At 47.6% G+C, this 141589-nt stretch overlaps 6 protein-coding genes across 9 annotated transcripts in view; 4 read left to right on the plus strand and 2 right to left on the minus strand.

The window, feature by feature from the left end:
* Positions 1-3891: 3891 nt before the first annotated feature.
* LOC144142956 (uncharacterized) lies at positions 3892-4900 on the plus strand. The gene has a single exon (XM_077674784.1). The coding sequence runs from the start codon at positions 3944-3946 to the stop codon at positions 4898-4900; it is 957 nt and encodes a 318-aa protein (XP_077530910.1). The 5' UTR covers positions 3892-3943.
* A 23146-nt stretch (positions 4901-28046) lies between these two features.
* Positions 28047-38968, minus strand: LOC144142424 (periodic tryptophan protein 2 homolog). Its single transcript, XM_077673927.1, has 4 exons — positions 37602-38968; positions 34269-34514; positions 31739-32057; positions 28047-29317 (listed from the first exon to the last, which is right to left on the minus strand). Exons 1-4 carry the CDS (start codon positions 38790-38792, stop codon positions 28338-28340), a joined length of 2736 nt encoding a protein of 911 aa, XP_077530053.1. The 5' UTR covers positions 38793-38968; the 3' UTR covers positions 28047-28337.
* Positions 38969-39205: 237 nt separating this feature from the next.
* Positions 39206-89867, plus strand: LOC144142423 (uncharacterized). The gene is made up of 14 exons (XM_077673926.1): positions 39206-39427; positions 39569-39605; positions 41385-41432; positions 53692-53759; positions 57194-57237; positions 58143-58170; positions 59934-63976; positions 65588-65645; positions 67842-67991; positions 69586-69797; positions 70971-71077; positions 77898-78013; positions 80877-81032; positions 89044-89867. Exons 1-14 carry the CDS (start codon positions 39399-39401, stop codon positions 89141-89143), a joined length of 5196 nt encoding a protein of 1731 aa, XP_077530052.1. The 5' UTR covers positions 39206-39398; the 3' UTR covers positions 89144-89867.
* Positions 89868-94425: 4558 nt separating this feature from the next.
* LOC144142426 (abscission/NoCut checkpoint regulator-like) lies at positions 94426-108909 on the minus strand. 3 transcript variants are annotated; one of them, XM_077673930.1, is made up of 11 exons: positions 108701-108908; positions 106157-106275; positions 105570-105620; positions 104408-104529; positions 104014-104102; positions 102559-102729; positions 100741-100981; positions 99566-99633; positions 98081-98149; positions 97184-97281; positions 94426-95999 (listed from the first exon to the last, which is right to left on the minus strand). In XM_077673930.1, exons 1-11 carry the CDS (start codon positions 108746-108748, stop codon positions 95951-95953), a joined length of 1125 nt encoding a protein of 374 aa, XP_077530056.1. In that variant the 5' UTR covers positions 108749-108908; the 3' UTR covers positions 94426-95950. The 3 variants fall into 3 exon arrangements, 1 of the variants encoding a protein (XP_077530056.1); XR_013316984.1 differs by having other exon boundaries at positions 95948-95999; positions 98086-98149; positions 108701-108909; XR_013316983.1 differs by having other exon boundaries at positions 95948-95999; positions 98077-98149; positions 108701-108909.
* Positions 108910-109048: 139 nt separating this feature from the next.
* LOC144142425 (TNF receptor-associated factor 6-like) lies at positions 109049-116266 on the plus strand. The gene is made up of 2 exons (XM_077673928.1): positions 109049-109791; positions 112215-116266. The coding sequence occupies exons 1-2, from the start codon at positions 109498-109500 to the stop codon at positions 113178-113180; spliced, it is 1260 nt and encodes a 419-aa protein (XP_077530054.1). The 5' UTR covers positions 109049-109497; the 3' UTR covers positions 113181-116266.
* Positions 116267-116411: 145 nt separating this feature from the next.
* LOC144142427 (histone-lysine N-methyltransferase set-17-like) overlaps positions 116412-141589 on the plus strand; it is a 25995-nt gene continuing 817 nt past the window's right edge. Inside the window, exons 1-5 of one of the 2 annotated variants that reach the window (XM_077673932.1) lie at positions 116412-118296; positions 127170-127309; positions 130331-130404; positions 134554-134742; positions 141077-141362. In XM_077673932.1, coding sequence (XP_077530058.1) covers positions 127234-127309; positions 130331-130404; positions 134554-134742; positions 141077-141362 — 625 coding nt within the window. In that variant the 5' untranslated portion in view covers positions 116412-118296; positions 127170-127233. Of the gene's footprint in view, positions 118297-121072; positions 121249-127169; positions 127310-130330; positions 130405-134553; positions 134743-141076; positions 141363-141589 lie in introns of those variants that run through there. The other variant, XM_077673931.1, reaches the window with a different exon arrangement.

The raw sequence follows: 141589 nt of genomic DNA on the forward strand, positions 1-141589 counted from the left end.
GCGCACCGCCCCACAACGATGACGTGAGTGACCACAACGATGGGACTAGATTGTGACCGCTGACTACGGACCCCAGGCCGACGCGACTACCCAAGGATCAATTGAGGCCTCGCCATGGCAAGCGACCAACGATAAGACTGCCTCAACAACGCTACGGACTCTTAACGGACGCCTGCTGGGACCAACGAAAGAAACGGGTTAGGTTTCTCGCCTACCATGACATCTCGGCGACCAACAGATATTAACGACGCCGAGCATCGACATGGAGGCCCTTCGCGAAAGAAGAAACCTAATCCACAACGACGCCACTACCCTGATCAAGGACATAAAATCACGGATGAATACCGAGACACCATCAATCGGTGAGCTTATTTCGCTCAAGAAAAGCCTAATGACAAAACATGTGCTCCTAAAAAAGCTGGACAGCGAGATTGAAGTACTTCTCGACTTGGATGATTTAGAGAAAGAATATGAAGGCGCCTATGAATTCGAAGATCATATCCTGTTGACCAAATTTAGAATGGAGCGATTGTTTCCAGAATTGGAAAAGTATTCTACCGATGACATCGTTACAATAGCCCTGGAAAAGCAGGATGGTATCGTAAACGTCAATGAATTGGCTTTGGAAAACAGTCACCTTATGAACGAAAAGACCAATTTGACGACGCCTCTGAAAGAACTTCATCATCAGCCAGAAGTCAGGAAACAAGCTGTTTCCTTCAAGCAAGGGACTAGTTCAAAGAATAACCAAGTGGAGGCACCCGTTCCTGTTGCTCGCTCAGACGACTGCAACCGGCGATGAAATTTCTCGATTACCTGCAACAAAAAGGACGAATAATTTGATCAACGAGACGGCTGTGCAGGAACCTGCTGATCGATCTTGTGTACAAGTTTTTAGCGACAAGACGACGACATCAATGTGCAAGAATCGGCCTAATGAAACGCAGAAGCACAGCAGAGCTATCGAAGCCAAAGAAGAAACTCAGGCTCACCCATGGAGACGCCGGATAGATGTCGCCTTTGCTGCAGCAAAGGTTTGAAAAGAATTTTACTGGCCCAGGTAAAACGTGGAAATGTGAAGACACCGACTTTCAAACGAAGACCACAAAAACAGCGAAACGCCGGGGCCCCACTATGCACACAGGCAACTAACAGAAGTAAGGTTTCCCCAAAGCACCTGACCAACTGGCGTATGATTGAAATAACGAGAAAGGAAAGGTGTGCGATGAACATCCGGACGAAAGGACCCAACCGGCACAGTAGTTCCCCCAACACACGCCAGGCTGTCCGATGCGCATTCAGCAATATGCTTCCGCGGGAATCGCTACGTGGTTATCGAGGACGACCGACGCTCAAGACGCACCGCTTACGACGGTCTGATGCCACAGAGCGGCTGTGCCACCGACGCTGGAAACATAGGTGGAAACAGAAGTATGGACAGCTCCGGTGCAGCTGCCACGGACATTACATCGATTTGATTCATGGACTGATTAATGAACTTTAATGAGCTTTGCTGTTCGGTGCAACGAAGGGAGCGACGCTAAATGGCCACTGAAAACTCTAGTTTCAGCACCTCCCTGTGCTAATCGCGCGGCCGGAGGATGTTAAAAATATTAGAAGAGGAAGAGGTGGCTATTAGCAGCTGCTTTTAACTATCACCATCATTGAGAAGTTCCATCCGCCATTAAAAGGAATCACCCACGTCCCGCGGTCCCCGCCTTGGTTCTTCAACAAGCGCACCGGTTCGCACACCACATGTTTCCGTATGCACACGCTGTGCTCGAGTGAATGTGCGCGGCTGATTACACAGTGTACACCTGACCCCACTGTTCATCTCCGTGGTCGCTGTTATGTTTAGCTTCGCCTGCTCCGTGTCTCTCGCGCGTCTCGCCTGCCGCTTTTCCATTTGCGCTGAGTAATATAATAGTTGCGCGAAGCTTCTTTTTTTTTTCCTTACGCCTCCGCACGTCCGGCTCGGTTCCGCAGCTGTGTGGGCGCCTGACGACGGTTGCGAACGCCAGTCACGAAACGTTTACGTTGTTTATACGCCTGCTCATTTCCTTACATCTTTTTTTTTTACTCTTGGAGTCTGATACGCCGGCTCGAAGGTCCGCGAAGCTCGTATACTTGGGCCCTCTTCCGTGTGTCCCTAGAAAACTATAGAAGCGCCGGCAGGGCCTCTTTTCAAGACAGCTACGTGCATGAAGAGTGCTCGTACTTTCGTACCGATCACCATCATCATCACCACAAGCACCGTTACCACCGGCAGTGACTGTCAGCATCACCCATTTTAATAGGCTGTTCCAACGTAGCCTAACCTGATCCTAACCTTAACCCCACCTAAACCAACCTAACCATAACCTAACGTAATTATGACCCAGTATAACTGGAGCTTTCTAATATATCGTTTCACTGAGAACACCATGATGCTGTGCAATGACCTGCAAAAGACTATCCTCCTCCTCATCATCATCGTCCGCAGCCCACCGGTGTCCACTGCAGGACGGAGGCCAATCCCAATGCTTTCTAACCACTCTTTTCGCGGGATTTCCGAGCCCATTCAGTGCCCCCGAATTTCCGTATTTCCTCCCGGTTCTATGGAGTCTTTGGTCTTCCCCTAATTGGTTTACCATCCCCCGCTATCCGCTCCGTTAAGCGGATCGTCTATCCTTCGTTCCCATCACGTGACCTGCCCAGTCCCGTTTAGTGAGCATTAGTGAAATCAAAATTAGGCAACATTTTCGTGACATTGTGTGTGTCAGTGACACAGCTGTGCTCAGTGCCAAATATTCTGGAAACTGGCAAAACAGTCACCTACATGTTTGCACTTGTACTCTTCATAAAAATTTCACGACACGAGCCGCCTAAAACCGAGTTCGTGCAGGAACAATAGTTGTAAGCTCTGGAACTGTTTACAAGCACAGGATGGTAGATACGAGGAAAATGGGGACCTGTTTTGAAAACTAGGAATGCAAACGTTTTAATTTCAGCGCGCTCATGCGTTTTCTGAAACTTGTGGGGAGCGCTTCGGCGCCCCTCGCCACGAGCTCTCTCCTCGGGCCCTCTCCGCCGCCGGTCACCCACCGGCCACGCATGGCCTCCAAGATTCCCCCGGGCAGACTTTGCTGCCGCGGGACCTGGGGACGTCGGGCCCCGAGAGATGGCGCTGGCGGACACGACGGGCAGCGGACACCGAGGCGAAGGAGCGGGGGGGTGCTGAAGAACCGCGCGCGGGGACTCGAACTCGAGACAGTGTTTTTGGTGTGTCTGTGTGTGGCCGGACGGGTGACAGCGTGGAAGATGTGAGTAAAGAGTTCTTTCACGCAACCGCAGTGTGCCTCATTCCTTGGCATGCCGTAGAGAGCAGGCCCACATCTGGCGCCCGAACGTGGGGCTGATTTCAAGCCCACCAGTGGACATTTGCTCTCTGCGGCGGCCGGGAAGGGGCCCACTGCGGTTTGGGCCGGCATTCCTTTGTTCCGGAAAGGAAGCGCCATTTTGGGCACTAGGCTTCACGGACTTTTCCGCCGTATAGATGCATGTATGGTAAATCTGTTGGATGGCGGAGTTGTGGTTTCTTAGTTTAGTTTTCACGGTAGCTGCGAAAGCCTGAAGTTTTTTGCGTTCTTCGTTCTGTGTTTGTGTAACGGCTTAGGTGACTACATTACATCGTGGGTATATATACGTAGCGTCTTGTAGGCTTGTGGGAAGTTATGTAGCGCTTGAGAAGAAGTCGTTCGTGTATTCTGATGCGCGCCTATTGCAGTTTTTTTGTATTTTGATGTGTGTTTGCCTGAGTTTTCGTTTTATATTGTCTGGATGCCTCTGTTCCCGTTGTAGATTTCCGAATGTGGTTTGTTTGTCGCGTTGCGTAAGTAGCTAGCGCGGAGTGTTTTGTACCGGTGTGTGTGCAGTTTGGCGTTGTAGACATAGTTCGCTCGCGATGGCCCCGACCACAAGGAGTGAGACGGGACAAAAGGAGAGCCCGCAGGGCTCGGGGGAAGACGCGGCGGCGGACGCCGTTATGCGGGAGGCTGCTGAGCAGTCGCAGCCCGCAGATCTCGCCTCCATGATGAGGCAGATGACCGCGATGTTCGCGGAGATTACCCGAACGCTCGGTTCGGCGCCGGTGGCCCCCGCCGCGGCCCCAGTAGCGTCAGGTTCGCGGCCGCGCCTTAACGTTGAGGTCCCCTCATACTCCGGCTACGGTGACGCGAAATCGGTGTACGAGTTCCTTCAACAACTCGATTCCTACCGAACGGCGCTGGGCGCATCGGAGGAGGATGTGCTGAGGCAAGTCCTGCCCGTAGCACTGGTGGGAACCGCTGCGCGGTGGAGGCGCTGCCAGCCGGCGTTCACGTCGATGGCAGATTTCAAGGACCGATTCCGCGCGGAGTTCCTACCACCCGATTACGAACACCGTATGAGGGACGAGCTTGCACTTCGCACGCAGCACCCTGAGGAGAGCCTCCTCGAGTACGTGCGGGCGATGCATGAGCTCTACGAACGGGCCGACCCAGCGGCAGCCGACGCGGACAAAGTAGCGCGGGTGTGCAGGCAATGCCACCCGCGTTTTAGACCGCACTTGCGGGGTCGGAGTTTTCCTAACCTCGAGGCCCTCGCACAGGAAGCGCGCATAGTTCAGGCGGATCTGCTCGCCGAGCTGCGCTACAGGCTGCCGCCGAGGCCCGGAGAATCGCTCGAACCGGGTTGCGCTTGGTCAGGAGCGCCGGTGCCTAGCGCCCATCAGGCCGAAACAATGGCCGTGAGGCAAGAGACTGCAGTGGGGAACTCCGCCACCATCAGGGCGCTAGACCCGTACTCCTACGAGCAAAGGCGCCGTTCGGGGCTGGAAGACCGCCGATCGGCCCCTCGGCAAAACGCCGGCTTTCGAGGATAAGGGGAGCGAATGGCGGCCACCCAAACTCCTCTGAAAGAAACAACGCAGGCGTAGGAAGGGGGCAGCAGGACGAAATGGCCCATTTGTGCTGGTTTTGCCACAAGCCTGGCCACTTCTCCCGTCAATGCCCCGAGAAAATGCGTAGCACGCAGGGAAACTCGGATCGCCGGCGACGGTGAGGGACGGTGGCTCGTCGTCGCCGGCGGGAAGCGAGAAGAGGGGGCGCGAGTGAGCCCCCAGGGCACCCCGAAGCTGGCGTCGACGGGCAGCTGGCCCCCTCCGTATGCAGGGCGCAGGGAGACCCCCCTTCGTCTGCCCCATTCATGCGAGTGCAATTAGTCGGTCAGGAACTTTTTGCACTGGTCGACACGGGCTCGACGGTTTCTCTCATCGGAGACGAAATCTTCGAAGCCTGCCGGAAAAGAAGAATCCGGGTCAGGTCCGCTGGGACACCCTTGAGCCTAGCAGCAGGGTCAGCGAAAGCAGAGGGAGCCGTTAGACTTACGCTCACTTTGGAAGGCAAGAAGCGCAGGCAGCGTTTTGTTTACCTGCCTGGCTTGTCTACCTCGGTCATACTGGGGAGAGACTTCCTTTCAAAGGAGGGCATCGTGCTCGACATGGGGAGGAACGGCTACCAGTTCGGGCCGCTAACCCAGTTCTTTCCTTTCGCGAACACGCCGACGCCCGGTTTACGACCGCAGCCGGCAAGCAATCTCTACTGTGCCGCGGAGGGCCAGAGGGATGCGTCAGGAAAGATGAGTGCCGAGGTCGAGGCGATTGTCGCATCTTTTGCAGGATCCGACGATCAGCGTCGAATGTTGGCGGAAACATTGCTCCCCTTTTCGGATTGCTTTACCGAGAGACCTGGCTTGACAGATGTGCTAGAGCACGAGATAGACACGGGTGTTGCTCGGCCATTCCGGTTCAATCCGAGGCCGATAAGTATCTTGCGCGGCGCGACCAACATGTTGTTTATTTAAAAAAAAAAAAACCAGGTCTAAATTATGCTCTAAACACGCATCAAAGCGTAAATACTTAACAAAACTGCGACAATACTAACGCATGCCATGAATGCGAAATGTTTGCGCGAAACGCAGTTCGTTTACTCCACCCATATGCGGGGTCTCGCGCGGCGGCAGGAACGCGAGCGTTTGTCGCGCGCGGCGTTTTCGCGTGGGAAAAACGCTCCATGCGGTTCACGCTTGAGAGAAGAGCCGCGCGCGGGGACTCGAACTCGGGACAGAGTGTTTCTGGTGCTGGTGCCTGTGTGTAGCCGGACGGGTGACAGCGTGGGAGATGTGAGTGAAGACTTTCTCATTGTACTCAACCGCAGTGTGCCTCATTTCTGGACGGCCGTAGAGAGCAGGCCCACAACGTTCTAGTGGACGAACTCGCGCCGCTCCGGAGAGGTGCGCAACGGCGAACCGTCAGAAAAGCGCCGCCATTTCAGCCACTTGCCGAGGACGTTTCTTCCTCGCCACGGAGTTAAACTTCAAGAGCAGCTGTCGACACATCCCGTGCGTTTCACCTCTGCACGAGGTTCACCACGACCTGCTCTGCACGTGCGACCGAGCCTCGCAGATCTGTACAGCCTGCGTGAGGCCGACGCCCACCCGCAAGTTGTACAGGATACATTGCATAACAGGGGGAAAGGTGTCATCTACCGACAGTGCCGCTTCCTTCGGTTTCACCCATGCCATGGATATTATCTGGCATGCTGGCTATTTTTCCTGATTAGACATCAGTCGAGGGCAAGCGCTCGTGATGTGGTTCTGCGTACGTTTTCAGTTTTGCGTTTTTTGAAGGTTTCGACAGGCGTTCATGTGCCGTGTGCTACTGTGTTCGCTGTGCGGGGTTCAATGTACGTTGTTTCTGCCTTAAAGGTTGTGCACCGAACAATGGATAACTTGCGTGGAATCGGAAATTGTGTGTAAAAATAAAAGTGGCACTACTAACCGCGTTTCATGAAACCAAACTCTCTCTCTCTATCTCTCTCTCTCTCTGTGCGTGTGTGTGTTTGAGAGCTAGAGAGAGAGAGAGAGAGAGAGATGAACAAAGCAGCACGTCCTCCAGATTTCCGCACTCGTGCACAATAAGCGCACCGGTTCGCACACCGCATGTTTCCGTATGCACACGCTGTGCTCGAATGAATGTGCGCGGCTGATTACACAGTATACACCTGACCCCATTGTTCATCTCCGTGGTCGCTGTTATGTTTAGCTTCGCCTGCTCCGCGCGTCTCTCGCGTCTCGCCTGCCGCTTTTCCATTTGCGCAGAGTAATATAATAGTTGCGCGAAGCTTTATTTTTTTCCTGATGCGTGCCGCACGTCCGGTTTGGTTCCGCAGCTGTGTGGGCGCCTGACGACGGTTGCGAACGCCAGTCACGAAACGTTTATGTTCTTTATACGCCTGCTCATTTCCAAGTGCATCTTTTTTTTTTACTCTTGGAGTCTGGTACGCCGGCTCGAAGGTCCGCGAAGCTCGTATACTTGGGCCCTCTTCCGTGTGTCCCTTGAAAACTATAGAAGCGCCGGCAGGGCCTCTTTTCAAGACAGCTACGTGCATGAGGAGTACTAGTACTTTCGAACCGATCACCATCATCATCACCATAAGCACCGTTACCACCGGCAGTGACTGTCAGCATCACCCATTTTAACAGGGTGTTCCAACGTAGCCTAACCTGATCCTAACCTTAACCTCACCTAAGCCAACCTAACCCTAACCTAACGTAATTATGACCCAGTATAACTAGAGCTTTCTAATATATCGTTTCACTGAGAACACCATGATGCGGTGGAATGACCTGTAAAAGACTATACTCCTCCTCATCATCACCATCGTCCGCAGCCCACCGGTGTCCACTGGACGGAGGCCCCTCCTAATGCTTTCTAACCACTTTTTTTGCGGGATTTCCGAGCCCATAGTGCCCCCGAATTTCCCTATTTATTCCCGGTTCTATGGGGTCTTTGGTCTTCCCCTAATTTGTTTACCATCCCCCGCTATACACTCCGTTAATCGGATCGTCTATCCTTCGTTCCCATCACATGACCTGCCCAGTCCCGTTTAGTGAGCATTAGTGAAATCAAAATTAGGGAACATTTTCGTGACATTGTGTGTCAGTGACACAGCTGTGCTCAGTGCCAAATATTCTGGAAACAGGCAAAATAGTCGCCTACATGTTTACACCCGTACTCTTCATAAAAATTTCACGACACGAGCCGCCTAATACCGAGTTCGTGCCGGAACGATACTAGTTGTAAGCTCTGTTTTACAAGCACAGAATGGTAGAGACGAGGAAAATGGGGACCTGTTTTGAAAACTAGGAATGCAAACGTTTTAATTTCAGCGCGCACATGCGTTTTCTGAAACTGCAGGATCGTATGTTGGACCATGTTCTTATTCTGTGCAGCATTCGCTTGTTGCTGGCCGCGTTTGAGCTGGCTAACAAGCCAGCGCTACCATCGGTAGCAACTGCGGGGAAAAGCAACAAAAACGGCGCAATAAACGACACGCGTGCGCCATTCTCTAACGTAACAACAAAAACGCTACTGCAGCAGACGATGCCGAGAATTTCGTCTATTGTGCTGAACTCCTACTGTTTTACCGCCCCGTCTAACAACACGGTCCCGACTGCGACATTCCATTCCCCAACAGTACAAAACTTCAACTGCTTCCACGGTGCGAAGCATGAATTAAACCATGGTGATATAGCTATGCTGCGCACTGCACCGAAAATAACCTAAATCATGTGCCAAACCGCAGTTATTCACGCAAACAGTGTGCACGATAGGTGTGGAACTTTTAACATACAAATAACATGCATAAAAAATGCAAAATTGCGTGGGATAGAACCCAAACTGTTACAATTGGAAGCGTGTCCTCCGTTAAGCCACGGAGGTCTTATTATTTAGCTATTAGTAAAAAAAATGAAAAAAAAAGAAATGTCGCTATATATGGTTGAAAGCGAATCATTAGATGGCGCAGGTGCTTGCAGGAAGTGCCAGCGCTGTACCGTTTAGAAAACGGAATGCTTCATACCGGCTGCTGGAGGAGCTCACGGCACCGGGGCAATTACTGCGTGCACATGACTGCGGTTGGAGTTACGGGACGCGTGATGACAGTAAGTTGAATGGGCTATTATGTAACAGTCGCCAGGCAGCCAAGTTGTCTGAACGCGTTGTCGTTTTCTGCCGCGTTGGGCTCATCCTTTTCGCCATGACACACCGGCCACCGCCGCATACGCGGTTCACACACCAAGTTCTTGCTACATTCCAGTGGGATGGTAACTTTTATTAATTCGTCGCGTGACTTTAAACTAGGCGTGAGAGGCTGAAATGCGTCACAATTAGGTTCTAATGACTCGTACTGACTGCCGACAGGACGTAGTAAGTGGGACCCGACTGTCTCTTACGTGGGCAACGTCGGAATCCGACCTGAGCGATCCAACCCGACCAAATAACGGGCAATGACGTCTTCATGCGTAGCCTCCTAGGCAAAAAAAAAAAAAAAAACAATTGGAGGACCATTTGGACCTGCTGAAAACACAACTGGTTCAAATGGAACCATTTGAAAATGCAAATGGTTCCATTTGGCCCAATTGTGTTTTCGACAGGTCCAATCGGGCCTCCAATTGCTTTTTTCGCCTGGGAGCTGCCAGACACGTCTTGCTTGTCAAGAACTGCCGACCTTTACTTCCTCCTTTCTGTTTATTTTCGTACGGACTTAGTTTCAGTTGGCAGCGGAAACCTGCTGTGGTTGCAGCGGTGTTATCCCATTGAAGATATACAGTCGCCGTCGTAGTGGAAAGGAAGCCGGGACGAAAGATGCTCGCTGGCGTTCTCGCGAGATCCGTATCGCGAGCAAACAGAAAGCGATGCAGTCCGCTTGCGTAATGGCGATAAGGGAACCGAGTGCTTGCAGGTCGTACGATTTCTTTCGGGCATCTTCGGTTACTGAGTTGTGCTATCAAAGGCGAGAGAAAAGTGCCTCGCACTCAGCATGGCCGCAGTAATTGTACGCACCCCCACTTTTTTATAAACCCAGATCGGCAGTTTGTTTTAGAAAATTATTTTGAACTGGACAAGACATACGCTTTCCTATTTTAGAGGGAGATGCGGGGTTCGGGGTGTAAGGGCGTTTTGCTGACGGAGTATTGGCGAATTCCGTGTTGGCCGCAAAGCGTCGAGTCTTATAGATCTGCAACGTTTCCCATTTTTTCCGCAAGTGCTGACTCGGAAAAAAAAAAGTGTCGTGATATCCCGAATGGTCGTTCATTTCGTGGACCTCCGCTGCCTGCTGTTGGGCAATTAAAAAGCGCTTGTTTAGCTAAGTGCAAGAAGCGTATGTTGTTGCTGGGGCGATAGATTTTAGACCATAGCCAAGGCGAGACGTTGAGAGCCGCGAACGGGTGTCGATGGCTTGGCGCTTACGTTGGCGAAAACCTCACCAAAAGCGCCAATGCAGCGCAACCATGCGACAAGGGACTACACACGCGCGCGCTCACACGCAGGCGAGATTACATGCAGAAGGGAGAATCTGAATTGAATGGTGAAGCGTTTCAGGTACAAACGTCATCGCCACTGCCTAGACACACCACCGTCCGCCTCCAGTGCATATGAACAGCTGATATCAGTTGCGAAATGATTCCTCTGACGCTGATATTCGTAGCTTCTCTGCCTGGCTGTCAGTCACTATAATCTTCGATACGTGCAAATGAGCAGCTGATTACGTCATGATCACCGACGCAAATCTGCGCATACATTGTTTGTTTGTATACCCTATATGGGTGATTGTATATGGATGATATCGTGCCCTGCGGCGTAGCCTATAGTTTTCGAGCTCGCCTTTCGTATCATCATCATCATCATCATCATCAGCCTATCTACGCCCACTGCAGGGCAAAGGCCTCTCCCATTATTCTCCAATTACCTCGGTCCTGTGCCAACTGTGACCAATTTATCCCCGCAAACTTCTTGATCTCATCTGCCCATCTAACTTTCTGCCGCCCCCTGCAACGCTTGCCTTCTCTAGGGATCCACTCTGTTACCCTTAATGACCAGCGGCTACCCTGCCTTCGCATTACATGCCCTGCCCACGTCCATTTCTTCTTCTTAATTTCTACTAATATGTCTTTAACACCAGTTTGCTTCCTGACCCACTCCGCTCTCTTCTTGTCCCTTAATGTTACACCTATCATTTTCCGCTCCATTGCCCGCTGAGTCGTTCTCAATTTAAGTTGAACCCTCTTATCTTAGTGAGCCTCCAAGTTTCTGCCCCGTAGGTGAGTACCGGCAAGATGCAGCTGTCATACACTTTCCTCTTCAGCGACAATGGTAGTCTGCTATTCATTATCTGAGAATGTCTGCCATATGCACCCCACCCCATTCTGATCCTTGTAATTATCTCTGCCTCATGGTTGGGATCTGGGGTCACAACTTGGCCTAAGTAGATATATTCGCTTACCACTTCCACTGCCTCGCCCCCTATCTCAAACTGATGTGCTGTCCCGAGGTTATTGATCATTACTTTAGTTTTCTGCCTTTCGTATAGTGTATCATAATGGGTAAAGAGAGCGTGGCCTCTTGTGCAGGTATCCTGGTGACGGCGACCAAGAACTCGCGCGACCAGTACGGCTACAGCGTGACGGCGGTGGTGATGCTCACCGAGTGCTGCAAGCTGCCGCAATGCTCTACCTCAAGGAGTGAGTGGTGTGAGACCGCCCTTACTTATGCCACGCGGCGTCCCGTTGACGGCCATAGCTGGGCCTACTTAACACCCCAGCTCCCTAAAAAAAAGAAAGAAGCATGGCCTTTCATTTCGTGTACAGTCCTCAAAACTGTTAACAACAACAACACAGAAGTGGGTGCCAACCTATGCACACAGCGCCTGCTCACGATGGTGCCCGGGCTAGTGAATGAGATGGTGCGCATGCGCCGGAGCAGCCGAGTGTTGAAAGTCAGCCTCGTGACCGCCGATTATCGGCCGCCCAGTAGGCACCGGTGGCTATCGTAAGCTGCCGCTCTGTCCATGGGCTGGTACCCGCTTTTATGTTGTTTGTAACTTTTTTTGAGGACTGTACTCTCGTTACGCCCAAGGTTCCTGGGTGGTCAGGGCTGATAGGGGGCTAGTTGATTTTGACTTGCGTACATAGCTTAGGCCTATACTACCAGCGAAAACAAGACAGGTACGAAGAGAGGTGCACACAGGCATAGCACGAAGGACTAACGATTGTCCTGCGTGTATACCTTTCTTCGCCCGCACCAGGGAAAATAAGACACGGTCGCCGATCTGTCTCCGATAGTCTGTTTCAACTCGTGTCAAGCGCTTGCTGCGATGTACACGTGATCGGCAGTTGCCTGTTCACGTGTCCACGGTGTGACCTTCATTGCGTGGTCCTCAGTAATTCACGCGGGCTTTTCCCGGGCGGGTACGGCACCAGCGCGTTACTGCGCTTTATTTTTCATCTTTTAAAAGCGAAGCGTAATTTGGCTATCGCAAGGGAAATCCGGCGGTCCCGCGTACGCATAAAACTCACCCGCCGCAACCCGATGAGCATGGATAAAAATACAGGTTGGAGAGGAGGTAGAAGTAAATAAAGAAAGAGTGCACGTGGCTGGATTTATATCTCTCGCGGCGGAGCACTACTGCATGAAGCAGAGCTACACTCTGGTTAACCATCTGCACGGTGTGCTTGCAGGCGCATTGTTTTCTTTTGTAGAGTTTTCTTTTTTAAACGACACATTCCGATCGAGTGCTCATTGAGCGTGTTTCACGGCTACCTCGGCTTCAGTAGCACGTACGCGTGTTTACAAGAATAAGTGGGCTTTTTCGCAAGGAAACGGTAAACCTGAGTTACCTGTCGTGGGCGTTATTTACGGACTTTGCAGTGCACATGCGGAAAGGATTGTGACGCCGATGGGGGCTAAGAAGACGATATACCCACCACGAAAGCATAGAAACTGTATCGAGCGTTCCGGGGCGCCCGTGTAGGTTATCCCCAATCGACGACATAATGTGTTGTAAGGGGAATGGACAGTGTTGAAACGTTGTCATCCCACCGCTGACAACCCGTTGCTGCATACGCGAAGGCGTACCCGAGCCGAGCTCCGTCGCCTCGGCCGACATACGTGGTGAAGCGAGCGGCCAGCCAATGTTGCTGCCTCGAAGAAGACCAGAAGCCGAAGGCAAAAGGTAGAGGAAAGCGGACTTTATTTGTCCAGACAAACAGCCGTATCCTACTCTGGACGTGGTATAACTCGGGCGCGTTCTGCAACGGGGATGTGCATGTGTTGAGTAATGTTGCCACGAAGCGCACGTCTCTATGGCGGCTGTTACACTGTCCCGAAACGGACGAAATAATTACGACAAGCTGGTCTCGCACCTTTTTTTCCTGTGCCCCCTCACGAAATGCATGAAAGTAAGGGCATTATCATCATTATTTATTTGTCATTATCATTTTGCAAGTGATTGCCGTGCCTCCTCCACGGGGGTACGTGTCTCGGCTTGGCACAGTTTTCTCAAAATGTACTTGCGTTACGTGGCGGAAGTGACAGCAGGTAAAAAACATGAAGTATACGGTTGGAACTTGGATGTGCGGAAACGGCAGTGGCACAGTTATTGTTGCTCAATCGACAACCGTCGACACAACAAGAAATGTGCCCGTGCCCTCCGTGCATATAGGGCTAACCAGCGACTTCGGAACGCGCTGCTGGCGTCTACCTTCTCCTTAAACGGCTCATTCAAGTGGTTCGCGCTCACGGCGCAGCTGATGGTAATCTGCCTGCTCCTCTGCAGTACGCATTTCGAAGTAACGTGCTGTTGAGCAGCGGGAAGACTTACGACCCGGAACGCTGGAAAAGTTCCTACATGGTTCGTCCGAAGATGGCAGAATAACCAACAGCACATGCGTTTCAGCCAAGTACCCGGACAGCATCACGGAGCTCGCTATGCGAACGTGAGAGACTGCATAAACGGACTGGTCAGACAGTTCCGTGCTTACTGCAAGCGTTAGCCGGAGCACGTCTACAAACATTACGGCTACAGGAGAGGACCTTGTGACAGAAACGTCGTGACGCTGTGCATAATCGGTGCACACAGGACAAACGGGGGGCGGGGGGCGGGGGTACGTACTTTGTGTAGATAAGACCTGCATCTTTCTAGGGGGGACGATGTAGGAAAGGAGGTTGCGGGAATCGGGCCCGAGCTTTCCCGCGGTTGGAGGGATGTAGAAGAGGATGTTTACAAATGTTAGAAGGAAGAAGTAGCAGCTCAGAACGGGGGCTTCCAGTCCCCCTGAGATAACCCCCGAGATAACAGAGATAACCCCAGCCACTCTTTCTCCTTACTTCCAACTCCTCTTCTACCTGCCGTTCCTGCGTTACTCGGGACCGCCCGAATTTTTCTTTCGCGTAGCCGCATGAAGCGGTCTCTTTAAGGCGGAAGCTTTTGCCCGTTAAACCTTTGCCTCTCCTACCGCAAGGCTTCGTTCCACCAGAGTCAGTCAAGGACTCTGGTTCTACTGTACTACCGCGGGCGGCAAAGGAAAGGCCAGGGTAAAAGCTTGCGGCCGTTTGTGCGTGCCTGAATGGGTCAGCGTAGCGTATCCGCCGCTGTCGCTGGCGCAATCCCCGCAACGCTGTCGTCTCGGGCCGGCAGTGTCATCGGCGTCGTATACATCCTGCCGCTGACATGCGCCCAAAGGGATGGGTGGCGTCACCGCAGAGCTCCCTTCGCGCCAACCAGGCAGGTAACTGGCACGCGCTGTCTAGGCGGACGACCAGGTAATGACAGGGCTCGTATATGTGCGGAGGCTTCGGGACTCGCCGCACAACGGCCGGCCCTTCGGAGAGACGGATCTGCGTACAGAAATGTTCCGTCTACAGTACACGGGCTCGAGAGACTGCAATGAAGGCCGCACTCGGCGGAACGCGTGAATACCTGCAGCGCATCCGCAATGTCTTTTTTTTCTCCCCCTTTTCGCGGAAGCTCGTCGTAAGTGGAGGAGGAGGAAGAGGAGAAAGCGAACGAACGTGTGCGATGACCTGTCGTGTGTGTCTGCGATGCGCGTTACGTGCGCAGGTGAGTACGCTCCGCGGAGATGCGGGATGCCGCGGCCTTGCTGCTGCCTCCGACCTAAGGTCCCTGAAATTACTCCGACCGTCGGCCCGCTGCTATCGGCGGCCGTTTTCGTTCCGCGTGTGGAGGCTCTCCAAAGCGCCGGCGTGGCGCAATTCTACCCCCCGCGTTTGGCGAGGAGACAGCTTAGGAGACGGGCAGGGTAGACGCGGCTGACAAGCGTGGACATCGCAGCGAGCCGGCCTGGTTGGGAATGGTTCATCCTTGGCACTTAACTGACACAAGCAGGGACAGGAAAGGGAAAACGCGGACAAGCCCTTCCAACAACTGATAGTTAGTCGGAAAATACTCAAATCCCCATTCTTAAGAGAAAGATGCGTAAAACGCGAAGTTTTCTCTCAGGCTAAAATCCAAACTGCTTCGACCGAGTCGCAATGGCGTGATCGGAGAGACGTCGGCTTCATAGCGCCACGTGTACCCAGGTTCCATTCCCACCACGGGCAGCGGCTTTTAACAGACAGCACAGCCGTTTAAGCTTTCAGTTCCGCCATCGAGGGTTACCAGAAGACTCAGCCCAGCCCAGCGCACGAAGCGCCCGGCGGCGTCCAGGCTAGCGCGTGGGCTTGCGCCTCGTGGGGAGCTCGCAGAAGAAGTGCCGCACAAAAAATACCCAGTGCACGTGACCATACGCCTTGTGAGGAGCGCCCTGCGTCGGCCAGTTCGACGTTCGAGAACGCTCTGCCCAGCGTTCGTGGCGGCGTCTCTCGCATGCTTTCCTCCTCGCCAGTTCACGTGAGTTCGCGCCTGAATTGGGGAGCGCAGACGCCGTGTTCGCGAAGCCGGTTGCCGCGGGTTCTATCCGCTGCTAGCGCGATCCACTTTTGTAAAGATGTGGAAGCTGCCAGGCATGGACAACTTTCAGCGGCAACTTGGGAAATCCATGTGACGTGCAACATCCGGGTCTCCGACGAAGGAAGGGGGGGGGGGGGTGCGCCAGCTCTGCTGTTTCTCCAGCTTTGCGCCATTGTGCAATCTGCGCCAACTGTTTTCTTTTTTTTGTGTGTGTGGGGCGCTTGATGTGCCTTTGTGAAACCCAATTGTGTAAGTTGGCTTTCCCGCAGTGTGTTTTGCTCGGACAAACCACGCCGTCAGCGAGGGTTGGAAATAGCTTCGCTTTAAAAGCATTTTATACGCTATACAGTGCTGCGCGCAACAACGCAAGCATAATCGACGATGCGCACATTGTTCTTGCATTGTTGTGCGTGGGGCTGTAGGGTATAAAAAGTGTTTTCTTTTTTGGACTAAATTATCAGTTGTAAGAAGCGCTTTGCTGTGTTTGTTTTCTGTCCTGCTCCCCGTTCGTGTACGCTGAGTGTCAACGGCATGAATCGTTTGTGCTTGCAGATGGTTTGGCTTCGCGCAAACTGACTTGAAAAAAGACGTTGCTAAAGCGGGGTTCACATGACGGAGGAAAAGGCGCGCGGAGGCGGACGGATATGTGACGTCAACAGCACGTGACGGGATTATCCGGCTTGGCGGCGCGTCCACACGTGCGGAGCTACGCGGAGTGACTAGCAGACGACAGCGCCGAGGAACAGGTTCCATTCCCCGCCGAGGGCCATCGCCGTCGAGCGAAAACATGCGGAGGCATTTTCTTTCCCGGAGCCCCAGCGGGCTATCCCCTGCGAGGGGCGGAGCCTAAAACCGGTCACGTGAGCGGTTCCCGCGGGAGAGGGTTTCTCCGTCGTGTGAATCCCGCTTAAACAATTACGGGTGATATCGAAGGAAAGATGGCTGGTCGACGTTTTCTTTTGCCTTGACGCACCCTCATCACCTTATGTACCAGTACTTTGTGTGTAGGGCAAATTTCAATGCGAAGCAGTCATGCGCAGTCCCTTCGCGCCTAAGTTGCGCGACCACATTGTTGTTTATTAGCAGATTGATATGTAAATAACATGCAGTCGTTCGAAACGAACCATTTTCTCAACAAGGTGTGAAAAGGCCAGGGAAGGGTCCATTAAAACAACTAATACAATTTTATTTTAGCTAAAAGTAAACGCCTACCCGCCGCGGTGCCTCAGGGGCACGGTGTGCTCAGGGGCCAAGGCATTGCGCTGCTGAGCACGAGGTCGCGGGTTCGAATCCCGGCCGCGGCGGTCGCTTTTATAATGGAGGCGAAAAGCGAAAACGCCCGTGTGTACGCGATTTCGGCGTATACGTTAAATATCCCCAGGGTGGTCAAAAGTAATCCGGAGTCCTACACCACGGCGCGCCTCATCAACTCCGTTGCGTCGGCGCGTTAAACCCTACAATCAATCAAATCAAGTAAACGCCATTATGGTGCGTGCTCGATTCCCGGTGGCCGCTTTTCTGATACGCCGGGGTGTTGGAGATTTCAACGCACGTTAAAGATGCCTCGGGGGCGAAATTAATCCGGAGCCCTCTATTGCGGCGCGCTTCGTCGCCTGTGTCGCGTTAAACTTCGTAAGCAATCGATAAACGTTGCTTCGCTCGAACTGAGCTCAGAAAAAGCAGATATCGCCTTTTCCATACAATCGGGAACTAACGTTTACCCCACGCAATTTTCTCCGCGCGGACAAATGCGCATGCGCACTGCAAAATACGAGAGTTACTCACTGGGAGAACACGCGCCATAGAAAAGTTTCGTCTTATTTTGGAATTCGGAAGTGGCGTCCCCACCTGGTGGGGACGCACTGTTTATATTATTGTTACATGCCGGTTCCGCGGCAGTGGTATGGCATCCCCCACTACGTGGGAAGACGCCAGTTCCATGCCGCTGCGGCAGTTGTTTAAATTAGGGCATTGTTATATTAATTTGCCCCTCCGAGCCTGAGGCTGGAAAGAAGGGTGAATGTTGAATGGCTGCCACTTTCGACTGCCATTGGAGAGCCAGCCGTCGAGAACCTCTGGCGCCAAAAACGGTAGAAAAGACCACGTCTCTGTGCTTCATCGAAACAGTGCGTGATAAATGGCGAAGTAATGCTGGCGTTACTCGGCAGACATATTTTAATCGACAGCTTTCGTGCAGCATTTAGGAAGGCATACATGCCCAAAATCGTAGCCCTCGATGAGCGACGTTTGGTGGCTGCTCCGCCATTTGCTCGTTTGCGACACCAGCGCCGCCAGTGGTGCCAAAGAGAAGCACAGCAGGTTCGGACCGGACCACCGTGGACCGGACGTTCAGGAACGGTGGGCGAGCCTTCCTGCGCATGCGCCAACTAGACATAAAAAAACAAAACAAAGAAAGTGACCTTTTTTTTTTGGCAGTGGCTCCTGCCCCGCGTGACGTCATAATGACGTCATAACAATAATAATTGTCATTATTTTGTGTAATGTAGTACGAAATACACATTTTATTATTTGCAGTACAAATTAATGCGCCATTCAAATGCTGGAACTTTTCTAAACAAACAATTTTTTGTTGTTGCGGGAGCAGCCGACGATGCGGCTGCTGCAGCCGTATCTCTATGGCCGTATCGCGTACATAGATTGATAGAGTGGCATATCCGAAAGCGAGACAAAGCTCCGATTTTCTCTGGCCGACAAAGTAGATAAATCGGAGTTCATACTGTTAGAAGCACTATCTGGAAACGTGAGAAAGTTGCTTGTGATAAAGTATTGCGTGGGAACCCAGCTAGCCTTTCCAGACGGCAGCAAAATACCCGTTCTCGAGTAATGTTGACCTGTGACCGCTTGGTTACACTTGCTGTACGCCGATGGTACGCGGCGTACAGTTTCAGCGTACGTGAGACGACATCGTACAGCCGACTAGCCGGGGCCCGTTCGAACAAGCTACGTTCCACACACAAAAAAGACACTGTCCGAGCGTAATTCTGTGAACCTTCCGACGCATGCATAGCGGCATCTGCTATCAACAGTTTGCACCACGGCAAGTTCAGTTAAGTCATTCAACAAGCTCGCCGGGCCAAACTTTCTCGTTGGTATTCGGTGGCTGCAGCCTGAATTCATGCCACACCATCGAACGGCGAGTCACCGTATTTGGTAAGGAGTCCGAGATCCACGTCTGAGGATAGCACAATTCCGCACCCGTTTTTTGTGGTTTGATAATTGAACGTTTGACAATTAAATTGCTATGGTGCTGAGGCAAAAGGCCACTGCAGTAGTCGCCTGAATAGGCCCCTAGCACCGGACAGCACAAGCGACAGAAAAAGAGGCACCTTTACATGCCTAATACATACACAAATTTATACCACAATACGTATACTTTTAGGGTAACAAGAAACAATAGAAATAATAAATACTACAAAAATAAATAACTCAACATAGACACGCGTTTTTTTTACTAAGAGAAGCAATAAAATAAAAATAATATAACATTACCCTCAATCCCCCAGCTTTTGCAAAAGAAACAAAAATTAGCGTAAAACGTATAGTATACACATTTACACCGAAATACAGAAAAGAGATGTCACACTTCATGTAGAGAATACATTTTTGTTTTTCATATAAAAGCGGCTACCGATAAAGTGTGTTCAATCATGTCAAACAGAACAGTATGACAGTTCAAGATATCAAGAATTTGCCATTTAAGCATTTGTGTGCCATAATTCGTCTAGTTCATACCTTTATAAACATTTTATGCCGGAAAAACACTGAAACAAGGCATGTTCAGTGTGCCCGCAGTGCGGGCACCGTGCAGAATGCACAATGAACTGAGATTTAATTAGGCTCCAACCAATACAATGCAAAAAGGCAAAAACCCGACGTTTCGAAGCCGGCTCGGCTTCTTCTTCAGGGGTGACAGTGGCCACGCTGCAGCTGCGTCTTATAGTCTCACATTTGCTGGCCTCGCACAAAGCCCCTCGCTGCGGCACGTAATCCGTGTGCGTACACCGAGGGGAGAGTGCCAAGCGAGCGATTAACATTCCCAGGTGTGCGTTGAATATGCCACGATTCGAGGAAAAGCCGCTTCCTCCAGTTCGTTTCCCTTTCGAGGATGGCCGTTCCGGAGAAGTCAATTTTGTGGTCGGCCACTTCGCAGTGTTCGGCGACTGCACTGCGGGCTCTATTTTGTTACCGGACGTCGTTCTTGTGTTGTCTAATCCTCTCCGGCAGGTTCTTGGTCTCACCGATGTACGAGGCGTTGCACCCCGCGCACGGGATGCGGTAGACGACCCCGGGTGCCTTGGGCGGGGGATTAAGCGGCCTATAGTTGTCGAAGGCTTGTGGGCTATTTGTACTCCTACCCCTTTGAAAATGCGGGCCAAGGCCTCGCTTGTTCCTGGAATATACGGCACCGGCACGCGTTTCAGGGGTCCGGCGGTTGAAGTTCTTGGAGAGTTTGTCACCCTCTTCTGCTCTTTGCGGCGGGTCACGGAGTGAATGAACTTTTTCGGGTAGCCGTTTTTCTTGAGGTCCGCAAATACAAGGCTTACTTCTTTCTTACGTTCTGATTCGGACGAGCAAATTGCATCAGCTCTGTTAATTAAAGACGACACAACTGAGGCTTTGTGGTTAGCGGGGTGGGCCGAATTAAAATGAAGGTAGCGGCCGGTGTGCGTAGGCTTCCTGTGAACGGAGAACACCAGGCCCCTGCCTCCTCTTGTCACTTGGGCGTCAAGAAAGGGAATGGAGCCGTCTCGTTCACATTCAACCGTGAACTGGATGGCGGGATGAACTGAATTTAGGCGTTTTTTCAGGCTGTCAACTGCGGAGGTCTTCACTATGCAGAAGCAGTCGTCTACATACTGAAGAAAAAGTTTTGGTTTCGGCCGGAAGGAGCTCAAAGCCTTCCCTTCCACGTGTTCCATCGTCAAGTTCGCCATTGTTACAGAGATGGCGGCCCCCATTGCGGTTCCAGTTTGTTGTTTGAAGATTTGCCCATTATGCGAAAAATATGTGCTGGCCAAGCAGAACTCGAGTAGGCGGCATATCTCGTCGGCAGTGAGCGGCGTCCTTTCTTTTAGGGTTGCGTCATTTTCGAGGGCAGTTCGGGCCGCGGATACAGCCAGCGGTACGGGAACACTAGTGAACAATGACACGACGTCGAACGAGACCAGGCTCTCGTCTTCGTCAATGCACACCTGTGGCGCAAGTTGCACGAAGTGTCTGGAGTTGCGTACAAGAGTCGCGGTCTTCCCGGCGAGGGGGGCGAGGATGCCGGATGGGATGGGAAAAAATTTGACCGCAGAGGAAAACCGAGCACTCCAGGAACTTCGAAAAGACGAAAGCATTGTCATCCTACCTGCCGACAAGGGCAACTCGACGGTGGTGTTAGACCGTCAGGACTACGACCGGAAGGTTTCGGCTCTCTTGGACGGAGACGAGTATACGAAGTTAAAGAGGGATCCTACAAACCAAACGCAGACGCAGCTGAACAAGTTACTCGCGGCGATTTTCAAGAACCACCCGGAACAAAAAATTCTATACCTTCGCTTGATCTGTCGAAACGGCTCCGCACCTAGTTTCTACGGATTACCGAAGATCCACAAACCTGGCGCCCCCCTTCGCCCGATCGTAGACTTCACATCATCCACGTGCCGAGCCCTTTCAAATTTCCTGCACCGCATCCTCGCCCCCCTCGCCGGGAAGACCGCGACTCTTGTACGCAACTCCAGACACTTCGTGCAACTTGCGCCACAGGTGTGCATTGACGAAGACGAGAGCCTGGTCTCGTTCGACGTCGTGTCATTGTTCACTAGTGTTCCCGTACCGCTGGCTGTATCCGCGGCCCGAACTGCCCTCGAAAATGACGCAACCCTAAAAGAAAGGACGCCGCTCACTGCCGACGAGATATGCCGCCTACTCGAGTTCTGCTTGGCCAGCACATATTTTTCGCATAATGGGCAAATCTTCAAACAACAAACTGGAACCGCAATGGGGGCCGCCATCTCTGTAACAATGGCGAACTTGACGATGGAACACGTGGAAGGGAAGGCTTTGAGCTCCTTCCGGCCGAAACCAAAACTTTTTCTTCGGTATGTAGACGACTGCTTCTGCATAGTGAAGACCTCCGCAGTTGACAGCCTGAAAAAACGCCTAAATTCAGTTCATCCCGCCATCCAGTTCACGGTTGAATGTGAACGAGACGGCTCCATTCCCTTTCTTGACGCCCAAGTGACAAGAGGAGGCAGGGGCCTGGTGTTCTCCGTTCACAGGAAGCCTACGCACACCGGCCGCTACCTTCATTTTAATTCGGCCCACCCCGCTAACCACAAAGCCTCAGTTGTGTCGTCTTTAATTAACAGAGCTGATGCAATTTGCTCGTCCGAATCAGAACGTAAGAAAGAAGTAAGCCTTGTATTTGCGGACCTCAAGAAAAACGGCTACCCGAAAAAGTTCATTCACTCCGTGACCCGCCGCAAAGAGCAGAAGAGGGTGACAAACTCTCCAAGAACTTCAACCGCCGGACCCCTGAAACGCGTGCCGGTGCCGTATATTCCAGGAACAAGCGAGGCCTTGGCCCGCATTTTCAAAGGGGTAGGAGTACAAATAGCCCACAAGCCTTCGACAACTATAGGCCGCTTAATCCCCCGCCCAAGGCACCCGGGGTCGTCTACCGCATCCCGTGCGCGAGGTGCAACGCCTCGTACATCGGTGAGACCAAGAACCTGCCGGAGAGGATTAGACAACACAAGAACGACGTCCGGTAACAAAATAGAGCCCGCAGTGCAGTCGCCGAACACTGCGAAGTGGCCGACCACAAAATTGACTTCTCCGGAACGGCCATCCTCGAAAGGGAAACGAACTGGAGGAAGCGGCTTTTCCTCGAATCGTGGCATATTCAACGCACACCTGGGAATGTTAATCGCTCGCTTGGCACTCTCCCCTCGGTGTACGCACACGGATTACGTGCCGCAGCGAGGGGCTTTGTGCGAGGCCAGCAAATGTGAGACTATAAGACGCAGCTGCAGCGTGGCCACTGTCACCCCTGAAGAAGAAGCCGAGCCGGCTTCGAAACGTCGGGTTTTTGCCTTTTTGCATTGTATTGGTTGGAGGCTCAGTTCAGTAACTTCCCAACCAGACAGAAGTCTGTCGAAATGTTCACTTTCAAGAATGCACAATGCCGAATCTCGCCAGACGGTCACACGTCGGAAGAACTTGCCATCCACGCAACCATCCGAAATCCCGAGCATCAGAAGGAAGCTCCATCGAAGTCAGCTGATGCCAACGGATTCCGCGTAATCTGTCTCGTGAAAACGTTTGTTTGTCCATCGAAGCAGATACATAACACGCCTCGATGGAACTATGCATCGCGGGTAACAAATACACATTACAAAAAGGGAAACACTTACAAAAACAACAATCCAGAAGTGGCTGCCGCTGGCCTAGCTACATACAAGTTGTAACATTTTGTACCCCGCAGGGTACAACACAGACAGAGTGGAAAGTAGAGTTGTCGATAAACGCGAACAGTAGCTTCAGGGTCGAAACACCACGAATGTGGGTAGCAGTGCAACAGTCTTAGATAGTTACAGATACACACATGCTAAAGTGAACAGTGCAGATAATAACTATGTATCGCATTTAGTCTGGTTACAAGGTTAATATTCTTACTTGTTTCAGTATGGTTACAAGGCTAATAATCAACTATTCGTATTTCCAAACGCGCGTTGTTCACCTTGCTGAAGCGGCACGACAAACGCAGGAGGAACGCCTTTTCCCCCAGCGTGGCGAGCTCCGCTTCCAGAACAGACGCGTACGCATGCGCAGCAGCATTGGGAACATAGCCTTGTGAGGCGGGGACCGGAGTGCCGCGACACCACGACGCCTCCACACAACCAGGGCCCCCATGCATACCAGAAAAGTTACTAGGGCATCGCGAGATTTTGTGCGCTCCCCTAGGCGTACTTTAAACAGCCTAGACATCAGCGTCCAAAACGTCCTCGCTACAGAACACTGAAAAATTGCGTGTCGCAAAGTTTCATTTTGTCCGCATTGAGGGCACCGTGCGGACGGTGTTCGCCCCACGCTGTCAAGCGCGCATCTCTAGTGGGCAGAACGCCCCAACCACGCTCCCACCCGAAATCTTTGACATCCGCTGGGAGGACCGAAGAAGTCAGCTGCCTCCAGCGCGCCTTAGCGCGCTTTCTGCTCCGCAGTGAGTTCCGCCAAGCAAGTTGCTCGCAAAGTTTGCTTGGGGCAATGTCCGAAATTTCCAAGTCGGGGATCTTTGCTAATAGTTACCGAAAGGTTTTCGTGACATAGGCATAGAACGGCGGCGGTTCCTCTGCCAAAGGGCCGATGTAGGGTTCACTGTAAAACACGCATCGCGGTGTGCCCAGGAAGTAGTTTAGCTGCTTCCCATGTAATCTGGGGTTCGTGTCCGCAACGCCAGGACGCTGCACATTGTCGACATGCATGGAAGGCTGTATCCCCCCCTCCCCCCTGCTGGTTGGGAGCCGCATGAAAGCCCGAGCTACCCTCTTCATCTTTCCTCCACAAAAGAAAGAGAAGAACTTGGTCTCCAGCTCCGGCGCTGCATTTCGGGGTGGGCGAGCTATGCGCGCAACGTAATAAAGAGCGGAAAAAACGCATGCTTTAATTACGAAGCTGCGCTCCGTTAAGGACAGTTTAAATTGCGCGGCTACCGACAGGCGCTTTTTGACCTTCTTCACAATTCCCGTCCATGTCTCACGCGCCACCTCACCCGAGGCGTGGTACGTTACACCAAGGGCTTTGGCGGCGGCGATCCACTCCACTTCTCCCCAAAGGTCTGAAGTGAATGCTCCGAATCGCAGTGCCTGAGTCAGGCACCGCGATTCGGAGCATTCACTTCAGACCTTGTCAGGCACTGCGATTCGGAGCATTCACTTCAGACCTTTGGGGAGAAGTGGAGTGGATCGCCGCCGCCAAAGCCCTTGGTGTAACGTACTACGCCTCGGGTGTCTAGCAAATTGCTTAATTCAATTTCCCTGACTTTTCTATGTTTTCCATTACCATTTTAAACGAAATTCCCTGACTTATATATACAACAGGCGCCATTCCGTGGAAATGGTCCGTGAAGCACATAAAAAGCGTAGAGAAAACACATCCTATCATCGGGAAAAACACATTTGTTGCAATGCCGTAATTCTCAAAGTGCACTTTGATTAACTTCAGTTTATTCAATTTGAGGTTTGCTTGCTTTCAGTTACGGCTTCAGAGAGCTTATTTCACCTTGCAGGATAGAAGCTTCAAGTTGCGCTTCAGCGAACACCTTTTGCTTTTTTTCTTGATTGTCCTGGCTCGACATGCCACGTGAACCGCATGGTGCGTTTTTGCCCGCGATTCGGGCGCGTCGGCGTTGCGCGTGCGATTTTTTGATGTCGACGATTCGCGCGCCGGCAGCTTCTGCCTCGCTCAGAACACGTCGCGCGCGGCAGTGGGAGGAGCCTGACGACTTGCGCCAATGGGGAGCTGCGCGCCTCATGGCGGCAGTTTCGAAGCTCTCGAGACAGCCGGCTGGCTCCGCCACAGATGTTTATTTGCTTGCATGGGCGCTTTCACTAGCGGCGCGTATTATGTTTTATAGTACCGTTTTCGCCCACATTATAAGATTCTTTACCTCACAAGCAACTTCGTGCGTGCCACGTGCGGCATTTTAGAGAGCGCTTAGAAGCCGTTGCTCGAGCTCCCGTCACCACTTTGCGGTCGAAGCCGCCGCCGCCGGCAGCACCGCGCGCAGCGTGCGGGTGGTTCCGCGGCAGCGTCGGCACCCCTGTGACGTGCGCGGCGCGTTTTTGCGAGCAGAAAACGCCCCATGCGGTTCACACTAAACCATGTTATGTTCCTTTTTGATTATGCAATTCTGGCTCCTGATGTCACATGAAAGAAGTTCTTTCAAGATGAGCTCCAAAAAAGCGCTGCCTTTTAAAATTGTATGTAATTTTGGCTCCTGGTGTCAAAAGTTCTTTCAAGATTAGCTCGCCAAAAGCGCTGCCTTTTCAGATTCGCTGAAAAAAACAAGCGCGCTGTGCGTGCGATTTGGGCACCACCCACATCGTCCTTCAGCGCAAGTGGGAGAGAAACCCAGCTGCGAGCTGCGTGAACCGCACGGCGAGTTTCTGCACGCGATTCGTGCGCGTATTTTCACGGCCGCGTCGACGATTTCGTGCCTGCAGTGGCTCCTTTCCTACACAAGCAAGTGCGTTTGTGCCTTGAGTAGCATTTTAAAGAGCGTTTAGAAGCGGTCGTTGGAGCTAAAGCACTGCTCCGTGGCCGGTACCGCCGCCATGTTTCCGGCGCCTGCCGCTTGGCACTCACCGTGCGGGTAGTTTCCGCAGCGGCGTCAGCGTGCGCGGCGCGTTTTCGCTTGCATAAAAACCAGAAAACGTTTCATGCGGTTGACGCCTTCGTCGCGCGCGAACGAGTTGCGTTCGGTAACTTTTCTTGGGGTCCTCCAACGCTGGTTTCCCCTATTCCAAAACTGTGTGGGCAGGCCCCGAAGTGGTTTTCCCTGACTGGTACTACTTGACTGAAAAATTCCCTGTCAATTTCCCGACTTTTCCCGGTGGCTCAAAATTCCCTGATTTTTCACTGTTTTTCCGGTCGCTAGACACCATGCCGGCAGTGACTCAAATTCCGGGGGAAGTTTCGCGCTCTCCTGACGCCTTAAAAAATTCCCTAAAGTGGTGAGTGAACACTTCACTTATGTCGGCTGGACGCGAACTTGCGGCGCCGTTCGGCAACACAACGTGGGGCACGTGCGCTCGACCGACGTCATCTACCGAACCTGCCCTAATATACCTTAGTGCCGACGGGTCTGACAAAGGCCTGCCTTGCACGTATGCGCGTCCCGCTGCGCTAGACGACTGACGCAAAAGCCTCTCGTAGCGCGCCCTCAACATGCCCTCATAGTCGCGCATGGCAAATGTCATTTGCCCGCTCTTTATGACTGCAGTCCCCAGACAGGTAACAGACTCTCCAGGACAGGTGAGGGAGTTCTGCACCCCCAAGCAAAAATCAATGATTTGTTTGCTTATACTGTGCTAATATCTGCACTTCTAGTCACTGGCTTTAACGGGTAACTCTCTGAACCGCCATTATAAATCTTTTGATTAAAGGCCGAAACATTGATGATCGCCGGTGGCAGTGAAGCAGTGTGTTTGGTAATGTTATCACAGAAGCCATGAACGCTAAAGACTGCAGTGCACAAATCCAGGCCGTCCAGCAGGCGAAGGCTGCCCTGGCATGCCAGCGGCCCGAAAACGCAACCCCACCTGGGAAGCGTGAGTAGGCCCGGGCACCAGGCAGGTCTCCGCGACGTAGCGGCCACGTCCTAGCTGCCGGTGATTTTAATAAAGTTGTTCCTCCTCCTCCTCCTCCTCACAAAACTCAAGTCTGAGTCTTTTAAAGCGGAAGCCTAATGTGCCTCTTGAAGATCCCATTGTTATCCACACTCATGGCTGGATAAACCCATGTGCTGTGCCGTCATTAAAAAAGGCTGTGCATTTGCCCACTTAGCTGCAAATGCTGTGGAACCACGAGAGCCTTCTGCCACCCCTGCCACGTAAAATCCTCCCCAATCTTTTCCCGCCACCTGTCATGCTCCTCCCCCAATAAACACGGTGGAGGTTTTCTCTAGTCAATTCAATTTCCGCATGTTTCACTGCTTGCATGGCATCCATCAAAACCTTTTTGTTACTGTTGGATTAACTGAAAAGCCACCACGAGGACTCTGTTCGGGTGCAAGCTTTTTGTGTGTTTTTAAGTCAGAACATTGTTGTTTTTTTAGGTATCAAGTGCACATCCATTTACAATTGAAAGAACACTGCCTAGTACCAGTTATGCATTGATGTTTCACTTCAAATATCATTAATGCTTTCTTTTTGCTTGACAGTGTTGACAGGAATGAAGCATTGCATCAGACCTAGCGGTATGGAAAGGTTTTGCCCATGCATATAAATTTTCCATTTCAGAATTCCTTTATCTTTTCACTGGGTGCTGAGTCAAGGGACAGACACAAAGACAAACAGACCAAAATTTTCACGTTTAAGTCGCAAGAGAATGACCATCATTTTTCAAAGCCATTGAACCCAAGGCAAGAACACAAAGTGAGCAAGTTCTCATCGTTTTATACCATGCCCTTCAAAAAACTGCTGCATCAAGTTTGCTTCTCATCACGTTGGAAAATACTCGTAATGTATTCTCAGCACCTTGTACCTGTCAAAGTGCATGCGTAATAAAGAAGGCAACTGCTAGCCTTTTGTCCACATTCATTGACTGGTGCAAAAATCAACTAACTGTTTTTACAGCACAGGGCCGAACTTTTTCCTAGTTCTTCCACAGCTTTAGTTCTTTTTTCTGGCCCCCTTAAAAATCAAGTCCACTACCACCACTTTTCCTGGACAGGTGAGATTTTATTTACACGAGATGAGTGCACCTTTGCCACAGCATCCATCAAGACACCATCAGTTCCTCTTCACTCCCAACCTCGGAATCCAACTCGTCATTCTCATCTTCCGACACCCTCTCGTCCTCCTCCTTGCCCTTGAACGTTCGCAACGTCTCGATGTACCTCAACAAGTACTTATTGTGGTCGCACACTTTTGCCAACTCCGCATGCCTCAACCCGACATTCTTCATCACTGTCCTGAGTGTCGCCATTATGTTCCGCGACCTCTCCTTCAGCGTTTCGCCGTGACACCTCAGCAGGGTCACGATCCATGCCACATAAAACTGAACGTGCGTTGTTGACTCCAGTTTTGCTCCGACGAAGTTCAATAGCTTTTCGACATAGACTTGCGGCAGTGACCGGCAGACCAGTTCGACTTCGCCGATAGGCACACCCTCAACGACCTCTGTTGTGAGGTCGTCCTCGTTGAGTCGGAACGCCGCCATGACAGCACGAACATAATCCTTCTCGCGCGCGGCGGCTCGTATGGTAGCCGGTGTTACACCCTTTTCGAGCTCAAAAGGATCGAACACAAGGGAGTGATCGAGGGAGTAAATTAACACTCCTTCGGTGCTCGCTGCGGCCCAAGCGCGACCCGTCGGGGAGAACGACACCGCGCTGACTCTAACCTCGGGCTTGAAACTTCGGCTCGAAAGGTCGCCCTTTTTTACCCCGGGGAGTGACAGTGCTGTCTCTTCTGCTGCGGCACGCTCTTCAACGAGCGCCATGTTTCCAAACTCTGTGATCTTTCGGCGGCTGATGAAGTCGTCGACAGCGTCGAGTGAGTGGTTGCAGGTGACCTCGAACTTCTTGAGGAGGAGTTGTTCGCGGACGTGGTAGATGCAGACAAACTTTGAGCGGCCCGCAGCGAGAATACACTCTCCATCAGCCGAGTAGCAGAGGGTTGAGAATGCTTGGGTGTTGGTCAGGCGCTTGGCGGTGACCAAGTCGGTGTCGCGGCGGCCGCTGGTCAGGTCCCGTTTGCCTGCAACAGAGCGCGGCTTGTACGACTTTTGTAACAAACGGTAGGCGCTGGCTGAAGGTGCCGGTCTGGTGATCAGGCACGGTACAGCCTTTGTCATAATTTCCTAGGCCAAGTAAAATATTTCTCGGTCACAAAGAAATGAATGTAACAGCTAACTGTGACCAGGTTATTTTGTTACAGTAAGGAAGATGGGCGTTCTCCAGCCTTCTGGCATAAAACGTTTCGGCCCCACTCAAGAGGCCAGGCTGCACTTTGAACTTTTTGCGGCCTATGCACTTTTAGCATGGCCTAGAAAATTTTGACAAAGACTGCACCCATGGCAAATATGTCTCTGCGTCTCTAGGTGGTGCAAGGCTGGATGCTTTTTTTTTGTTTTGGCTATAGTTCATACTGCAGAGCTGTGCTTACACTTGCCAAAGAGTATCAAAAATTTAACGGGATTCAGAAAGAATGTTTTAGCGTTCTAAAAAAATGTAAAGCAAAGCTAAAGATTTTGGAGATGGACAAAGCTAAGCACTGTAAAAACTAGGGACATTAACTGTAGGTCATACAATGTGACTATAAGATTACCCAGCTAAGTGCGCCAAAACGTTAAGACTGGCATGACAGCACGCGTACATGTTCCTTGCAGTGTATTAACTCTTTCAGGGTCACGGATGTACATGTACGTCCTCTGCAAATGCCTTCAAAATGGTCAATAACGTATATGTACGTCATCGCTTGTATGTTTAAAAAGCGCGCCTTTTTCGCCAACTTCTCTTGCTTTGCATGTGCTATCACACTGCGGAAATAAGTCAAATTATTTTCTTGCGCCGATGGTTCTTTTTTTTTATTTTTTAATGATTTACTTCAGCGGCGTGCCGGCCATCGCTTGCGCATCTCGTATCGATGGGACGCGCTGGGTATCACCCACCGGGTGCACGGGCGCCTCTCGCTTCTTGCGCCTGCCACAGACCAAGGGCGCCTGCGAAACTGATGAGGCTCTTTTCTCATTTTTTTTTCGTATTTTATAGGAGTGGTGCGCCGCCTATCGGCCGCGCATCCGGCCCTGCGCCCGCGCGCAGCGGCTGGTTTCGTTATCGTCCTCCGGGCGCTTCCCGCTTTTCGCACCCGCGAAACTGATGTCTATCTGATTTCGATTCACTCAAAGGGTGCGGGCTTGTTACTCTCTCGTTTTTATTTAGAATTCTTCTTGTGTTACTCGTGAATAAACCAAGTGTATGCAACAACACAAACGATTTTCTTGTCACTTTATGGTCACCCTAAAAAATTACGATAATTTTTTCTCGAAATAGATTCATCCGAAGAGTTTAAATCAGCAATAACAAAAATCGACCCTGGGGGGGCGCATTTGGCAAAAAAATTCGACCCTCAAAGGGTTAAGGACAACCATGATAGGAACCAAGAAAAAGCTGTTGGGTGCCACCTTTCCTTTTTCTTCTAAGGTAGCAGTTGATTGCCAATAGAGAATGAGACATCCAAATCTGCATGGATTTTAATTCAGCAGCTTAGTTCAAAATCAATGTTAGCAAACCTTTAACATGGAGCACAGTACATTTTTATTGCAAATAAACTATAAATTGCCTTGTAAGGACTATAAAGGAATCAAGTGCCTAAGCATTGCTAAATTCTGGTAAGAACACACAGATGAAATTGCTGCCTAGCCATACTCACTTGGCTTTGTAGTATCTGTTTTTGTAACCAACAAGAATTTTCACTGAAAGCATGCTTTTTTTTAAATTTGATACAAAGCTCCACATGTAGACACTGGTATCTCCCCCCCGAAATGTTTCTTGTCCAAAACACCACCACCACCATCATCATCATCATCATTCCTCTCTGGTGATGCCCTGGTCCATTCTTTGCCCCTGAATTTCCTGCTTTCATCCCTCCATCAAGTTATCGCTCTGCCCCCCTCCTAGTTCCATCTCTCTCTCTGTAGCCACTGGTGCTGCCCTGGTGGTACACCTGTTAAGTCTCTGCATTACATGCCTAGCCAATTTGAACGACGACGTCTTCCACTTGAGTTTGCTCTCCGATATGGGATGCTTGTTTTGTAGGCTATCCCTGTAGGCTATCATCCTGGCTCGTCTTGGAGCAAGTCAAGAGCGAAAAAACGGCAGGCTGTGCATAAAAGATGGGATTCAGTCACAGAGATGTGCTAGCAGCCATGCACGTGGACATTTCTGTGACCAGGCACCTGAGATGTTAGCTGCTCCTCTCGAGTTTATTTGTACTGTACGAAAAATTTGACTTCTGTTTCTTTTTTGTTAATTTTTGTGTTCGATTGTATGCTCTCTTCTTCATTCAAATTATTCCATTTCCAATCCATAGCTTTGTGAACCAGGCACCTTAGCCCTCCTGAATCCTGGCCAATCCCCCAAGTGGGTATGTGTCGCAAAGCAGGGTGGCCGTACGTACCTTCGATGCATCCCACCTGGGTGCAGCCCTGCGGCTCGAAGAACACGATGGCCCCGTCCAGGGTGGCCACCGCAAACTCGCCGCCGTCTGGCCGGAACTCGGCCGTCAGCCCATCGGCCGTCAAGGGGATGGCCTCGCGACCGCCGCCCTTCTCGGCAAAGAGGTTCCACACGCGGCAGGTCTTGTCCCACGAAGAGCTCACCAGCACAGACTCCATGCCGGGCCCGAATGCCAGGCCCGAGACGCAGCTCGAGTGGCCCGCCAAGACGTCCAGGAGACGGCCCGTTTGTAGCGACCACACAAACACCTCGAAGGTGTCCTGCAAAAGGGGAGAGCACGAGAGTTTTTTTTCGATGAGGATAAAATGGACGACGGCTGCAACTTGCTGTGGAGCTGAGGCAGATAATTTATTGGTAGTGGTAACCGTATATAAGCCACAATTTCAACCCAAAAATGATAAATATGCTACGGGAAGTTCGCATATTATCTGCTTGATTGAGCAAACGCACTTAACTTGGTTTGGCCAGGTTTCTAGATGCATGAGGGCTGAAACCACTACTTTAAACGCACACCTGGTAGCAAAAAAATCATGCACCTTTCTGTCTGACAACAATGGTTGAACGCAAAGCTTTCTCATGAGAAATTGGATTCCTTGGATGTTGTCTGAGATTGGACGCTGACTCATTGAGCTTTGACTTTAATCTTTCGCCACTGCATTGGGCACAAGGAAAGTTTCGCGTTCAACCTTCATCATCGCTATGCGGAGGGGTGCCTTTTCTGCGTAATTTTGCATGTCCACGCACGCCTCTCCAAATTCAAACCGCTTCAGCCGTGCTGGATTGGCACAATTCGATAGATGTCAACTTCATAACGCGAGCGACCCAGGCTCAATTCCAACCACGAAAAGCATCTTAATTTTTCTTCCCTCCACCACGATCACCACCACTGTCAGAGAAAGCTGGCTTTCCTACAGTGCTTTTATGGGTGGACTAGAGATGACATCAGTGAGAGGCTGAAAGCTTCGCATGAAAAAGGAGCCACATGTTGCAGTGTTCAGCCGAAAAAACCTGAAAAGACCGAAAACCCATGGGCCAAAAGAACCATGGTAGCAGTAATGGTCTGGATTAGGAAGTGGACATCATTAGAGAACGAAGTCGTACAGAAGTCATGCAGGCTGAGGTTAAGAGAAAGAAATACAGGTGGGCCAGCTATGCAACGTAAGGATTGGCAACAGGAAGATCAGCAGAGTGACAGAGCGGCAACCAAGGCGGAGGGTGAGATGTAGCGTAAGAAATTGAGAACTCTTTGGACGAATGAGGTATGAAATTGTAAGAAAGAAGGATTGGTTGAGGCAATACAGGACAGGAATAACTGGAAGCAGAGTTCTTCACTATACACCAGTTGTGAAACCCCGCTTCAGAAATGAAATGCACTAAAGTGGCTGTTTGGGCTTGTTGGTTGAACATAATTAGGGGACGGCAGCGAAACTGGAACACCGACAGAAAAGAAGAGATATAGACTTACACGAGCGCTTGTGTGTGTCTATATTGCCGCGAACCATGTAAGGGTTTGTTTATTTATTTATTGTTTGTTTTTACTGCCCGGCCACACCCGGGTCTGTTATCTGTCCCCAGCGAAGCGCGTCTTCCATTCTTTATTTTTATGCCGCACAGGCTATCTCATTCAAATAAGCAGACTGTTTCGTCTTAACGTCACTAGCCCAGAATAATCTTCTTTGACCTGTGATGTTCTGGATGTAAATCGACGGTTAAAGAAACACTCGCGCCGAAAGATAAAAGCCTGCATAGCAGATGCCGCGGCCTTCGATTCGACGACACTCGCTTGCGCACGTCACTTTGTTGACTGCTGCTTCGCCGCCTGTGTATTCTTTGAGTTGTCAGGGGAGCCCAAGTTTGCTCCAATAAACTTGTTTCCTTCGAAGACAACTGCGTCGTCTCTGGCTTCGTGACAATATCTCTTCCTTTTTGTCCGTGTTCCAGCTGCGCTGCCGTCCCCTAGTTCCGCTTCAGAATCTGGGCAGCACCCCCCCCCCCCCCCCCCCCCCCCCCCCTGCTCCGCTGAAGGTGAGAGACAAGTGTACTGATGTGGCCCCTAGGGGACGAAAACTGGACTTCGCCAAACCATTACTCGATCACAAAATTTTTGTAAAATAACGCATATTTTTGAGATTAGACGACATAAGTTGGGTAATATTTGCTCGTGCTCTTAGTTTTTTTATGGCTTATGGCAGCAGCTGCTAGCACTTGAGTACTATAACTTTAGGCCAACAGATGACAGGCTTGTCAATTTGTCCTGCGCTTGCCCGTTTGCCCCAGCACAGGTGGTCCAACTGCGGACCGGCTTTTGGTACATGAAGCGTACGGGGAATTTCGCAGCTGGTGTACATTCAGTAACTCTGATTGGAAGTACATGTCCTGCAGTGGGCATCAAGAGGCAGGTGATCATGATGATGATGCTGTGCTAACACAGTAGCCAATGAGGACTGTGCCCTCCTCGCACTGGATCTCACCTGCGATCCTGCACACACCACCTCCCCACTGGTGTCCACAGCCAGTGAAGCAAACTGCACAGCCCTCGGTGCGGTCAGCGTCTTGAAGTTGCGGTAGCGGTGCAGGTCGTACGCGCGGACGGTGCCATCGAGAGACGCCGACAGGACGGCCTTGCCGTTCTGGGTGAAGGTGACGCCAGCCACACCGGCTGCATGCTCCGAGAACGTCACAAAGCAGAAGCCGTTGCCCGTGTTCCACAGCTTCACCTGCGCATCGAAATACGTGTGTCAGTTGTCGTGCATGCTTGCTGGTTGAATGCACTGCACGAAAAGTCGACAGTGGCGTGGTGAAATCACCCCTCTTTCGAATGCTGGGAGAGAGTGGACCTTGCTACAGCAAAAGCTTTAGGCTTTTATCTGTACAGTTAAACCTGGATGTAACGAACCTCTATGTCATGAATTCCTGGATTTCACTAAGTTTTTCAATTCCTTATTTCCAGCCCCGTTTGAAACCCATGCTTTTGCGACCTCTGTGCAACGAAGGCGTTGCGACAGTTAACCTGGATGCAACAAATTCCCCACGCTAATGAGCCCTTGTTTGTTGCATTTTTTTCTGAAAAATCGGCTGGAGAATTGCACTAATTTAGCAAATTTTGCCCGCACCGCAAACTATCGCACGTTTTCACGTGTGAGTGCAGTGTCAGTTAGGTGCTAGCTAGGCCTGTCGGTCGGTGTGTAGCCGCACATGTCCACTGCTATCTGTGACGATTTCTGCTGCGAGAAAACGAAAAGTTTTGTCTTTTCAACGCAAGCTCACAATTTTAAATGCCATCTCCGCCAGCGAGAAAGAAGAATGTCACCATCTGATGCAGTATCCCAGCTATACTTGGTGACAACTTAAGAATGGCACCGGAAGTTGCCGCTGTGCCTTATCACCGTAAGGTGATAAGGCACAGTGGGGCGTTACTGGGAGTATTTTGAAACCGGCGTGAGCCGTTCCCATGATTTTTTGGACTTATGATGCTCATAAACGACTCCAGTGACGACAAACAAACTGCGTGAGAAAAGGCAGACGATATCACGCATTCATAGCAAACCCCTTTCAAAACGCACGCGCACTGACGTCACGGGTTCAGCACTTTGTCACAGTGATACACTACATGAGGTGGTGCCGTTCTTGAGTTGTAACCGAGTATAGCACCCTCTTGCCAATGTCGAGTGCGGAAGAGAGCATCAAGCTCGCAAGCAGGTGTCCTTCCAGCATAAGTTTGGTCCTTGAAACACGTTAAGGCACCGAAAAGTATCAAAAGCAAAAGTGATACTTAATTTACGTTTGTGAATACAGGGGTAAGTGACCTCGCTTCTTCGAAGTGCTGTGTAGTGACTAAGCTCGTGGCAAAGCACCTGGTGGAAATCACGCAGTTTTTTGCTGTGAAATGAATTGTTGAAGGGCGAGTTTACTGTCACTGATGTCTAGCATTTTACTTTTGTTTCCACTTCATTAGCGCATGCCTTGACTCGAAACCTCCATGTAACGAAAAATTGCGCATTTTTGTCAACTTTGTTACATTCAGGTTTAAATGTAATGAGCTTTTGTCTTGGCCGAAAAAACGGGTCATTTGACTCCTCACTCACGAAAGGAATGGCACGATGCACTCATTTTCCCACATGAGGAATGCGATCACAATTCGGTTCCCCATTCTATGTTAATGTGAAGGCATTACGTGCCGCATGATGCAGAAAACCCGGCATTGTGAGCAGCGGATGGGCCTGAAATGAAACGTTTCAACTACAAAAGAATGAGAGTTAACCCCACTGACATGCAGTGAGAGGCCAGAGGTTCAGTCACTAGCCTGTGCCAACGCCACACAGCTTTCATGATTAAGTTGAGTGTGAAAGCCTGATGGCTTCCCTTGGCGCTGCTTCACTACTACATTGTATACATTTCATAGGAGTTCCATGAAGATATGATAGTACAGATTTGTATACTCAGTTACAACTCAAGAACGGCACCACCTCATGTAGTGTATCATTCCGCCAAAGTGTCGTACCCGTGGCGTCAGTGCGCGCGCGTTTTGAAAGGGGTTTGCTATGAATGCGTGATATCGTCTGCCTTTTCTCACGCAGTTTGTTTGTCATCACTGGAGTCGTTTACAAGCATATTAAGTCCAAAAAATCACGGGAACGGCTCACGCCATGTTCAAAATATTCCCAGTAACGCCGTACTTGCGCCGCGCGGAGAAACATCCGGCTGCGGTGATAAGGCACAGAGGCAACTTCCGGTGCTGTTCTTAAGTTGTCACCGAGTATAGCTTCTCAGTGCAAAGTTTTAAATGGCCTTCAGACTGGACGCATACCCACTCAAGGGGACTGGCCAGTGAAAATGACCGCTGCCATCAGAGGCTCACAGCTGATTCACTAATCGCCACAGCTATAATGTATTCACCTTCCAAGAATGCAAGCAGCTGAGGTGCCACCAGCAATTTTTTATGTGAATGTACAGGAGAATTAAAAGCCACTTTCTGCCAGGAGAAGCAGGATAATGATTGTACTCCTCACACTAATGAGAAGCAACATGATCCAATAATGACTTTGGTCACAAAAGGATTGTGAAACCCCTTCTCATAGTTTTGTGACGCCTGTGCACAGAAACTAATTACCCTTATGGGAACTAAACCTCATTACAAAGTTCCACAATGCAGTTTTGAACTGTGCACTATGTGAAGCATCATGCACATGTCTACGTCCACATCACTTGTGTTAGGACTACAATGTCAATTCTATTTCCCTATCGTCCTCACACTTGCAGTCTTCGGCTGCAATATTTCTTTAAGTTGCACCATGATTGCTATCCTAAAGTGGCGCTCTTCAATTGTCAAACCCACATTTACTTGGGGCTCCCCAAGAAGCAATCGGTAGCCCCTTTTTTACACGTATTTTTATGGTGTGGAGAATCCTTGGTCTATTGGTGAGGATTCTGTAACTGTAAATTGGACAACACCTATGTGACGTACTTTTAGTAACAAGCAACAATTTTTTCCATGTAACAGTGTAGACACTGTCAACATGAGTACGACCCTGATCAGTGACGAGCAGTAGATTCAAAGGAGCTGTGTGTGTGTGTGTGTGTGTGTGTGTGTGTGTGTGTGTGTGTGTGTGTGTGTGTGTGTGTGTGTGTGTGTGTGTGTGTACGCGCGCACGTGCTTGTTTGTATGTATGAGTTTTCGCATGTGGACGGCACTGTACGCCCACCATCTGCCATCGCATTTTCACTACAATGCACCCTCGCACATGGTCGAGACCACCCGTGTTTCTCAGTAAGAGTGGATCGGGCGTAAAAGAGCAGCTGCACACCTTTCCATCGTCCCCTCCAGTGACGAGAGAGGCCCCGTCTGGGGAGTAAGCAAGGCACGCCATGTTGTTGGCGTGGCCCTGCTGCTTGAGCACAAAAGACTCCGACTGCCACTCCCACACGACCAGCTGGCCGCGTCGGGCGCTAGCCAGGGCGATCCAGTCGCCCGTCGGGTTGAAGCAGGCCGCCGTCACCTCGTGGTCGGACACGTTCAGCGACTGGATCAGGTTGTAGTCCGGCATCTCGTGCAGCAAGAACGACCCGTTGGAGAAGGCCGTCACCAGCATATGGTTCCCGCCGTGGTAGCACGCGGCCAGGAGATTCACCGATTGCCCGCCCTCTACTTTGAGCGCGTCTTTTAAAAAGTGCTTGCCCGCTCTACGATACCGAATCCTGTCTTCGCCCGCGTCTTCGTCCTCGTCGGCATCAGGTGCCACCTCGTCCTCGTTCTTGTTCTCGGGCTCATCCTCAGTCACGGCAGACCGCCGTCGTCTGCTTGTAGCATCGTCTGCGGAGACGAACCCAGACAGATCGCACGTCGCCTCCCAAACGCACAACTGTCCGTTTCTACTCAGCGTAAACAGGTCTGCGGCGTCTTTGTCGAAGAAGCAGCCGACGATGGCGTCGCTGTGGCTGGAGAGGGTGACAATACCGAAGTTCTTCATCCTGTGCAGCGCTGTGACGCGCACCGACATGTCCCGGCTTCCGACGGCAAGGAGGCGGGAGTCTGACGACCAGTCGAGGCAGGTGACCGCGTCGTACGCCGTGTTCAACACACGCTCGAGAGCGAACGGCGCGTAATCGCGTCTAGCGTGGCCGGGCGTCCTGTAGATGAATACGGTATTGTCCTTGGCGACGGCGAAGTAGCGCCCATCGGGACTGAACTTGACGGTGGACACGGGCTTGCGGAAGTGGTGGCGGTGGATGACGGTTCGAGAAACCAGGCTGCACAGAAGGGCTTCACCCGTTTCGTTCACGGCGATGAAGAGGAAGCCCGAAGGGGCGATGTCGACCGCGGTGAAGTTGTAGCGACTCTCGATCGGCAGCGTCTCCGACTTGTTGTTGCGCAGGTCGAACAGGGAGAGCCGGTTGCCGACCGGCGCGATGACGGTGTTCCCGTCTGGGGTGAACAGGAGGTTCCCTTTTCGGTACACGGTGCCGACCAGGTTGGAGAACTTGAACGCGAACTTCATCGTGGACGCTCTCGAGATAGCGCTACAGCACTAATAAAAGGTTGTCACGGAGGAGACTGGTCTACTTACTCACAGCTCGCATCGCACACCAAGAACAACGTTCACCACTTCGCTCATGTGCCAGCAACGTGTTCACGAAAAGCCAGCGAGTGTTTCATGAGCGGCGCCATTTTGTTTTGCAATGTTGCGTAGTCTTTCATGCACTTTTGGCCAAAACGTGAGGCTGTAGCGGAGTTAAGTCGTTCAGGTTATACAGATACACTGTTATTGCGCTATAGGTTGACTTTAAAATTGATAAAATTGAGAATTCACTAGAATTAGCGTAACGATGTTTTGAGCTGCTTTGTGTAATCTTTATAGTCACGTCACTAGCGCTACTAGCGTCACCACAAATTTGGCGCTAAAATAGTTTGGTCACGTGACTTGCAAAGCGTAAACGATGGCGGACGTTCAAATCCCGCCGTAACGGACGTCGGAGTTCACGCGTTCACAAGTGCTTCGGATACCAAATGTGCCCTCGTTTTCAGTCGTGCGGATTTATTCCCACGATTCAGGCGGCCTTTTTGACCCGTGCGACCGTCGTGGTTGAGTGACGGATACCTCGCCATGGCCGAGTCCAATGAGAACGTCCCAACGTAAGCGCCTGGCTACGTTTTTGAGCTTGTTCGACGGGAACGCGGATAGCTAAACGGTTTCATAAGTGGCAAACTGTGTTTTCAAGTATTGGCACCAGCCAATGCAAGGTTTTTCTTACTCGACTTGTTTGTTTCCTTCAGGGACACTACATCGCTAAGATACCCCCGTCGGTCGTCGGTGAGTAGCCTTTACCACACCGTCGCACATAGAAGCGGCGAGTTTCGTTTCTTGTTGGCCTGTCTCCATGTTTCAACCACCGTAATTTCTTCCGTATTAGTGTCCCCCCTTGCCCGAAGCAAGCTAAAAAGGGGCACATCTTTTCGCTGTTTTCTGTGCCGTCCGAACCATCTTGCGTCGAACGACATTGTTTGTGCTTCAGCTGTTCGCTGTCTGCGGTTCGTTGCGGCGTGACTGTGTTGCGGAGGTTGAAATTATGGCGGTCGCTTTTGTCGTAACCCCATGTGATTTCATTCTTTGAGGGCCGAAACTTAATTAAACGCGACATGCAAACAGTTGTGTTTGGTAACAAGAGAGGTCATTGTCGAGGTTTGTTAGTGACGCGTTTTTGTGGGCAGCGTTTTCAATGACATGCGTCTGTGACCTTAAAAAAAACTTCTTGGTGGGCGTGTTGTTTGCGGTCTGAAATCACGGTTACTAACTCAAGTAAACAGAACGCAACAGAGGGCGCAAAATTGTTTGATCTGTTTACTTGTAACCGGGATTTTAGTCTTTCTATTTTGACGTCAGAAAGAGTTGGGATTTACTTTTAACAGCAAATTCGAAATGCTGATACGTGAAGTGGCTCTGCGTAGAAATTACTGCCTTTTTTTGCTGAAAATGTGTAAGGGCTTCTGTTCTCTTAATCTGCGCTGTAATTTTTCTAGCGAATTAGCGCTTTTTAGATAGCTTGGCACTTTTTTAGATTTCCGTTTTTTTTCTTACACCGTCGTCCGCTCTTCGTTCAGTATTTTTGGCACCGGTTATGCTGCGTTTAATACGAGACCATGCATCACAGCAGAAGGCTTTGTTTCGTTTCCACGAATAAGCTCAAAGGTGCGGTCTTAAGACCTTCAGAGGGCTGGTATTGGGAAATTTGCTTCCTCTGACGTGGTGCTGGGTTGGTGTTGTAGCTGCTGCTGTGCACTGCTGCATGCCTGAGGTTTTGATTGTTTTTACCAAAGTATGGCTGTTCTAAATTTCAGCGCTCCACTACCATGCTCACTGCTATTTTGGGTGTGTTATGTTCACAGCCCGAAACATTTCTCTGGGCTGCTGCTTTTTTTTATATCGAACGACTAAGTACGCCACAGAAACGCGAGGGTCAACTCGCCCCACCTTGTCTTGCACAGCTGGTAAAACGCTTGTCTATGTAACTCGGCTTTCGTACTATTTGACTTGCACACCACCTCTTACAAGTGGGAAGACAACTGCTGTGGCGTTCTGAAGTCTAAGCCCACCCGTTTTGTCTCCAACATGCTTGGAAAGAGTGTTTTGGAAGTGTTCAGATGTTACTAGTTGAAGTTGAATTCGCCCCGTTATAGACAAGCGTTTTACTAACTGTACTGTACTCTTGGACAGCCCTACTGAGGACACCATGGGCCTCGTTTTATTCCTTAAAGGGAAGTCGTGTGGAGCTTCTTCAGTTGAGGATAATCGTTCTTTGTGGGTGACATGATTTGTCTGAACAAAAGGCGGAGGGCATAACAAGCAGCATTTAGTGGGAAAAATTTGCAGCCTGGCTGCGAGGAAAGGGATTTTTGCTTTCCAAGTTTAAATGAATGTTGCGTTGTAGTTATCATCCTTGTCCTTTTTAAAATTTTTGTACCGTTGTTCGATTTCCACAAATGCTGGAGAGTGAATTATTTGCGCGGTTTCATGCTGTAAGCTACAAGTTGTCATAAACAGATGCAGAACGAGTGCAATGGTTTCATGTGTTCATGGCTTCCTTGCTCACAGATGCGGAGAGCCGGGAGACCACCGTTTGACGATGTCGACACCAACGTTGTGAGTAGACGAGTGTTTTGTGTTTGCTTCTCCGTATTGGTGGGTGGTTATGAACCATGCACTGGTGCTATTAGAAGGTTGAACTTGTGTTAAAAAACAGACGTCACATTTTTTGGGTTTTTTTTACATACAATGTCATATGTTGTAGCGTTTTCCTACAGAGAAATCCACATAACGTTTGTACTCAAAATGATCGAGATGTTGGTTATTGCTCTGAATGTGCTGCAGTGAAAAGTAACCGCCCTGGCTGACCGCGCCGGCGGCATTTCGTGGTGTTATTCCTCCCTTTGGTCCCCTTCCATCTCGGGAATCGCGCTCGGCCACATATTTTCTCGGCTCGCGTGTCTTTGCAGAGCTTGTCGACACTTATTTATCGTCGTAGTGGCTGTATTGACACTTGCAAAAGGCCAAAAAAAGAAATGGCTGCTGCACGATGCCCAAAAAACCGGCCAATGTCGGCCGGTTTTAGGTGCAGACCAGCAACCGGCCCACAGTCTAAAAAACCAGTCGGGCCGGTCCAAAACCAGTTAGGTGGCAACGGTAGCACTGCTGTGGGCACTGGGCGCACTATGCTTGTGCCAGCTGCACAGCAGCCCGCCACTTTGGAGTTGTCTTAAACGACACTGGTTGATTGGCGTAAGCGAAGTTGCCTGATGTGAGCCCGTTTGTCGAGCACACTCCGTGTTTCACAGTGATTACTTCCTACCATAACAAAAATAAGCCAGGAGTAAATACGGTCAAAAACAAGGCAAAGGCGGTCAGTGGTCCGTGGATGAGTATGGTAGCGCCAGCTGGGAGGACTGACGGTAAGCAAGGCTGCAGGGCCTAATGGTGCACTGGAAGTTCGTTTGAATACCCGCCCTTGTGACTTCATGGCAGACGTCACGAAAGCACACCATTTGGAGGGAGAATTGAAATTTTAACCTAAAATGATTAATTTGTCGGTGAATATGGCTCCGTTTGCTGCCGGACAAGCACTGGGGGCACTATAAAACACGGAATATTTCGAATAAAACAAACTTGTACTTTGTCTGCATGGTCCCTTTAAAGGGGCCTTGAACATAGAGTACCAGTTGGGCTCATTGATATGATTGCCTTGCTCTGATAGCAACACCAATTTTGTTGCGAACTTTGAACAAATAATTGAAATAAAAAAGAAAAAACAAGTGAAGCACTGGTACCTGGTGCTGGTACTGGTACTCGGTGTGGTGTCTCAGTGGCTGAGGTGTAGTGCCGCTGAGCCCAAAGACGTGGGTTTGACTCCCAGCTCCATTGTTTACTTTTCCGATGGAAATGAAAAGCAAAAATGCCTGTATCTGGATTGCGGTGCACGTTAAAGATCCCCGGGGGGTTGAAATTAATCTGGAGCCCTCCGGTAGAGTGCGCCTCGCAGCACAGGCGTAGCTTCGGCGCGAAAAACATACAAAATTAGACTTTCTACTTTCTAGCCACTTTCTAGCAGGTTCTCTGACTTTCCCCTACATTGTCACTGTAGCACAAAATTTGAAAGTTTTCCAGCACTTCTTGCATTCTTGCGGTTAAAAAAAACGTCTTGTGGCTGGAATGGAGTTGAATGCGTTACTGAAAGCCATTTCTTTAAAGTTGAACAAGGTTGTACGTTGTTATTGTAGTCCCTGTAAGCCTGCTTATTGGCATTATTGCACTGCGGGGAAGAACAAGGTTGTGCTTTTCAGGCGATTAATTAAAAATGTTGTGTAGCGGTTTTTGGACCGTGCTTGGCTTTAGGGTTTTTTAACGTTGCGAGGTATTGCAATGATGCAAGTTCTTCCATGGTCAGCGTGAGGTGACGAGTGCTTCTTACAGTTGCAGAATGACAGTGTCTCTGAAACCTTGCAACTTCCGCAAGCGTTTGACGTAAGTCCACCAAACGGTCCCACAAGTCCTTAATCCTTTCATGACTGTGGGAAAATGGACCGATTTTTTTAGGGGTTCAAGAAACTTTTTTTTTTTCTGCTAAAAAAATTGGTAAGGCACTAATTACAGTAACGCAAAATGCAGGTTATGTAATGGCCTTTCCAATAACACCAGTTTTTTCAAATGTTTTCATACATCATAGTTTTGAAAAAAAAATATCAAAATAAAAATTTTCTGCAAGTTATTGAAGAAACTGATAAAAAAGGAGTTGTGCATAACAAGCCACTGATAGCAGAAAAAAGTCAGAATACACATTTTGTAGGGAAACATTTCAAAAACACACCCTGGAAAAAATGTCGACTTGCGCGAAGCAGTTTGTCAGATATAAAAAAAAAATGTTATCCTGTGTGGTGCCCATGTCATGCGGTGAAGCCCAACCTTCATTTCAAAATGTGCAATTTCGGGTGGTTCCGTGGAAGAAATCTGATGGTTTCACATTATCGGAGGCACCATTTTGCCCCCACGTAACGTAAAAATATCTTGTCAATGAGCGACTTTGCATTTATGGCCAGCGCAGTATTCGGGACAAGCACGTGATGCGGAAAAACATGCATGAAGTCGAAAACGGAACTCCGTGGTTGATGCTTGTGGACGTTCACTGTCAATTATCTCTCAAAACATAAGGTTGCGCTCTATTATCATCTTCTGTTTCGCTATAGTAGCCTTGAGGTGCGATGCGCAAGAATCGTGCCCTGCAAACTTTGGCCAAGTAGCTGTTGCATGATGAAAAAGATCAGCACTTCGAGCCTCCTGCATTGCAGCGCCACCTAACATGTTTGAAATTGGCTAAGGCGTCGCGCTGCTGAGCACGAGGTCGCGGGTTCGATTCCCGGCTGCGGCGGCCGCTTTTCTGATGGAGGCGAAAAGCAAAAACGCCCGTGTGTACGAGATTTCGGCGCACGTTAAAGATCCCCAGGTGGTCAAAATTAATCCGGAGCCCTCCACTACGGTGCACCTCATCGCCTGCGTTGCGTCGGCGCGTTAAACCCTACAAATCATAACATGTTTGAAATGAAACAGTACAAAACTTGTTGGAGACTCCGTCCGAATAGACAGTTCAACTAAGCAGCAACACTAGACACCCGGATATACCCTCGCATGGAAATGAAGCTGGCAGCCGAACAGCCGACGTTGTGTAAACTCTGTGGTGTGTAAGGCTGGTTTGAAGCGCTCTCCTCGTGGGAACAGACACCTGGTGACTGGGTGTTATCTTTTGACTTCCATCGGAAGTTCTTACCGCAGAAATCGGGTTAGGGTTGGGTGAAACCAGGAGCGGCATGTTTTTTTTTGAGGATCAGTTGCGGATACAGGTAGGCTAGAAGTTGAGTAACTGCATAGTGGCGTCAAATATGAATTTTGCGATGCAGGAACAAAACCGAAACAGTTATAAACTGCTCTTGAATGGTCCTGTGGTAAGAACTAAAACGTGACCTAAACCAACCTGCACAAACGCAATGAAACTGCCTAAAATCATAAAGACCCTGTGTAAGCAGGCACTGCTTGACGTTTGCAGCCGATTTCAGGGATTATTACTGTCAGTGCAAACCTGATGATTGAAAATCATTTTCTGATTTACCATTCGTGCTCGGATAACAAAAACCAAGCGCTGATGCAGAGTAATTCCGAGTGGCACGCATTCTTCTTTGGTAGCAGTGACGCGCAATGCGCAAGCCTTTTTTTGCCACACCCAGGTGATGCAAACGCATGTCAAAAATCGCGTTGTTGTTGCAAAAATGGAAATAAAACTGATTTTGAAAGGGCGTTTTCTGAGCCAACTCCAAATAGCTTTACTTGTTCCAGCAACACTTGGAATGCTACGAAAACGGGCTCCCAAGGTATTGAGCGATTTTGAATAAGCGCGGTAATGGAAGAGTTAAAGGGACACCGAAGTTATCTTGTAAACATTGTGGAATTACGACTGGAAATTGTCGTCTGGAATCTCTAGGCCATGTTCCGACCACTCTCGCTGTATTTACGCGACTTCATTCCGTAAAAAAAAATCGATTTGAAAATGCCATCCTCCTCTCTGCACCCCCATTGCCGATTTCCTGACCTTTTGTATAACATCAAAACAAGATGGCTTGGCTTGAATGCGCTACTGCACGGCTCGCCAACCCTCCAACCGAATCAGGCTGCCCAGCGTTTAGTCGGCCGGCGACTGGCGGGTCGTTGCGATTCATTAGCTTAGTTGAAACTAAGCCACAACACGTTTGTGCCTGGAAGAGTGTGCCTTTAGTTTGTTAGTTCATGGAACGTATGTAGCTTTAAGTACAAGTAGCTCCGCACAAGCGCTCGTGCGACGCTATTATGCTAGTAGAAAAATCTAAGGCCAATTGAACACGGGAGGAGAGTCAGCGAAGTTAAAGAGACACTGAAGTGATATGTAAACATTGCGGGATTACTAGCGCAAATTGTAGTCCGGAGTCCCCAGGCCATGTTTCGACCACTCTAGGCGCGTTTACGCGATTTTATTTAGTAGAAAAACTAATTCGAAAACGCTGTCCTCCTCTCTTTACGCTCGCCCATTTTCTGTGGCGTTTTCGTGTGACGTCAGGAGGGGATGAGCTGGCAATTGGCTGCGCCACGGCTGCGCTACTGCACGGCTCCCCGGCCGACAGAGTCAGTCGGCCCAGCGTTTCGTCCGCCGGCCACCGGCGGGTCGTCGCAATCAAGGAGGTTAAAAAAAAATTGCTTGGTCGCAATTCGTTCGCTTAGTTGAAACGAAGCCAGGACACGTTTGTGAATGGAAGAATGTGCCTTTCTTTACTTGGTTTGTTTGTACACTGTATCTAGCTCCAAGTCAAGGTCGCTTCACACAAGCGCTGCACATGCGACGCTTCGCTGACTGGTACGCCAGTAGGAAAATATAAGGCCTCTTGAAGGCGGGAGAAGAGTCAGCGAAGTCAATATAGGTACTAAGCAAATAAAATCAACTGATATTTTTACCGTACAGCGTAAAACTGGGGCGCGGGAAGCACTTTTTTGCGCTGGGCGAACAAGCACAGCGGTCAGCAGCACAACTACGCATCTGCGAACGCTTTTCCGTCTACGAAATGCAATTGCTAGACGTGAGCTACTGTGGAAACTCGGGCGACGCTTACTGCACGATCGCAGTACAACAAATAGTCACCTAAGCGGCTTGAAATGCCAAAACTAAATTGATTGATTGATGGGCTGTTTATTGGAGGAGGTCATAAGACCCTGAAGGGGATGGGGGAGAGTGGGAAAGGGAAAAAAATATGAAAATAAAAGTAATCGCTAACACATTTGCACTTTTTGCCCCATTAGAAACATCGGCCATACCATGCTGAATACGCCGGTTCTCGTCCAAAACTAAATAAAAGTGTAAACCGGTTGTACAATATATACCCTATATTAGCAAGGCATTCGCGTCCCGCTCCGTGGCCTAGCGGTCTGGGGCGCTCGGAATTCGCCGCAAATGTTTTGCGAGTCACGAGTTCGAATCCCCGCGGGTACGTGCTTTTTTTTTTTTGTAAGTTAACTTTTTTGTTTTCCGCCGATGTTTTCTATAGAGTTCACCTTTTTGGGGGCCGCAACGTTCATGGCTACTGTCTACACGAACTAGTTCACAAAACGCGCGCAGGCTGGCACTGGCGCGCTAGCGAGTTCTCGTTGGCGTGCTGTTGCCATAAGCACCGACTGCTTGCAGGCAGTGGGCACAGGCCAGAATGAACAGACCCTTGGCCTGGTGCGAACACGCTTTTTACGATACAGGCATGAGGGAGGCAAGCTCCAAATATGGGGGAAAAGCGCATGACATTTGGGCGTCTGCGGGTACGCGGAGGGCGTTCATGCACTGCGTAGGTCTCGGCTAGTGAATGCTACGGTTCCGATCCGTCCTAGGAGGCTTATCTTTATGCCTTTTTACAGCCGACAACATGGCAGAAACGCGGTACGATGATTACTGAGTTATTGAAAATGCCCATCCAACAACGCCAACGGTTGTGTTTTACAGAACCGAAACCGAAACCGAAACTTGTTTGGTTGCTCACCTTGGGCATCGTCCAATCACGGTGCCCCTCCTCTCAACGTCACAGCCTTAGTTGGTGCGGCCGCCGCAAACCGCGCATGGTAGTTTTTCTTCTTTCGCGCTTTGTAAAATAATTACCGATTTGTCAACCGGATAAACGATGAAAAGTGTGCTAATTTGAGCCAGTCTACGCAGTGCAAGCAAAACCGGGAGCTTGACAAATTCACTTCAGTGTCCCTTTAATATAGGTGCTAAGGAATTAAAAGCAAACGAAACTTTTATCGTAGAGCGTAAAACCAAGGTTCGGTAAGCACTTCTTGCTCTGGGTGAACTAGTGCAGTGGTCAGCAGCACGGCCAGACATCTGCGAACACTATTCCGTCCAAGGAGTGGAGTTGGTAGTGGTTAGATTTGTGGGAATTTGAAAGACACTTACTGCAAGAGCATTATTCAAGAAATAGTCACCTAAGCTGATGGGAATGCTGAAACTATATAAAAATGCAAACAGGTCTGGAGCCTTAGGTGCATTATTTTGCAGTTTGCAAGTTCAAATCCCGGGTAGCGCATGTTTCTTTTTTTTTTTTGAAGTTGATTTATTTGTTTTGGGGCAATATTTTCTATGAGAGCTTGCTTCTGGGCTAGTTGGTACATTACTACTTATAAAACACTGTGCTAATTGGCATTGACAAAGACGAACGACGGGGGAACGTATGTGCTTTCGTTTGTGTGCGTCTTGTGTTCCGCCGTCCTTTGTCTTCGTCAGTGTCAATTTAGCGCAGTGTTTTATAAGTAGTAATGTTTTCTATACTGAATTCACCATTTTTTCCTTGTAACGTTCGTTGCTCTATGAGCGAGTTTGGAGAACATGTGCAGACTCCCTGACACGCTGGCGGGTGTTGCCATAAGCACAGGCTGCTGCTGAGCAGAGTGCCAAAACAGCCGACCCTTGACCTAGATCGGCTTGACCTGGAGCTTGCCTGGAAGCTCCAATTGGCCATAATTGGGGAAATGCGCATCGCGTTTCAGCGTCTGCGGTCACACAGAGGGGGTTCACCTACTACTGCATATGCCTTGGCTAGTGATTGTTGCGATTCCAAGCCGTGCTGGCAGGCTTATCTGACACATTTTACAGCCAGCAACATGGCAGAAGCGCGGTATGCCGATTACTGAGATATCGAGAATGCCAAGCCAATGATAACATTGGATGCCAAGTATGTTGATTCACAGAACCGAAACCGAAACTTATTTGAATGCTACACTCGGTGACAACTTAAGAACGGCACCGGAGAAGTTGCCGTTGTGCCTTATCACCATAGCTTGATGTTTCTCCGCGCGGCGCTAGTAGGGCGTTACTGGGAATATTTTAATCATGGCGTGAGCCGTTCGTGTGATTTTTTGGACTTAATGTGCTTATAAACGACTCCAGCGACGACAAACAAACTGCGTGAGACAAGGCAGACGATATCACGCGTTCATAGCAAACCCCTTTCAAAACGCGCGCGCACTGACGTCATGGGTCTGGCGCTTTGGCGGAGTGATACACTACATGAGGTGGTGCCGTTCTTGAGTTGTAACCGAGTATAATCTTGGACATCATCCAATCACATCTCCATCTCATATGCGCGTCACGGCTGTTGTCGCAGCCGCCGCAAATGTCGCATGGTATTTCTTCTTCTTTCAGGCTTTATAAAATACTGCTTTTTTAACCCTTTTGGCCATGGCGTCGTCATTTGACGACACAAAAAATAATATTCTGTTGCCTTAAGAACAAAATGAAAACGTAGTTTTCTGTGCGGGAGTTGTTCAAGGGTGCCTCTTGCGATAGACATCACCATTGTTGGGTTTGCGCGGAACTGGACAATATAAAACACAAGAAGCTTCAGTGGACAGAAGCTTCAATGACGACGAAGCGGGCAACGAAACAGAAATTCCGGTTTCTCAAAATGTCTATAAATCTTTAAATTCTTGCATTACCAGCTTTATATTTTATCTGTAAGATCCGGATGTCATAGGTTTTACGACAAAAAGAAAAAAATTCTTTTTTACAGGAAAGAGCAATTTTAGTTGCCTAATGACCCATTTAATTATCGTGCCTGTAAATAAATGAATACTTGCAGTATTAGCGTATTTATTTATTTCTGTCCTTCTGAGGTGCAAAGCTGTACAAAAACACGCAGAAAAACAATTTCCGCTTGAAATAAAAAATTCAGGGCGTAAAGGGTTTACTGGATAAATGATAAAAACTTTGTTCATTTCAGCCAGTCTATGCAATGCAGATAAAAACAGAAATTCGCTTCAGTGTCCCTTTAAGGATTTTTAACGTTGCAAGGTATTGTAATGCTGAAAGGTCTTTCGGGATGAGCATGAGATAACAGATGCTTCCTACAGTTGCAGAATGACGGGTTCCCTGTAGCCTTGCAACTTGAGGAAGTGTTTGACGTAAGTCTGCCAAATGGTCTCACCAGTGCTTAAGGTGGCTCCATTTGCTGCGTTGTGTTGCGGAGTTATTTTAGGAAAAACTGTCCCATGGTTCTTATGATATACTGGCATACACGGAATGCAATGGGTGTTTGGCTTTTCTTAAAGGGGCACTGACACAAAAATTTTGCATCTTGTTTTTTTTGTTGCGATAAGTAGCTAGTGACCTACTTATAACCTGTAGAAACCTCATTTGCTTCAGCGTGTGACGGTTGTTTAATTAGAGGCATTTTCAATGCGGCCATTTGCAGTTTCGGTTTCAGCGAGTGCCGCGAAGCGATGGATTTTGTGGATTTTGTGTGAACAAAGCTGACCACGTGACCGTCGGAGGGATATCACAGAGCAGAGCCGCCGTAGCACTGTCGAATCCGCATCGACGGCAGTTTCTGCGAATGCCCCCCACGTACTGATCTCGTGAGGCGCTTAATTAAAAAGCGACCGTGGATGTGACGCAGCCACTGCGAGTGCAAATGCTACCGCGTCTAAAGAACGACGCGCGATGCTCGAGATGGTGGGTGGCAAGACGCGCGCTGGGAGCAGCCGGCCGGTCTGCCTACAGGTCCGCCTACAGATGTGTTCGGCTTAGCACTGCGGCGGATATTCGAGTGCCGCTCTCATAAGCGGTGCAGATGACAATTTTTAATGCAACCCGCCATGGCATCATTAACTCCTTTCTCATGTAAGCCACCATGGTCGGGACTTGGGGACAATTTCGTGCAGCGGTAACAAGCTATCACTCGAGCTACCTGCGCCGGCCTGGGCCACTTCGCGGCCGTGGCCGCCGCCTGCACAGCGACCGTGCGGCTAGCTCAGTGAGCTTTTCGTGCCTCCGGCGCGTTTTCGCATCCAATGGTAATAAACAGTAATAGAAGCAGAGTGCCTGGAATCGCTGTAGAACTTTGGTCGCGGCCAGCTGCCCGATGAGCTGACGAAATCACGGCGCCTCCGCTGCCAACGATCGGGTTGTTCGTTCTCGAGAGCAGAAGCTCCGCCCTCCGGCCCTCGGATTGGAGCGGCGAACCGGGCGAGCCGGTGAAAAACGCCGGCAGTGCGGAAGCGGCAAACACAAACTCGTGACGTGTTTGGACGTTGTTTATTTACACAATATCCTCGGGATGTCGATTGCGCGTGGTCCTCTGCTGGCTGCTCGGTTGCGTTTCGCACACTTTAAAATTGATTTTAGGTATGTTCTAGTCTGTATTCGCCGCTGATATTTTGCAGATGATGTAAATGTGTTCCCACCAATCTATCTCCGAAGCTATCTCGCCTTCAAAATTTTGTGTCAGTGCCCCTTTAAGAAGTTTGGCTTTTCTTAAGATTTCTTAAGAGGGAATTTTGCCACTAGCATCGATTGAACTTCGAGCCATGAAAACGTACAAAAAATATGAGCGTGAGGAGACACAACAGTAGCGCCACTTCTCTCTTGTTGATTCCCTGGGTGGACAAAAATTTCCTCTTTTACATTTCAAAGCGCTCACCTACGTTGAGCGGTGGCGAGTGCGTACTTGCCAGATGGCCTCGCATTAGCCATAGTCTTGCCGGAAAAGAGGCAATTTGCCTAAGAGCACATTTTTGTTTCCGCTGGTCCCAGCCTGCACATACGAGGGTTCCTCCGAGCTTGTGGGCTTGGCGAATATTAGTGGGCATTAGAGGACACGAAAAAAATTTGAAAGTGAAAGTACTAAAGAGGTACATAGGCATTGCGTTAATGCATTCCACGTGACACTGTTAATTCGCAAATGTTTCATAAGCTTCAGTGGCCTCTGTGTTTGTGCTGCAGACATATTTGAGGCAGTTACAGCCTCTGTCAAAATTTTGTGGGCCAGGGCGACTGGCCAGAGCAGGTGCGCGGCCAAGCAGGGGCGCTGCGCTTGCCGCTGTCGGCTGGGTACGCGGCTACAGAGGGTGAGGGGAACTTATCGCGCCAGCCATACTGTGAAAGGAAGCGCGATAAGTTCCCCTCACCCTCTCTAGCCACGTAACCAGCCGACAGCGGCAAGCGCAGCGCTCCTGCTTGGCCGCGCACCTGCTCTGGCCACAGTCGCCCTGGCCCACAAAATTTTGACAAAGACTGTACCTGCCTTATACCCCTGTCACACGCGCCAACCTAATGTCATTTTAGACGAATGAGATTCGTTTCAAATGACATTCGTCTGCTGTCACACGGGCTCAGTCTAATGACATTCGCTGCGAATGACATTCGGTACCGAATGAGTCCAGAGAACTCATTCGACTGTGAATTCGGACCAACTGCGTACTCTCAACAGCAGAAGACCAGAAAAAAATATCTTTAAAAAAATAAGAAACTTATTTTTTCCCACTTTTTGTTTGATATTGCCTGTTTTAAAAGCTTTCGATTGCTTTATTGAGCACTTTGAATGAATTACTTCCGCTTTCAGTGTGACCGCATGGGTTCCCGGCTTTTCCAACTTTCAACCATTTCAACATGCCTGCCGTCGGCATGGGGACGGAAAATGCGCGCGCCCGCAATGCCGCGGGAAACCCAAACGAACGCACGCAATGGTCCGAGAGCGAGACGTTCGCTCGGCGACAGCCTTTTTCAGGTCGCTCATCGCGGCGTCGTCCCCGCGCGCCGCCATGTTCGTGGACATATTGCGGTATGGATCATGGCGGATCTGCTTGTTATTTGTCTTGGCTTCGTATGACTTATTGCAACAAATTACGGCCTAAAAAGAGTGCGCATAACGCATGCTAAAGCATTTTAGATAGTTTTCTCAAAGTATAAACGCTTATCTGGATTACATCATCATTCCATGCAATTTCGAGTGCGCCAAGTATACTACCGATTGCCATTGACATCACACGTGAATGACATTTGGTTTGTTCGTGTAGCACCTATGCAGAAAACGAATGTCATTTGAAACGAATCTCATTCGTCTAAAATGACATTAGGTTGGCGCGTGTGACAGGGGTATTAATGGCACAGGGTCTAAGGCATTGTGCTGCTGAGCCCAAGGACCTGGGTTTGATTCGCGACCGTGGCAGCTGCTTTTCTGATCGAGGCCAAAGCGAAAATGCCCCTTGTGTCGAGACTTAAGCGCACGTTAAACAATCCCCCGGTGGCCAACATTAATCTGGACCTTTACCTTATTGCCCAGGTGTAGCTTTGCCTTTCAGAGGCCCAAAATCTAATCTAATCTAACCTTTCGGGGTGGGGCTTGAGCATGTGAGGGAGCACCCCATCTGATTTGCGCCACCTCCACCCGGTCACTTCTTTTCCCACTCCTTTTTTATTTCTACGCCAGCTTTCAGGTGTTAGCGTGGCAGCTGCTTCGAGATGCTGCCCTCCACACTGTGTGGATGTGCAGCTATGATTGTGGGTTGGCTCAGCAGCTGCGGCAAGTCGTGGTGTGCAGCAAAAGTAATGGCAGCATCTCCACTTCGTGGATGATGGCGAGGATGCAGAGTATGGGGACTCGAAATGACATTCGATTTGAGCCGTGAGTTGCACCTTGATTGCCGTGAGTTGCACCTAAATGAAACTGCAACTCACGGCTCAAATTGAATTTTGCTTGATTTTCGCTTGATGGTGGTGTGCGCACGGATGGATGCGGACGCACATTGGAAGGTCCTAAGGTACTCCGCACCGTTACAGGCGAGGGAGTAAGCCGTTTGACTCTCGGGTACTAACTCACGGTCGTAGCCCAATGGGTAAGACGACTGACACTAACTCTGTCTACTCTACCAGACACAAGCTCGAATCCTGCCGGTGCCCGTGCGATTTTTTGCGATTGTAAATGCGATGCGCACGTACGCGAACGGACATTGCACGGTCTTAAGGTACTCCGCACCTAAAAGTAATGGCCTGTCCCCTTTGTGTATTCCTGCCGTGTAGACGGGTGACGTGACCGAGCGACGACGGCAGTCCAAGAGGGTCAGCTTCTCCGACACGAACCAAATCAAGTGAGTCTCTCTTTCTCTCTCTCTCTCTCCATCCTCTGCCTCATTTAGCCTTCCTACCGCCAGAGATTCAGATGGACTTATGAAAACTGGCCTCGCGTTCTAACAGCGGGGAAAGAAGTTTTAACTGCTGTGATGATGCGGGCTGTGCTGAGATGCTGAAGAACTTTTAGAAGCAGAAACTTTGCTCTCTCTTCTCTGCATATTAGCTGATCATGGGATGGTCAGTCAAACGCCATGAAGTTTTTGACATAAACCTGGCATTGCAGGAAAAAAAGATTAGCTAGCAGCGTTGTTGGCCTTTGGTTTGCTGGCTACATTTTGGTATTATGCACAGTCTAACCTGTGGATGTCGAACTGATGTCGTCGTCGTCATCACCAGCCTGTCTACGCCCACTGCAGGGCAAAGGCCTCTCCCATTAATCTCCAATTATCCCGGTCCTGTGCTAACTGCGACCAATTTATCCCCGCAAACTTCTTGATCTCATCTGCCCACCTAACTTTCTGCTGCCCCTTGCCATGCTTGCCTTCCCTAGGGATCCACTCTGTTACCCTTAATGACCAACGGTTATCTTGCCTGCGCATTACATGCCCTGCCCACGTCCATTTCTTCTTCTTAATTTCTACTAATATGTCTTTAACACCAGTTTGCTCCCTGATCCACTCCACTCTCTTCTTGTCCCCTAATGTTACACCTATCATCTTCCGTTCCGTTGCGCGCTGAGTCGTTCTCAATTTAAGTTGAACCCTCTTAGTGAGCCTCCAAGTTTCTGCCCCGTAGGTGAGTACCGGTAAGACGCAGCTGTCATACACTTTCTTCTTCAGGGACAATGGTAGGCTGCCATTCGTTATCTGAGAATGCCTGCCGTATGCACTTCACCCCATTCTTATCCTAATTATCTCTGCCTCATGGTTGGGATCCGGAGTCACAACTTGGCCCAAGTACGAACTGATATCCTTGTACTTTATTCGGTAAATCAATTTAAAAAAAGCTGCATCCTCATTGCCGATTTCCTGTGATGTTTTGTATGATGTCAGCACGAGGTGACGAGTGGTTCTTACATTTGCAGTGTGACGAGCTCTTATAAACCTCGCTACTTCAGCAAGGGCTTGACGTAAGTCCACCAAATGGTCCCGCAAGTCCTTAACTCTTTCGTGACCTCGGGAAAATTGACCCTGATGAAGCTTATTAGAGCGTACTCTTGCTGAAAGGAAGGTGACATCTCCAGACATAGTGGTTGACGTGGGATTTTCCAATTTTTTTTTCCAATTGTATGAGCGGTGTCATTTTGCAGTGCTGTGCCGCGGAAGAGAGGTCATCGCGTCGTGCTCCCGAGGTTTTGTTGCACAGGTCGACCGAAAGAGGGGATTTTGTTCTCGTTGCAAGGGTTGAAGTAACGTTCCATGTACTTTTTTCATATGTGTGATCTAAAACTTCCTTGGCTTCACGTGTCTTCGAAGCGTGAGGTGTTGCAAACTAACGCCCTGGTGTGTGTGCCATCAGCGCGCAGTCACCTCCAAAGTCTCTAATGCTGGTAAAAACATGATTTCGACTTTAGGCTTGCTTGTAAGCCTCATTCCTTAGGTACCCATCTTGAGTAGATCAGCTCATAATAAGCACCATTTTTAACGTCAAAACTTGACTTGGACCCCAAGCTAATACGTCTCATCTCTAAAATAATGAATTCTGAGTAGATTAGTTTTCAGTAGGCACCGTTTTCAAGATTAGGATTCAAAAGTGCATGCAGGTATGTATGTGTCTTTCTGAGGGATGTCTGCCATCTGTGCTAAAGGGAAATGAAACTTCCTCAAACCTTTCACCTTAATTGGGTGTCTTCTCAGTGTCCTGTGCTTTAAAAAAGCGTTGCTGGTCATTGACCGTCACAGAGTGGAACATCGGCTCGTGATTTTTTGACGAGAATAGTTGATTTTTTGACGAGAATAGTTTGTGACGTCATGTGCGTTGACAGTGACGGTGTGTCCTTTGAGGTGCTCAATTGTCTCGTGCACTTCAGGGTCTGTACACTGCTTGGAGGTTAGGTGAATCTGTCGGAGTCCTCTGCCAGTGGGTCACGACAGGTGTGCGCGAACGGCAGTGCGCATTAAAACATTTCTTGCATTTGTAGGGACGGTAACATTGAATACTTGCTAGTGCAAGCTCTGTTGCACGAGTGTATGTACTTCAAATTTCCAAGCCAATGCAACGCGTGGGGGTCCGTTGCCACCTGGAATGTTCTACCGTAGAAACATGGGGGGAATTTAGAAATCGACCTTGTAATATGATGGCGTTGTTCCTTAGAGGCTGAAGTTTATTTTTCTTCTTACAGGGGACCTGAGCATGAGTAAGCGATTACTTTCTAATTACTGTTTTGATTTTGTACGAGGATGGCATGCACAGGAGTGGAACAGCTGCGCCATTAAAGGAGCCATGAAGAGAAAACACAAGTTTGGTTCATTCAAAAGATTGCCTCGTTAGAATCATACTGACACCACTTTTAAGGTAAACTTCGCTCAGATAAGCTACATAATTAGGAAAAAAGGGAGTGGCCATGCGACCCACTAGCTCATTTCCCGCAACAGAACCTATGATGTCATACCAGCCAGCTCTGTGATTGGCGGAAGCCGGCAAAAGCAAACGCAAATTAGGCAGAGCGTATAAGCTTGCCGACCGAGCCATTTGCGCTTAATTTTTGGGGCACATTCTTTTCAAAGCCCGAAAAATGGTGGGACAAACCGCGGAAGTTACGAAATCACACGTAAACATAGAAGTACCGATGCGTATACTGGTGTTAATACTGTGCGCACTATGCTTGGTTTAGCTGCACAGGACTGCGGGGCTTTGGGGTTGTCTCAGACGACACTGGCCGATTGACACAAGCAACGGTGTCTTACGTGACCATATTTGTTGAGCGAGCACTATGTTTCACGAAACGAGTATTTTCTCCCTGAACAAAAACAAGCCAGGTTTCAATACGGTCAAAAACAAACTGAAGGCGGAAAATGGCTTGCCACCATCTATGTTGACTAACAGTAAACGAGGCTCCGCAAACGACTGCAGAGCGGTCAGTTGTGCTGCAGTGGCTGCAATGGGAACAAATTAACTGTTCTCATCACTGATGTTCTCGGTGTCGAAATGACCAAGGGATGGAGCTGATTCAGCCGCTTGGAATAGCCTGCTATTAGCAGTGTGCTATCCTTCAACCATATATTGGCCACGTTGTTTGTCGGTCTCTGTGACTAAGATTGGTAGGCCATCACCAAGGTCGAATGTCTTCGCTTCCGACATCTGCCTAAATCTTTTGCCCACCTCCAACCAGAGCAGAGTTGCTACTTGTTAGTATACTTTGGTCTTGCTGCTTTCAAAAGGGGCAGTATCTACATGGTGGTGTAGTCTGGGTTCTCACCCTGTGCCTTTGTGATGCTGCGCTTCTTTTCAGGATCTTTGAGCGTGAACAGTCCGGAGAACTCGGCAGCAGCGCAGGTAAGGCCTCTTAAATGTCCGGTAGAAACGCTCAAAACAGGCGCTAAATTGTGCATTTTTTTTATTTTCGTCCAAAATGCGAAACTGTGGGAGGTGTTATAGGCTAGAGGAAGACTTCCTCTACCTTTGCGAGCAAGCAGCAATGGCAAGAGACGCCAAATTCTCAAAATCGAAAGTTGCTGATATACAGCACGTGTAGCACTTTCTTGAGTCACTGCAACTGAATAACATAGATTTTTTTACTAACCTCTCGTTCGAATTTTGCCTCGACCTTTTGCGAAGTTGTAGCTAAATGTACGAAGATAATTTTGCGGGCAAAATCTTGAAACAGAAATTGCGCGGAAAATGCGATTTTTCGACACGTATCTCCCGTTAATTGGGTTGTTCTTTTCCGCGAGGGCTCCAAGGCTCTTGAAAGGTGCGACTAAGCGCTCAGCAGTGGCTTAGATTTGTAGTTCTGCCGTCTCTAATAGAGCCCAGGGCCCAGCAAATGCTGTTTACGAGATACGCATAGGAGATACGCATAGGGTCAAGTTGCAATTGAGCAACTTTTTCCCGATTTCCCTTGATAAAGATTTGTATGTGCTTTACTGGAAATAAACTTTCAAACTTTCAATTCCCGGGTGTTCTAGAGTAGTCCACGGTATTTCACTATGTTGTCTACAGGGAATGAAATATGCATGGCTCCGAAACTCGGCTGTTTCTCTTTTTCGTGCACTCCCTTTTTGTAGTGTGGAGGTGTCGAGCTTTAATTACCTAAGATGCAATTGCCATGGTTGCAGACATATGCGTGAGGGGTACCCAGAACAGTCACTAAAATGTCTCTTTCGTGATGATGCAGTCACGTTTAACCAAGTGCCATCGGTAAATATGCATTGCGTGCGTGTTTTTCTTTTTTTTTTCAGACAATGCCGCTGCTCCCACTTTGTCTGGGTGAGTTGCTTTGCCTAACACATTGCCATGTATGGCTGTGTTGCACATGGTTAATTAAGCTAGATTTGGTTGTGTTGTAAGAGAAACCTGATATGCTATCTGCTTGCAGTCCACTTGTGGAAAAAGTCTACTTCTTCCTCACGCCCTTTTGGAAAAGCATTGCAGAGCAGAAGCTGGTTTCTGGTAGCCACAGAAACGATTAGGAAGAAAAAGTTATCATCTATGAAATGGAAGGAGTGTAACTTCTGGTTACGTCTGCGATATTCGTTTTAAATGTTTTTGCAGGTAAATTTTGGAATTTGCGAATGTTACAAAACTTGGATGGTGGGAGCATAAGTTTAGCTCGCGTCTGGGGTACCTTTTTTTTTTTTGAGCAAATGTGGTTAGCTTCACGGCCCCCCAAATTTTAGAACTCTGAATGCCATTGCTGCATTCCGCGCTTTGCACGTAACATAATGGCAGTGGCTTTGGGCTGGATAGAAATAAGCTGCCGGTATGCTAACTACTTGACAGTGGACGTGGCCTGAAGTACCAGCAATGCGGCCTGGTGAAACCTAGTAGAGAATTTGACTTGGTCAGTCGCGTGGCCAGTGATTTTATGCTTACTTCAGATGATGGACTTCGAACTTTGAATGCAGATCTATATTTGGCTGGGACTGGGCAACTTGCCTCAACTCTCACTGCTCGAGTGAAAACATAAGCTTTCCCGTTTCCTCATTTTTGCAATTTAGATGTTTTTGGTCTGTTGAGAAGTCACATAAAGATAGCATTACATCCACAGCTCCAGGGGTTTTTCACCGCCGTGAGTTTTTTGTGCCGTACACTTTCGTTCATTGCCTTATCGTTCTAAAATAGTTCTAATGTTTCAAAATTCAAGCACAGTTATTTCGAGTTAGAAGTTTCTAGTGATCTAAATTTTGCCTTTGCCTCAATTGCATCTGCTGTCGATGGGGCGACACCGCAGTTGACATCATTTGTTAGGTGTGAGCAAGTGATTTAATGGTCACTTTATTTTTTTGTGTGTAGTCCTTCTAGCAAGATTAAATCCAGCCTGTGTTAAACTTGGCATGTTTGTGACTTCCCTGTAGAAATCTTGACTGAATTAAAGTTGTGTGCTTTCGTTGTAGTGCCTTTGCATCACTTCAGTGGAACACGTGAAGCTGAAAAAAGCATTTAGAGCCCTTCTTCCACTGTGATTGATGGAAGGCCAGCCAAGCTGTATTGGTGGATAGCTATAGAGTTATGAATAGTGACCTACTGCATATTGATCGAATAAGCGCACGTAGACATGACTTCCTTAGAAGTAATTCTCAATTCTCATATAATTTGTTTTTAAAATAGTTACGGTAAAAATAGTTACAGCTGTTATGTGTAACCCTACTCTGTAAAAGGCCACTCATATTGACAGCAGCCAGGAATTCTCCATCTAAACTTCACTGGGAACAACTAATTATGACAAGTAAATGCAACTCTGTGGAATGGTAGCTGTCTTAGCAGGCGATTTCATTGTAATTTTTTTTTTCAAGAAAGCTACATTAGATTGAGAGCTACAAAGCATTTTGCACTAGTTCTGGAACGAACGTGCGCAATTCTTTGTCAAAGTGACTCGATAAATGCACGCAATTTCGGCTAGAACTGAGTGCAAGACAGCTTCTTCGCTGTAAAAAAAAAAGTGCGTCCAAAGGTGAATTTTTTTTTGTTCGTCAGCACTTTCCGCTCAAAACGTGTGACTGTGTTGTAATCTCTTCTCCATTCAAATGCAGCGCGGTTCCCGTCACTGCGGTTGACGACAACACCACGAAAAGGGAAGAGGCAGACCAGCTGCTGCCATTCCAGTGCAGCGCCCACGAGCAGAGCTTCTACCTAGAGGAAGCGGATGAAAACGACGACTGTTCTCCGCGCAAGAAGATCTCTCCATTGGAGGACGCACTGTCGTGCCTCATGTTCGGGCGGGGTTCCGCCCCAAACCGAACCACTCTTGCAGACGAAAACATGGACCTCACTGGAAACGGTGCTAGCTCTTCACCATCGACCTCCCCTCTGATTCGTTTGAACCGAACCACGCTGGCACACGAAAGCATAGAGCTCACCAACGCTGCCATCTCAGTCTGCGACACCGCCACCTCTCCGTTGCCTACCTCCCCTCGCATTCGCTGGAACCGAACCATGTTTGCCGTTGAAACCATGGAACTCACAAAAGCGGCCATGTCGATGTGTGACCAGAACATCTCCCTCGCACCCTCCCCTTCCCCCCTGAACTTGAATCTGACGAGGCGTGTTCACGAAACCATGGACTTCACCAGAGGTGCCATCTCGATCTGCGACGACCCTGCGGAACCAACGGGCACTCGTTTCTTCCCAAACCACCCGATGGAAATCACCGCCGCCGGTTTTTCACCGCGAGCGCCGCTGGCATTGCCTTCTGGCAAAGAAGCCACTTCCTACGGCCCCGACACCATGAATGTCACCTGCGTGGTGAGCGAGGAGTCTCCCTGTGGGGACAAGTTGCCGACGGGAAAAGACGGGGCTGTGTCAGCTCTTGAAGTTAACCGCGATGAATGCCTCTCTCCGCCCTTTGCTGAACCGACGGGCCTCCCAACGGGCATACTGCAAATGCTGTCCCAGAAGAACTCCAGTACGTCGTGGTGGGACGAGTCTCCTGAAAGGGAGGGAACGGCTGTTGAAGGCCGGTTGACGCCTACTCCTGCACCAGGCATTGAGACCCACTCTGAAGTGGCCACTTGGGAGGTGGAACAGGCAGCCAGTGAGATTCCAATGGCTGAAAGCACTTTGTCTGGTACGAACCTTGCTTCCAGTAAGCCTCACCAGATGACCTTGGCCACACAGTTGGGAGCGTTGAATTTGCAGGCTGCAGATGGGGAGGAAGGCGTGGCGGACTCTGGCAGTGGGCTTGAAACTGGAAAAAGTGAACCAGTCCCTTCCGAAGCCACTGCTTCTGTAGCAGGCGGGTCAACTCCGCACTGTCCTCCGGTTGAGACGGTTCTAGCGGCGGACGATGTGGGAACGTTGGAGGTTAACCGTTCAAAGTCAATTTCTGGTGTGCTTGAAGGTGCAAGCTCGGAAGTTGGCAACCGTTACTGTGGGGATGTTGTCAGCCTGGACGAGGCATCCTTCGGTAAAACGCAGCACGTGTCGGCCATGATGGACATGACGTGTGCCAGTTCGAGGCCAGTGTTCGCAGCGGATAAAACTGTTCCAGACCCCTCAAACCGGGAACTGGCTCCTACCACCATCATGCCACTGGACGACATGGAGGTGACCTGTGGGGTCACCAAGACGGTTGAGGGCCAAATGAGCATGACTTGTGCCGATATGACCGGTTTTGCCACCAACCTCCTGGATGCTACGTGTCCAAGTGCGGGACCTGGTGGAATGCTAGGTGTTGGTACTCCAACTCCCGCTTGTGCGAGTGACGATTTAGGCCGTGGCGTTGGTGCAGTGTCGGACACCTTAAACGCCGACACGGGGGTTGAAGAAAACGCAGCGTGCAGCCTCATCGAAGACCCGCGGTTCCGTCGCGCTGACATCTCGGCACTGCACAACACAGCAGTGGGACACGGTAGCAATGCAAACCTCACCGGTCATCTCCAGATTGAAGCAACCTTAACAAAGGTCCACCACTCGTTTGCAGTTTCAAGTTCGAGGCTGGCACCTGACATCGCGTCACCGACGAACAACTACGGCTTGGGAGTGGAGTCTCGAGACGTTCCACTGGCCAGCGAGGGCGAGTGTCCGTCCTTTCTGGAGGGCACCCCGAAACGTGGACACATGAACAGGATTTTAAGTCGCAGCGGAACACCGGCCAATTGCACTCCTGCAAGGCGTGGCAGTTCTGCAAGCAAGCGCGCTGGAACATCAACTTCGGGTGTTGTCGTGATGAGCTGTGAAGAAAGTGTCGCCCTCCAGCTTCTCGTCAGCCCCGCCAACAAGAGTGTCACCCGAGCGAGGACACCGACCCGGTCGAGCAACACTGCACCTCCGCCAAGTTCCAGTTGCCGCAGCGCTTCCCTCAAGAAGAGCGTCGGTAAAGCGCACAAGGCTCTCAACGACGCGCTGGACTCGACTGGGGCTGTCCCTCCTGGTTGGGATGTGTCTGCCCTTCTGGGCACGTCCGTCAGCTGCATGAGTTCAGTCCCCGCTGGGTTGGATGTGTCCGCTCTTCTCGCCACGTCGGCTCACAGCATCGGTTCGTCTAAGATTCTTGACGATGTCTTCTCTCCTGCAAGACGGAATGCGCAGGGAATGAACAGCTCGCATTCTGGTGCTGTTGGTGCTTTGAAACGTTGGGCGGGAGCCAGCCGGCAGGAAAGAGGCTCCAGTTCTTCACAAGTGCCAGACGAGCATGGCGGAGTAGCCAGGACAGTGTCAGACCTTGACAAGACCGGAGCTGAAACGGGGGCAAAGGACCAAGCTGACGCTCTGCCTCTGAAAGAGCGCGCGGGTGCAAAAAGTGCCAACAGTGCTGTCGGTAGTCACTCGCAAGACGCTGCTAGAACTTGCAGCACTGTCGACAAAGTTCATCCTACAAAACAAGCACTGGCCACCGAGGCAGTCGGTGCAAGGAACGACCAAATGCAAGATGCTGCCCTCGCCAACCCATCAACCTGTGACAGCAGTGCTTCTGTTTTGGAACCACAGCGCAAGAGCACAACGTTTGTTGCGAACGCGGGGCGCAACCAAAACAGCGCTACATTCGTTCTAGACCCCAAGGGACGACCTAGTGCCACATTTGTCATAAACGGCAAGACGCGGCCTAGCGAAACTTTCACAGTCGCTTCCGCGGAATCTGGCGTGCTGAGTAGTCGTGACAGCAGAAGCAGCGTGGATGCAGAACCCCTTCTCGCTGCATCGGGACTGAAGCCAGCATTGACAAGTTCATGCTCGCATTCAGAGCCAAGGCGGCACGAGCCAAATGGCAAAAGTGACCGCGGGAGCAACATCCAAAGCACAGTCACTCCGAGGTCCAGGAAGAGGCTGCAGTTCGCAGATGTCATTACGGGGTCCACCTTTCCTGAACACAGTGCGAGCCACGGCGGAGCGAGCGTTAATCGGACCAGGGAAGGGACGTTGACATCGGCTACAAAGCCGCGACAGCTTTTGGAACACAACGGATCTTCCAACTTGCAGCAGCCTCTCGGCAATCGGTCCGACGCAGCCGAAGAGCTGATGGACACCTCGGCACCAAGCTTTGTTCCGAGCAGCGACGAAGGGTCCATCCAGCAAAGCCTGCCTGCTTGTCCGAAAGACGCAAGAAGAGACGGTACAAATTTTGGCAGGCTGATGGCGTCGCTTCCAACGGAGCAGCGAGAGGGGTGTGGGGCTGACCTGGCAGAAAACAGTTCCGCATGCAGTGACAAGGCCATACCGACGGTTAACTTCTACTCTGCGTCCTCGTCATTTTCAGCGAGGAAGAGGGTCAAACCGTCGCCACCGTCACCACCTCGGACTAAGTCGGCACAGAAGGCTGCATCGACGTCAAAAAAACGGTCGGCAAAGGGTGCCCCAAAGCGCCATCTTCAGGCCACCCCGACGGCGGCGCACAAAAGGAGTAAGGGGTCGAAGGCAGTCCGCAGTAGCCATCGCAAGGAGCCCGTTCCCCGAAAGAGTACTCCAAAGACGTCAAGGCGGGCTCTAAAGTCACTCGAGCCAGAGCGTGCTGATGGTGCCACCAGCGAACGCAACGATGAGTCATTCTCGTATGGTGTCAGACTGCAGAGTGTTCCCTCGTCACCAGTGGAGAAAGCAGGCGGTTCGGAGGCCACACAGGCTAAGCAGGTGCCCAATGGTAAGCTTCTGGCTCACCACTGTTTAACGGTACAGCATGGTGTTGTTCTAGTTTACGCACTAGCTTGGTTTACATACACTGGGCTAGTGTACACGCAGCATGTTGTTGGCCTTTACACACAGTTTTTTCTTAAGGAATACTGTTAAACAGATAACTATGTCCCTGGCTTGTTACAGTGAGACACTCAAGGGAACCGGGGAAACATGTTTCTTGTAACCAAGGTCTTTTGTTACCAAAAATTCTAAAAACAGTGCGGCGTCGAACATGAACACTGTTATAAATCGCTTTCAAAGCATATTCAGACATTTCGACGATAAAATTCTCACTATGGCTTCAGAAAGTCATTAATAGTAGTTTTTAGGGACTGCAGATTGTATTAGCTTCCTTCCCAACTTTTGTAGGTAAAGCACTTCACTTTGCGAGGGGTCCCTGTTCTCAAAATACCGTTAAATTGCTCTTGGACTATTGCCAGCCTTAACTGCCAACACTTTCTGTCCTACAGTACCCTGCTCCTCTGGTTCATCCTCTAGGGCACCATTTACCTAATTAAGCGACGATCACATGATCTGTAGGCTCCTCAAACACACAAGGTCCACATCTGCAGACACAAACTCCTCAAAAGTTTCTGGAACCTCTGCGGTTGCTTGGTCCAAGCTTCATCTTCATGACAGTTTTCCACAAGGCCCCTCTTGTAAGGCCCCCTTTCATTGTGTGTCTCCTAATTAGTGAAGAATTTGCTCTAGGGACCCAAAAAAGTTGTCTTTGGTAACAGCGTCTCTTGTAACCATGTCTCTTGTATGCAATGTCGCTAACATGGTGAACATAGAAAAGCCAACCAAACCATTTTCAATTGTCTCTTATAACAGTGTCTCTTGTAACGGTCTCCTGTAAAGAGGTTCTACTGTATGGCCAACTCGAGTGTGTGGACAATTGCTGTTGCTGTGCCAGACAATAAGTGTTTCTTTCATTACGCGAGGGGCTTTTGGTGTGTTTGCAAAACCAGCCAGGTTAATCGAATGCCTGAATGGGAAATCGGTGTGAGGGGATTGCTTTGAAGGCTGCTTTGACTCAACCTCTCAAAAGGTTTTTTGCGTGTGCGACTTGTCAGAGCATCAGTGTGGGCTAGCTGGTTACGATTGTGAGACGTTACTTCTTAGCGCACAAGAGAACAGGATGGAAAACGAACACAGCGCTGTTTCACGAGGGGGAAGGGGGAGGGGGGAGTGTGCAACAGCATGCACGTAGATTATTTGACAGCTTGCATGAATGGTAAGCTGGAAAGTCGTTTCATTTCACCCGACACACCTGAATAGCGTAATTTGACGACAATTTCTTGTCGAAAGAAGTCTCCTGTGTCGCCCCGTCAATAATTTAGTCCTGTCTGTGCCGATGTTGCGGAAATCTGAGCATTATTGTCGGGCTAGTTTATTCCCGCTTGTAAAGAAAGAATGCTTTTAAAGAACATCAAGCAAGAAAATCTGGTTGTTGAGTTAGTTTGGGAGAGGATGGTTTGGTAGCTTTAGGATACAGCATTGGTGCACTCAAGTGGTTGCTTCCATCAAAATGACTTCCCACCCCCTTTCCCCCCCCCTTTTTGTAAATTCTTTGCAGACCCTGGAAGCCACAGAGCCACAGAAGTACCGGCTACCATGGAGCTTGAGGAAAAAGAGTACGGGAATTTGTGTTGTTGTGTTTCTTGTGCACGAGTACGACTTGTGCGTGTGTCTTCAGAAGCAAGCAGAGGGCCCTTCTTGTTTGACGGTGATCACGGGTCTTATGAACGCTGTGTTAGTCTCAGAATCGCAGCTGTTTCATAGGGCTAAGCCCATGCCAACGTCCGAGAGCTGCAGGTGGCTGCAGCATTTGGGAAGTTCTGTGAAGGGCCCAGGAAGGAGTAGGGGGATTGGCTTCTAGCCAATCCCACCTTGTGGCGGCCATTCTTGGTAATGTAGGGCTGATAGCAAAACCTGCATTTTGCTAGTCGGAAAAAAATGTCTGGACTTGCGTATGGTGAGGGGCTGTGATTATATATCAAGGGTCTTCATTGAATACACGACTTTTCAGTCTGACTCACTCTGAGTTACTGAAAAAAATGTTTCCTAAGCGTTGAGTTGGAAAAGTTCAAAATGAGAACTGGAACGATACAGGCGTAAAAAACTGCATATTTTCAATTTATTCTCAATTTATTTGTAGCCAGGTGTTTTTGTGGTACGTTTTAACACGAACTTTCCTTCCTTTTTTCATGCCTTGCGAGCTGTTCATGTGCTGTGGCAGACCAAGGTGCAAAAGTGGAAATGCTGGGACTGTGCAGGGTACACAAACTGAGCTGGGTACACACGATGTGTGTTTAAGAGGCTTCATTTGCAAGATGCTTGCTTACGTTTTGTACTCGATCAGCGTCGCACAGGACAAAAGTTGCATTCGTGAACACAGCATTGACTGCACAGTAATCCTAGCATCACTTGCGGACATTGTTTTGCTGACACTGTTCATTCGCAACGTTGGCTCATCGATGAGCATTGAAAATCGTGACCCAAGTGCCCTATGTTAAGGACACTTTTACAAAAAGAAAAAAGGCTGCCGTCTCATCTCGCGAAAGTGAATGTCCAGCGAAGCTATTTTAACCACTACACATGCGGGGGGGGGGGGGGGGGGGATGGCATGAACTGTTCCTCGTCATGTCGATGGGCTTGTCGTTTGCACTCGGCTTTTCTTGCGGCAAAGCCTTGCAGATGCCTTATCGTTGGTCGTGCTGTTTCGATGCTTGTTTTTCTTTTTTGTTTTGTCCCCCTCCCCCCTTTTTTTTTAAAGGAATACTGAGCTCTGTGCTGTATGTCTGATTAGCGTGGCACATGCACTTAGCGTCTCAGGACTGCTGGCTCCCGCTCGAGTTTTCTGTTTACGACACGAAATTTTCCGACCAACTAAAGGCTAACAGCTTCGCCGTAGAAAAAAATTTGATAGTCTATTCTGCAGTAAGAGGAACAGCATGCATATTGTGGATGTGCGGACATCATGGGCATAACCCCGTTCCCCAAGCTCAAAATAGCAGGGGATAATCAGGTCACTGAATCTGCCTGTTGCGACCACGGATAGTTATTGCTCACTCTCAAGCAATGCGCCAAGCTTGCACACTGCCTAGACGTTTGATCCCTCCACAACCTCTGCTTCTGTGTGCATTGCTGGGAGAATTTGCGGGACCTCATTGACAGAGAGTGGATTCCGTATTCCCCAGACCAAGGACGAGGGTTTGGTCTGGGCTGCAGTCTCTGCGTTTCAGACGGAGGTAAACAGCACGAACGCCCGTGTGTTCTAAATTTCGGCACACGTTAACGATCCCCGGGAGGTCGAAATTAATTCGGAGCCCTCCGCTATGGCGCAGGCCTCGTAGCCTGCAGGTGTAGCTTTGCCAGTGAAACGTCGTAGTTTTTAAAGCAAAGTTTTCAGCCTCCTACTGATGTCATGTGTAGTCCACCAGAAATGCTTTGCAGGAAAGCCAACTTTCTCTGGCGATGATGATGATCACAGGTGAAGGGAAGAAAAATGCACGGTTGAAGCAGTGTGGATTGGATTTGGAGAGGAATGCAAGGATGTGCAGTCTTGGGCAGAAAAGGCACCTTTTAAAAGTGTGACAACGGCGATGGTTGAACACTACGGAAAGCCAATCGGAAAGGACTTGAGAGCACAATTGCAGGGCGGTAAACTGTCCCGAGAAGAGACAGGTGCTCGCTTCTGGTTTGGTTTGGTTGGCGTTGGACTTGATTTTGGAGAGCTGCTTTGCTCTTTCCCCCGTTGCTGTCTTTTGGACAGAGGGGTGGTTGATTTACATCCCCCCCTTCGCCTTTGTGGCTTGCCTCATTAACAGGGACCCTGGCAAGGAGCTCTTTGACGACGTCGACCCTGAGCTGGACCTCACCGCCGGCATCGGCATCGAGGCCATCCTGGAGCGCCTCGACGATGCCAATGTCGAGGAGAGCCTCTACTGGAGCGTCCACCAGCTCCCCAAGGCTCTGCAGTGAGTGTTGTGAACGTAAACCGAGGAAGGGTTGAAGAGGGAAAGTTTCACTCGGTACTAGCGTGGGGACTGTTCCTTGTAAAAATATTTGTGTGTGTAGGGTTTAAAAGAAAAGGAGATGACAAATTACATGGGTGTCATGCCGAAATGGTTTGGCCTGTTCCGACGAGTGAGTCGTCAATTGGTGCATGAAAGGGGCCCTGAATGCAAAACTCAAATTTGGTTCATTGAGAAACACTGCTTTGTCCCAATGATAATGAGAGCAAGTTTGTCGCAAACTTCGAACAAGTGATGGAGATATTTAGAACGGGTGAAGCAGCAGTGACTTCTCAGCCGCTTGGCTATGTCTCTACGATGTCGCAGAATTGTTCTTCTTTGCTTGCTGCTTACTGACCAAAACCAACTCAAAGGAAGATGACAGGGCAATTTAGCGGGGCCTCCAGTTCCGCTTGGTCATATCACTTGAGTGCTAACACGCAGTTGAAACGCTGCTAGCTGTTTTAGTGCTCACCTGTATTTACGTCACTGTAGTGAAAAATTTGAAAGTTTTTTAGAATATTTTTCTTCAGTAACTTTTGGTGCATCGCACTTTTGCACCATAAGGAAATGCTATTAATGATAGAGGATGATAGGTCCAACGGCCTCCAAATATCAATATCGGGCTGCTTACATTGCTGCAAAGAACATGTCTTCCTGGCAGTGCACTTGTGTATGGTAGTTTAAGGGCTCATTTCATGGTTTTAAGGGACTCGTTGCACAGCCGAGTATGGTATGCTTATGCATGATCCAAAAATTCTGCAGTTTTTCGTCCTGTAGGAAAATGCTGTTAGCCTGTAGCGGTCTGTGGTCGGACCCTGCCTGACGGGGGTGTTCGGGATCAAATTTTGTGATTTTTTTTTTTTTCCACTGAAATGCGTGCACATTCTTTGTAAACATGGTGCACCATCTCTTGAGGGATAGTGGGTGCTATTTTTGTGTACATAATGTGCCATCTGTAGCAGAATAAGTGAACTTTTTTCTTCATGCAGCACAGTGTTCTGCACGGCCCTTCTGGAGCCCAGAACCTTGTCAGTTGGGCAGTGTTCGCTGAGAAGCACGACCCCTTTCTCAGCGCGTGCGTTTTATGCTGGTGCATTTAGAGAAAGAGGTGGTGACTGTATAGTGAAGAAGAGCCTCCATCATATAGTGATGACAGTGATTCAGCAGAAGTGACTGCTCAAATATCGGTAAAGGAGTTGCGTGCAAAGTGCAGTAGAAAAAATAAATACCCTGCGAGTTTTTCTTGCACGGTTCGTGTTTTTCTGTGCGGCGCCGGAAGCTGGCAAAATAGTTTTGAAGTATGAAGGCAGCCTGTTGAAGTACAGCCAGCCTGTTTTGAAGTATGAAGGCCCATGGGCCTTCATACTTTAAAGCATGCTGGCTGTACTGCCCCTGATCCGGTGTCTTCTCAGCAGTCCATTTGTGTTAGTGGCGAAGCTTACCTTAAAGGGGCTCGCTGTACAGCTGAGTACAGTGTGTGTACACATAATCCAACCATTCCATTCCCACTTGGTGTTTCCTGCACATTTCCTCTCTGCCTCTCCTCGATCTGCAGGGAGAAATGGCAGCTGCGAATAGTCGAAGCCGTGCCACACAAGGCAGTCTTCACGTTTGCCGGCGACCTGCTGGAAGTTGCCGTGACGTTAGGAGAGTTTGTCGAGGATCCTGGAGCTTGCACGGACGAGGCCGTGAAGGACGCGGCGTCTGGGAAAGTCCGACGACGGACCAAGCGCCTTGCAGCACTTGGCCTACGTGTCTGCCGCAACGGTAGGTGGATGTTTGCTGCATGGCTCGCCCTGGCAGAGTGTGCTGTGTTGCGTTGCTGGTGCCGGTAAACTTCGAACAACTTTGCTCGGGGGGGAAACTTGTCACTGGTCGGCTGTGGAATTCTTGTCCTCCTTGGAAGGCTACTTGCTGTGGTGGCTCAGCGGCCAAGACTATGTTACGGAGGTTGAGGTCCGAGTTTGTGATTCAGTTGTAAACTTTGTTTCTTTTCCTTTCTTCGCCAAACTTGCTTCTTTACGGCTTATTTCTGCGAAACTTGTTATAAGTAAAACCGTGTCTTATTCCAGCTGTATTTATGTACCTTGTCTGCTGTGCCTTGTAACAGCTTCCTGTGCCTTTGTCAAGCTGTTCAAGCAGCTTTTAGCCAGTTGATTCTGGGAGAAATAAACCTGAATTGAATTAAAATGTGCCCCTGTTTTTGGTGAGGGCAGTGTTTGTGATGTTTTTGCACATGCCCTAAACCTTTTAAGTTAACTTCAACCTTTTTGCAGCCGCACAAAAGCTCCCCTAGTTAGTGCATTGCGAACTCAACCAAAGCTTCCAGTTTTGTGGGAAACAGCTCTTTTTAAGGCAGTTGACATGACCATTGTTGTGTTTTAGCAGAGCTGGACGCTACAAAGACTACGCGTAGTGAAGATGAGGCTGACGACACTGTGGGTAAAAAATACACACGCTACTAGGTTCATCCTCATGTGTAGGCTTGTTTGGTTGTGAATTTTAGGAAAACAAGCAAAAAAAAAAGCTTTGTGCTTAAAATGAAATTTTTACCTGCCTGAAGACCTCATGAGCCACCATATTGATAACTGCAATAAAGCTTGCACTACCTGTTTTCTTTTTTTGTCTGTATGGCTATGGAGGTCTATGATTTAAAAAAAAAATACGCTGAAAACGTTTTTTTTGCAATAAATAAGTTGAATGAAAATGGGCTAAGCCCTTTATTATCGCATATAAAACTCAATCTTTTCTACTCGTAGCCAGTGCCAATGCCCGGGGATCGGTTAGTTGTAAGCGCGTGCAGTGCACTAGACAAGGTGGCTTGTTTGAGTACTTGTACATTTTTTTCCTGGCTTGTTTGTCGTCATGTTTTGTCTGTCCAAGACTTCCCCACAAGAAAAAAGTGCCACTTCTTTGGTTTTCCCTTTCTGCACTTTCCAGCAAAGTGTGGGCCCTTCAGCAAATTCCTGTGCCGTCGCCTGATCCAGCAGTACAGGTCGGGCGAGCTGCTTCTCCAGCGGTATCCCACCACAGACCTCTTGGGGGAGGTCAGTCTGGCATGGCTGCTTCTTAGCACAGCACTGCAGCTAAGCTGTCCGTGAATTTTGCTTCTCTGTCAGTAGAAACCCCGCTCGAGAGCAAGTTGCCTTGCGGCTGTTGTGAATGCTCGGCAGGAAAACAGCTGCAAACCTTAGCTTTATAAAAACTCGTCCCCCAAAGTTACATGCCAATCGGCCGCTAATACCATAGAGCTTCTCAATATCACCTAGAGCGGACAGTGTCGCTGCGATCGCACGCCGCCATGGGAATTGTGGGTACTGTGGGAATCTGATTGGGAGCAAGTGGGTGGTGCAAAGGGCTATGGATTAGGCTTCTCGGCTCCGAAGCGCTTGTTAGTTCTGTTTTCGGTATGCTTTTCCGTTTTCGGGATGCCAATTTCTGGCATTCAATGGCTATCACAGATGTGTCTAAATTACAGCGTGATTAGCACTTATTGCATGTGCTGGCGTTAGCATCGAGTTTCTTGAGGGGGGACACTGGTCTTGAGAAAATTTTTATTTTTTAACCTATGTGCTTGAAATTTACACATTGAGTGTATTTCAATATCCTGAGCACAAATATGCAGTCAGTTTTTATCTATGTGGCGTAAGTTCAGAGTTGTGCAACATGTTATGTCATGCCATTTCGGGCAAATATTTCATTATCTCTTTGTGAGATACTCTAATACTTTTTATCCTTTTGCGCTCTTGAAATACATGGGAGTGCAACTATACCATAGAAGCAATTTTAGCATTGTTCTACAAGCATTGTAAACTTAACTGTCAGGTCATCAATTGCCAATATTTTCGGAAAACAAACTGCATAAAAAATAGTGCTAGCAAAACTAAATTCTATGCTTTTCTGGCTTTATTGCACCGTTCAGTTCATTGGCTTTCAAACACATCAAAAATGATACAAATCTAACCAGTACACCTCAAGATATTGTACCCAACAGTTGACCTCATGGGGGAAAAAAATGGTTCTGAGAAAACAGGGCGTGAAGTTTGGGAACGTAGGCAAAAAATAGTCATTTAGGCGACTTCAAAGGGTGACAGTGTTGTAAATACTTATGCTACGGCTCTAATATTTTGCAGGTACATTCTTTGGGGCCTGTAGACTGCAAATAAAATTAATACGAAAAATTGTTTTTTTGGGGCAAATTTTTGGTCCTCAAGACCAGGTGACCACATGCAGTGACGGCGACCAGCAACGCTGTAAACGTAACTCAAAAGGTACAACAGCAGAGTGTACTGGGTGACAGCGACAAGCGAAAAAAATTAATACACTGCCGCCAGTGTCCTCTGTCGTCGTCGCTCTTCGCTGCAGTTCACTGTATCGCCGCTGCCGCTCACTTGTGGGCTGCTTCTGGCCGGCAAAAAGCGAGCGACGGTCCCAGCGGCCTGTTATACTGCTTTATACCGCTTGCTGCCGCCCGCACCACAGCCACTAAATAAGCTATGATAGCCCACACTATCCATTTTCTGCACACATTCAATTGCGATTTTCGCGTCACTCGTCGCCGTCGCTGCGTTTACTTACCCCTTGAAGCATGCACTGCCTTGGGCAGGCGCAATGAGCCAACATACATAGCTACTTGACAAGCCAGCATTTAGTTGCCATTTAAAGCATTCATGCAATTTATAATGCTTTGCGCGCGTGCTTGAAGACTTACTTGCGGTAATAGGCTTCGCCTCTAAGTTTATTTATATCTGCTTGGACAAAACAAATAAATGCGACGTGATTACATCATTCTTGCATCTCTATGTTGCATCTTCTTCGCCTGCCAAAACGCGTAGCATACGATAATAATACTGTATTGAGAGGAAGCAAGAACACAGTTTAAGACAATCTAAATTTTTTTTTTCAGCTAAGTATACAAAAATTTATAAAAAACCTCACCCAGTTTGGAGTATGTAATAATTTGAAAATATATCCGGGACGGCCTGCTGTATCTGGCGGCGTGAGCCAAAGGCAGGACTTGTGTTTTTTTTTTTTCTTTGTAACCCCCAAGTTTGTTTCGCAACATAAGTCGTCTAACACAGTGTCTTATACAAAATAAAATGTGTTAACAGCGGCACTTTTGGCAGCAATTTTGTAAGACAAAAACTCAATTTGCGTAGCCACAAAGTGGTTGCCGGCCCTGCCACGCCGGACTTCTGGCCGAACTACACATTATGGCGGCACCCATGGAGGTGTAGAGCACTTTCGCCGAATCGCGTTGACGCTAGCGCCAGATTCTGCTCTAGGTGAGCTAGTGAGAAACTCTATGGCTAATGCGACTCTATCGTTATGCTGAACTTCATTTACTGGTCGTTAGTAGTTAGTCCACAGTGGAGTTGTAAACACTTTCACATGGCTGTCTATGGGAGGAGTACGGTTACGGAAAACGGCTGCAAGTGTTGTTTTCTTGAAACTATCCCAAAACAAATTGCATGCCGATTGGCCGCCAAGACGACTCTATCATTATGCCCAGTTTCTGTCACTTGTGTTGATTGGTTTGTTTGCAGTGAAGTCGTGAACATTATAGAATTTTCATCCGTTGTCAATACAGGGAGAGTGGTTATGGAAAACAGCTGTAACTCTTGCTTTTCCGAACTGTCGCGAAACAAATTGCGCGAGAAGTGGCCGCTAAGGCGACCATAACATTACAGGTAACACCACATACATAACTCCATGCAGTTATTCACCAATACAGCATTGCTAGTCTTTCCATCTTCACGGTAATGGAAGGACTCTTAAAGTTTTGTCTTCCTGGCAGGGACTATTTTGTATCTTGTGTGTAAAGAAAGTGGTTAACCTTTAAACGTGGTGGGCAGCAATTGCAAGCGGTAGCCATCCTCAACAGTAGTTGTGATAGACTTGAGTGTTAAGTATACAGCTTGCTTATTTCAGTAACACTGCTAGTAGCGATAAAAGAAACACCTGTTTCATTTTGTACGGGTAATTGCTTCATAACAGAGAAAAGAAATACAGTTAAACCTCGATATAACGAAGTCGTACTTGGGGCCGCAAATTTCGTTAAATCGAGAATTTCGTAAAATCGAGGTTTCGATTTTACAGTTCATTTAACCAGTTATTGGGGTTTTAACACTTTGGCCCTCGCCAGGCAACAACTGCTATGTAGTTACCTCTCCAATTAAAGCGAAATTTGTACTAAAACTGGCCGCGAAAATTGTGTGAATTAAGAGTTTCAACACTTGGGCAATGGAATTCGGATAGCCGACGGTAGTTCATGTGTCATCGTAAAACCGGTGCTTTTTCCGCAACGCCTCATTAAATATGATAGCAGACTAGGTTTCCACTTTTTCTTTTTTCATTTCGGTCACTACTAAATGCCGCTGTTAGTCAATTGAACCCGCGTCCATGTCCCGTGAACTTCACCCCGCCGAGGTGCTCGTTCGAAGTTGCGCCTCTTTTCGTCCATTCAGTGGTAGGCTTAGGCGCGGCGGGCCAATAGCGGAAGGCTGCTATGAAACTTTCGAAAGACTTTTTTTCATGTACAAGGGCTCCGCAGTATGGGCGCGTGATTCAACCACAACACTCGAGATAAAACCATGATTGCGAGTTGAGCGGAGTACACGCGGACCGCTTCACTGTGTGGAGCAGTGCTTACGTGATCCGGAAAGCGGAAAGCTTACATTAAAAATCTTCCGGCCAAATTCGATTAAGCAATTACTTTTATGCCCACTGAGCCCTTACGAAACTGATTTCTCCGCACCGCAGCTGTCTAATGAACGCTGGTGAAATGAAGATGACCACGTTCAAAGAGAGCAATTTATTGCCACCAGCACTCGATGTTCAAGCCGTAGTGAAGAAGTCCGTAAGCAGTGCTTGGCGTTTCTTGACCAGGGCGGGCTTTACGTGACGCTCGTATGCTGACAGCGCTAACAAGGTCTTAAACATTCGTGTGCACCTGCGTGCCTCCGCAGAACATCGATGGCATCCATCACACTCGGTGGCTGTCAGTTTCACCGAGCTTCCTCAGGCTCTTGTTCGGAACACTTTTCTTTCTCTTGGAGTGCTCATGCTGCTTACAAGACTCACCTAACGATGCACGAACAAAATATTAATTTGGTTATCAGCGAGCACAACCTAGCGCAGCAGCACCGTGAGCAATGACGCGTAGAAAAAAAAAAAGCTTGAAGTAGGCTTCGGTAGCCTAAGCATAGAGGGCGCTGGCGTAGGCAACGATGGAGACGTCAAAATAGTGGGTGCACTATTAAACCGTCTATGACCGCTAGCGGTTTGTGCAGCTTCGTTCTTCACTTTTAATTGTTGTTAACCGTAGATTTCACCGCTTTTCTTTCATTTTAGCCTTCAAGAGTCAATTTGAGTACTGAATTTTTTCAATGTAGGGCCTGAGAGGCAAAATAAAACGTGCCTCGACCGGAATTTCGTTCTTCCTTTCTTGCCGTGACTTCGTTAAATCGAAAGCGCCGCACAAAATTACTTCGTAAAATCGAGACAAAAATACATGCATTTAGCAAAATTTTGCTAGAAAACTTGAAAAAATTCGTTATATCGCGAATTTCGTTAAATCGAGGTTCGTTATATCGAGGTACAACTGTAATGCTGGATGGGACAGTTAAACCAACTGGTTATATTTAGTTGTGGAGCAGTGTATGAAGCATGCTGTGTTACCCTTTGCCGCAAGGGTGGGGGAAACAGCTATGGGTTTTTTTTTTTTTTTTTTTTTTGTCTCCTTGTGTTTTTAACAGGACCCGGAACATGAACTGGGCCCTTTCAGTTAGTCTTCTGATTACTAGGTTGTGTGTGTGTGTACCAGCCTTGAAAAATTTGAAGGCAAGGTTAACATTGCTTAAGTACCAGTTTTGACAACAACATAGGTATAGTGAGAGAAGCTTTGGTTCGGCCTAGAGCACTGTACGGGCCCGGGCCGGCCCGAAAGCCCGGGCCCGACCCGGCCCGCGGGCCGGGGCGGGCCGCCCGAAGTCGATTATCGGCGGGCCCGGGCCGGGCTCTGGCTCGACGCCGTGGGCCCGGCCGGGCTCGGGCTTGAATTCATAGGCACGGCCGTTAATAGGTCCGACGTGAAGTGTAGGAAAGAGCATCAAAATGAATATTCTTGGTTTATTGTTGCGCGCTTCTTGCTGTTATTTGTACTTATTGTTTTAAAAACGTGTTAAAAAATTAAAAAAAGAAATTTTAATGACATTTCTTCTACTGCATCAAGTTTTTATATTTTGGTGTATAACATACCAAAGATACGATTACAAGGAATGCCCAAGAGGGAAATGAATTAATTCAGATATCCTGGAGCTTTGCACCTATGTATATGTATGTACACGTGTGTTTTAGATGTCGCACCAATCAAAATGCGGCTGCCGTGGCCGGGAATCAAACTCGCGTGCCAGAGAAACACCAACGCTTAACAACCACTGCAGGTGAAGTATTTCAACGCGCGTACATACTCGTTGATTCAAATGCTGATAAAAAAATTTCAGCAATACCAACTTGTGGCCTAGACAACCACGTGAAGTTGCCAAGAGTCTGGTAATCAAAGGTGATAATGTCTCTCCTGCAAGAATACGAGCTATTATTACGCCGATGTGGCGTGAACTGCAGACGGTGAAAGCTAAACTACGTGCACTTTTAAACCCTTATTTGTTGCGTTTCAGTTCATGACGTGCTTGTACAGACTAGATGCTCCGTCTGACCGCCCGGAATATAATAAACAAACTTTCTTCAGCGTCAAAGACCGGGCCTTGTCACACACGCGCGGGCCATCTATAGGCCAAAAAATAAATTACCGGGCCGGGCCGGGCCTGGGTTTGAGATGGCGGGCCCGGGCCGGGCTCGGGCCAGGCTCACTTATGAATTCCCGGGCCCGGACCGGGCTCGGGCTAGGTGTTACGGGTTCGGGTTGGGCTCGGGCTTCGCGAAGCGGGCTCGGGCCGGGCTCGGGCCTTAAAATCAGGCCCGTGCAGTGCTCTAGTTCGGCCCTTATAGCATTGGCTCTGTCTAATCTGTGCTGTTTCCTGTCAGTATCTGCCTGAATTGGTTTTGTAAGTGTGATGTTTGACGAGGCTCTGAATAGAAGAGAAGAAGCATGATTGGTGATGGCTTAGCATTTTTGCCACGCATTTATGTCTACATTGTGGAACTTGATAGTGGGCTAGGACATCTTTGAAATAGGCTGCAAGTAGCTTGACAGGTTAATTGTAACAAGCGTTGAGTTTAGAAACGTGCGAGATGAACATTGCTGTAATGAGCGAGGGAAACTGAGCAAACTTGGTTTGTGTGACTAGCTTGCGAGTTTTAAGAAATTGTTTGCAGTTTTCCAGTAGTAGTGAAACATGTAGTTCTCGCTTTTTAGTTTCCTCAATTGGCACCCTGTCGACACCTCTTGGATGGATCTTCAGCACTGGGAATATTTGTATACACCGGTACAAAGACTGCACCTCAATTTTCCCGCTTTGCCACGGCCCATGTGGTGCTTAGCATCATGTTCCATATGCATGTTCCATTTATGGTTCCACCAGCTCTTGTTCACTGACAGCATTCAAAAATTTTGCAGCACCCACGTTCTGGGGGGGCATTTGGGTAAAGCAAAATAAGCAAAGTGCGGACGGCAGTTGCTTTTAGTGCATCAACCACCACTGCAAGCCCACCAATGCTGCTCACTGGCTGGCTTTGCTCTGCATGGCTAGAAGACGGCTGTTGTTTTGCAGCGCAGTTCCAACCTGCCTCCTTCTCTGTTTGAGATATTCTCGAGGAGCTCTGGGTTGGGTTGTGTGGCCCTGCCCGGGGTGTGCGTTGACGTTATTTCCCCTGAAAGTGCGTTTCTTTCCCTTTTCTTGGTGGCAGATGCTGGGCGAGGTGGGCGGACACTTCGTGCGGCACCGGGACCTGAGCCACGACATCAGGCGGGCCACTCGCGGCCCGGGCAGGTTCTACGTCTACACCTTCAGCAATGACTCTGTGTGAGTTGGATGGAGGAGGAGGAAGGGGGCCGTGCGCTCCTTTTGAAAAGGGGGGAGCTCTGGTGGACTGCACTTGTTTGTGTATCTCTGAGGGAGAATGGGGAAAAAGGTGTCGGCACTCGAGGAGAAACATGCCGTCACTGCAGCTTTGATGGCTTCTTTGGTCCTTTCTTTCATTGTGAGCACAAATATGCTGGAAAACAGTGCAATGAGGGAGGGGACTGTGAAAAAAGCAAACACGCGTGTTTGTCTTTTTCACAGTCCCGTCTTCATGCTGTGTGCCACTATGTTCCCTTCATACCAACTACCCAACGTAGCACCGCAGGAAAGATGTCCTGTCAGCTTCATTGTAGCTGGATTTGACTGTTCCAGGGGCCTACAATGCCTGGCATGGTGACCACGTGGCTAAACGTGTGGTTGCTCCGCACAGTATGGCTGCACTTTAAATGAGGAAGGGACTGGCACTTGCAGTGGCGTAAATCCAGAAAAATCACAAGGGGGGACACACGTACATCTTGCCAAGGCGGCCATTTTGTTTTGTGCTTTATTTTCATTTATATACAAATTACTATTGTCATTTGAATTAAAATAAGAAAAACGAGCATGCTTTCATACCTCACGTAATTGCACTGTGCTATGGCAGACTTTAAAAAAAAAGATCAATAAGAAATACTCTGTACAATATGAGTACTGATCACCTATGACATGTTTCCTAGCTTTCGACACTTCTAGAGGGTCCAAAAACGAGAGCGCGATTTTTGCACGCATTGACAAAGTTTTTCAACATCCCTGGCAACGTTATGAGGTCTATAATGTCTTGATGAACGTGTGCCAAAGCCATGTAGTTGAGGCGTTCCTCCCCCATCGTACTACGCAGCCATGTTTTCAGTCTTCTCAAGGCACTGAACGATCTCTCTGCTTCACAGGAAGAGACCGGCATCACTAAGATAATCCTGAGAACACTCTCCACTTCCTTGAAATACTGGCGGGTGGACGTGTGCATGTTCCGGAGTACTGCTGCCACGTCGTTGACGGACTTGAGGTTGCAGTGTTCTTCGTGCAACAAGCGCACGCGAGACACGACTTTACCGATATCGATGCTCTTGTATCGTCGGATCACGTCCAAATCTGCTTCTGATGACCCGTTCAGAAGGACAAGTTCCAGTGCCCTGTACGTCACGATGAATCTCAAGGGGGGGGGGGGGGGGGGGGGGGGGACACTTGCAAGGGGTGTCCCCCCCAGCCCGAACACAAGGGGGGTCAGGACCCCCCTGACCCCCCCATGATTTACGCCACTGGGCACTTGTGTACTGTAGAGTGTGTATAGGTGGTATTCATTGAAAAGTTTAGCTGTCAATTCCTTCACTTGGCAACAGTGGAAATGGCCACGGACACGGCGCCGCTTGCGCCACAGGAGGAAAAAAAAAAGCACGCGTCGTCTGCTCTGTTTCAACCCAATTCTCAACGGTGGTGTCAACAACAGAGATGTTATTAATCGCACTAACATTGGACTCGAGGCAATACTTTGCGTTCGGTGGGGTTGAGTTTGGAACGTCCAACCCAAATCGTGTGCTTAGCACGGACAAGTGCTGTCATACCGCTGAGCCCAACGTAGCCAGGGACGTCGCACTCACATGGTTGCCTGCATGCATACCTCGCCAGTGAATACAAGCTATACTGCAAAGCGCACTTTAATTACCACTAATCCCCCCCCCCCCCCGCCCCCCCAATTCTTGTAAAACTGTTTTCATGTAGTCCAAGGGCAGATTTGGCGGGTTAAATGCAGGCGGGCATGGACAGAATCTGTGAAATTGCTTCTAGTAAATGGAGAAGCCAGTTTCGGAGCGCACGTCTTTTACAGTGGAGCTGTTATAGGCTAGGTTGACGAAAGCTGCGTTGCATCTATTGGGTTGCATCGACAAAGAACCATACGTGCTTGCTCCACTCTGAGCTAGTGTGAGGTGCTCTGTAGCTCTCAGTCTAACGTGGGTATCGTGAAATAAACAAAAAATGGCAGTGAAATTGGCTGCCAAGATGATTTCTTCATTACGCCAGTTTCATTTAGCTGCTGGAGCAGGTTACTTCACTGTGAAGTACACGTAGCATTAATTTCTGCTGCCAATCTGCGTGCCAGTCTTCTACCGAGGAAGTATGTTTACAGGAGACGGCTCTAAGTCGTGTCTACTATCCTGAACAAACAAATTGCGGCAGAATTAATTTAGAGTTACGATATTTTCCCGATTCTAAGCTACTCCCGTACTCTCGTGGAAAAAAGTTTGGAGAAAAAGTTTGCGCGCAAATCTAAGCGCACCCCCTTTTCTAAGCGACCATTCTAAAATGAATTTCAGACACGTGGAAGCAGGCCCCGAGTTGACGTTGTGGTCAAGTAATTTATGGAGTTTTTTGATGACACATTACTTCCACAGAACAGAAAATGAACAGAAAGCGGCGGCCGAAGTGGCACAACGGACGCGAATGGTAGTGAGGGGTACTGATTATCCTATGTAAATGGTGGTTCACTGTCGATACCTGTTTTTCTTTGGAATGTTTGCCAAAATAAAACATTATTCCTTGCACCTGTCTCGTCAAGATACGGCTGCGAAAAAAAGAGGCAAGGGAGGGGGGGGGGGGGTTTACGTTTTTCGAATGTAAGCACCCGCCTCAACTTGGGCATTGTGGTCATGGAAAAAGGGGGGTGCTTAGAATCGAGTACATATGGTAATTACCAGGAAGTCACGTGAATGTGCCTTTATTCCGTCAACGTATAGGAAGACACCATACATAGGTATAGCTGTCCACCAATAGAGCTTTGCAGTGTTGGAACGGCTGTGAATGTTTCCTCCCCTTCTCCCCTCTCGCCCAGGCTGTCCATCGAGGTGTCCCAGCCGGATAGGCTCGTCTGGTTCCACATGGACCTGCCCATAGACCTCGACGCCTACCCGCACAAGGAGATTCTGCCGTCGTCGCGGCCCTACTCGGGTCCAGTGCTTGATCCTGGCGACGAGTACATCACCATCCGGTGAGGGCTCTGCTTCTTGCGTTAGCAGGGAAGCATCTCCAAACTAAAGGAGGAGGAGGAGGTCACACTATCGTGTTGGGTGTGTGCTCCACAGGACACTAAAAAAGTAAATAAAAGGAGCCTGCAACTGAAACTTGATTTTCGAGTCAATGCCACGAGCTTCATACTAATTAATATATACTGGAGGAAAAACATTCGCTGCAATTGTGTTCTGTCATACATGCTGCCAGTAGTGGCTAGCAACGTTTCTCTCCTACTTGACTTTGCTAGCCCCGCGACTTTTTTGCTTTTGAAAACAAAATCGACAAAAAAAAAGGGTAACGTTTTTCTTCCTCGTGAAGCTTATAAATAATTTCCGAGAAGTAAATCTCTCGGAGCTCTATTTTTCTATCGATGACACAAGTTTAATCTTTTACAATAATGTTGTGCTTTTTGCGCAGCCACGGACAGCGTATGAGCTTGTCAGTGAGCTGTGCCAGGGAAAAGTGGGATGTTGCTACCCGGTACATGACGGAACACTCGCTGAACCACTGATCGCCTGGAAAGGGGTGCCAGATTTCCCTCTAGTATATTTAGCAGGGACTCTGTGGCCCATGCATCTAGCAGGGGTGAAACAGCTGCACCGTTTGCGCCATTGAGTGCCAAATTTGTTTACTTGCGCCGTCCTGTGCCTGTTGCACCAAACTTTGTTTCACAGCGCCGTCCTGCGCCACAGAGCCCAAATTGAGTGACAAGGTGCCACCACTGGGATGCCGCGTGCCCAAAACCTTTGCTGAAACATCGTGCTTTCGGTTTCATGAAGGCATTTGGGGTTTCGATTTCGTGAGAGCTATGAGCGGCTATGGAAGTTGGCTTTGGCTTAGCTGTAAGGCCGGAGGCGCTAGGCGCCTTCTTCCCGTTCCGTTTGGACTTATTTGTGCTGCATTTGCACATTTGTGTTTGCTGGTGCCAACCACTGCGCCACAATCAATGGAAAATAACCCAAAAGTGAGTGAGGTGTTTTTGTGTCCCGTCACGGACAGATAGAAGGCAGAATAATATTCGCGTGAAATTGTCATCATCATCACCATCATATTCAAAGTGAACTTAAATTTAGTCAACCATATTTGACGAGCTACGTGTATTGCACAAAAGGGGTCTTCGACGCTTTGTCCTGGCTTGTTAATACAATTTGCCTTTGTTTTGAGGTAATTGCGCATTTTCGAACTTTGGGCTTAGCATTTCTTATATGGTCCAGCGTTATTATGCCTTCTAGCACGCTCTCGTTACCTAGTCTATGGGTTATGTTCATAGACTTTCGCGACTCCATGACGAGCGAAGAGAAAGCTGTGTTCTGCTTTGAAAGCACCGAAACTGCTGTTTGATAGAAAAAATGCAAGTGAACGCCTTATTTTACCGAATGTTGCCGTGAGTTCGCTTAACACTTTCGTCTACCGGACATGAAGCGATGGCAGGCTGTCTGATCCGCTTCGACTCTGCGCATGAGCTTTACCCTTTGAATGGTGTTGTGATGTGGGTACTCACTGGGGCTGGAGATAGAAAACAACGCATATTCTAAATTTCAAAAGTTCAATATTTTCCTAAAAGAAGTTAAGGGCACAGGGTAGGCCCTATACTTCCCATGCATTTTTGGCCATATTGAGGTACATTTTTCTCGGCATCTAAGAAAGGTATCTACATAACTTATATATCATTTTCTTTCAAATTTCGTGCTCTTTTAACTGTACTAGAATTTTGAACATTCTTAAAAAATTCAGTTTTTTTAAATTTTTTTTTGTTAGTACCTAAATTTTGGCATTATTTTAGTATTAAAAGTTGTGTACCAAAAAAACTGTTGCATGCATATTTTTAATTCTAGTACAGCAGGTGAGACAAGTTATGTAGATGACAGGGAAAAAAAATCAGCTCGTTGTCTTGGAAGATATAGGAAATAATGGTACCTATGTAAGAAAAAACATTTTTTTTAGATAATTGAGTTTAAAGTAAAAAAAAGAGGTGAAAAACAATACTTTTTGCCATAAACAGCACTGGAGCCATTTATTTAAAAAGCACCAGCTCCATAATCACTGTCAAAGTCATTTTTTCGCTTTTCACCCGGTCGTCTGTCCTTCCTTGACTATTTTGTGCACCATCGTACAGATCTGTTCACAAAGTATTTTGCTTGTGGTCAACCTCTTTAAGCCACTTGATGGTGGTGTTGCACCTAGGTTTTGGTCTGAATGATTTCAAAATGCTGGCTCATGCATTGCTTCATCATTTAATGAAATAACAGCATCCAATGTTGCAATCATTAGAGTGTGAAGCCCAAAAAAGATGTTTTTTGTGCGCAGCTTCGAAGGGCAAATGTGGAAAAAACCTGCAACAAGGTCTTTGGATTGCCCTCAATAAAAAATCAGCTATACAATGGTTGCTAAGCAACTTCCTAATACAGCTGGTTCCAGAAAAGCATTTTGATCTGAAACTGGAAGTTTTTTGATGAAAAAAAAATGACAATAAACCCTGAGAACATTCTTAAGAGGATGTGGGCACTTGCTACTTGCTTACGGGAAAACTGCTTTTTAGTGAGAAATAAGACTTTTTAATTTAAGGCAAGTGTGAATATGGAAAATGCGCACAAGGAATTGAACTTCCCTAATTGCGAAGAAAAACAAAGTCATTTTTTCAAAATTTCGCCTTACCCTGTGCCCTTAAAGGAACCATGAAGAGAAAATGCAAGTTGGTTTTATTCGAAAGATTTCGTGTTTTATAGTGCCCCCAGCGCTTGTCCGGATACAAACGGTGCTTTATTCACTGAGAAATTGAACAATTTAGGTTAAAATTTTGATTTTCCCGCTCAATCGTGCGTTTTCGTGGTCCCAAGTGACATCACTGAAATCGACCGCTCTGCAGCCTAGAGTACCTTCATTCACGCATCCGCCGTACAGGGTAGACACACGTATACGCTGGCGCCGCCATTTTTGGTTGCTCGCTCGCCGCCGAAGCAAGTCATTGTGTCAAAACCGCGCTAAAATTATCGCGGCAACGCGGTTTACTGAAGAAGTTTGAATCATATTGTCTGTTTCGCGTTGCTAGGTCTCGTGGGAAACGAAAAGAATAACGCGCTGAGCCCGTTGGCCCAATTGCGGCGGCACGGGACCGTTCGAAGGTTGTCTCCACCCTGTACAGCGGTGTTGGTTTGTTCCCGCGTTTCTTTACGTTCCGTAACCTAGATGGCGCCACCATACCGTGGCAAGCGTTTGGTTTGTTTTTGCCCGCATTTAAATTTGGCTTGTTCGTTCCCTGAAAAATATTCGTTCCCTGAAACAGTGCTCACTCGACAAATGGGGTCACGTAAGACACCGTTGCTTGCGTCAATCGGCCAGTGTCGTCTGAGACAACCCCAAGCCCCGTGTTGCTGTGCAGCGAAACCAAGCATGCTGTGCGCAGTACGAACAGCAGAACGCATCAGTACTTCTATGTTTACATGTGCTTTCGTAACTTCCACTGTTTGTCCCATCATTCTTATTGCTTTGTAAAGAATGTGCCCTAAATTTAAGCGCAAATCGCTCGTTCGTCTAGTTTGTAAGTTCTACCTAATTTGCGTCTGCTTCTGCCAGCCTCCGCCAATCGCAGAGCTTAGCCCATGTGACGACATAGGTGCTGTTGCGGGAAATGAGCTGGTGGGTCGCATGACCATTCCCGTTTTTCCTAATTATGTAGCTTATTTGAGCGAAGTTTACGTTAAAAGTGGTGTCAGTATGATTCTAACGAGACAATCTTTTGAATGAACCAAACTTGTGTTTTCTCTTCATGGCTCCTTTAAGGGGGGACGCGGCTTTCAACTTCGGAAAAATGACCAAAACATCGTTTTTTTGAAATCCACATATTCGGCTTCTATGTTTCCTATTCTGTGTGTCTGCAAAGTTTTTACGCTGAAAAGCGTCGCAAAGTGGCATAAAAAAATACTTTTGTCAGGCGCGGTGACAAATTATCAGCGCAAAAGGGCGAAAAAACGGCAATTTTCGGAGCGCTCTATCTCCGCAACGGTGCCACCGGGCGCGGCCATTTTGATATGGTTAGATCGGCCGAGCGATCATCTTTCCGGTTCCGCTCGTCTCTTGTATCTTCGTTCATTCACAAACGCACAAACGGCAGAAAAGAAACGACGCACAAACGAAGCTAGAAATTGATGCTGAAGCGCGATTGGTCCTCCGGTCGGGGCGCAGAACAACGACCCTCCTGATTGGATGTCGCGGGCGCAACGCAAGATGGCGGCCACTTGAGCTGCGTAGCGAGCGGATTGAGTTCATTTTCGCCGCTTTGCTCGGCCGAGTTTCTGTTCAATCTGTGGTATTCAACACGCACGTTATCGCGATGGGAATGCCAGAGATAACGAGCCAGATTACGGGAAGTTGTGTGGCACGAAAGGCGGAGGTCATCGAACGCTTCGTGGTGCGCGTGACTCTACCGTCGCCAGACCTTGGAGGGTGACGCGGTGTGCGCGCTTGCGATAGCGGTTCGTGAAGTGAACTTTTAGTCGGATTTGCGATGTTTACACGCTTAGTTATTGCTGTGTTTTGACTGTGGGCTCGCTAGCCTTGAGAAAGAAATGGTCGACGCGTCAGACGCTGCGGCGCGCACGGCATAGCCGACGCGCAATGGAGCATCACATGACTGGGCAACCGGTTACGATTGAACGCCAGTAGTTGTAATTAATGCCTGCGACGTTAGATTTAATCTTAAAAACGACCTGACCAGCCATATCAGGTATAATCAAAGTTCGATATGTCGCGGTAAGCGTGTGCTGCGATGCGGGCGAGCCATATCGCCTTTCTTGCGCAATCTTTCCCGTGCACTTGTAATTTTCATGCAAACAGGTTTGAGTTAGTAATATAGGAATAAAAATATGCTCTCTGCGTTAAAAATGTACGTTACTGTGGCAGCATTTAACAGTGATTTTTTAAGGGAAATTATTGATACCATTGCTTAGGGCATACTGGCTGTGATGCGAGAAATATTGGATGCCTTGAATGTCAAAAGTAGTAAAAAAAAATATGCTCTTGCATTGAAGTTGGGAGTTATGCAGAATACTCTACCAAGCTTCAAAGTAGCTCATTTTCATCCTTGTGGTATGCAAACTTTTGGCAATGAACACCTGCACGTATGAGTACTAAGTTGCTGTGCCAGGCAAGATGATAAAACATAAAAAAAGCCAAAAATGTTCAAATTTAAGTAAAAAAAATGCTTAACTTGTTGCCATGGTGACAACACTGCAAAAGGAGGCTGTTCAGTGCGACACAGCCAACCAGCTAACCTACTTTGCATTGAAAGCCCATTGAAACCCATCTCCCCCTTTGTTTGGTTTGCAAAGGGGGTATGTACTCTTCACGGAGGAGCTTAAAATGATGTTTTCTGGAAAGAGAAAGGCTGTAAAAGGCACTCCAATTTCAAGGCAAGGGCTTCCAGAAGCCCCATGTTCAAAAGGACATGAAAGGCTGCAACCGTGACGACTTTTGATAAGTGAAACCTATGTTGCAACTTCGGAAGCCGTTTTCTCAAAACAGTTTTTTTTGCCACCTGTGTCGCTTGTACCAGGGATTTCTTTGTGACCGCTGGGTCTATTTTGATTCCATTTCTTGCATTACATTCCTTGATGAACAGTTCAGGTCGTGACACTCTTGGTTTTCCAGATTTGTTTTTTGGGATTTTTTTATTCAAATAATTGTTCACAGTCAACATGCCTATTGCACATTTACCTCTAAAAAAATGAAAACTAAAAAACATTATGTTGTAAAAAAAAATTCTAAAACTGTCACGACCTCGTCCATTCATTTGGGAATGCAAAGCACTTTGAACAAGTTTTCTATCATGTTTTATTAGCCGCTCAAGCTCGGTACAAGCGGAACAGAAAGAAAATTTAATACATAAAAAAGTTATCAAAATATTAGTTTGAAATTTTTATGGTGTTACACGGAAGCATTTCCAGTTGCTGTGCCAATTTTCATCAAAATCCACAAAGAAATAAAAAAGTTGATTTTGAAAGCCACGTCCCCCCTTAAGTAGCAACCGCAAGCCCAGGCAGTGCTGGAAGATCACCGGCACTAATGTGTTTTCGTAACTGAATAAACAATGTTTTAAAGACGATAGTCTTTCTTGGGCTACTTAAACGCAGATATTTTGGTCCGTCTGTCTGTCAGTGATTCGATTCAGCCACCCGGCCAAAGTGAAACAGAAGCTGTGCAATAGTCTTATATACTCACAGCCAAATCCTGTCAACATTGTTGAACAAGAACAAGACATTACGCAAACATAAGGCAGAAAATCAACGCAGTAAAATCTCGATGATACGATTCTGGGTGATTTGATTTTCAGGATGATATGAATTTCTCTCAACTCCTGGCAAAATTGCCTGTTTGCAATGGGCGAAATTTCGGTTGTTACGAATGGACCTACGTGGCCTGGCGGATGATATGAACGAGCTGGCGAGGCGCCCGACTGCCGAGCAAGCAAGCGACGACGACGTACGGGCTCTCTCTCCCCTCTTTGTCACTCTTTCTCGAGGAACGGCCGGGCTGTTGTTTTCGGCTCGCGAAAACGTGTCGCACATACCACAGATGTGCTAACCCCACCGCGGAACCACGTGCACATTGCACGCGACGCAGCCAGTGGCGGAAACGTGGCGGCGGCTTCGACCGCTCGAGCGACCACTTCTGACTACTCGTTAAACTGCCGCACAAGGCACGCACGAAGTTGCTTGTGCGGTAAAGGAGCTGGTAATGCAGGCGAAAGTGGCACTATAAAACATTAGCCGCGTTGCTAGTGAAAGCGCCGATGAAATATCTGCCGGAGTGGTAAGCCTGACATCTCCGACGGAGCCAGCTGGCTGTTTCGAGTGCTTCAAAGCTCCTTCCACTGCCATGCGCACTGCAATGCGTCATTTTCTGACCGAGGCAGAAGCTACCACGGGCGCAAAATCGTCCACATGGGTGTGAAAAAATCGCACGCGCAACGCCGACATGCACAAATTGTGCGAAAAAAAACGGGCTACGCGGTTCACGCCTTTACTGTTGCGGCGTGTAGTGAGTGAGGAGACTAATGTGAAGTTTTGCGTGCTCCAGAAAGGATTTTCCTGCGACATGGAGGTTAAAAAAAAGCACAAATTTCTTCACGCGAAAGTAAGAAAAGAAATAAACACTTTTTTTAGTGCTCAGTTTTTTGGTCTGTGTTGGTTCGTACAAATTTCGGATGATACGAATATTTTTTCGCGGTCCCGCGAGATTCGTATCATCGAGATTTCACTGTACATGAGTGGTATTTGCAGTGTTCCTTTATTGAAAAATTCACGGATGCTTGGCTTTTGCAATGGCAAATGAACTGCTACGTCAAACTGCAGAAAACCATCACCTGCTGTTGCCAGCGCTACTATAGCTCGTGGTGGCAGTTCAGAAATCAAACAGCAACAGCAATGAAAGGGTCCACTAGATGGTTCTGCGTTCCACTTAGAAAGCTGGTGGAGTGGGGTGGCGTGGTTCTATAAACATCGTAGACGGATGCCTCGATTCACGCGCGTCTCTGCCGTACGGCAGCACTGGCATCGAGGCACCCGACTTGGAGCAGTGGAATGTGGTAAATTTAAATGGACTTGAGCAAACCTCTGGCGTGTTCATCTTGGGAGGAACGAACGGCATGAGAGGTGGGGGGGAAACAGAAGGGAGGCAGTTACTTGGCAGGGCTGCCAGTCGACTATCGTCTTTCGCCGGCATTTGCAACGAAAAGAGCAGATACTGGGCCTTCTTTTTTTTTTTTTCCCCTGCTGTTTCCATAACCTTCGTGTAAAAAAAAGTTTTGTCACTTGATATGCTTTTGCATACATCACAAGTAGCCTTTTCCAAACTGGTGCTTTGGTTGCCCTCTGTATGTCCTGTTTGCACTAAACCATTATTGGAGGGAGGAGAGTAGTAGATTCTTTTAGTAAGCGAGGTGATAATCATTTGCCTTTACAGTTGTTAAAGAGTCAATTGTTCCCTTGCAGGACGGAAAAGCTGCGTCGGATAACAGCCCGCGTTGCTCCGGGTCCACAATACCTCGCACGCATGGTTGACGAACTCGACGCATTCATCAACAAGCGGTGACTTTGCGAACAAGGAGTCAAGAGTGCACAAGGAGGCGAGAACTGGAAGTGCTTGTGCGTGTGCAAATGAACACCGTACCCTGTGCACCTGCATACACTACTTCTCACCGAACAGTGTGTGTGCCTTTTGTACATCGGAACATTTGTGCCGACAGGGCTGTCATTTTGGATGAGAGCTTGCTTTGTATTTTTTTAGCATGTACAAGCCTTGCCTGGGCCCAGTGACATCTCTATGAAGTGCATTTTTATTTTTGTACGTATTTTATCTTGCGGACGATTATGCGCCTTTAGTTTAGATGTAATCGGCTTCCTAGACGTCTGACGTTCGTCTCTGGTTTTAAACGTCGTGTAAGCCAAGAAACAAAATTACAAACGGACAGCAACTGGAGGCGCTTCGGTCAGAGTAACGGCTCGCAATTCTACGGTACAATGTGCATTCTTTTTATAACAGGCATTGCCGCAAACTTTCACTAGAACACAAACGCCGCTATTTCGCCGCGATTTAAATTCTTGTAAAAAGCCTATTTAAGTAAAGAAAGGTGTCCAAATGCGGCATCGCATGTGGACCGTGTCTCTTATTTTACTGCCTGTTTTGGTTCTGCCATGCCGCTGTACATACAAACTAAATCGCGTGACATTTTACACCTGTATATTGGTCATATTAACTAGTATATTCACCTGTGTATAGCATATGTGTGTTGTTTTAATAAACTTCAGCGCTGCTCTTTGGCTGGGCATTGCTTGCAGCAAAATGAAACCGCTCGCAGAATTTTTGACAGAAGATTGTGTAAAGCGAATTGCAAGATGCATACATTCAGAAGCAGTTCAGGTAAACATAATCAGGCAACACATCTACAACTACGCATTCGGACAGTTCAAACATAAAAACACTTAATGATGCGTAAATAAGAAGCTCAAAGGAAGTTTCCATGCTAGTAACAGTCTGAATGCGTAGTTGTAGATGTGTTACCTGATTGTGTTTGTGCATTGCGTATCAAATTGATGACAGTGCATGCTCTGAAACTGGTTAGTAGAGGGGTCAGATGTTAATGCTGAACAAACTGAAGTTATTTTACTTTTAGTACAGCAATGCTGCTCTTAGCGCTTTTATTTGCTTACAACTGTATTAATGTGGTCACATGTATCGTGCATGAATTGGTTCCTTTCATTTCTTTTTAATGAGGCACCATTTGTGCAAGCCAGACATCGCTCCAAGGAGTGTTCATCATTGTAATTAAAGCTCGTCAATTATCTCCTCGAACAGTGGTGTCACCTTTAGCTTGGTGTGTGTGTGTGTGTACACGAGGCTTTCAGTGCGTAGTGTTCCCTACTTTTCCCTAGTATTCTCGCGTAACTCGTTCAACTGCAGATTGTTGTGGAACGAATCAAAGCGAATATTTAGCGATTTTTCAATAAGATAACTGAAATTTACCATTTTTCAAGCATGCTCGAGGAACTATAGCCTGTTAAAAGATAAAAGGCTCGCTTAAATGTGTTAAGAAAATTCTTCTGCGACTTAAACAAACATACAAACACCACACTGCAGCTCTTGTGTTCACTCATAATACTTTATTTGATATGGGAGGCGACTTTCAAGCTACGTGCTTACGACCAGTGTCTTGGTGTTGCATTCTGACGAGCTGCGATTGACACATTTCTCTTCGAAGGAAATATAAACGGCAGTTTCTCGATACTGTCATGCGAGTTCCTGGATGGAGAATGTGTATAGGACAGCGCAAGGTGTAAAATATTGGCCACATTCGTAAACCCTCCCCTGTGTGCCTCCATAAGCATGATGGTAATGTGCCCCCCCTCCCTCCTTGCACTAGTTTTGTTATTTTTTAAACTCTCTGATTGTGCTGCAGATCAATGTAAGAATATTAAATGCAATATCACACGCAATGCTATTAAATGTTTTCCACGGAGTACTGGTTTTAAAGGAAGGGCACGTCCAGACTAACATGAGGAGGTATAAAAAGAGCCGAGACCAAAATTAACCAAAGTGGCTGACAGAAAGCCAAAGTGGGTGATGACATTATGTGCAGGGTCTCTGGGCAGCTTCCAGAGTGCCGCAGTGTCAACGCAGTCTTCTCAAAAAAATGCACTTTATCTCGGTGTCTATGAGCGCAGAGCTATAAAAGTTTATTTTCCTAACGTCTCGTGAGGAAAGAAAACTGGGGGGGGATGTCGGTACGCAGTCGTGCTTCCTTATGTAGAGAATGTTGATTAGGGCAGCCTGAGTGTGACTGCGGTTACAGGATGCAAAAAGAGAAGCATTCAAAAAAATGCGCACCGATCCACCCTGTAAAGGTGGTTGGAAAGGGCAGCTGTTAACGACACCCACAACGATTACCCATGCGACATCATTTGAATTCACACACGGGGCTCTACAAAGAGCGAACCGCACTCAGCCACACCCTTTGTTACTTCAAAAAGACATTCTTCGCTAAGGTTAGATCAATGCGTGATCCACGAACGGTGGCTGGTTGGGTTGTATTGGTGAAGCACCCGAGTGGAAACTGTTCTTTCATAAAAAAAGGAAGCTGAAACCCAGTGTTGGACGATCTAACTTCTCCCGCCGCCAACAAGTGCGATGCCACGCGTGTGCGTGAGCTTCCTTTAATTTTTTCCCAACTCCTAGCGCATGTGCGAGGCATGCAAACGGCTGTTACACGTGCCGGCGCGAGAGGTCGCGTGACGCTATCACGTGCCATTCAGCGAGAACGCGAGGGGTAAACGTGCAGATGTGTCGGTGAGTGCACTGTCTGTCTCCCCCATCTCCACCTGGGCTCGTAGCTCAATCGGTAAGGCAACAGGCTCTCGCTCCGTTTCTCTATTAGTTCCAGGTTCAATTCCTGGCAGTGCCAGTGACTTCTTTTATGTGTTTGCGGGAGTTTTCTGTTGATACCAACGGTCTCAAAAGAACCCTTGGGGGGTACAGGTAAAAAGCTTTGCTTTAAAAGAACAACTTCTCTGTGCAACCAGCTGTGCACTGCCGGACCCCAGGCCCCGCACTCCTGAATTTGATCTTTGTTTTACTCTGTTACATTTATCTTTTCCTTATAGGATATAATTTTTGATATCTCTATGAGCAAAGTACGAGGGTGTAGTTGACTTGTGCCAATCTCAAGATCAAAGGAGCTCCCCAAAAGCCCCCCCACCTCTAGTGGATTAGCCGCACGTCACAGCAGCACTGCAGGAAAGATTCCACCACCGCTAGCGGAGAATGCCAATGCATGCTTTCGAACTTCTAAATACTTGGAAGATTTATTACAAATTTTTAACATCCAATATTCATTTCGAAGCTGAATTTAATTTTTTGTTATTCACTTCAATACTCGGAAGTTTCTACAATTCCCCCACCCTTGCTGGTAGTCTGTGTAAACATTTGCTTTCTTCTATTCTGCTGTTTGTCTGGTTTTTTATTATTATTTTTTTTTTCAATTAAAAAAAACGCACTCCTCCGTTTCTATGTTTTGTGACATCACTGACTGCGGATAGGAGGAATGTATGGGCTCTTTTTATCGGAGACCTGATCCTCGTCTTAGCAGGTTACTCCGCTAATACAGGCAAACTTTTAGCGTTCAGACTCCATAAACTTGCTGCAACAGAATGTCCATGATCCAACATTTCTAATTTAGAGAGGGGCAAATGTGTGTACAAGTTTCTACTAGTACTACCTAGACTCCAATCTGTGCAAATTGCTTCAGGAACAGACAAGGAAAGGCTTATTAAAAATTCTGCACAACAAATCTGGCACTATTTTTTATGATGCTGGCATAAGTATGGAACTTTTGGTGCGCATGTTCGGGCTTGCAAGGGCAAATTTAAACGAGTGAACATCACCTTGATCACCTTCGCCCATCTCTCGAAACTTTGCCAAATTCTGACCTACTCAGCTAATAAGCCTAAACTTGAGACTGGTTTGACATCTGCTTCGGTTGTACTATTCTCCTCAAGCTTGCCATTAGCAGATCAAGTGATCTGCCCTTTCTCTTTTTGATTCGATTCTCTCCAACAGAAGCAAGTTGCCGAACATGAGCTTTCAGCTGCTATTCAATAGGTGAGGGCTTTGGCATGTGTGGTGCAGTGGCAATTGAAGGAGTGGTGTTGTATTATGTTCATGTTAGCTAGCTGGAAAGTTTTTGTGGACCATGACAGCATTGATGACCAACACTGCAAGATATTTATGGTAAGTTTATTTTTTAGTATATTTAGGTAACCAGCTAGTGTAAACTGCCCTGGTTTGGTGAAGTTAACCACAGGGAATCCTTTTATGAGGTTCTTTATTGGTGCATAGCGTTTCATGCCATGCTGAAAGTGGTGTACTGTGACACAAGAGGTGTGCATTTGCTGTGCCTAAATTTCCCGAAAGTTGCACACATGAAAAAATTATTGAACCTTATTTTTTAACCTAACAAAAAAGAAACAGCCTCTAAGCAGTTTAGCCCCATTTCAATGGTATTGAAGATCGAGTTGCCACTACCAATAAAAAAAACATCTTTCAGTATATCTTTTTTTTTTGACGGGACTACTGCAAGACATGGGGTCACACTACACGGCTTATTTTACTAAACCTGGATCTCTTCCCATATCTTTCCGAACCTCGAATTTTCTGGTTGTATTTGATGTAAGCTTGCTGAAGCCTGCCTGGAGTTCTGAAAGCTTGAGGTCATATCAGAGCCGAGCGAATGCTGAACTGAGAAGTACTCGACCAGTTGTCGAAAAACTGCGCAATTCAACCCTGTGAACGTGGATATGACCAGCAGAGGTGTTTGTGGGCCCAGAGTTGGCTTTCCCACAGGATGTGTGGGGAAGCCTTTTTACAGAGACCAAGCTTCTACCAATCTCCTTAAAGTCAGCTTCACCTCTCAACACCATTGCATTGCTGGGAAGAGATGATATTTCCAGGGGCAATATACGCCACTTTTGGTCCACGTCAAAAAAAAAAAAAAAAAAAGCGATTTGAATTTTTTCTCTTTTTTCCTACTATTTCATATCTTTTTATTAACCCTGTTTTTACCCCAGAACAGTTGCACTAAGAATGCGGTGCTGAGAATTAAATTTTGCACATGATACCTACTTTCCAGATTTGCAGTAGATTTCACTTCCCACTCCATTCTTTCAAAATGTTTTCCCTTCATTTAGTATTCAGAAAACAAGTGGGCTTGTTTCTGCCAATCCAGGATTGCGATTCCATAAGGTGGGCTGAGAAACCAAGCTACCAGCATGCAAAATCCACGTTCCGTGTAGACACACTCATAGACACAAACCACGCTGCAGTCAACATAAGGTATTTATTATGAATATAGGTTGCGTTTATTTTTGTTTTCATAAATACTACTGTTTGGAATTCGGGTTTGCTATATGACTGTGGCCAAAAGTCGAATCGTGTTTCACAGCAGCAAACAAAGTTCACAGCAGTGCACATTCTTTGTTTCAACAGTCAGTTACAGCTGTGTGGATCAGTTATGGCTGGGAGGACATGCCATAGGCCACTGTTGAGAATAAACTTCAAATCAAGAACAAATCAAGCACAGGCAGTGAAGCCTCTAAGAGATCTAGAGATTCAGTCAAAGCAGTCGAACATTTGTGACCCCTACAAGCGTTTCAACAAGGTTCTGTTGTTCAATCTTTCGTCCACTTTTCTAAAGATGAGAGCTTGGATGCATTTGAATGATTCTTTATTTCCAAAAGGTTCTGATTTATATGGCATTGACCCATAATCTGCTCAACTTATATTCACAGTCAGTAACATCAGTTGCACTTGTCTACCCGCTTCATTCTGCTGTGAATATGACTAAAGGCAGTCAGCAGCATAAGTTATTTAAAGAGGCCATGCAGAAAAACACACAAGTTTGGTTCATTCGAAAGATTGCTTTGTTAGAATCATGCTGAAACCACTTTGAACGCACACTTCGCTCGAAAGGACACATAAACATAGAAGTACTTATGCGTACTTCAGTTGGTACTGCGCGCACTATGTGTGTTTCAGCTGCACAGCAGTGCGGCGCTTTGGGGTTGTCTCAGAGGACACTGGCCGTCTGGCGTAACCAACGGTGTCTTACGTGACAATATTTTCCAAACGAACATCATGTTTCGCAGAACGATTATTTTCTACCTTATCAAAAACAAGCCAGGTACAAATACCCTTGAAAACAAAAGCAAAGCCAGAAAGCGGCACGCCGCGGTATGGTGGCACCATCTAGGTTGACTAATGGTAAACAACGCTTCGCGTCAGCTTGTGATGTCATTGCAGACATGAAAATACGTGATTTGGCGGGAGAAGCAAAATTTTAACCTAAATTCATTAATTTCTCAGTGAATAAAGCATCGTTTGCTTCCGGACAACCGCTGCGGGCACTATAGAACACGATGTCTTTCGAATAAAACACACTTTTATTCTGTCTGCATGGCCTCTTTAAGCATAATTTATGCACAAAGTACAATTTTGCCCTTTCTTTTTGGCTTGGTCAGAGATGCAACAGAAAACAGTTGAGTAAGCTGTTATAACTAAATTAATTTTGCAATCGTTTTATGAAGCAATTTGAACGGCACGCTTATGATAGCACAACCATATAGTGTTTAAAAAATTCCACAGGTTGACTGCAAATTACATCTCCACAACAGACAACAAACGTAGCAGCTATGACAACGGGCTTGACCATATACAAAGCGTAGAGATTGGAAATTTGACAAAAGCATGACTTAGAGACTCTGGTGCACTGGCAGCAAGGCCGTTGGAAAGGCAATTTTCTAGCCATGCTAGCAAGGCAGCTGCAGCGTAGAAGCTATGGCGCCCGTCTTCTTATTTGGTCAGCAGCGTTGTTTTGTGAGGCTCGGAGTCGTGGAATTCTCTGGTGGGAATTGGAGGAAAAAAGAAAGAAAAGGAAGGCGCCCATAACTACCACATATCAAATATAATTAACAAATATTAAATGTGTGCGAGATGTGAACACTAAGCCGTCTGTGGCATCGCAATTTACAAAAGAATGATCATAATTGTTCTGAAACAAGTGGAATTTTTTTTCTTTTTGCGAAGTTGTGAGAACACTTTGCCTTGCTCAGCATGATGCACGTTTCAACATTGCTGGGTGTCCTTCAATTCCTGTGATTCTTAGGCAAAGTGGTGCCAGCTATGTTTCCCGCAGAGCACTAAGTTCCTGCATCTAGTTTTTACAAGTAGCAGCAGTATGTACAAAGCTATTTCAGAAAATTATGACACCTACTGATTCGTCTCTAACATACCCGGCACTGATCCAAATGCAAGGAGATAGTTGATACCACCTTCAATTAAAGTTAAACACTTCCCAAAAGGATTGTTAACTTTGTGATTAGAATACAATTTCTTTGGCATGACTTTGTCCGGCACAAATTGAACATTTCGTATTACTAATGTTATCGCTAATTTTGCTGGAGTTTATTTTGTACAAGCCTTTGAGGAAGTGGTATCAGTGCCACTGTTTCCACAACCACTTGCAATGACAAAGGTGGACACATCAGCAATAATAAGCACAAACAGGGGCTTAGTCAAGCCACAAAAACTTTCACAGTAGATAAAAAGAAACAAGCAGCAGAAGAACCCGAACAAATAACCAAGAAAAAATTTCAGAACCAAGGTTTTCAGCTTGCATCCCATCCACAAGAGGTTTGACCAGCACGCACGCATGCAACCACCAATTTCATAATGCCCTCGAAACAACTATGGTGTGTCACAATCAGAATATTCAACTTGGGGCCTCTTGTCAGTGTAGAGAGTTGCCTCTGCTGCCTGAAACCCCCAGGAAGCCAGCTGACAAGTGAAATTAGAAGCTCCAAATGTTGCGACCCAAAAAACTCACGGAAATTTTCTCGGTTGCGCTGAAATGTGGAACGGCATCACACTAGTACCCCTTTCGAAAGCCCTTACAAGCATAAATTCATAGCCACACACCCTTGGGAGAATAAAAAGATAAAATCACTGCCCAAACATTCTTCCACTTTCGCCACTCCACCAAAAATTAACAACCAGGTTCCCAGTGACGCATTGCACGACACTCACTTGAAGCACCGGCGACAGTAGAGGTCATCGGAGCACCCGTGGCAGCGTAAATATGCATCCTCGTTGCAGATAACACACCACGGGAGCTCCTCAGCTCCCTGCACGCACGCAAGCACAATCAATCAATCAATTAATCACTGCTTTAATCACAAGCATACGTACAAGAAGACGGGAAGAGCTCAGCGCGAGAGGTTTTAGCAAACAGCTTTAGCAGAGGTAAACATTTGATGGAGATCTGTCTGGTTGGGAAGCTACGACTCAGGAATGTACTAATTACACACTCCAACCAAGAGTACAAAGATGGAGAACTCAACATATCAGAACCAGCTTGGTTCCTTTCTCAGGGGTGACTGGGGCCATGCTGCCGTGGCGTATTACAGTCAGCGTGGTCAGTCTCTTACAAAGTTATTCACTTTGCAAGTTTCCCTTTGTGGAAATGTAGCAAAGCTAGTCACTTTGTGATGCTTTGGAAGCAAGCTGGTTCCAAAACATCGGGTTCTCAATCTATTGTACCTTTGCTTGGAGTGCGTAATTATATTTCTCAGTTTTAGCAGAGGTTTTAGCAAAATAATAATAATAATAATAATGATGATGATGATGATGCATTGCAGCACAGTTTAAAAATTAAAACATCTTTCAGCAAAGCCAACTTTTATCTTTGTATCATTTGTAACCTCAAGAAAAATGAAATGTTTTAGAACAGTAATGAGCACTGCAAATGGAATTCAATAGCAAACGCTGTTCACGAAGCATTCACAGCTCCAAACACCCATGCGAAGTCTTGAATTCCGCCTCCCCTAAAGCTTGAGGTATGCGGCCAAAATTGACGCGAATCAAATCGACCGCTCTGGATGTTTGAAAGAAGAACTGCGGCCACATATGGTGCTCCTCACCAACCTCACCATCCTCGTCCAAGCCGAGCTCGTGCAGTTCCTCGGCCTCCTCCTGCCTTGCCTCCTCGAGGACCTGGGTCAGTCAGGGCAGCAGAGAACGAGAAGGAGAAGAAAAAGATTGCAGGCTTGAATGCAGGCGCAAGCGTCGCATTTACAACAGCAACAAGAGCTAACAAGTACACATGGCTTGTAAAAAAAATTTCTGGAACTGGGAATTTTATTCTAGTATACACGCCATCTTGCTCACAATCGAATGGCAAAGAAAAAAAAAAAGTCCCGGGCCATCTCCACTAACTTGAAACCTGGGGAGGGGAGAAGCATGCAGTGTATAAGTGCATTCTTGGTGTTTTTGCCCACGGAGATGAAACTGATGTTGGGTAGAGGTATACAGCTTTGACGTAAAAGTCTCGCGTCTTTGAAGCACGAAGCGTTCTAGCGTGAGGCGTAAACGAGTTTCCCGGTGTTTTAGTGCTGTGACTACATAAGGCAACGATAACGACGACGACGACAGGAGACGCCAACAGCCCCAGCCCCTAACGGGCTTCGCTTCGCCCCTAAAACATTCCGAGTTCTCACATTTATTTTGCTTAACAGCAAACTCGAAGAAAAAAAAAAGAACAAAGACCCACTTCAAGACATCCAAGGAATGAACAAAAGGCCAACTCCTCCACAACAGGTTCACCTGAAATAGCATGTGGCCCTGTGATTACGTACAATATAAAGCTGGACTACCTGGTTGGCGTTGCGTTTGTGATGGGGGATTTCAATGATGGTTGGATTTTTATGGCACAAGGTCACCTGGGGCAAAGAGCACCAAACAGAAATGGTTTAAGAAAGAAAAAAAAATGAAAAGGTAGGTACTAAAGCCCATAAGCTAGAATAAATGTAAAATGAATTAAAGGCAATGTTTGTAGCTGGTGTAGAGAGCCAGTTTTTGGTTATGCACGATAAGAAATGGGGTTTAAAAAATTCACTTCTGATAAGTACTCACACACTTAATAGACACCATGAGGTTGTCACCCAGAAACAACGAAAGGAAAATGGATTGCCTTTATGTTGGTGAAATAAAGATGCGAAATGTTACAAAAGGTGGAAGAAGAGTATATCAAAATAAACTAGCTTCCAGCAGAAAGCCAGTTCACTCAGGTTGGACAACAGCCTCTGTTGTGAACCTAGGATGCAAATTACCTAAACTTTTTACCTCTAGAGTCACTGACAGTCAACTCGCTCTAATATCTCTACAAAACTGTCCAGTTTCTATCAAGCAACAGCAGCCCGCTTGGCCTCCATTGCGTCCAGAAGTGGAACAAGCTGCATTAGCCTAGAATGACCAACTACAAAAATTTCTGGGAAGGCAACACTTGGCAAATAACCATAGGCAGAAACCGGACAGACATAGAAAGTCCCAAACACTGACACTCACGTACACACGATAATATTGGAAAGAAAGAGATAAAGAAAGCAAAGAAGAAAGTGGTGGCTTTCTTACCCGAGCCACAACAGCATCTGCTTCGGCACTGTCGTCAGAGTCAGAGCCCTCGTCCCGAGTCTTTTTGCCTGGAATCAGGAAATAATTTTCATCATTCCCGCAATGCCAAAACATACAAGTGAAAGAAACCTCAGTGAATGCACAAGGAGCCAGCTGGAGAAGCAAGGCAGCAGAACACAGCAAGAAGTAATGTATACACACTTACGTTCTACAGCGAGTAACAGTCACAGCAACAAGCACTGTTCCTTCAGTTAGTGGTTCCAAAACTGAATGAAAATTATGGCATGCTCGACAATACTGTAATGATTTGCAGAAATGACAGCTAGTTACATGTGTAAACTGTGGCCAAATCAGGAATGCAATATTGTGAAAACACGGAAATTTGTACAGTGTCCCTTCTGCAAAGGAATAAATTAATATGCGCTAAAGAACATCATGGCAGGATGGCTGTTCTAAAAGGTGCGCGTCTGTTGAATGCGAAAACAAAATGTGCAGCAGTTTGAGCACGACGACCCTAACTCGTTTAGGGTTGACTCGGAAGAGCTATTAGGTGCTAAGCGAAATGTCGAACTGCTGTCGGACACGACACCACATTCCGCCATCAACCTGTGCACTTTTATTGTGTTGAACCGCAGCCACCGACAACGTCGGTTGGACCAACTACCTAAAAAAAAAAAAAATGCATGCTGTGCAGCGAAGTCGAAAGATGCATGTGCCTTTCAGCAAACCAAACTTTTAGTTTTGTATTATTTGTAGCAGTTTTTGTAAATAAAGAAATGAATAAATAAATAAAAGAGCATTACTTTGGGACAGTAAGAGTGCACTGTGTAAAAAAAAATGACAAAAAAAAAAAAAAAAACCTGAGGTTATAACCTGACTGTAACCACACCTGTAGCGCAAAAATGGCTTTTTTGCACGAAGTTCACCCATTGAATCCTCCTGGGTTGCATGTGTGCAACTTACCGCGGCATGGAGTGTGCTCCAACTTTTTATGCACGTTGACAAACGAGGATAAGGAAATGAACTCAACAGTGCTCGTGTGAAGCCCTCCTGCAACCAGCTTATAACAGCCGGTATTGTCTCCTGTTCACTACTCTCTGTGGTTGATCAGCCTTTCGCAGCCAGGTAAGGCAAGTGCGTGACAGAAAAAAAAGTCAAAACCAGCCCAGCCTCACTCTTCTTCTTGGCCTTGATCTTGCCGAGCTCCTCCATGAGTTCCTTGTCATTCTGTAGCTCCTGAAGGCCCGTTCTCGCCGCCACCGTTGCCGCCTTGATTTCCTGGCCAAGAAGCCGTGCCACCTCGTCGACGGGTGGCTCCTGCTTGGCTTTGGCTTCTGGTGCGGATTGGTCGAGCTGGGCCAGTCTCATCGCTTCCGCCTCACCCAGCTCGTCCGGGCTGGCCTCCTTATTCCCTCCCTGGGTGCGGAAAGGGGGCAGTGGGAGTTACTGTATTGTTGCACATATAACCCGCACTAGTCTCTGAAACATCTTAGATAAAGTTGGCAAGCAAGTAATACCCTGCTGCACGGGCATTTTGAAGGCCTTTGAGAAATAAATATCATTTGATTCAGATGCCACCTTCGAGCTGTTACACGACGTTTTTCAATGGCATTGGGTGCAAATGCTATTTGAGCCAAAGCAGCACCATCAACGACCATTCAGTTTCTTAAAGGCCTGTGAAACGAGAAAGGCTGTACTCTTGGATGCAGTTATCTGCATGCAACTGTTACAAAAATAACTACTTACAAGTAAAACTTGGTTTTCAAAGGGCAAGCTATCAATAATTTGTCACTGGTTATTGTTTGCTATCAAACAATCTATGATTTTAAGGTAACTTGCTATTCTCGTTACCAGCAGTGAAAAAAAAAAAAAAAGTCTCATAAAACCCATTTTGCCCACTCCTTTCTCTGCATGTATCGTACATACTTGTGTACATTAGAACCAATTTCATCACTCACAACGGTGTTTTTGACCGAAATTTCCTTTCAAATGTCTGCGTAGCAGGGGTATACTAATTCAATAATTTCGCCTAAAAGAGCAGCTTCACTGCAATGTTCACATGCCTGGCAGATGTGCCTCTCTGGTAGCTTGGCAGATATGCCTTTCTGTACAGCAGTACAGTTCTTGGCATCATCTTCCTTGTTTTTGTTTGAAAAAAGGGGTGAACGCACTCTTTGTGTGTGGGTAAAAAAATGACGGTTGACAACCACTGTCATGTTCATCATCCAAGTAAAGTGACAATCACACAATACTCCCTTTTCATGAATACTGAAAGGTCGTACAACATTCAACACTGAGAAAGCGCCCAGTGCGCACTGTGGGGCTTAGTATGAGGGTGAGAAACCAAGCAAAAAATGCAACAATGCCCATGTGTCTAGATTTTGGTGCACGTTAAAGATCCCCAGGTGGCAAAAAACTATTCCAGAGCCCTTCACAATGCCTCATAGCCTTTTCAACTCCTCTCCAACCAGGTTTTTTTTTTTGCGCCTTTTTCTGCACAAATGGGATTTCCACATTTTCTGCTCACATAGCCACATAAAGATTCGATTTAGAATATGAAATTACTGCATTTTCACGTGTATAACCCGCACCAGAAATGCGAAAATTTCAGGGGTGAAGTAGAGGTGTAGATTATATGCAAGGTATGTCCCTTGGTGAAGCTTCACTGCAATGTGGATTGGGCCATTATGCCCGTGCAGCAGTAATAGCAAGTAAGCCACTGTTATCCCAGTGCTTATTTTGCCCACACAGCTCAACAAATACCAACCTGAAAAAATGTATGCGGCAAGTCATCTAGTTACGCAGTCAGCTAGGTAAGTTCTTTTGCATAAACAAATGTGTAATGTTGCTTGAGTAGTAGCTTTGTTCCATCCTTTTCATATACTATAAAATATGCGGGCAATACGGGGGGATTATAATTTTTTTTATTCGTCGACGGAAAGTGGGGGTGTGGGTTATATGCGCAAAAATACGGTAGATGGAAACCCACTGACCTGTGGGTCGGTGCCCTCGGTGGACTCCCTGCTGGTGTCGCGCAGTCGCTGCAGGCGGCGCTCCATCTCGTCGGTGGTGGCCTTGATGACCTGTTCGCGCCGCTTGTCGATGGCCACCCGCTGCATCGTCTGGACAAACAGGTCGTGGGCCGTCTCGGCGCTGGCGTACACCTGTCAACGAGAATTGGGCAGTTTCATGAGGTGCTTCGGCAAGTGCGACACGGGACTTTTTGCAAAGCACTGTCACTCCACTCACAGCAGGGGAGAAGAAAACTTCCCCATCTCTCCCTAAGGAAAGTCGATAGAAGCACAAAAGGTAAAAGTACGACCAACCTTTCTAATTGATCGTGAAACCTTCAAAGGTCAAAATTGCAAACGAACAACGAGTCCATGCGACGCTTTTTCACACACTATGTACTAAACACATCTACGAAAGATCTAAATGTACACTGACACGTGGCTTATGTGATAAAGGTGCGCTATTGTACTCCTCCTCCGTGATCAGTGCGTGTATTGTCTCATCTAGAACCATTCTTTGTTTGCAATTTTCCAGTAACCATTTTTTACAAGGTGGAAGCACGCTTTCACGCGCGCACCATGTGTCCAGGGATCTTATCATGGCTTTTCGGTCGACCAACCAGTCTATGGGGAAATGCATCATTTTTTTGATGGAACACCACCGGTCAAATTAAGAAAGCTTTTTCTTTAAAAATTAGGGTAAGTCATCTTTTTGAGAAATTGGTAAGGGCGCAGAATTACGGCAGAGAAGTATAACAAACCCTCCTTAGAAAACTCTTCGTCCAAGACCAGCTGTCGATATATATAATCCTGGTGGCCGCTTCATCAAATGTCACTGCTTTGGCCTATTTGAAGAATTGTAAGATGAGATTCAATGGTCTAACAACAAGATACAATTATCCGACAAAGAGTTCCCATTATCAGTAAGAAGAGCTAGGAGGTGTCATTGACAGCTTGTTTTCTAATGCCACAGCACTTACAGTACTACTGCTCCAACTTAGGATTGTCTGACACAGCTTATCTGCTCCACAGTTCAGAGCTGGATGGCCGGAATACCACTTTCCTGCCAGTTTCCTGCGGTTTGGAGTAGGATGCAAGACCAATGAAGGGACTGCTATACTTTACTTTGTGAAGGGGAGTTCTTAGTTGCCACTGGGATGGCTCTAACAAAGTTTCAATGGTCTGTGACAAAGCTACTCCAACCACTGCTCTTTCCAAACACATGAACAACATTCACCGAGCGGCATCACCACATCCGCTTGGCAATAGGCTTCGACTAAACATCGCACAATTCCTTGCCTATGCAGTGACACCTCTGGAATTGATTTTACATCTTACTCTCACGGGTAAGACTCTTTTGGTGGTGCCCTAGTGCTGCCTCTCAAACCAGCTGCAACAAAACGACTGAGCGGGCTGAAGTGACGCTTCAGCGCTTACCGTGATTGGCGTCTTCCGGTAGACAGAAACATCCACTTCTTTCAGCTTGGCCAGTCTCTCCTCAATGTCTGCCTGGATGGGAATGATGTCTGCAAAGCAAGGTTCAGTCACCCCAAAAAAGTGTCTAAACCAAAATCCGAGGCGAATTAAACGCACTATTAAAAAAAGATGAATTTGGGAACGCTCAAAGGGTTGTGTTTTCACCCACTGACAGAGCCTACAATGACCCTAAAGCCACAGCACTGGTTCCCGTTCTGTTGCTTTTCACAGAAAACTTTAGGCTTTGGTAACAAATGCACTGTTCCGTTACGAGCCTTCCAACATATCGTCAGCACGTATCGAAAGCGCAATAAACCGGGGCATGAGTAAAAATAAAAAAGTTAAACGTTCTCACCCTTGCTTTCCTGCTGTAGCTTCCTTAGGCGGCTCTCGATCTCTTCAATTTTGGGAGCGAAGCCATCACCAGGGTCTGCGGGATCCCTGCCCTGCGGCTGCTTGTTCAGCGCATCCATCCGCCTGCATTGGCCGAAGCGAGAGGACATTTCTCACCGCAGGATCACATGTGGCACTCGTAAATGTGTGTGCACTCACAAGTACTTGTACTCAAAGCCATAAGTGATCACATACTCATCGGTCTGTACTCACTGCTCACCAGCTTTTAGTCATACGGATTCGTGAGTAAAACTCGTGGTGAGTTAACTACGGCACAAAGGTTACATTCTGTGATCTTTTCTTTTCACATGATACAGGTGACAGCATGTGACCCATTTTTTTAAAGACGATAGTCTTTCTTGGGCTACTTAAAACCAGAAATTTTGGTCTGTCTGTATGTCTGTCTGTCTGTGACTTGATTCAGCCACCCGGCCAAAGTAAAACAAGGCCTGCGCAATAGTCTGATATAGTCACGGCTAAATCTACCCGTCTAAGTCCGGTGTAATGTTCATACTTGTCAACATTGTTGAAGAAGAACAAGACGTTATGCAAATATAAGACAACAAATTAATACAGAAGTGATATTTGCAGTGTTCCTGTATAAAAAATCAAACATGCTTCATTTTTGCGAAATTAAATACTTCATCAACTGCAGAAAAAAATTCACTCTGCCGTTGCCTGCTGTCAACTGTGCCACTATAGCTTATGGCGCCATTTTAAGAAATCAACCGGCAACAGTTACAAAAGGTTCCACTAGATAGGTCCACATTCTGCTTGGAACGCACGTGGAGTAGGGCAACGTGGTTCTATCAACGCTCAAGTAGGGCGCCTCGACTCATGCGAGTCTCCGCCATACGGCAACGTTGGCATTGAGACACCCGGCCTGAAGCAGTAGAACACGGTAAATTTAAAATAAATTAAGCAAAACTTTGGCGTTTTTACCTTGGGAAGAGCACGACACAAGAGGAACAACATGAGAGGTGAGCGGGAAAGTGAAGGGAGGCATTTACTTGGCAAAAATCGATAAAGACTGTCGTCTTTTGTCGACATTTGCAACGAAAGGAGCAGATATGCAGCCAATTTCTTTTTCTTTGCAATCAAATGTGTTTCACACAAGAACTCACTTTTGTAGCGCTTCAGGCGGTTCTCTTTGTTCAGTCTTGCCAGCAGCAGTTCTGAAATATTAAAGGGTTAAAGCCAGGTAAGAAAAGTGCACGCTCACCATCAAATAAAAAAGCAGCCTACTTTTTTTGTCAAAGGGCTAACGTTTGCGTTCACTAGGGTCTGTTTAGGCGGGCGGTTCAAACAGGAGCGCATGTTCTATAAGGAAATTTCGGCGTCTTATTTTCACAAGGTCACCATCATGAGGTGACTCCGATCAGCTGACAGACGCGCTGCGTTGCGGTTCCACAGGTGTATATGGCAATAAACCGAAACGTGCCAGGTGGCCAGAATGCGCGAAACTTCACTGAAGAGATATAATGCTAGCTCCGCTCACAAACACGTTGGCGTTGACGGCTTTTTTGAACCATCCAACAAGCAGTTCCCACATTCAGCGAACCAGAAAGCGAGCATAAACAACAAGGAAACAACTCCGAACAAGTTCGTGCTAATATCAAAACAGGAAGCATATTTCAGGACTAAACAGATCGAAAGTGAAAAGGGTTGCAGCAGACGAAGCGTGGATTGCTTAATAAACGGCCGCACATACCTGCCGAGCGCGTCAAAGCAGGTCTTGCACACTTTGCGTTCTTTCCCCAACTTCGGCACGAGGATCGTGGATTTCAGGCACTTTCCGCAATACGAGAACTGACAGTTTGGACACGAGTGCTGCAAGAGAAAGACGTGATCGATGAGAGACGGCGTCTGCACGACACTAATCAGCGCCTCGATTCCTCGGCGCCGCCGATAGCGGAAAAGAATACGCAGTGCCTATTCTGTGGACCAGTCCACAGGATAGTGTTCAGCTTTATTCTGTGGACCAGTCCACAGGATAGTGTTCAGCTTTATTCTGTGGACCAGACCACAGAATAATGTTCAGCTTTATCCTGTGGACCATTTGAGGCGGCGCTTGGCGGTGCTGTTCGGCGCGGTCGTGTCGTGCAAGATTTTTTTTTTTTTTTTTAGATACTTATTTCAGTTTCGTAACTGCGCCTTCCAGGGCGGGCGCTCCGGTCGCGTGTTGCGCGGTGTCGGCGGCAGCGTTGACGGTGTCCCCTCTTCCCCTCCCCAACGCACTGGGTTGTATGCAGGTGAGCTCCCTACTTCATGAGCTCAATAATATCCCCAGTGCACTTTCCTTTCCTTTCTTCCATCCAATCACTTCTCTCTCTCTGCTCTACAAGTTTCTTCTTTTCGCGTGTGAGAACCTTGCTTCTTGGTGAGCTCCCTACTGAGCTCAATAATATACCCAGTGCACTTTCCTTTCCTTTCTTCCATCCAATCACTTCTCTCTCTCTCTCTGGTTTACAAAAAACCCAGGCTATGAACCTAGCAACACATATTTTTGATGCCGATTTTGAACGTACTGCAACATTTTTTTAGCAAGCCTGCCCCGAAGTCAACTGAAGCCACGCCAAGCTTGTTGTTCTATAATAAACATTGCGACTACATATTACAAAGTTCGCGTGAGACAAATACGGCACAAACTGAGCGTCCTGTAGCGTTAAAACGGTCGGCATCATGTCATCGGGAGTTGAAGACGTTTCTTTGCCCGCCTAATTTTTGTGAACGTGAACTCGGCCGCATTTCGCCGCATCGTGGTCGTCGTGGTGTGGAACGTAGGGCTCGCCGCTTCGGAAGTTTTTGTTGATTTCGTGTGTTCTGTTATGCTGTGTACTAAATGCCTGACGACGACATTACGCTACCTGCATCGCTTGCTGTGCGTAAAGGGAATGCTGTTCTGATTAACGGAGTTGAAACCGTCGGGGAGGTATACAGAGGTATACAGCTTTGCTGTAAAAGTCTCTTGTCTTCGAAGCACGAAGCGTTCTAGCTCGAGGCGTAAAGGAGAGTCTCTGTTTTTTTCTTTTTTTTACTATGCTTTTTTTTCCTTCTTTATTGCATATAGAACAAACAGGCACGTGAATGACTACGACGCTGGTAAACTATCATGCACATCGAAAGAAGACAATTCTTCTAAAATTGGTAACCACGTAAGCTCCGGGCACTGCATATTAATTACGCGTTACGAAGCGCTCTAGCGCGAGGCGTAAACGAGTGTCCGGGTGTTGTAGCACCGTGACATGAGAGGACGATTACGACGACGGGAGATGCCAGCCCCAGCCCCTAAGCGGCTCGGCCCCTAAAAAGAAGTAGGTGCCGACAGAAGTAACTGGAGCATGGGAGCTGTGGCCGAACCGCATAGGAGCACCGTGTAGTTGCACCGGCGGTAAACGAAAGGGGCAGAACACGCATGCGCGCCTGCCGACGGTGATAGCATTAAGAATTTTTCAGTTTTTCTTCATTAGGCTGCTTGGTTTTATTAAAAGCTTTTTAGCAAGAGATTTCCTCCTCGTTCATTTTGTAAAAGACATAAGCATGTGCCCCATGCACAATGCATGTGCTCAGCCATCTCACAAGCGTCAGCTGCTTAAGTGGGCTGGGAAATTATATGTACTGTTCCTGTAAATAAAGATTCCTATTATTATTATCCACTCGTACAGCCGGCTGTGAGGTAGGTCGGGGCGCCAAGACAGCACATGAAAGAAAACAGCGTGTTTACGGAGTCACGAAACGTTTTCGTCCGCGGTCGTACAACCGAATGCACTGAAGAGGCAAAGTTCTCGCACAAGGGTTAAGACAAACGCAAGCGAAAAGAAGAAACTTGTAGAGCAGACACGCAACTACACACCGCAACTTAGAGCTCAGCGGACCGGCGCACGCCGTCAACGCAGCCGCCTAAAGTCCCTCCAACTCGCGACCAGAGCGCCCACCCGGGAGAGGCACAGTCGGCGCAGTTACGAAACTGAAATAGGTATCTAAAAAAAAAAAAAAAAATGTTGCACGACCGCGCCGAACAGCACCGCCAAGCGCCCCCTCAAATGGTCCACAGGATAAAGCTGAACATTATTCTGTGGTCTGGTCCACAGAATAAAGCTGAACACTATCCTGTGGACTGGTCCACAGAATAAAGCTGAACACTATCCTGTGGACTGGTCCACAGAATAGGCACTGCGAAAAGAATACGATCGCGGCTCGAAATCGGAGCCCCGGAAACCAGACAGCGCGACGAAAGCGGCATCGCCGCCCTTACCTCTCGATTGAGGAGCCCGAACTTTGAGCTGCAGCCCGTACACGACATTGGCGACGGACTCTACCGCGCGATTGCGCGACCACAACAGATGAATCACCCAGCGTGAAGACGAAACAAAAAACAGAGTAAGAAAAAGAAACAAAATCAATAATGAAGGCGTGGTTGTTACGGCGCGTTTCTGGGTGCGAGGGGGAAACAAAACACGCACGCATGGACGTACAGTACCCACCCAAGACGTGCCCCACGATTCAAGTATGTGCGTGGCTCCATGGTGCGTGGTAGCGTGCGTCCTCCAAGTGACACTGTTCGATTATCGGTCAGGGCCATCCGCGAACTGCCCAGGATATGTCCTGGTGCCCAATTTTGGCACAAAGGCAATTCTTGAACTGCCCAAGTTTTACTCAGGACTACCTTACCTAAGATAAGGTAGTACAAAGAGTGTAGCGTAACAGCATATCCCATAGACGGATGATCTTTTGTCTGGCAAGAAAAAAAAATTCCCTTTTATTGCCGTATCCTACAACTGGGCTTCTTGGCCTTAGAGCCATTCATTCCATTCGCGTATTTCGCGCATTCAAGGAAAAATGACGTCTTTATTTACTTGGAAAATCAAGTAGTACGCAATGATGAGCCGTGGAGGCGTTAGTGGACGCCACGAGTTGCGCTGACTCTGCCTTGCGGCGTGTTTACGAGCGTTACCGGCGCTACGCCGAAGCTGTCAAAACAACCCAAGGGTCAAAGCTCTTCGTCAAAGTTGTCAAAGTGGTCAAAGCTCGAAGCGAGCTGTGCGGAGAAGCATGCCTCCGGCGGCGGCCAGCCAGCAGCAGTACGCGCTGTTCGGGTTCGCGGAGGAACTGGACCGGAGACCGCTACACTTCGTGGAGCCGATGCCCCCGGCCAGGCTGTGCGGCGCCTGCGGCCTGGTGCCGAAGCTCATCGGCTTCCTGCCCTGCGGCCACTTTCTGTGCAAGCCGTGCTGCGAGCAGTGCGCGCTGGCCGAAGGGGCCGTGTGTCCGCTGGACGGGGACACCTTTCCGGAGGAGGACGTCGACTGGAGGGTGTTCCCCGCCGACAACCTCACCAAGAGGCAGGTGGGCCGGTAGCGAATTAAACCTCAAAATTAGAGCTGAAGACTCTTGCACGGAACTCTGAAAGTGAGCGTGTCAGACGGGACGGGAAGAGAAGTGGACAAACGTAATACGTTTAAATCTTAAGCATAGTTTCTGTCAGTGAGCGCCCCTTTCCGGGCCAATCCCCCTGAGGAGGTATGATTCATTCTTGTGGCACCAACAACACAACTTGTGCTTTGTCTGGCGCAAGGGCTGGTCTACTTCGAGCACGACCTCCCGTCCCGGCAGACGCGCTGTCGCCTTCTTTCAAAGGCAAATGACCAAACTAAAACAAAGGAAACCAGGATGGACCTGTTAGGTTCAAGGTCTTGCATGGTGTGCTGCACGGAAATGCGAATTACTGAGCGTGTTGGTGCCCCATTCTTAAAAAACCTTGGTAAGCATTGCCAAATCGCACCTTCAACAACCCTGGTGTCATGCCCACTTCAAAACTGCCACCCGCCGCGGTGGCTCAGTGGCTAAGGCGTTGCACTACTGAGCACGAGGTCGCGGGTTCGATTCCCGGCCGTGGCGGCCGCTTTTCTGATGGAGGCGAAAAGCAAAAACGCCCGTGTGTTCGAGATTTCGGCGCACGTTAAAGATCCCCAGGTGGTCAAAATTAATCCGGAGCCCTCTACTACGGCGCGCCTCATCGCCTGCGTTGCGTCGGCGCGTTAAACCCTACAATCAATCAATCAACTTCAAAACTGTCGGTAGGAGAAGTCTGTCTGGATTTTTATCCGACCGGCAAAATCACGTCCACTCACTGGGGTTCTTCGATTTACAGTCTCGGACTCACCGCGGACTCCCCGAGATGCCATCCGTCACTCGATTTTCCCTTATATCCCTATGGCTTCGGGGAATCCTCGGACTACCCGCGGACTATCCGTGGTGAGTCCGAGACTGTAAGTCGAAGAGCCCCACTGATTAGCTAGAGCACGTGCTAGTTTCTATTTCTTGCTTTGGTTGGGGTTCAGTCATCCGGACGTCTGGAGTTTTGTCCACACTTGGCCGTCGCTACAGCTAGGTCTGCTTATCTGTAATGATAAATAGTTATTAATAACAAACAGTGACTCTGGCTAGTCACTGAGCAGAAGTGGTTTTACATGGTGACCCTGCTGTTATAAAGTCTATGAAATCAAGGGCATAATGCTTTGCCCGAAGATGCCATATTTTTCACAGTCGTTGTTATGGTTGAACTATCCAAACGCTGCAATAGTTGCATTGCTGAAGTCTGTAGTCTGTTGGTGCATTTGCATAGAGCCCCATTCACGTGTTGGTAAAAGAGCGGGGCACGTTTCATTGTGCCTAAGGCAGCAGTGTGTGTGAAATTATTGACCATGAGTCGAGGATACACAGTCCATGGAGCCCTGGTTAACAGTGTTTGTACGTACGTTGGGACTTTTCATTGTCATAACCTGCTGCTCACTAAATGGTGAGCGACCAGCTGCTCAAATTGAGTCAAGATGAGTCTATTTTGAAGATTTTTTCTTTGGTCGTTTTCATACGCTGTGAGAACTGACGATGCTAGCCGCATAGAAGCAGCTAGCTTGGCAAGCTTGTCGGCCCTTATGGGTGCTGAGCAGCAGATGTCGACAGGTGTGCCACACAGTCACTGCAGCAATCCCATCGCAGTAACAAAAAAATTTATTTCAGAAAAAAAAAAACAACAAATAAATGCAGTGGTGTGCCTGGGAAACAAGTCACTGCATACTGAAACAATCACTGCATACAAAATGCGCAAGTAACATTTTTACTGACAAAAAAATTGTGGGTCAGTCTGATGTAGATTTGATCTAGGTGCTTAGCAAGCTTGCTTGCGTCTTTCAGTCACATCAGTTTCACGTCCGATTGTTCTATTTTACAGAATAGTTTTTCTGCCGACTTGGATATGGCCCTGCCTTAAAATATGGGGGCTGTGTTTGCCGTTCATGAAACACTTCAGAGCAGAAAGCAAAACTTTTGTTGATGAATGCGTATTGAGGTTCCGGCCCAGTGTAATGCACTTTTGCTGTCCGTGCTGAAACGTGACAAATCAAGTGCTGCTGATATCATCCAGAAAGTCGCATGCACACTCGTTCAAATAACTAGCAGTGCAGTGTTTCTGGCACACGATATTGATGAGTGCCCATGTCATGGTTCTAGAGGTGGTTTAAAAATCAGCAGCAAGCAGAAAAATGAAACCAAAGAAAACATTTCTGCACTCCAGTTCTCTAAGTGTGCTCGGTGCGTGGTGAAATTCGAATTTGAAAAACTTCATAATTTGAATGTGAAAACATCAATAAACTATCGGCAATTCGAATAAGCATGGGCAGGAAAGTTAAGCCTGGTTGACCACTGTCCTGAACCACACACAGTTACAAAAGTGCGGTTGTTTCCCAGAACGTGTCATCTGTTCATTCCAGGTAAAGTGCTGGAACGAAGCAAACGGCTGCAGCGCCGTCGTGAGCGTCGCCGAAATCTCCCAGCACTACCACCGCGACTGCGGTCACCACACAGCTCGCTGCCCCAAATGCTCGGCCACCGTCCTTTGGAAGGACGTGTGCGGTCACCTGAGGACTCAGTGCAGCGCCCTCGTTCTCAGCAGCCTTCCAGAGAGCCACCAGGGGGCAGGCGACAAGGTGGGCATGACGTCGTTGACATCCTTCGAAGCACTGCTCGAAGACCGCGTCACAGAGATGCGGGCGTGGCTCGAGCGACTCTCCGTCGAGAACGACGCGCAGAGCGATCGGATGAACTTGCTCTGCCACAACGTCAACAGCTTGAGAGAAACGATAAAGCAGGAGCTGGAGTCGGCCGCGAGCCAGACTTCCAACGGCCTGGCGCGCAACGCCGCCGCCGTATCCGGTGTCAAGTTGGGGGTGACGGAAAAATGCGACAAGATACTGGGCAGTGTCAGCGCCGTGCAGTGGCACCTCGGCAAGTCCGCCAGGAGCCACCAGTGGACTGTCAAGGGGTACGCGTCTCTGAAGCTGGCCGCTTGGAGAGGCGGAACGGCGGAGCAGCACAGCAGCCGCGTCTACCTCCGTGGCTACTTGGTCACTCCGGGAGTACTCCTCAAGAAAAGGGAGGACGCCGTGGTGCTGCACCTGATGCTGCAGATACACAGGGGCGAGGTGGACGAGTTCCTCGAGTGGCCGTTCAAGTGCGAGATCCGGCTGAGTGCAGTTCACCCCGAGATGCGCGAAGTGGGCTGCCGGCTGCTCTGCAAGCCGGAGTATCGGCTCGCGGAGTACTACTCGAGGCCGATGGAGTCCAGCAACCTGCCTCTGTACTTTGGCAGCAGGTTCTTTGACTTGAGGGAGCTGGAACTGAACAGCTATATCAAGAACGACGAGCTGGTTCTGAGGTGTGAACTCCTCTCCTCGTGATGTGAGCGCAGGCGATGACCTGTGTGGGCTAAAACGTGCGACTGCTTGATGATGCTTCGTGCTTTGATGTGCAGCACTGAAAATACTCCTGTGTTAACTGTGTTAACTGTGCTGTTAGTGCGTGTAGCCTTGTCCCCATTCTCCCTCTATGCACGCCTGAGGAGAAAAGCAAAGCACTCGCCACTTGGCACTTGGTGTAAACTCTGATCAGTTTAGAGGGACCCTCCAACACTTTTATCAACTTTTTCTAAATCTTAAATGCTTGCAGAACGTAGTCAAACACATTCAGTACTTAGAATGGGGGGTCACAAACTACCTCAGTCAAAAATTGCTGCTCTATGCCCATCAGACAACTTAGAAACTTGTTTGAATGATTTTTGTCGATTTCCTGGGATTGGCGCTCTATCAGTGCTTGAATTACGGCATTAGAGCGATGTAGCGGCAACTGGCCAGCTTCATTTCAGCACATTAAAAAAAAAAAATTGCCACAAAGGCAAAGCATAACCGGAACGCAGGTAGTTCTGCTTCAACAAGCAAATCATGCAGTGCCGCTCCATGCTGGCAATAACTATAGCTTTCACAGTGTTTCCAGATGCAAAGGAAAGAGTGTTTTTCATAAGTGTTGCACAGTCCCTTTTAAGACGGTCCTTGGAGACATTTTCCCGGCCGCGGCGGCCGCTTTTCTGATGGAGGCAAAAAGCAAAAACGCCCGTGTGTACGAGATTTCGGCGCACGATAAAGACCCCCAGGTGGTCCAAATTAATCCGGAGCCCTCCACTACGGCGCGCCTCATCACCTGTGTTGCGTCGGCCGTTAGACCCTACAATCAATCAACCAATCCCTGGAGACATTTTGATGCGAACAGTTGCAATTACGTTTGTATGAGTTTTGCGACAGTGAGACAGCTTTTTGGTCTGCTCTTGTGGAACTTTTTGCATTCAACTTCTTTCTCGAACTCTCAGTATGCTAAGTGCAATGTGTGAATGTTGTTTACGAGCTGCAGCAATGAGTTTTTTGTGCGAAAGTGCTGCTATGGAACCTTCTTTCATTTATGTTCAGCTCTGTCATGTCTTCTTTCATAAAGTTGGCTTTTCCTCATTGTGATGCATGCTCGCAGTGAAACGTACTTAACAGAAGATCATTGGATTCAGTGGATCGCCCACAACTGTGTAGCCTGCCATCACACCTGTGACGACAACGCTAACTGGCTATTACAGAAACTGTGTTGCAATTTCAATGTGGCTGTGGTGATCTTGACTTGCGTTGAAAGACGCTCCCAAACGTTGATCTTGGCAATTCACCTTGGAGCTATGCATTGACCATGTCTTTATATGCAGACCTGCCTTCTTTAACTTTTGCTGGCTGGCTGAAATGAGGTGGCATTCTTTTTTTGCACCAAATGAGCAAGCGAACAAACAAGAAATATGGTGGCTTTGTGGCAGCCTGAAGTAAATAGCTTTGCTGTAAAACGTGTGTACTCCGGCACCAGATAAGGCTACATGATAAAACATAGCGGGGCTTAAAAGGACCCTCCAGCGCTCTTTGAGCAGTGCAAATAAACGTACACGGCATTTATATTACGCTGCGAAGAATGCCTGAGCCAAATATTGCATGTGTACGTGAAGTGGCAAACTCGCAAATGACTGCAAAAGATGCGGGAAAACCAACCGCACTCTTTTCAATTTCACTCATTATGCACTGCTTTAATTACGTCATTCACGGGTGGTGCAGCTGCACCAATTGCACCAGAGTGTAGCATTTGCGACTTGCTGCTACAAGACGCGCCAAAATTACAAAATTGACGTAATTGCACCCGTGCTGAGCCAAAGCACAAAATTAAGGGCAGGTCACCCTTTCCGAGTGGAATTGCCCGCCAGGGTTGCCACTCGGGGCTACTTTTCACCACATTGGCAAATCGGGCAGGCCTGTGGCAACCTGAAATTATGAATGGCGACATGGCGAATTTCTGGCAATTTTTGGCTGGGTACTCTCTCGATTAAGTTACAGGTTGTAGTCGCTGTTTCTAGTCTAGTCTCGGTTCCAGTCTGGTGGCTTCTCTTTCTCCGTCCATCTCGACGGCAGTGCAAAGTTCTGCGTGTGATGCGGTATTGAGGTGTTGAGAGATTGTTCTCGCTTTTCCCGAGGCGCGCATATCTAGGGGGGGGTAGGCATCGTGGAGTGGAAAGCGGGACGCAACTGGCACGGCTCGCATGAAATCGTGCGCGGCGGCGGTTCAGGAACTGCAGGAAATACTTCACTTTCAACCACTCGACAGACGCCCTACTGGCCTGTGCTCATGTTCAAGAAGGCACGAATGCCTGTGTTTTTGTTGCAACACACCCCCCCCACCTCTCCCTCCTATGAGAGAGAGCATGCGGCTTTCGTCGTGTAGTGCACAGTCGAGTTGATAAGGAATGATTACGCGCGATTTTTCATTGCGCACGGCTTTGGTGATAGTGAATGCATTTTTATCATTCCTGCAAGAGGAGATTGCTGGGACAGTACACTCAACCCCGAAATTCGTTGCGAATAGTCGGTGGCAAGTGCTGCGGGGTCCCGTTAAAGGATAGTCTGCTTTTTTTTACGCCAGTTCAGTGGACTCAGGAGTTCTAGTCATACAGGGCGACTGGAAGCATTCTGTTCTTCCTGGTGACCCTTGCACTGAATTTAATTGCTTTTAAATGAGTTTCTGCTGCTAGTCTAGAAAAGAAGCTTGTGCAAAATCTTCGTTCTATGCAAAGAGTGAACCCACTAACTCCCGCACCGGTTCAGCTCACTTGTAGGCAGATATGCAGTTTGCAGTATTCACTTGATGTTTAGATGCTCTTGCCTCTCTCTTTTTCTAGAAGGGTGCTTAGATAGCCTGTTTCTCCACTCATGCCTTTGCAAATTGTACTGCAGAAAGGTGTACGACGTGGTAGTCTTTGCGAAGTTTTCTGCATTGATAAACAATTTCTGCTTTAATGAAGTAACAAGCGGCATGTCTGCATTCACGGCACTGCGATCTACCAATGTAAGCCAACGTGAAGCTACGTTTGAGTGTACGCTTCAAGTGTCATGAAGACGAAATACAACCTTGTTCAGCTCGAAAGAACTAACTTTTGGTGACTCATTCAGCTCCATTCCACCCACGAGAGACATTTCTCAACTGAGGAAACAGAAGAAATATGGAAACACTGCCAAATCTTGCTCTGTGGTGATGTTATATGGGTCATCACTAAAAAAACTTCTATCAGGAGGTTAATTGCATGGTAGCATTCGAGTGATATGATCAGGCAGAACTTCAAGCCCCTCTAGTCACGTTTGTTGGTGGTGGCTTACGTTGGTGGCCGCCAATCGCAGAGACAAGATTCTGTGATGCCATAGAAAAACCTCCGGAAAGTGGCGGGGGAGTTGTCACTGCTTCCTGTGTTTTCTTTGATACCTTGATTATTTTTTTGAAGTGCCCACAGTTTGAGCAGTTCCCCCACTGCCCTCAGCACATGGTGCAAGGTACACCCTTTGCCAAAATGTTCTAGGCCAATCCTAAGCCTATTCTACCACAAAGAATTCAAAGAATAAACCTTACCTTTAAATGTGGCAAAAATATATTATGACAGTAAGAAAGACAGGTGTTTTCTCTGGCTTTCCAGCATAAAACATTTCAGCCTTGCTCGGGACGTAGGCTTGTACAGTGAATTTTTTGTGCACTGCGCATTTCCGGCTTGGCCTAGAAAATTTTGACAAAGACTGTACAGCCTCCACCATAATTCCCCGAAGAGTCACTCTGCATTCAACTCTGCTTTTATGTGGCATCACTGCACAAACAACTGGTCCTCAAAGCTGCAAGTAGACGTGACATCGATGTGGGGGTGTTTGGACTGCTGTCAGCGCCAAAGTCTATTATAAGAGAATCGAAAATACACAAGACTAAATTCTTTTGTTGGCTTTGCCTCAGACAGCTAACCGATGTGTTTGAAATGCAAAGCTTCGAAACTCCTGATGACAGATTCCTCTCATGTTCGTATCAGTTAGTCGACGAATAATTCATGGAAAGAAACGGTGTTTACCACGAATCGCAACGAGGGTGCTACAGATCGCTTTCAGTGCATGCAACCTTTTATACCTTGACCTTGTTGTGTCCACAATATGTCTTGCAAAATTTCAAAGTGCTAATGGTGCCCATGGCAAGTAGCTTTTTCAAAACCTTTATGATGATGCGTATATGTATGGCTAAATAATTTTTTATTAGGATAAGAGAGAGAGAGAGAGAGAGAGAGAGAGAGAGAGAGCTCTTTGTTAGACAAAAGCAACTCCGTGGGTATGGGGACAAGTGAATGAATGAAGGCACTAAAAGAAGTAGGGTGGAAGAGAGGGAAAAAAATTGGTCAGTTTGTTTGCTGGATAGTAGTGTCATGTGAAATGCTAACCTTGATGCTGTTTCAGTTATGCTTTTACATTAGCTTAGCTTCCAAGTTGAATGCTCTCTTGAAGTACGAGTAGCTACGAGGTGATATGGCATTAATCGAAATAATCGCGAGTTGCTAATTGACATTTATGTTGGATTAGTTTTTGCTGTTTGACACGCCAGATCGAAGCCAATCCAAACCAACCTGGTCCCTCTGCTCTTTCCTTCTCCCTCACAAACATTCCCCTTTCCCTCCTCCTTGAGACAAGTATCGTGAACAATAATAGTGGACGGCAGGGACTCCAGCGTGTTCAGAATAGCGTACTTGTATCAGAGGATGTCCCTCTCATGGTGCTCTTGGAAGACTAGTGTACAATTAAAAAGTGAGGGGAAAAAAAAGAAATCTTCACAGACAACTTCTTTGTTGCCTTACCCTCGAATTTCTAATGAGACGGGGCAGGATAAAATTTGCCAGACGGGTAGGAATGCCAAAGCATTAGCTTGTAGGTAAAGTGTTTTCAATTAATGTTTCTAGATTAATTTCTTTTTTCTACCGGTGTTGTGGTGCTGCCATCTCTGACGTTGTGAAGGACAGAGGAGGCACCTGCAGTCCCAGGAGGGAGTGTGGCGCCATGTGGAGTGCCTTGGCTCGGTGGCGACTGCTGTGCCTCCGGGTGTGGTAGCAGTTCAAGCGCAAAGCACAGTCGGATGAGTCACTGCACAGGCATGGTAAATCGCATGGTAACGTGTGCGTTCTTATTTTGTGAGCATGTTCTGGTCACGCTGTGATGTTGGGCTAGTTTTGCAGAGTGATGCATGATGGCTTGCAGACATATCTTTAATGGGGACACCCATAAAAACAGAGTTTTCACTTGGGCAAATGTGCCTGCTTGTTACGGTTCTGCAGGGGCACGACAAGACTCCAAACGGTACAAAAGGGTTTGAATAAGTTTTAAACGGTGGCCTCACAGCTGTCATTGTGCTTCGATTGCTGCAACAGGTTGCTGCTGGTTTGCACTCATTTTTAAAATTGATTTTAACTTCATGTGTGTCCTGCAAAATAAATTGCACATGTTTACACATTGCCTAGCATTGGACCCACAAAGCTTTGGATTTCTAGACGCTCATTTCTGCAGTTACCTTGTTTTCTTCGTAACATGTCAACACCTCTTGACACATTATGATGCAGTCCGCTTCTGCAATTTGTTTGGATGTTTAATAGGTTCTTTTTTTTTTGGATGTATATTCTCCGAGTATGGTTAGCTCAAAAGTATGGAGGTTGATATGCAGTATTTTTACTTGAGACATTGAGGCTGTGGCCTAATTGTCCACGATTTTGTGGTCGTGAAGTGTGGAGCCCAAGTTTTGTGAAGCCTTAAAAAAGTGGTTCTTCAATAGGATTTTAGCAGGTGGAGAGTAGGAGCGCTTAATGCAGGCTTGTTGATGTGTACAGTGGATGAGGTAGAGTGGGGGTGAGAGCCAGACATTAACTCAAATGGAAGGTTCTGGAAGAACGGCAGGATTTCTAAACTGACGGAATCCGGGCAAAAGAAAACCAAAGACACTGAAACAAACCAGCATTGATGGTGCTGTTAATGGTTCTTTCTGCACCTATGTGAGCTGTGTTCACATTTTTGGGCCAGGATTTTTAACGGACGGAATCCCAGCAAAAGAGAACCAAAGACTTTCAAACAAACCGGCACTGATTGTACTGCACAATGGTCCTTCGTGTGCTTATTAGAGCTGTATTTACATTGTTGCAAATGATCAACATTATTGAATAATTACGATCAACGTACAAACTCAACAAACAACGCACAAATCCCTGTTATTGAATATGTGGAGCTGAAATTTGCCGATTACAAAGTTTTTAAGGCTAATTTGGCAATGCACTATTTACAGAACTAGGCATAAATGGAAACTGCTTTTACAGCGACGCTGTATATGCCTAATCCCCACGGTTCATGCGCTTGTGTGGAACAAATCCTTGGGACTTAATTGTGTTCAACATAACAAAAAATTCGTAAAGAAAAAGCTTTTGGGGCCTCCATATTTTGACATGAGATGCATATATTGCCCCTGTAAAAATGTCGTCCCAGCAATTAATTTGTGCTTAGAGGTAAAGCCACCTTTATACCTGTAAACTGGTAAGAACTGGAAAGAACAGTGGAGAATCCAAAACAGCCAAGACAACCAAAAAAGAGGCAAGGCAGATAGAAACGAAAGAATAGAGAGAAAAAAACAGAAGCTAAAACGTCGTTAGAGATGTACAGGGCTGAGAAATTGGATGTCAGAAAGGAAAATTTCTACGATAATTCCCAGGGCAGTGCTTTGCTTTTTGTGGCTAAAGCAGGTTGCTTGCGAATTAAGTGTGGGGAAGTATTCACAAAATGATGGGGTATGTGTTGTCTGCGGAAAAAGAAACAGAAACTATGCGGCACATAGTGTTAGAATGCGAGGGTATCCATCCAAATCTACATGAGGTAAATATTGGGCTTCCAGAAGCCCTAGGATTTAAGGGTTGCACAGAAGGAGCTAACTTCAAGGCTATGAAAAGAAGAATAGAATGCTGGTGGACGAAAAGCAGAGAGGGGAATATTGCTAGGACAGTTACCACCTGTAACAGAAAAAAAAAAGTATTTTGTGCCTAATATTTTTTTGTGCCTACCCTAAGCAGCGCTAGTGTTAAACCGAGAGTATAAGGTGCATTAGTCCTTTTTGGTAAGATGACTCGTCATCACCCCGCTACAAAGGGGAAACCAATAGCGATCATCATCATCAACTTGGTCTGTGTAAGTTGGCTTTCCCACATTGTGTGTTGTGCAGTGGCTACCTAGGAAATATGGTTACAAATTCTCCATCCCCGCCGCCGCCTCTTTCCCGAAAAGTGTGTACTGTACTGCGCTCCACGAGTGGCGTGTATTTTCCCCTGCCACTTTTATATGCGTGCATTCCTGGCAGGGGGTGCGTGCACGCGCGAGCAGGCTTGATGCGCCACCGTTGACGTACCCACTCTGCTGGGGGCAGATTTCAACGTGGACATCGGACATCTCACAGACTAATGCTACCTGCGCTGCTGTCCACCGTGGTAGAGCGGTTTGGATGCCTACGACGCGGGAGGGAAACTGGCAGCTGCAGTTTGACCTCTTAGAGTAAGACTGTAGTCTTTCCAAGTTTCATTCAGAAATAATTACCTAGGAAGTGTGCTCAATCGCAAGTTAAAAACAAACGTGTTTCGGTTCGTTCACTGAGTGGAAGGGCACCGATTAAAAAAAAAACCTTTCGTGTTAAGACAAATGGAACATGCAATAATTCGCCGTGAACAAAACGAAGCAAATACACACCACAAATCGCAAAAACAAAATAAATACACACCACGAAATGATCTGAATTTTTTTGCAAGAATTTCTGCTCGAGCGATGGCTCGAGCATACTAGGGCCACTAAGGCAACTAAGGCGCCGAGGTTATCAGGTTATCAGTAGTTACCAGCGCCGCCGACAGGTGCGGCATCGGCGGCACGGTCGACGGCCATCGGCGGTTCCATCGGGCCGTTGCGCTGTGTTTCGCCGGCGTTCTAAAAACTTTTATCACTGCCCTGCGAAATTTCTGTACACTTGATTGGCGCAACCCACGACTTTGCGCGGGCGGACAACTATTCAAGGTGACAAGAAATTGGTCGCGTAAGTTGCAAGTGGTTGTTGTATGATCTATTTTCTACGTTACCGTTACATGTTATTCAGCGCGGCAAAACGTCGTAGCAGTGAAAGCAGAATGTGTACGCAAACACATGAATGGCTATGCTTGCTGACGTTGGGTCGTGTGCAGTGCAGGAAATAAAGTGTGGAGAGTGCGACATGTTTTGCTCAGTATTACGGAAACTAGCGTTACGAAGACGAGGCGGCCGCAGTGCGCGCGCATTTTAACTTTCGCGCGCCCAGGTTCGGGCTTTTCTCCGAGCGTGATTAATTTTCTCTGAACTTTTCGCGGCAGCCTCGCGTTTCTTTCATTCCCCGGCGTGCGGCTGCCGCGCTCTGATTATTTCATTTAATACTTTATTCTCCAACGGCGCATCGAATGCATAACTGTTCCATCGCTAAGCCTAATGGCCGAGCACTGACTTCTCTCTTCACGGCAAAGCAAGCGTAGGCCTGCCCCAATTTTTTTTACCCTCCTTGGCCTGCCCTCACCGTGAAAATTTTGTTCGTGTTTCTCATCGTATTAAATTACCGTGTTTTACGTGTTACATCTTGTCATTTCAGGAGCTTGAGAAGTACTTAAGAAGTACCGCTGGGCGCGCAGCAAATTTATCGTTCATCTAAAGATGACGCATGGTTTATGAACGTCAGGATCGCGCTTTCCAAAACGTCACCGATCACACGGCGCTGGTGACACCAGTTCGCGAGCGCTTTTCACCAGTTCTACCTGATAATGGTTAATGGAGGCATGTTTAGTAAAGCCATTACGAGGAGCGCCAAAGATTTTCGGTGTGATTGGTCCAATTGGTCCCTGAGGTCCAATTTCAAAGTGGTGGAGAAAGAAAACAGGTTTCTGCGCGTGTCGTAAAGGCATGCACTTGTTATTAGTAGTGAAATAATCTGCACGCAGTGAAGGACATCGGGTGTGTACGTATCTTTTGTTAAAACATGAAATTTTTTTTTTTTTTAGAATGCTTAGAACCGCAGCAGCTCCTTGCACTAAGTAAGGCAAGCTTCCACATCAGCTTAGCTGAGCTGTAAGCAAGGGAAAACATTAGCTGGGCAGTATTTCAGAAGCTCTGTTCGTGTAGTACAGCAAAAATAGTCACAGAGGCTCTGGAAATGGGGGAAGCAGGGGCTTAAAACAAACAAACAAAACCTGGTTGGAGCAGTCCAAAGTGCTATGCTCAATACAACACAGTCATACTTCCAAAACACGCCTTGTCTTACAAGGCCAGTCTTGTTTTAATCCACCTCGTTTCTTCTTTCTTTAAAATTTGTTATTGATGCGTACTATAATCAGAGTTTTGCTCTTCCTGCAAGCAAGAGTAAATTATTTCCTTCTGATAATTTTATTCATGATGTTGATTTTATCATGCTTGAAGGGGCCTTTAAATGCATTCCGAGTGCTCAGTTGCTCTTCCCTAACCAAATATTGCCCGTATATGTTAAAGTCGACAAAAAGCTGCAGTGTTAGTTGAATGTTTGATTGAACATTCGGTTACTAAAAACTAAAAATGACATCTGTAAAAAATTTCTGCAGACTGTTCAGATGCCGAAGTAAAGTGGTTTCTAGAACTACACAATGCAAAAATGAAAAGCAGAAGGTCAGCACGCATAAAGGCTGAGTAGAAGACAAAAGGGAATAAGTGAGAGGTTTTTTCCCTACGCTTAAAACTAATCGTCATCAAAGTTCTCCCCAGGAATTTTTTGCACTTGGTGGGGGGGTCTAGAAGTTTAGGAATTTTAAATTTTCGTCACGAATCTTGGACAAATCTGGTCAAACACTGGTCATTGTGGGGCTGCTGTGTGCTGAAAAGGGGAAGCTCTTAAACAAAACAAGGAAGTGATAAGTGTGAGCATTGACTGCAAGATTTGCATGCAGCTGGCAATCTACTTGTTCAGACCTTTTTCGCATAACCAGGCGGCGGGAGGTGCAGCCCAATGCTGGTGGGGTTGTTCTCGCACAGTGGCCGTTTTTAGTTTCTCAGGCACAGATTTCAAACAGGTCAACCAGAGCAGTGGGTGGACCACTGAAGGCAGCATGCGGTGAAGTGGAGCAGTGGGAAGAAAACTGATCATCATCATCATCACCAGTGATTGTCTTGAGCACCCCACCTTTCCAACACTTTCAAAGCCTTTGTAATCAATGATCTCTACATTGTTGTGAAACCTTATTCTCTGGTATGTTTAAAGTCTTTAAATTCTGGGCCTAAATATAGGCTAGAAATTTTTACAGGATGAGGCATGGGTTTTTGGCCATGGTACTAAAGCAAGGATGCTGTCTTTGCTGGGAGATGGTCCCCTCCCGGGGGAAAAAAGAAGGTGTGGATGGTTTGATCACATGTCAAAGTGATGCTAGTGTCCTTTCGTTCGTTGCTGAGCCGTTTGTCCCTAGTTAATTCGTGGTTGGGGGGTCAACAGGCAGTTGTGACCACAGGCTTTAGCAATGGGCCATTCCAGACAAGGTTTGAACAGTGTTATAAATAACACTGTATCTCCCGGACACAATTTTGGCCTATGTAAGTGCAGTGCCTTTGTTCCACAGTTATCTGGGTAACAGGCATTTGAAGTTCTCGGGCCATGGTATTGTTTTGCCACAACTGGCCTTTCTTGAAACAGTTGGGGGGGGGGGGGGGGTATACGCTGCCAATAAAAAAAAAGAAAAAGCTGGCGCCCAAACAGCTTGACAGCTTAGTCATTTTTCTGCTGTAATGAAGCTCAAAAATGTTTCCGTTCACCTCAACATCTACATAAAAATACAGGTGTGCATAGGACTCTGGGAGTTTGAATAAAGAAGGCCGAAAAGACAGGGCAAGGGGGGTGTTCTGACATTCTAACACCCCCCACCCCCCATTGGTAGTGGTGATGATGATTATGTGGTTCTAGAAACTAAAAGGTGTTTTCTTCCAGCATGAAATGTTTTTTTTTACCCAGGTACAACTTGGCTCTTACAACTGAATGTTTAATCAAGCATAATTTATTCTAAGTAACAGCTTTGTATCAGCTGGAAACATTCTGCATGATGTAATAGCTGAGGCTAATAGTAGTTGTTTGGTTAGGGAAAAACAATTGTACTCTGTGTGATGCTCGAAACGCTTTTTCAAGCACCTTCACGTGTGCTACAATCATCATCGTGAATAAAATTATGGAAAAAAAAAATCATTTACTTCTTACAGGAACAGCAAAGCTGTAATGAAAGCAATGTGTCAGTTATGAAGTATACGAAGAAATTGAACACGGCAAATGCAGAATATAATCATGATTATCCTTGGCTGACTTGCTGTGTGTTCGATCGGGCATGCTTCATTTGTTTTGAGCCTACCTCGCACTTTAGCCTCACTCCAGGCAGTTTTTTTTTTTTGAGCAAATGGGTGCTCATGCCAAGAACGGAACGTTCTGAGCTCCTTCTTTTTGACAGTAGGGGGGGGGGGCTTAATTTTACCCTGGTCCCCCCTCTTCCAAAGCCCCTGTCCCCTACTACAATTGGATAACCTAGAAATGGTGCGATGTACTTGGGCAGCCATAAATGTCAGCCCTTAATTTCCTGTCAATTTTCTTCCTTTAACCGCTTGTCTAGTACGTCCTTGTTGCAACACAGCGTTCTTGGTAGTTTTAAACTGCCACTAACAATAATACAGCTCAGTTTGGGGTGATTGTGTTGGTATCAGCTGGTACTGCCAAATGCTACGATTTCACAAGTTCCGCGTGGGAGAGGAGCTGGGGAGTTGACATTGTTTTATTGTCTTAGCATTTTAGACTGCTTCTCTTAGAAAACGAAGCATCCTTCCTTAGCTCAAAGCGCTGCTATTTTAGGGATACATAGGGCCTTGTGGAGGTAATAATTTATTGACACTGTCTGTGACTACAATTGCAATGTCGTAGCAACTGCTTTAGAGTTTTAAGGTCATCTTACTTTTGTGCATTGATACAATACCTTAGGCCATTGATATTTTTATGGTTATAGTGCCCCTGGAAAGTTGCTTCCAGCAGTGCATTTGTGCATTGTAGTGAAGCCAATTTTAAAGAAAAGTGGTGTATTCCAGTGAAGCCCAAAACACAGAAACGTGGTTTTTGGGAACTTGGCTTTCTTGCACTTGCTTACTCATATTGAAAAAGAAGCTGTTTGGGTTAACAGAAGTGTCGTAGATATGAGATAACAAAAGATAAATGAAAAACTTGTGCAAAGTCCTATGACACGAAATGAGTTGTGTAAAAAAGCCAAGGAGGACTCTGCGCAAGTGCGACTGGTGTAGCTCGAATGCTTACTCACTACTGGTGAATCCCTCGCAGGTGTTCTGCTTTCTCTCCCTTATTGTACAGGCTGTGTCGCATTTCAATTTTGTTGACACTGGCATGAGTGGTATTTCGATGGGGAAATCTTTCGAGTGGGGCGAAAAAATGTTCGTTCTGCATTTGGTCATTGAACTTTAAAAATTGGTGTGCTGTGAACTGGTGTGGTTGGCAATGTGATAGCATTCATGTATGGTGACTTGAGGCAATAGTGCTAGACATAGCTTGCATGTGATATCACCGCAGCGCTTTGTAAAGTACTGCTCTCAGCTTTTTCAGCGCTACTCGAGACAACAGCGGCAGATAAGATAAGCAGTGCTCTAACATGGTGGCTACAGTGATGCCAGTACCAGCTGTTATAGAGCCAGCAGAGCCATACAGCATGCTTTGGTGGGAGGCTGGGCCTGACCAAGATATTGACCAGGTGTATATGTGAGGGCTCAGAAAGTATGCTGATGTTTTTTCCTGTCACTCTAAGAGAGCACCGTGGCAGCGGTAGGAAGGTTTTTTTAAAACAAAGCACACTTGTATGCAAATCTAGGCCACCTTGGTTGTTCGGGATTCTGCATTCTCACCATGTGCTGCATGTGTTAGTTTGCACTCGTGCATGTGTTGGTGTCACATCAATCAGCTAAGTGTGTTGGATTGCAGAAAGAGGACACTTAATTCACGAGGACGGTATTTACACCACAAGGCAGCTGGTCCTTAGCTGCACACTGTGCTCGAATGTCACCGATAAAGTGTCTGCACCAAGCCTTGCCTGATGTAAATGCCTCTCACTTTGTTAGTGGTCGTTGTCTATTGTGGCAATAAAGGTACTATTTGTGTCCTGTCCTATGGACCTTGCTGGTAGTGAGCCCAACCAGCGCTGCCAAGAGCCAAGAATGCGTGGCCCGGGATGCCATTGGCCCTATATATAGTGTTCCAGCCCAGCTGGGTCTTGTGTCCAGAGCTGCGGCCGGTGTATTGCTGTGGATCGTAGTCTGGAACTCTTGTCTTGAGGGCGTTGTCAGACTCAGCTGAGGTTCGGATGAAGCTGGGCGCCGTTCGAGGAACATCGCCTGGGAAACCTTGTCTTCCTCTTCCTCGGTCCCCTTCAAATGTCCTTTAGATTGGCCCTTATTGTTTGGGTTTTTGCTCTCTTCTTTTTCATCTTCATCTTCTGGGGGGGTTGGTCATGACAGCTAGTTTATAATGGTCTTCCCTTCTCCAAGCTAGGGTCAAATAGTTTAACAAGACGGAGCTTCCGAGGCAAAATTTGTCTGTTACACCCCATTGTTTAAGCTCATCGAGGGACTCTGCAGTATCACGAGATTATGGCGCTGTTTAGCTCACAAAAAGTAATGGGAACAGCTTCTCTTATAGCATGTTTGAGAAGTAGGTACGTGGATGGAGGTGTAACCATACAAATATGTGCGACTACACCAAGGTGTCACCTGCACAGTTTTGTGAAAATGTTTTTGCAAAATAGTGAAATTTTCCAGAAAAGTGTTTGTGTATAGGGGTTGTAACTTGCACATTAGGTGGACGTTTAATGCCAAAAATACTTTATGGAACATTTGGTATGTCAACTGGTTGTGGCTGTTAGTGGTGATCTCCTTGTGTCACTGCAGGGCTCAAAACCGAGTATCGTGGCAGATTCCGGTGGTTCTGGGGCAACGGCTCAAGTGAACAGGGATGGCAAAGCGCGCCGCAAGCCCGGACCCATGGGGAGAGAAGACCGCTGACAGTGACGACGAAATACCCTTGATGGGTGAGCCAGAATGGTGCAATGGCATCGCGCTCACCAGATGCCTTTGCTGGAGAAAGAGTGTGTGATGTTATTTTCGCTGCAGAAAGCAGTTGGACGTCAAATGGGGAGGCCATGAACACTTTGTGTTTGAAGTATGCTGAGAATGAATACACGAGAAATGAGAACTCCGTACCTAATACAGCTGGAACCAAGAAACAATTTTTAGAGTATGCGTCGCTGCATTGCAAACATTCATTCTACTCTGAAAAATGCTAAAGGGGTGCTGAAGACTAAATGATATCTCATTATAATTGGAAGGTAACATCAAAGACAGGACCTTTCAAAGCTTCTTTTGGTACATAGCAGCAAGTGATGCTTTGTTTAGGGGTATGTTATTTGAGCAGGCATTTTTTTTTTCTTTTTTGTGCCTGTGACATGAAAGAGTACACATGCATAGGAAGCAGGCATTCTCAGCAAGGGAGGTGGTGTTACTTAGGAGAACAAGTAGAAATTACCGTGTTTTTGCGCGTATAACCCGCCCCTGCATATAGTCCGCAGCCCCACTTTCAGCTCGCCAGAAAAGAAAAAAAAAATCCTCGCATATTGCCCGCACATTTGATACAGGAAATGCTGCACCAAAGCTACTGCTCAAGCAACACATCACATATTATGTAGACAGAAAAGGCGTATATTTAAGAAGTCGAATACACTGACTGCAAGGCAAAAGTCACAATTCACTAATAAAATTAAGTGGTTAGAGTGCGCTCGTCCTTGTTTTTTCTTCCTTGTCCTTGTGTATGTTTTGCGCAATAGCTGTCATGGAAGGTTTAGTCAATAATAGTGGGTTGGAGCGTCACGGCACAACTCGCGTTTCTGTTAGGCTGCACTAAAGAAAAGACCTCGCGTATTATCCGCACCTCTACTTTGCCACTGAAATTTCTGCATTTTTGGTGTGGGTTATACGCGCCAAAATCCGGTATTTGCGCAGTTCCCCAACATGGTGGCTACTGGCTGGTCAGTTCACGAAGACAGTTGCGCTGGTAATTACGGGGTATTGCCTTTGGTTGTCGTATACTGACATGCTGTTGAAAGGGGCAGCAGCTTTTGCTGTCACACACACACCAGTGTTCCGATGGTACTTTTGAGACTATGCAAAACATTTATCTTCAGTGAAAGCAGGTCCAAACCGTCGCAGCAGTTGTAGCAAGAGAGCCAAAGTTCTTGCTTTTTGGAAGCCATGGACTTAGCAGAACTTTCTTGCTGTTTGTTTCAGGGAAACAAATGGTACACTGTTTGCTTTAAAGGGGCCATGCAGACAAAACACGAGTTTGGCTCATTCAAAAGATTGCCTCGTTTGAATCATACTGACACCACTTTTAACATAAACTTCGCTCAAATGAGCTACATAATTTGGAAAAAAGAGAATGGCCATGCAACCCACTAGCTCATTTCCCGCAACAGAACCTATGATGTCACATGTGACACCTCTGGGATTGGTGGAGGGCGGCAAAAGCAAATGCAAATTAGGCAGAGCTTATAAGCTTGCCGAACGAGCCATTTGCGCTTAAATTTAGGGCACATTCTTTTCAAAGCTGTTAGAATGGTGGGAGAAACAGTGGAAGTTACAAAAGCCCACGTAAACATAGAAGTACCGATGCGTACTGCTGTTTGTACTGCGCACACTATGCTTGGTTTAGCTGCACAGCACTGCGAGGCTTTGGGGTTGTCTCAGGCGACACTGGCCGATTGACGCAAGCAACGGTGTCTTGCATGACCATATTTGTCGAGCGACCACTATGTTTCACGAAACGATTATTTTCTCCATGAACTAAAGCAAGCTAGGTTTAAATACGGTCAAAAACAAACCAAAGGCAGAAAACGGCTTGCCATGGTATGGTGGCGCCATCTAGGTTCACTAACGGTAAACAAGGCTTTCCAATCGGCTGCAGAGTGGTCGGTTCCTGTGATGTCATTGCAAACCACGAAAATGCACAATTTGGCGGAGAAATCAAAATTTTAACTTAAATGAATCAATTTCTCGGGGAATAAAGCATCGTTTGCATTCGGACAGGCGCTGGGGGCTCTATAAAACATGAAATCTTTCGAATAACACTAGCTTGTATTTTGTCTTCATGGCTCCTTTAAGGAAGCGTTTGTACAGGCGCCACTAATCCTGTTTCACCATTCACGACTCGTGATGTTGCAAATCATGCTTGAAAGTGTATGGAGTTGCGATAGCGGTGTTTTACACTTTTGGCTGCGTTTTCAGCATTCACACGGAATTACTGTTGTTGCAAGAGGCACATTTCGTAGATAGTACCGTAATCTACGAGTATAGGCCAACTTATTACAGCGCTTTAGTGTTCTTAACGCAGTGTTTTGCCAATAGATAGGTGATCGTGCTCAGTTCAATGCGGTCTGGTGTGCAAGTGCAGTGCACCGCTCCACTCCTGGATTGTCCTGAGCTTTGTTCAGTCATAATTTCCAGCACAATTTTCATTCGAGTAGTCATAGAGCCTTCACTGAGGGCAGAATGGGATGGAAGCTACGCTGCCAGTATTTCAACTGTGTGTGAAGCTCACAAGCGATGGACTGCTTGCAGCAAATGTCAGGCCTCATCTTCTAAGCTTGAGTTGGGTGTCAGGCAGTAATTTCTCGTTCAGTAACCGACAGATAGCCAGACATTCTCGCTACAGTACTTCAGGCTTTGAATGTGCGCCCCAACATAACGCAGAAAACAGATGGCAAAAAACTGAGCTTTTTGTACTTAAGTCTCGTTTTGCTCCTACGGAAAGCCCAGGGACTTAAGATAGCTGCAGTAAAGAACTTATTTCAGTGTTGAGTTCAGTGTGTGTGCCTTGTTGCAGTTGCCTCGCAGTGCTCCTTGGTTCGTTGCGCCCTTTGTTCCTACTTTTGCAAATCTGGTTTGAGTGATGCGCTAGCTGTCATTTATCCGTGGATGTTTCCCTCGAAGCTTTTAAGAAGGTGAATCGTTGCGTGACTTCTAACGAGTTATGTTCCCTCTGTTTGGGGTATTTGCAGTGTGCGACGAGTGCAATGCGGTCTACACTGGGTACTGCCGAAAACATCCGTACAAGCTCGTCAGGCATGTGCCGGTAAGTGACGCTCTTTTTTAGTTCCTCGAGGTCGTTTGCGACGTTTGGAGGGAGCCTGTACAATCGGAAATACGCAAGGTTAACAACGTGCCCCAATGAACTGTAGCTGTGCCCGCTGAAAAACTGGACTGAACCATTAACGGGAGTACTGGCACGAAATTTGAAAGCTGAGATAAGCCTCCTCTGTATGTGGAGATACCTCCCAAGAACCGTAATGGTTCAGTATACAATATTTTAGATGAATTCTACGGTTTGCATGCTTGAAAAAGCTCAGAATGATACCCGTTTGACACCAGATGACACATTGAGTGCCTCGCCCAAACTGCCTTCGTCGGGGCTCCCGTGACGTAGCCAACGCGCTGGCTACTGTTGCTTGCACTGCTCTGCCTTGTGATGGTGTCACAGTTTCGGCACTGACGTTGCACTGCACACGCGTGCCAGCATGGCCGGTTTGGGCATGTACTTGACTGGCCGTGGTGCAGCAAGAACAGTGATGTCAAGAGTGCCGTCCTGTCACGGCAGCCGCATCAGTATTGGTTCCGCCAAAATCGAAACTGACCAAAATAAACGAGGCTTTAGGCAATTATACAACGATCAACCACCTAATGGGCTATTATATAATTTCTGGGCACCTGTAGGAGCGAAAAAAATGTAACAAAAATTTCGTGTGTCAGTTCTCCCGTAGCGCACTCTGACTTGTCTCGCAATTGTTCCGCTGTTGGTCCTTTTACTGTTAGTGTTTCAGCTGTTACTTTTTTACTGCACCTTTTCCTTCCCCCTGTGATTTTTCAAGCTTCTCAGCCTAAAATTGTGTTTGCGTGCAGACAGCGCATGTGCAGGGTAATCTGTGTTGTTCTGTAGGCTGCTACAGCAGGCCTCACGGTCGCGGGTTCGATTCCCGGCCGCGGCGGCCGCTTTTCTAATGGAGGCGAAAAGCAGAAACGCCCGTGTGTACGAGATTTCGGCGCACGATAAAGATCCCCAGGTGGTCAAAATTAATCCGGAGCCCTCCACTACGGCGCGCCTCATCGCCTGCGTTGCGTCGGCGCGTTAAACCCCACAATCAAAAATCATACAGCAGGCCTCAGAGCTGTGTAGCTAGGATGCATTAAAGGGACAGAAAGCTAATTTTGTGAAGCATACGCTTTCTTCCCCAACAAAAGGCACCTTGAACTGAAATGGTTTCCGCCCTAATTTAAATGGTTTTCACCCGAGAATGTTTGACAGCGGAAGTAGAGAACGTTTGAAAGCGCGTCACGTTTGGACACTACACGTTTCAAAATTTAGAATGTTCAGAGCCAGATTAAAATTATTTCTGCCAATTTATTTAGAAGCCCCCTCGCTATATAAAATGCTGGCTTCTATAAAAGCTAGAGGACCTGCACTGCACAAAAATCACTTGTCTGTCCTTTAAAGAGTATGAACTTTTGGAAAGACACGTAGGCTGTTTCCATGGCTGGCGTACAGCACGTGTCTTTGCTGTTTATGAGGCTGGCCTGTCTATCATTTGTGAGCGTGTCTTCCACGTATGGCACGCGCTGGCGTTTTAAAAGGCAATAGTCTTTCTTGGGCTACTTAAACCTGAAACTCTTGGTCAGTCTGTCTGTATGTATGAATGTATGCCCGTCTGTCTGCCTGTCTATCCCTCGACTGAGCCTATAAGCCAAAAGTTGAAGAAATACTTGAACAAGAGGTTATTATAAGCAAAACTTTCCAAACCACTAAATATCTTCCAGGGAAAAGAAACATTAGGCGTATTTGAGGCAAGACATCAATACATGATTGGTACCAGACACCGTTCTTTCAAGTGCAAATAGATGTGCACTTGGTATTTGCAATAATGAATAAAAAATGCATGTTAAAAACGGTAATTTTGACCCAAAAATACAAAGACAGCACGCGAAGAGCCTGGACCACATGGCCAGGTTACAAGTTCAAGGGTAGTGGAAGGTTTATATAGATGGCGCACAGGCATTGGAACGCACAAAAATTGAATTGACTTGAGCAAACCTCTGTGGTGCTTATTGTGGGAGGGGAAGAGTATGGCAGATGGGTGGGGCAGACCAGAGGGGCATCAACTTAGAAGGGCCCCAGAGCACTGTGGTCTTTCGACGACATTTGCAGCAAAGTGAGCAGATACGCGGCCATTTTTTTTTTTTAATAAATGACCATTAAAGAAGTTGACACCAGTTATGAGGACCGACTATTTCTCACGTAAGTTGTTAGGTTCTTCTAAAGTCATTACATAGTTCACTAAGTTAAACAGTCTTAGGGAAGATAGTAAATTGCATTAATTGTAGACAGAACCTTAAAAACAATTTGTCCCTTTGACCAAGTAAGCAAATAAAAGTGTGAGCAGTGACTATAAGAAAGGGCACTGAGTCGGTTAATAAACACAGCTACCGTATTTACACGATTGTAAGTCGACTCGAATGTAGGTCGACCCCCAAAAATTGCATCTCTCAAAAAAAAAAAAAAAAAAATGCGAGCGCCGCGTAGAAAATCGTATCACAAAGAAAAGCTCTTCCGTAACCCACACGGCGGCTCTCCACAAGAGCCGTGCGCTCGTGGTAAGCGCGGTAGATGTTAAAAAAGAAAAGCTTTTGTATAAGCACCCGGAATAACAATGCGCTGTAGGTTGAGCGGGAAAAATACATTCGCTGCGAGATGACAACCATCGAAGCAACCGGCAGCGGCCACTGCGGCGCGATACCAAAACAAACATGGCGGCTACGTTAGCGCCGTGCATTGAATCAAGGGATTCGCTAATGATTATTATTATTATTTTTATACGAATAAAACGCTTCTTGACGCGTTTTTGCACGCGATTCGTGCGCGGGTGACTTTTTGATGCCCCCATCAACGACTCCGTGCGCGCGGCAGCTTCTACTGCTTGTAAGGCCGAACCTCATAGAGTGTTTTTTCACGCGATTCGCGCGTGTCGGGAGCGGCAGTGGGAGAAGCCTGACGACTTGCCCCAATGGGGAGGCGCGCTCTTCAAGCCGGCAGTTTGAAAGCGCTTGGGACAGCCGGCTGGCGCCGCCGGAGACGTTTAGGCTTACCACGGTGGCGGATATTTGATTGGCGCTTTCCCTAGCGGCGCGGATGATGCTTTATAGTGTCGTTTTCGACCATATTATCAGCTCCTATCCTGCACAAACGCCTTCGTTTGTGCCTTCAGTGATATCTTAAAGAGCGGTTAGGAGCGGTCGCTGGAGCTACGCGGACCTCTTCGCGGCTGGTGACGCCGCCATGTTGCCGCCGCCGATCGCGTAGCGCACGCGGGTGGCATTAGCTGCACTGTCAGCGGCGCATTTTCGCGAGCAGAAACGCCCCATGCGGTTCACACTTACGACCATAACCATGGGAACGAGGGTGCAAAGGTGTCCCCACCTCGCAGCAGCCCTGAGTTCTCGTTTCTCTTGCCGTGACTAGCGGTAGACGATTGATTTCGATTCTAAGTCGACCCCCCAACATTGGATTATCAAATTTGAAAAAAAGGGTCGACCTACAATCGTGTAAATACGGTAGATGTTTTTATATGAACAGGTAGCTATGGGGCACAAATAGATACAGAATACGCACAAGACAAGACAGAGTATACATTAAATACACTTTGACGATCTAAAAAAGCACTGGCAATTACTATACTCTCTAATGCGAAATTTGTGCACAGTGCGAACTGCTGTCTTCTCGATCACAGCTTATAGCTGCTGTGTTTCAGGAGGTGATCGCGTGATCAGTGAACGCACTGCAGTGCGCACTACTCTGCCGTTATCTTGCAGCATGTCGCTATCGCCCAGAATGTTGTTGCAAATCGTGCTTGAACCTCCCACGCAAATGTCACGGGGTTCAGGTGAGCCACAAATAGGTGGAGGAGAAGTGTGAGGGGGAGGCAGTGAGCACGTGCTGCCCTCCCCTCAGACTTTTGCCATGCTATTCCCTGTTGCTTTCTTTCTGTCTTTGCTTGCTCAGTTACAATGCCGTTGCTGCTGCCAAACCCAGCAGCAGCTGCCAGAGCACTTGCGCACTAAAAGATAGCGCAATCAAAAACACTATAAATAGTGAAGAGAACTGAGAATGTTTCTGGACTCAAAGAATCGCTGGCTGTTGTCAGTGACAACCTGACTGATCCTGTGTTCCCTGCAGGCACCGTTCGGGGACGAGCAGCGCCCCATAAAGACGCTGCCCAGTTTTCTGCACATCGCTCCGTCTGTGAAATCACCCCGTAGGTACGGGATCTTCACATCGAAGGCCGTCCCGGCGAGGACTGTGTTTGGCCCATACGAGGGCGCCCGCATCGACGACGTCACCAAGACCAGCTCCTACACCTGGCAGGTGGGGGTTGCGACACTGCAGGCACAAGATGTCCCCAGTCCACCACTACTTCTCTCTCTACACCTCGAATCACTCGCCTACTACTTACAGATGCCCGACACCGGTGTCAAGTTTAGCAGATGTGGGCACTGTTCGTAACGACTTGGGGGGCAAACAGTTTAGAGCAGTGCATGAGGTCCAATTTTTTTGGTTATGCCCAAGTGCCAAGTCATGCAGTGCCCATTTGAGTGAGGCGATGCCCCTCGGATCTAGGTGTTGCCCCATAGGTCTTTAACCCTTTTGTTACCACACCTATTCAAAATCGTTCAACTTGAATGATGCATTGGGAGCCCCTTTTCATAGCGCTCCAGGTGCCTCTGGAACAGGTAAAGCTGTTTGGCGTTTGCTTAGAAAATGCCCTTTCGAAATCACTTTTGTTTTCATTTTTCAATGAAAACATGATTTTTGACGCACATTCGCATCACGTGGGTGTGGAAAATGGGTGTGGTTATCACGTGTCACTGCTACCAAAGAAGGCGTGCCACTCGTAATTACTCTGAATCAGCATTTCGTTCTTGTTATCTAGGCACGAATGGGGATTTAGAAGATGATTTTCAGTCTTCAGGTTTGCACTCTGACAGTAGTATTCCCTGCAATCGGCTGAGAATATCAAGCAGTGCCTGTTTGCAAAGTTTTATAATTTTAAGCAGTTTCATTGCATTTGCACACGTTCTAAGTCGTGTTGTAGTTCTATTTACTACACGAAGTTTGCAAAGTTTTATAATTTTAAGCAGTTTCATTGCATTTGCACACGTTCTAAGTCGTGTTGTAGTTCTATTTACTACACGAAGATTCGCAAACAGTTCAGTTCACAATAGCTTCGGTTTCGTTTCTGCATCGCGAAATTCATATTTGGCGCTACTACGCAGTTACCCAACTTCAGGCCTATGTGTCATGGCGCCTTCAGCATCTGCTACTGATCCCCGAAAAAAGCATGCCACTCATGATTTCCCTAACTCAATTTCTGTGGTTAGAACTTCCACGCAAAAGATAAGACCCAGTTTCCAGATATTAGTTCTGACAAGGAGAGCGCTTGAAACCTCCTTGCACACCTCCAGCTGTTCGCCAGCCAGTTTTGTTTTCATATGAGGATATCTTCGGTGGTCTAGTGTTGATCCATAATAGAACTATCTATTCGGATGGAGTCTCCTACAGGATTCATGTTTCTTTTTTCTTTTAAATGAAAGTACTGGCAAAATTTTGAGGATGAGATAAGTTCGGAGATCTGCTTCTGCATTGCTGGCATTTCTCGCTGGCTCGCTGCTTCGATTGGAGCTTCTCGAGCAACAAACAATTTGATCGTTGGCGGCGGAGGCACTGGGATTCGTTGGCTCGTCGGGCAGCTGGCTGCGACCCAAGTTTTACAGCGATTCCAGGCATTCTATTTTTATTGCTTTTTATCACACTGGACGCGAAAACACTCCGGGGACACAACAGGCGGGTGGAGCGAGCCGCACGGTCACTGCGCAGGTGGTGGCCATGGCCGCGAAGTGGCGCAGGTAGCTCGACCGGTAGCTTGTTACTGCTACGCGAAATGGGACTCAAGTGCCAAACAAGGCAGCACATACGAAAAGGAGTTAATGATGCAATGGCGAATTGTATTAAAAATCGTCCTCTGCTCTGCTTACGAGAGCAGCGATCTAATGTCTGCCGCAGTGTCAATCCTAGCACATGTGTAGGCAGACCTGTAGGCGGACCGGCTGGCTGCTCTTAGCAAGCGCCTCCCCGCCCACTGCCTCGAGCGTCGCACGCCGTTCTCTAGCCATGGCAGCAATTTCTACTCACGGCGCCTGCATTACGTCCACGGTCACAAAGTGGCTGACGAGATCATTGCACGTAGGGGCATTAGCAGAAACTGCCGGCGATGCTCAATCGACAGTGCTACGGCAGCTGTGCTCTGTGATATCCATCCTACAGTCGCATGGGCAGCTTTGTTTATAGGTGGCATTCGTTGAAAAGTTTAGCTGTCAATTCCTTCACTTGGCAACACTGGAAACGGCCACAGACATGGCCGATGCGCCGCGGACATGGTGCGGCTTTGGCCACGCCGAAGAAAAAAAACACCGGCATGTGTCGTCTGCTCTGTTTCAACCCGATTCTCAACGGTGGCGTCAACAGAGATGTTATTAATCGAACTCACGTTGGACTCAAGGCAATACTTGGCGTTCGGCGAGGTAGAGTTTGTAACGTGCAGCACATTCATGTTCTTAGCACGGACAAGTACCGCCATCCCGTGGAGCCCGACTGAACGAGTGACGGCACACTCACACGGTTGCCTTCATGCGTGTCTCGCCAGTGAATACAAGCAATACCAAATCCAGCCTTTCACAACAAAATCTGAAACCGAAACTCCGAAAATCTGAAATTAAAAACGTTTTTAATTAAACAACCATCGCGCGCTGAAGCAAGTGAGGTTCCACACATGGTAAATAGGGCATTAGCTACTGATCACGCAACAAGAAAACAAGATGCAGAATTTTTGTGTCAGTGCCCCTGTAAACTGTTAGGTAGTGCTGCAATGAGGAGGCAGTGCTGAGCTCTTTCATCGAGCAGGAGCTACTCAGCAAAAGCTTGCAGGGTGCGATTCTAGCGTATCGCACCTCATTCCTGCAAGCAGGGCTACAGTAGCAAGTGAGAAGATGATAATAAAGCTCTACTCTATGTTTTGCGAGGTAATGGACGTCAATGAGGGTCAACCACCGAGTTGCGTTTTCAACTCCATGCTGATATTTCTGCGTCGCGTGCTTGTCCCGAATACTGTGCTGATTGTGAATGACAAGTCAGTCATTGACTAAATGTTTTTTACGTCACGTGGGGAAAAATTAGTGCCTCTGGTAATGTCAAACTGCCAAATTTCTTGCAGGGAACCAGCCAAAATTGCGCATTTTGGAATGGAGGTTGGGCTTCACCTTGTGGCGCGGGCACCACGCATGCTAACGTTTTTTTTATATCGGACAAACTGTTCATTGCAAGTCACTATTTCTTGTAGGACGTATTTTTAAACGTTTGCCTACCAAACGTGTATTCGAAATGTTTTGTACAATTGGTGGCTTGCTATACACAACTCCATTTTTATCGTTTTCTATGAAAACTCGACAAAAATTTTGATTTTGATATTTATCGCATATATGATGTATGAAAGCATTTTAACAACTGGTGTTGTTGGAAAAGGCCTTCAATCACCTGCATTTTATGATGCTGCAATTAGTGCATAACCAGTATGTTTAGCGAATAGAAAAGGTTTTCTTAGTTCACTAAAAATCAGTCAATTTCCCGCAGTAACGAAAGAGTTAAGAAGACTGATTTGTCTGAATGAGAATTATACCAACTTTACTGAAAACTTCATTGAAGTAGTGGAGATACCTGTGAAAACAAATGCAGCAGTGGTGACTCCTGAGCCACCATCCAGCGATTTCTCCATGATGTCACAAGAACCTTGTGTGAGCCATAGGCAGCAGCCGATGTAAGCCACTGCCCCGAAATGTGATGAGGTGATTCCATTAGATCATATTGCTTTAATGCTAACGCGCAGTTAAACACTGGTCATTGTATTCTTAGTTATGGCCCATATGATGTCACTCCTGTCCATATTACATGTCTGTAGCGAGTCCAGATGAGATTTGTTAGAATCTATTATGATCGTTACCTTTTCAGGAAAATATATTACACGTATGACAGAATACTCGACCACACTGGATTAAGCAGACTGAGTGACAGAAGAACACTCCTCGATATGTGCTTTCTTCACAAGCTCGTTCATGGGGCTGTTGACTCTGCCGATTTGCTAACTTCCATCAATTTTCATGTCCCCACACGATGCCTTTCCTCGCCGCTATTTTATCCTGACGTCAGTCATAAAAGTCCTGTCCAGAGAATGCAACTCCTTTACAACTCACTTGAAGCGCCTGATCTGAGTATCTTTGATCGTTACAGCACTTTTGTGCAAGCTGTTAAAAATTCATCTAAAGCCTGAGTGTGTACTTATGTGTGGTAAAATCAGGCGAGTCAGCCATGTAATGCTTGTTCCATTGAGGTTATTTTCATTTCTCATGCTCTTTTTTCGCTATGGTACACATCTTCTGAGTGTGTTCTGAGTGTCTTCTTTTGCGTTGTAGAATCGTGTGAGTCAGCCTCATAATGTTTGATCCATTGATGTTATTTTTGCTATACTCTTTTTTCCCCATTGTACACATCTCCCTTTTCTATCCTTTCCCTTGTTTCTTCTGTGCACCACGCTGAAGGCGTCATGCTGTTTGTGGGCACTTATCTAAATAAATAAATAAATAAATTGAAATTTTTTTAGTATTTCTTGCGTTTTCTCAGCCTAAAAGTGTCTTTCGTGTCTGGAACGGACCTGATTGAGTTACCAGAGCTAGTACTTCCAAATTTATCAAACTTATATTTTGCCTTGGTGGCCTGTTTAATGGTCTCACTGGGCTGACACTCGGGCAGTTTTGTCGGCCATTGCCATATCAGCAGCCGTATGTCGCACTAGTGAGGCGGTATCTTCAATTTGTCAATGCGCAGTGGTGAGATTTGCAACCTTTTCTTGGTGCTTAATACTTATGGGCTCCCTCTCCGCATATTTAGCTCTCCTGGATGCTGTCATTAGTTTCAATGTTCACTCTTCCAATTTTTGAGAAGGTCAAATGATCAGTTGGGTCTTAGGGTAGCAGTGCATCTAGTAATAATGGCCATTGAAGTGGTATGAAGTTATGAAGTCAGCAGCTGTTAAAGCAAGTTTATGCCTAATGAATGAGTAGAAAAACTGCGCGTCAAGGACAAGACAATGAGGATGAGACAGGATCAGTAGCGGAAGCTGAAGGTGCCTTGGCAGATAGGCTTGAAGTTGGGCAACTGCGTAGTAGCACCAAATATGAATTTCGGGATACAGAAACGAAACCGAAGCTGTTGTAAACTGTTTGCGAATGGTCCTGTGGTAAGTAGAACTGCAACGCGATGTAAACCAACGTGCGCAAAGGCAACAAAACTGCCTAAAATGATAAAATAACTTCGTAAACAAGCACTACTTGATATTTTCAGCTGGTTTCAGTGATTATTGCTGTCAGAGTGCAAACCTGGCACCCGTCCTGCCCCATCCTCATTGTGAATTGTCTTTGACACGCAGTTTTCTTTCTACTCTTGAAATGCAGTACCAGCTAGCGCAAGAACATGCTTTACTGAGCCTAATGAATGGTTCTGCCACTCACAGCTGGTCACAAGGTGACAAAGTGCATTGCTTTGAAGTTTTCGTAGGGTATGAGTGAAATATACAGTGGAACCCCGTTCATGCATTTTTCACCGGACTGGGAAAACATAACGTAACAACCAGGCAAACGCAGCAGTAAGGAAACCTTCGAAAATGAACCAAACAGTGTAGCTTTTGTAGCTTTGACTTCCAACCATACATTTCTGCAACTTTGGCTTTCGAACGTCAAAAAAACTCAAGAATGTAAGATTGTTCCTTTTCGCGATAACTGGAAAACACCATGCGTGGCAATGCAAGCTCCTTAGTGATGTTGACTCTCTTCCGTGCTGGCTGCTTGCCTACTGCGTTTAGTACGTCAAGCTTTTCCTGAAGGCAAAGCACCTCCCGTTTTCACGACGTCATCAAGACACGACAAAATTCGCGATTGCAAGTTCAGCGGTGTTCTCAAAGCTTTAAGAGCACAGTGACGATGAAAGCGCGTTCTATTCTTGCGGTGGTGCTTTTATGGCAAATGCACACTTTTGGCGTTCTGAAGTGAAACTTCCGTTGTAAGCGCAGTGGTGATGGTGGTACGATAGTGTAACATAGGGCCATCGAGTGGTGACGAATCGCACCCACGTGCGGTTTCATGGAGTCATTTCCATAGCCAAGCCTGGTCAAGGCTCGTCAAACGTCGAAATGGTGGTTCATGCATGTTCCCGGCCAGGTTCGGAGTGTCAGATTGTGACGAATGATCTGGGAACGTAACTCTGGGCCACGACGTAATAGTGAGGACTTTTTAATACATGGAACTTGTATGTGAGCTGTACCGGGAGCGGTCAAAAACAGCGTAGCAGCCAAGAAAACGCAGCACTGAGGAATGTATGAGCGGGGTTCTGCTGTAGTATGTACGCGAGCATTGGTTTAGTTGTCTTTTGTTCAAAGCATTGCGATAGACCTTTGCCTGTTAAAGCATTCGCGTGTGCTAGTGAGTTGGTGAGTATTTGGTTCAATGTGTTGCTGGAATGTGTGGCACACTTGGATATTTTGAGCCCCTGAGTTTAGACATTTGAAGTTCATTTGTGAGCCAGTCTTGCTCCTCAACAGCTGCCAGGCACGGGGAAGGCGTACCGTGTCGACGCGGGGCCCCCCATCGGCCGGTGGGGGGACGGCATCCCGTACCTGGTGGACGGCCGTCCGCTGGCCGAGTCCAACTGGATGCGCTATGTGCAAGCAGCGCAGGACGAAGACGAGCAGAACCTGGCTTCCTTCATCGGCTTTGACGGGCACATCTACTACCGCGTTCGCTACGCCCTCCCCGCCGGCCGAGAGCTGCTGGTGCGCAGGCCGGGACCCTTCGGATGGCCGTACAACTCCCGTCCACCGACCGAGGGTAAGAGTGAGTTCATGGATAAGCCACGGGTCTCTGTGTTTTCTGTGTGAGCAGTGGAGGGAGGAACATAAAGAGCAGTCCAGCTAGATCGCTGGCGTGGGATGCGGAGTTTGTGGTATTTTAGACCAGTCCGGTGGGTCTGCTGTATATTGGTGAAGGGAAGCTTTCCTTCGCCTGTAGGGATGCTGTTTTCTCGGTGCATGTCCCCGATGGGTACTGGGAGCAAC

This window comes from Haemaphysalis longicornis, unplaced genomic scaffold (assembly GCF_048455015.1).
Source record: "Haemaphysalis longicornis isolate Haplotype H1 unplaced genomic scaffold, Haemaphysalis longicornis Haplotype H1 scaffold_6, whole genome shotgun sequence".
Lineage (NCBI taxonomy): Eukaryota > Metazoa > Arthropoda > Arachnida > Ixodida > Ixodidae > Haemaphysalis > Haemaphysalis longicornis.

Bases quoted from the DNA above. Each gene is read 5' to 3' on its own strand.
- LOC144142956 (XM_077674784.1), top strand. From the start codon at position 3,944: ATGGCCCCGACCACAAGGAGTGAGACGGGACAAAAGGAGAGCCCGCAG.
- LOC144142424 (XM_077673927.1), bottom strand. From the start codon at position 38,792: ATGAAGTTCGCGTTCAAGTTCTCCAACCTGGTCGGCACCGTGTACCGA. The intron at 34,515-37,601 runs GTGTGCAGCTGC...TTCGATGCGCAG, and splicing joins CTGGAGGGGACGATGGAAAG to GTGAAGCTGTGGAACACGGG. The intron at 32,058-34,268 runs GTGAGATCCAGT...CCCCTTTTGCAG, and splicing joins TGGTGTGTGCAGGATCGCAG to GACACCTTCGAGGTGTTTGT.
- LOC144142423 (XM_077673926.1), top strand. From the start codon at position 39,399: ATGGCCGAGTCCAATGAGAACGTCCCAAC. The intron at 39,606-41,384 runs GTGAGTAGCCTT...CCTTGCTCACAG, and splicing joins GATACCCCCGTCGGTCGTCG to ATGCGGAGAGCCGGGAGACC. The intron at 69,798-70,970 runs GTAGGTGGATGT...TGCACTTTCCAG, and splicing joins CCTACGTGTCTGCCGCAACG to CAAAGTGTGGGCCCTTCAGC.
- LOC144142426 (XM_077673930.1), bottom strand. From the start codon at position 108,748: ATGTCGTGTACGGGCTGCAGCTCAAAGTTCGGGCTCCTCAATCGAGAG. The intron at 99,634-100,740 runs GTGAGGCTGGGC...TCCTGATTCCAG, and splicing joins GATCAAGGCCAAGAAGAAGA to GCAAAAAGACTCGGGACGAG. The intron at 97,282-98,080 runs GTTGGTGAGGAG...GCGTGCGTGCAG, and splicing joins GCTTGGACGAGGATGGTGAG to GGAGCTGAGGAGCTCCCGTG.
- LOC144142425 (XM_077673928.1), top strand. From the start codon at position 109,498: ATGCCTCCGGCGGCGGCCAGCCAGCAGCAGTACGCGCTGTTCGGGTTC. The intron at 109,792-112,214 runs GTGGGCCGGTAG...TGTTCATTCCAG, and splicing joins ACAACCTCACCAAGAGGCAG to GTAAAGTGCTGGAACGAAGC.